This window comes from Patella vulgata, chromosome 2, assembly GCF_932274485.2.
Source record: "Patella vulgata chromosome 2, xgPatVulg1.2, whole genome shotgun sequence".
Taxonomy (NCBI): Eukaryota; Metazoa; Mollusca; class Gastropoda; family Patellidae; genus Patella; species Patella vulgata.
Window position 1 is genome coordinate 78182001 of NC_065880.2, and position 105645 is coordinate 78287645.

Below are 105645 nucleotides of genomic sequence, written 5' to 3' on the forward strand. Positions count from 1 at the left end.
TAGTATATTCTCTTTTCATTATCTTTTTAAAACTATTATAGCGAGAACTGTCAGCTCGTTTATCTAATCTTTGTTGTCTGAACATAACGGTGTGGCAACCAAATCAGTTAAAAAATCTTGCTACCTACCAGGCTTTGAAATGAAATGAGATGAAATGGGGTTTAACGTCCTACTGTTCTACACCGATTGGGCTAATGAAGACGGACATAAAAGAACACCTTTGCCAGGCGCTAAGGCCTGCTTTTATTTCGAATTCCAACTGAGAATGGAACATCGGTCGTCGTCCCATCCTAACGACTAGATCCTGTTCGTTGCTGTGCCCTCCGTTCTGTACAGAACAGTAGGGCCTTCAAGCCTAGACTGTAACTCTATAACAACTGACCAGCGCTGTCAGAACAGTTTAGCTAGTATCGCTTGTATCCACTCCCCTGGCTAAAAGTAGTTTATTTATAGCCGTCTGAACGGAGCGTGACCGGCAAAATGATGTGTGTTAAGTTTGAACCTGAAAAAAGACAATAGTATGCACGAAAATTAATTTCTTTTAATATTACTAATGGTCTGTGTTATTAAAAATAGTATTGGACATTTTGAGAATGAGATTATGTAACACGCTCGGCGTGCATATACATACCGTTATGTTTGTGTTTTCCCTGATAGATAATAACCAACCAGGAACACACGGGACATGTAATATAAGGGGGACCACTCCAGCGAACATTGTATATAAGGATTCAGACTACATTTGCTTTACTATTTTTAGGTTAGGTCAAAATATAAGTTTTCTAGCAGATGTCGTCAAGGTCACATAAATAGTCTACATAAATATGTGGACTGGCGTCGATCAAGGTTGGAAAAGCATTCCGTCGCGATCCAGGGTTAAAAGGGAGATAACCCAGAATTAACACAGGGAGACAGTTGGTAAGACACCACAATTCTGATTTTCGAGTTTGAGAGAGAGAGAGAGATAGGGAGGGAGAGAGAGGGGGAGAGAGAGAGAGAGAGAGAGAGAGAGAGAGAAGAATAAGGTTTAACGTCCACTAGACACAAACTAAGTCATTTCGGGACTGACATCTGATTCAATTTTATTTCAATAATTCGCTTGCGCATAGGGGTCTTTAGCAGTGGGAGGAAACCGGAGGACCCGGAGAAAACCCACAAGGTTGGACGAGATGTAAGAACAGAAAGCCGCGAGCTAAATAAATCTATTTTAGCGTTTTCAAGAGAGAGAGGCGGAGTTTAACGTCCACTCGACACAAACGACGAGAGAGAGAGAGAGAGAGGGTGATCGAGGGAGGTCTTCCCGTATCGCTGACTCACCAGAATTTGGAAAGCCGACCGCAGCACTCTTTGATGGGTTAAAACGGATTAAAAGCGTTAATGAGGCAGAGACCAGTCATTATTGATATAGTTCACTTAAATTGATTTTTATCAGAATTCAACTTACGCACTAATTAATAAAATGAATATAGTCCAAGATCGTTCTGTTCCATTTTTTTCTTTTTACCTGACAAGAGACAGTCAACATACCGGAGAGCCTTTGAACTTTTGAAGCAAGTGGCACATAAAAACGGTTTCAACCTTCAACCATCCATTTTCAGGTAAGAATATTTTTAATCAATGTAAACAATACACCGATTAATATCGTATTCTACATATATCGTATTCTACATCTAATACCATAACATAGTAGTATGGCCCAAATATGTTTCTTTTTTTTAGATGGACTTTGAGTTGGCGGCAAAGAATGCTAGTGAAGCAGTTTTTCCTGATGTAGAATGGAGAGGGTGTTATTTTCACTATGGTCAATGTATTTGGAGAAAAGTTCAAATATAAACAATTTATATGTATCTTTCTTTTATTTGCAGATTGACGAAGCATGGATTCAAATTATGGCCGAAGTACCAGATAATGAAAAAAATAGACAACTGACTGTTACGCAATGGTTAGACGGCCACAGATACAATGGATACAATGGAACCACAACCAAACCACGCGAAAAACCAATAACTCATTAGAGGGATGTCACGGACGCCTAAAAAAATTAACTGGAAAAGCTCATCCTAATATTTTTGAAGTAATGGCATTTTTGCAAGAAAAGCAAAAGACGATTGAAATTCAGTTATTGCAGTATTCAAGTGGCCAGCGACAACCACCTAAAAAGAAAAAAAATACACCGAATGAAGATTCGAAACATATGAACAAGGAAGAATGAATTTGTTAGAATTTTTGGACTATGTTGGAAACTTTATGCGTGCAAAAAGTTAAAATCATGTTATGTTATGTGTTAAAGGTTGTTATGAAGTTAAAAAAAATAAATGCTCCCAAAATTATCTGCTTAATTAGTTTTATCCTTCAGCTTGGGTCTATTGTTCTTGGCCACTCAACCCCTTTCCCCTAAAACTCGGCGAGTCGCGATATGGGAATGAACCGATCGAGGCTAGGCCTAAAATTCAATTGCTAAATTCTCGGTTCAGAGTGAATCAATCCGCACATTCCCTTATTATAGTGAGAACCGCCAGTTCTTTATCTAATCTCCCATAATGCATCTTTGGGAAGACTCAATGGGAAGTCATGATCAGTAAAAGGGTATTCCCCCCAAAAACCCGGCCATAATTACGTTTTAATATGTTTCATGCGCTTTAAAACGTTGACCTTGCTTTGTAAAAAACCACGAGCTAAATATAGATGACCTACTTATAACAAACTTGAATTCACTTACCCGAATTCACTGTCCACCGAATCGGCAATCCTTAGTCCCAATGGAAAGAAGAGGGAACTGTCAGTCATGCTGTTCAGCACCAACAAAAGGTAGGCATATTACATAACATTACGTGTTTCTTATTTTAAAGTTCGAGTTTTATAAACAATGTTATGTATGACTATATTCGTAACACAATGACCAGACAAATTTTGATCCTTGTTTAGGAGTAAGTAATACAATTATACCTATATGCACTGATCTCTCTTTACGAGTAAAAGTATCGAAGTGACATTGTCGACTTAAATAGGACACTTTGCAAAGTAAAACAAATATCTTATCGGACACTTGATCTTCTACATACGAAATCCGATTATGCAAAGAATGCAAAGATAGGGTAGATTATTTCACATGCTTGCACGCCTGCAGCTTTCGTCATAGGTCACAAGATGTAAACAGGGCTAGCGCTAACCCTAACCCTAACCCAAGACCTAGCCCTAAGCCTTACCCTAACCTACAATCCTCGGCAACAACCATGTGCCCTAACCCTGTTTACATCTCCTGACCTTTGGGAAATCTCCATGTGGAATAGATTTAGCCTTTGAGAAGGGGTGAACAACATTTTTCATCTAGATGGTCCTTTATCGGAGAAGCAATACATTTCTGCAATACTTTAGAAATAAAACTTAAGTAAGAGACAGGTCTGCAATTTTTAAAAAACACTAGGATCCAGTGTAAACTGTTTAGTTAAAGGGGTAACATAAGCTTGTTTGAAAACGTTGGGAATAGTAGAGGATGATATACAAGAATTAATAATATTGGTCAAAACTGGAATAACTTCGTCTAGACAGTCCTGAAGAACAGGAGTCTGAACAGGATATAATGGTCATGATATAGCAGCAGACGATTTAATTAGTTTTAAAACAAAAGATTCATTATACCATTCGGCCACCTACGCCCCTACAAACTGGAGAAGAAATGTCGAGTCATTTTTAAATACACTATTTTCGAGAAAGTCCAATGATACAAATAGCTACCTACCCCCTACAAACTTACAGAAATGTCGAATCATTTCTAATAATCACCTATCGTTGTCATCAACTTGATTGCTAGCTATACACATGTAGTGAGGTTAGCGTGGGTAAAATATACAAGGTTACGTCGATCTACAATATTTATGACATGACTTTGTGAAAATTTAACAAAAAACATTTTATTGTATCAGTAAACTGGAACGTAGACCCTTTTGTGATTTTCAAAGTATTTTGTTAGCGTATGCGACTCACGTAAGCTATATTTAATGTATATAGAGGCCAATGTAGGTTAGTAAATAGGTTAATAGGTTTTCTATCCCGGTGTTTTCGAGAAAATACCCCGCTATTTTCCAGCGGGTTTTCCCAGTTTCAGCTACAGAGTGGAGGGTTTAACGCGAAATCGTACACATAAAAGAATTATTGACAATTTGGTCGTTAAAACTCGATTATGCAGATGACGTAAACGGAAATGATATGAAATGGGGTTTAACGTCCTACTGTTCTGCTCCGACTGCGTTTATGTAGACGAGCTTACTTCATGCAGTGTGCTATGAGGGAAATTTTGCCCGGACAGCGGCACTACTTCCTTGTGTAATTTTTTGTGTGTGATGTTCCCCCTCCTCCCCTGCATTTACTATTAACGGTATATATTTCTTTTTGAAGTTGTGAAACCGTTTATTTACTATGATACGGTTGCCTACCCACTTTGAGGAATGTCTTTCAGTATCTAGACCAGTGTGTGGGAAGAGTGTAATACATTATAGGAGCTATATTATATTATGGTGCTGTGCAGTCAGCCACAAACCTTACAATTAAACGGATTTTAATGTATGTTACTTTGTGAAATCTTTCATAAATTGTATTCATTCTTTGTATAACCATTACACATTAAAACTGTTTCATTGGACCAGTTTAGCAAGAGTCCGTATTATAGTATATATAAAACAGTTTAGGTGAAGAGCGGCACTAGGCTATTTTACAAGGAAATGAAATGAAATGGGGTTTAACGTCCTACTGCTCCTATACTGGGCTAATGAAGACGGGCATACGCCATACAGTGTGCTATGAGGGGAATTTTGCCCGGGCAGCGGCACTATCGCCTACTCTTATATCGAATTCCAACCGCCAAGGGATCTTCTACGTGCATTCCAATGTATACACGGGACCCCGGTTTTTCGTCTCATCCGAAGGACTAGACAGCTGTCCTTGTCAGGCTCTCCGTCCTGCATCACTGACAAGGTGGAACCACACCGGAAAATCTGGATGAACTTTCTCGGCCAATGCAGGGATCGAACCAGCGTCTTAACCATCTAGCCACCGTGGCCCCCTGTTTAATAAGGAGTTAACGGTTCGTTTTCTTTAACGGAGAGAAGTCCCCCTAATTTTAACAAGTCGTTAACGGAGGTGTTGGGCTACGTTATCTGTTTAACGATGGCATTAGTGGGCTGTCAGTTTAAGTATACCCTTAGCAAAAAGTCCTATAGATTACCTGTGTAGTTTTATAGAACATTCTAGAGGGTTGAGGTGGGGGCAGGGCTCACACTGTCGGTCGCCAAATTCGCAATTTGCGATAAAATTATGAAAGTGGCGATTAAATTTAGTTTTTGGCGATAATTTTGGCGATAAAGTTTTGGGGTACTGGCGATTCTTTTTTAGAATTGGCGAAAAAAAATCCTTAAAATTCTAATCGTATTTATCCTTGATTAACCATAGCGGCATACTATAATGGGCTATCCCAGTTTCTATAGGATGAAATTCTATAGTATTCTACATAATTTTGGGGGCCTGTAGGAAATAATTGCCCCAGATACTCTACAGTTTCTGTAGTGCAAATCCCTTAATTTTTCCTACAGATTTATGCTAAAATTTCCAAAGGAAAATAATACAGTATTCTATAGTATATTTGTATAGTGTTTTCTGTAGGAAATTCTACAGTTATCTTGTAAACAGACTGCACAGTACGTCTCACTTTCTTCAGTTTCTTGTTATACATGTATATTGTACAGTCTTCCCTTGGATTAACTTCGTTCAGTCCGTTAGCTAACGGATAAAGAAATTGACTTTCCAGCTAAAAAAATTTAACGGACCGTTAACAAGCTAAACATTAGCTGAGTTTTGAGCAACCGGCCCCTGATGTTTATACTCCATCTTGAATCAACACTTTAAAGAGAGCATGACTCGATTCTGCAGAACCTTACAATAGACGAAATGTGGTCTAAAAGCACATATTAATGTAATATGAATGTATATAAAGTGATTTATAGTCAGTTAAAAATATATATATTGCAATTGCTAATCGGTTATGTTCGGTGAAATAGGCGATTAGTCCAAACTGAACGACAATATAGTTTACGCCTGCTAAGTCCATTCTACATGTTTTTAAAATTATTATTTTGTTGCTTGTGAATCAGGCATTTCTAATTACCTCCACACTGTCTTGTAGGATATGTTTTTATTTGTTCATTACAAATGGCACTCGAAACCATTGAATACACGACTCGTGTACTGATTATAAAATGTCAATTGTGTCTTAAATATTGGATATAGGACCCGTGTTTTTAATTTCTAATATTATGTAGAATACTGAGTTAAAGGTTTTGCTCCTTTTAACTATGTTTATTGTGCGTCGTTGCCTTCGATAAGAGGGGGATTGGATGGCCGAATGGTTAGCACGTGCGCGCTGTATCATAAGGCCTGTCATTGAGTCAACTGGCGTGGTTTTGAATTGCCCGGTTGTACGTGACAAGAAGTAGGGTCGCCTGTCCAACATCGTGGGTTTTATCCGGATACTCCGGTTTCCTCCCACTGCTAAAGACCCCTACGCGCAAGCGAATTATTGAAATAAAATTAAACCATATGTTAGTCCCGAAATGACCTAGTTTGTGTCGAGTGGACGTTAAACCCCAATTCTCTCTTCCCCCTGGCAAGCATAACACATAATTAGCTCTTTCAGGATTACTGTGTACATGATCATAATTATGTATTGTTTTTTTTTTTTATTGTAGTGACGACTCTGCATGAATTGTTCAACCAAACATCCATTTCAAACTCATGGTATTAAACAAAGATGGCGAACTGTCCACCTGAGGTTGTAATTTGTTCCAATCAGATTATAGATCTATATATCGTTTCATTTTCTTATACTTTCTCACCGGTTATATCTATTTTACAAGACCGTTTCATTGGCTAATCCCTCACATCAACCAGCGTAGAAAAGAAAAGTAAGCCGAAATATTGAACTATATAATCCCCCCCCCCCCAAAAAAAACACAAAAAAAACCGAAACGAAATAGGATCTGTGTTTTATTCAGATTGAGTTTGTTCTTATGTTTTTCAAATTTATTGCCACTTTATGGCAGCCATGGTAGCTTGGGGAGTTTGTCGCTGGTCCACTCACCAGGAACGGATTTTTCGGCCTGGTTTCAACCTGCTGGGTGAATGAAAAGGCAAGGAATAGCCTCTAGCCGTCCCGGTGGTATAAAAAACCGCGCTCTCTTGTATGTTCCACTGATAGCTCATTAAAGAACCCACGACAGTTAGAAATCGGAATAAAAATAAGCCGTAGTACCACTTTTCGGGAAAAATGCCCCCCATAGCACAAGAAATGACATATATCCGTCTATTAGCCGGGTTTGTGCAGAACTGTAAAACGCTAAATCCGATTTCATTTCATTTCACTATATATGACCCTTTTTCATTCATCTAGCCGTTGTTGTGAACTAACACAAAAACGACCGTTTACTATCGTAACAACAGTAGCAATGGCAGTTGATACTCCGCTATTCATCAAATCCAAATAGTTGTAACTTAGCTCAGAATGAAGTAATTTGACTGAAGTTTTCAATATCAATATATTCCCTTTTCATTATCTATTCTTTAATTATTACAGCGAGAACTGTCAGCTCTTTATCTAATCTTACATAATGCATCTTTAATGGGACAGAGATATAACGGCTTTAACTTTCAATCTACGAGACGTGCAAATTTTAGTGGTTTTCAAGGACAAATACCTTACTGGAAGTAGATCCCTACTTTTATTTTCGATAATAAAGTAGGTATAAGTTAAGGATACATTATGTAAGATTTAGATAATAGTTCAAAAATAGATAATGCAGAGATAAGCAGTTTGATTCGTTGGGACACGATAACTTTGGTTCTAATTAAGTGCGAGTGATGAAACTTGGTGTATATTTTTATCACATCAATACCTTGACTAAGTTCGATAAGTGAGAGTGTTGAAACTTGGTGTATATTTTTATCACATCAATACCTTGACTAAGTTCGATAATGAGCATTTTCAGGTAAGCAGAGCAATAAACAATTTGATTGGTCAAGACTTTGACAACTTTGATTCTAATTGAGTGATAGTGTTGAAACCTAGTGCATAGTTTCATTACATCATTATCTTAAAACATATTTTGGTGTTGAACACTTTCACTTGGGCAAAGTAGAGACTTCAATTTGATTGTTCGAGACTTTGGAACACAACAATTCTCATTCTAAGTGAGGTAGAATTTAAAACTTAGTGTAAGTGTCTATTTGGTGAATGTCTTGACAGAGTTTAATCATGCGCGCTTTCCACTATAAGCAGAGATAAGCAATTAGGCTGGTTGAGACTTTCGAACATCATAACTTTGGTTCTACTTTGGTAAGAGCGACAAAACTCCGAGTAAAGATTTATTGTATCAATACCTTGACCAAGTTCGATGATAAGAATTTGCTGCTTAGGCTAAGTAGCGATAAGCAATTTGATTGGTCAAGACTTTTAATTATGGTAGAATGTTTAAACTTGATGTTCATTATCTGAATGTCTTGACGGAGTTCAATTATAAACATTTCCCGCTAAATTTAAGCAGAGCTGAGTAATTTCATTTGTCGATGCTTTTGGATAAGATAACTTTGATTCTAACTGATGGATAGTGATGAAACTTAGCGTGTAGTTTAACTTCCAGGTACTTCAAAACCTTGACTGATTTTGATCGTGAACATTTTATGCTTAGACTAATTATAGATAATCAGTTTGATTTCTAGATACTTTTGAAAAAATAAATGTACAATTAATTAATATTTGTCATCTTTATATTTTGGGATTTCAGCGTGGGGACATCAGCCTCACTGTTGGCTTGTTTTATTTCATTTGTATATGTCACTCCTGACAACTTTAAATGTTTATCATAAATTTATGTCCATGTATTTAAACAGGGCAAATCCCAGGATTACCCAGTTCACGTCCATGGTAACTGTAGTAATGTTCAAACTGGATCAAATAACAACTTCATTGTGGTCAGTTCACAGATTGCGGAGGTTTGTATATCTTTAAATCGTGTAGCACCATAGGTCTTTTGTCTGACGTGGAGAGCGGGTGTTATCGGAAACCGGTCGCCACATCCTACATACGACCCATGCATCTTTTCTTACTACATATTTCTGTAGCCTTGTGATCGTCTAGAATTTGTCTCTAGCTGTCTTTACTTCTGCTTCACGTTGTGTATTTACTTCTTATTCTTTTCTTAAGACGTTTGTCTTACCAGGAATAACAATGCAACAGTTCGCTTCTACATTTTATATAGCATAGCCGAATACATATATGGATACAAGCATAATATATAACAATACTAGCTAAAACCATTTCTCCACCCTAGCCAGCCTTGCGGCTGTCTAAGAACTCAGATGGAAGCTCTCTGGAATCTAATTTTTTTTTATAAGCAGTATTTTATTCAGATTTGTATCTGAATAGGGATTGGGGAACAGGCATAGCCTATATTAAACCCCTCTCCCTGTCAGATATAGATACATGTATTTACATTTTAGAAATAGATAATCAATGTACACGTGCAAGTATGATTATAGTGAAAATATATTTACAATGAGTGTTTATAGTTGTCCCTGGAACCGTCTGGTGATTTCGAAAAACGAGTGGACAGTTTTAAAAATATTGAGTGAGTTTTCCACGTCGTCAATTCCGTGTTTCGATGAATAGTCGATAAATTATTTATTGTTTTATTTCGGGCGTCTGAATATAAGGAGCAATTCAAATGTTCAGTGTCTTCAAATTGATGTCCACATTTACAGGATGGATTGTCAGAAATGTGACGTAAAAATTTATGTCCGTTTAGATTGCTGCAAGAGAGACGCAGTTTAGAATGAATAATTTGGTTTGTGCGGGATCCAAACGAAAAGGTTTTTGGTGGTGTTGAATCTTGAGCCATTAGTTTCGAATTGAAGATATTTAGAGATAATGAATTTTTTGTGTCTGCACTTGTTCCATTCTCTAATTGACGATGGTATGAAAGAATTATAGTAAATATTTGTTTTACATTTATATTCAGGTAGGTTTATGTTTCGGAGATTATAAGGTGCGCTTTTTGTCAAGATTAAATCATGAAGATAAGATGGAGAAAGGCCGTTTATAATTTTATAAATGAGTTTGAGTTTATGTCTTCTGCGTCTCTCTTTTAGCGTAATAAAACCGGTTTCTTTATATAACAGTCTATGGCTGGTACCCCTTACAGCACCACATATGGACCTAAGTGCATCCAGTTATAGGTGCTCTAATTTGTTAGCTAGTTGGTCTGCGCAGCTGTCCCAGATGATGTCACAATAATCAAAATGAGGTAGGATGAAGGAGGTATAGATGGTTTGTAATGATTTACGGTTAAGTCTGTATTTAAGGGATCTTAAACAATTGACAGATTTGCTGGTTTTTTCGATAATGTCGTTAATATGTTTGTTCCATTTGCAATTTTGTTGAAAAGTTAGACCTAAATGTTTGTGATGTGGGACCTCCGTGATAGGAACACCATTTAGAGTAAGGGTAGGTAAAATAGGATTTTGTTTGGTTGTCAGTGCTAGTGTTTCGGTCTTTAGTGGGTTGAAGGATACCAGCCATGATTTAGCCCATGAATTAATTTTGTCCAGGTCATTGTTTAGAATATTCGCGCATTTGGTAGGTTCATCAATTTCTAGGTTAAGGGAAGTGTCGTCAGCGAAGAGTCGAACATTTGATGTGATATTACTTACAATATCATTTATATAAATGAGAAAAAGGAGAGGACCGAGAACAGAGCCCTGTGGCACGCCAGAGGGGATGGTTTGAGGGGAGGAGGAGACACCCCCAGTAACAACAGACTGTGTTCTTCCCTCTAAATAGTTGTGAAACCATTGAAGGATGTCTCCCCGTATCCCCGCAGCTTCAAGCTTGTGACAGAGTCCAGCATGCCTGACCCTGTCAAAAGCTTTACTTATGTCACAGAACACTGCTCTCGTGTAGAATCCCTGGTCGATGGCTTGACAAAAGTAGTGTGCAATATCGGTAAGTTGGTAAACACTAGAATCCCCATGCAAAAAGCCACTCTGGAGGTTAGTTAGAACATAATTCTCCCTTAGAAAGTTGAAGACATTTTTATAAATGCATTTTTCGAATATTTTAACTAAGATACTAAGTAGTGATATGGGCCTATAATTTCCGCAGTCTGATGGGTCACCTTTTTTTAATATGGCAGTTACATTGGCAAATTTCCAGATATTCGGTACTGTTTTCGATACGAGGGAGTGGTTAAATAATTTACATAAAGGAACCTAATAGAAGTCTGACTTACAGAGTTCCACGGTTTCTTTTAAAAGGCATATGAATATCATGCACAATAAAGCGTGATCATGGCCCTGAACTTGTGTAATTAACGATATGATTGGTTACTTTAAACCGAATGACGCAATGGTACTTTTCCTTGCACATATACTCTCTGTGATATTTTATAGACACATGTTATAGTTAAATAACTCTTTTTTATATACTATTAAAAAAAAGTAGGGGATATTTGATTTTGGGGGCATAATACTAAAATATGCAAATGACTACGAAAAAAGTCACTATAGAACCTAACAGAAGAAACATTTCCAGTTACATGTGACGCCCAAACGCACCAATAGCTACCGCATGGAATGCAGGTGATGCTTGGGATCATCATGGGGGTCCAACCCAAGATTTGCACGACTCTGACTTTGAATGTTACAGTCATTGTGGCATTGAATTCCAGGGTGGAAACATCAGTTTAATTGTTTTAGTGACCAGAAAACAAATTTTGATATGCGTCGGCTTACCCAAAATGAAAGGTTACGTGCCCTTGGCATGCTACAGATCGGCACAACACAGGCGGTTGTGGCGCGGACGATGAATGTTTCTCAGTCTGTCATAAGCAGGCTATGGTCCAGATACCGTGATACACAATCTGTACAGGACAGACCACGCTCAGGTCGACCAAGGGCGACAACTCAAGCCCAGGATCGATTTATCCGTACCTTGGCCTTGAGAAATCGTGTCATCACAGCAAATCAGATCAGCGCTCGTCTTCAAACAGACACTGGTGTGAGAGTGAGTGGCCAGACGATTCGGAATCGACTGCATAGGGGTCACCTTCGCGCCCGACGTCCTCGCGTGATCCCTTGTTTGAGAGATCATCACATTCAGGCAAGACGTCGTTGGTGTAGGGATCGTCAACACTGGGATAATCGACGCTGGAGCAATGTGATGTTTTCAGATGAGTCAAGGTTCACAGTTGATTTTTTGGACAGACGTAGGAGGGTGTGGCGTCGTCGAAACGAGCGCTTCCAAGACGTTAACGTCATCAGACATGATCGATTTGGGGGTGGTTCTGTTATGGTGTGGGGAGGCATCACTGTTGCTGGAAGAACGGCTTTACATGTTGTTGCAGGGCGTGTTACAGGCCAGTACTACCGGGACAACATCTTGGCAGTCCATGTTGTGCCGTTCGCACGACGTCATGGCCGCCGTTTCATCTTCCAGGATGACAACGCAAGATGTCACAGGGCCAGGATCGTTACAGGTTACCTCCAACAACAGAACATCACCACATTACCTTGGCCAGCACTGAGTCCCGACCTCTCCCCCATCGAGCATGTCTGGGACATGCTTGGACAGAGGTTACGTCAACGTCAACAACGTCCTGCCAATGTCCAAGAACTTGCTGCTGCGTTACAACAGGAATGGGACAATCTGGACTAAAATGACCTTAGACGTCTCATTAGGAGTATGCCACGTCGGATCAATGCTTGTTTGGCAAACAGAGGAGGATTTACCCGTTACTGACTTGGTTGTGATGCTGTGGTAACTTTGCTGTTTGACCCCGGGTATCATTTTACCCTTATAATGGTCAGTCTGTGCCTTACTTAGTCTAACGATCATTTGGAATAAATCAATGAATGTGAACTTCATTTCATTTTGTCATTTGTTTCTTCGTCAGTTTCATTAGGTGACTTTAATAACACTTAAAAATCAAATATCCCCTACTTTTTTTGAATAGTATATAACAATATGTCATTTATACCATAAGTTGATTTAGTACACACTACATATGTGGGAATCTACCAACTTGCCAAAGATATTAATTAATGAAATATACTGCCACAATTAATTTCAAGAGCAAAAATTCTAGCAATATTATTACAATCTTTATTACTCTATTCAATGTAATTATACATTATACATCAATAAATTAGCTTGGTGTATGTCAAAATATGTATAAATAGGCTGACTAGATGGATATGTATCATTAACTTGAAAACGTGACCGGTATGTGTCATGAAACGTCATTACTAAATAATAGAGAAGTAGTTTTATCCATACCTTGTGTTGTGTTTTGTTAAGAATACACTTTATTAATCGATTTGACAACTTAGTAACGTCACGGGGGTCACGGTGGCTAAGTGGGTAAGATGTTGGCTCACTAGCCTGGAGGTCGGGTGTTCGATTCCTGCATTGGCCGAGAAAGTTCATCCAGGTTTTCCGGCGTGGTTTCCCCCCTTCTCAGTGATGCAGGACGGAGGGCCTGACAAGGACAGCTGTCTAGTCGTTTAGATGGAACGAAAAACCGAGGTCCCGTGTACACATTGGCGTGCACGTAAAAGATCCCTTGACAGTTGGAATTCGATATAAGAGTAGGCCACAGTCCCGCTGCCCGGGCAAAATTTCCCTCATAGCACACTGTATGGCGTATGCCCGTCTTCATTAGCCCAGGTTGGAGCAGAACAGTAGGACGTTAAACTCCATTTCATTTCATTTTAGTAACGTCATTCACTTAAAGATGCATTATGTAAGAGCTAAATCTGTTTCTCTGGGCCATCGGATGGCGGGGATTTAAACACAGTCGCCATTTAATGATTGGAATTTAAAAATGGCGAATCGAGTCTATGTATCGAATAACAAGTACCGTTGTTGCGATAATAAACAGTCGATATCTCTTTTTAGCATGTACTAATAGAATTTCCAAGAAAACTAATATTCATTTTTTGCGTTTCCATGGATACCAGACAAACCACAGCCTATAGCCAAAAATTTGTTCCGTATCTTTTGCTTTTTTGGAATTGTAATTCGATGAAAATCCATGCTGGCATAACTGAAAAAAATCATGCTTTTGGGCAAGTTTGGAATATAGTTGGTAAATAAAATTGGTATTTTTTTTTTGATGATTAATATATGTAGTTTATCACCCTAAATAACAAAAAAATGGCATATCTTATCAACAGAAATTATAGTGCTAGCTTTAAAACGTGCAATTTAGATTGCTCAACATCCTTAATTAAATTTCCTGTTTGATCTGATTAGCCACGGTCAAGTAAGCAAGCATCACAAAATTTCTTAAATACTTGTATAATGGATCAAAAATAAATAAGTATTGTTTGAATGATTTTATTTTTAGACTGAAGCGACGTCAACAGGAGATAACACTGATGAGGTTAGTATTATTATGTGTGAGAGAGAGAAATGGGGTTTAACGTCCACTCGACACAAACTAGGTCATTTCGGGACTAACACATGGTTCAATTTTATTTCAATAATTCGCTTGCGCGTAGGGGTCTTTAGTAGTGGGAGGAAACCAGAAGACCTGGAGAAAACCCATAAGGTTGGACAGGCGACCCTACTCCTTGTCACGTACAACCGGGGATTCGAAACCACGCGAGTTGACTCAATGACAGACTTAATGATACAGCGCGCACGTGCTAACCACTAAGCCATCCAACCCCCAAAATATTTAAAAGCTTGTATAATGAATCAAAAATAAAATATGTTGTTTGGATGATTTTATTTTTAGACTGAAATTACGCGATCAGGAGATGACACTGATGAGGTTAGTATTATTATAAACTTGTATGATCTTTTTGCTACCCTAGCTTCAGGGCATGTTGTAAGAAATTTAGAGTACCAGGGCATAGGAGCTCAGGGTACGTCGTTTAAATATTCAAATTCCAAAAAACCGTAGTTAAGATTTTAAACATCATTCCTGGTTTTTTTTAATTATCAGAACTCCAGTTGATATTTTAATGTGTTTTTGTTGTCGAAATTTTAAAATTTTATTACATTTTTCTATCAGAACATTAATTGATATTTTACTGTGTTTTTAAATTTCAGTATCAAAACGAGAATACCGATGAGGGTGAAAGAACAGAAGAAACTAAAGGTGACAATACCCAGGTAAGAATTGTTGTAAACAGACAGGATAAATGCATCGCTAAACACAGATCAAGCAAACCAAACTTAAATAAAACAGACATTGCACAATTCGATATAACACATTATACCTCTTATAGCAATATGATGACCTCGAACTAATATTGCTTTCAAATTCGTAAACAAGCTTTATTAGAAGTAGGGGGGTTGGATGGCCAAATGGTTAGCACGTGCGCGCTGTATCATAAGGTCTGGCATTGAGTCAACTGGTTTCGATTCCCCGGTTGTACGTGACAAGGAGTAGGGTCGCTTAACCAACCCCGTGGGTTTTCTACGGGTCCTCCGGTTTCCTCCCACTGCTAAAAACCCCTACGCGCAAGCGAATTAATTAAATAAAATTGAACCATATGTTAGTCCCGAAATGGCCTAGTTTGTGTCGAGTGGACATTAAACCCTCTCTCTCTATTAGATAGACATCACGTAATACAACGGAAATAGATGATATATTGATATATTAAAATGACCCATAGGTTAACGAAATACAGTGCATTAACTTTGCTGGAAATTTACCAGATATGACGTCAGAGTTTTAAGTAGTCTGTGTATCCTGCTTGATGTCAAAATGTATATCAGAAAATCTTTGTGTTTCTGATATATAATAATTATACGGTTCAGTTGCCGTATATTGGAAGTCATACCTAGGCGATCAAAGACAAAACAAAGCATGTGTTGAAGATACGGTGTCGCATGTTGTGGATCTGGTAAGCTTTGGTGGTTTCGCTTTCCATATTCGACCGACAATGCTACACTCATCATTAGAAACATTTTTGATCATGTTAGTTTTCCATATTCCAAACACATTAGATTAAACATTCATTATGCAAGAGCTAAATCTGCCTATTGCCGGTCATTCTTTAGGCCTTAAAAGTTTATACAAATTATTAGACATTTATTAACATGACAAGACAATAATCAGCGCTCTACGCCATCGAATGCTTTTGATTTTCAACCGATTTAATAACGATTGGTAATTTATGATTTAATTTAAAAATAGATAACTGGGACTGTGTTTACTATCGTAATAACGGTGGCAATTGCAATCGATACTCGGCTATTTTTCAGAATGAAGTAATTTGACTGAAATTTTCACTATATTCCATTTTCATTATCTTTTTTTTAACTATTACAACGAGAACTGCCAGCTCTTTATCCAATCTTACATAATGCATCTTTAGTGTCACAGAGATATAACGGCTTTAACTTTCTACAGTCGTAAAAATTTTAGTGGTTTTCAAGGATTTTACAAAGCTCGAAACAAATACCTTAGATTTAGATAAAGAACTGATGGTTCTTGCTGTAATAGTTCAAAAATAGATAATACAAAATGAATATATTGAAACTTTATTTTAAATAACTTAATTTTGAATGAATTTTTAATGTTTGTAGTTTTGACACGATGTGTACATTTATTGTTATTATCGTAACCACGGTGCTGGTCACTCGAAGCTTAACCTACCTTCTCCATTTTTAAATGAAATCATTAAATGGCCGAACCATTATAATCGTCTTATAATCGGAGCCACCCGATGGCATTGAGAGTTAATTGTGGTCATGTCATGTTAATAAATGTCTAATTAATAATTTACATAACATGTAAAGAAAGACCTGCAATAGAAAGATTTAGTTCTTGAATAATGCCTCTTTAATTGTAATTATGGTTATGTAAATTTAATTAATTCATTGATATGAATTAAGTGCAGTGATGTGTTGGTTTTTTTAATTTCAGTCTCAAACACTGAATATCGATGAGGGTGAAAGAACAAAATTAAAGGAAGTAATTACAGATGACATCCGACACGTGAGTACTGTTGTAAACAAACGGGATAAATGCCACGCTACATGTTGTAAATGACTGAGAACCTTGGCAGGAAATAGTTGCTAGTCCTTCGGATGGTGCCAAAAACCGATGTGTACTGTACATTAATTGTTATTATCCTAAACACGGCGCTGGTCACGTGGGGCTTAACCTAGCTTCTCCATTTTTAAATGAAATCATTAAATTCGACGAAGATGGACAGAAACGTCGCCATCTCTCTTACATTTCCCTCTGCACGGCGTGATTGGTTACTTTAAACCGAATGAGGCAATGGTACTTTTCCTTGCACATGTACTCTCTGTGATATTTTATAGACACATGTTATGGTTAAATAACTCTTTTTTATATAACAATATGTCATTTATACCATAAGTTGATTTAGTACACACTACATATGTGGGAATCTACCAACTTGCCAAAGATATTAATTAATGAAATATACTGCCACAATTAATTTCAAGAGCAAAAATTCTAGCAATATTATTACAATCTTTATTACTCTATTCAATGTAATTATACTTTATTTATTTTAATGGTTTCATCTTATTATAAATTAGCTTGGTGTATGTCAAAATATGTATAAATAGGCTGACTAGATGGATATGTATCATTAACTTGAAAACGTGACCGGTATGTGTCACGAAACGTCGTTACTAAATAATAGAGAAGTAGTTTTATCCATACCTTGTGTTGTGTTTTGTTAAGAATACACTTTATTAATCGATTTGACAACTTAGTAACGTCACGGGGGTCACGGTGGCTAAGTGGGTAAGATGTTGGCTCACTAGCCTGGAGGTCGGGTGTTCGATTCCTGCATTGGCCGAGAAAGTTCATCCAGATTTTCCGGCGTGGTTTCCCCCCTCTCAGTGATGCAGGACGGAGGGCCTGACAAGGACAGCTGTCTAGTCGTTTAGATGGAACGAAAAACCGAGGTCCCGTGTACACATTGGCGTGCACGTAAAAGATCCCTTGACAGTTGGAATTCGATATAAGAGTAGGCCACAGTCCCGCTGCCCGGGCAAAATTTCCCTCATAGCACACTGTATGGCGTATGCCCGTCTTCATTAGCCCAGGTTGGAGCAGAACAGTAGGACGTTAAACTCCATTTCATTTCATTTTAGTAACGTCATTCACTTAAAGATGCATTATGTAAGAGCTAAATCTGTTTCTCTGGGCCATCGGATGGCGGGGATTTAAACACAGTCGCCATTTAATGATTGGAATTTAAAAATGGCGAATCGAGTCTATGTATCGAATAACAAGTACCGTTGTTGCGATAATAAACAGTCGATATCTCTTTTTAGCATGTACTAATAGAATTTCCAAGAAAACTAATATTCATTTTTTGCGTTTCCATGGATACCAGACAAACCACAGCCTATAGCCAAAAATTTGTTCCGTATCTTTTGCTTTTTTGGAATTGTAATTCGATGAAAATCCATGCTGGCATAACTGAAAAAAATCATGCTTTTGGGCAAGTTTGGAACATAGTTGGTAAATAAAATTGGTATTTTTTTTTTGATGATTAATATATGTAGTTTATCACCCTAAATAACAAAAAAATAGCATATCTTATCAACAGAAATTATAGTGCTAGCTTTAAAACGTGCAATTTAGATTGCTCAACATCCTTAATTAAATTTCCTGTTTGATCTGATTAGCCACGGTCAAGTAAGCAAGCATCACAAAATTTCTTAAATACTTGTATAATGGATCAAAAATAAATAAGTATTGTTTGAATGATTTTATTTTTAGACTGAAGCGACGTCAACAGGAGATAACACTGATGAGGTTAGTATTATTATGTGTGAGAGAGAGAAATGGGGTTTAACGTCCACTCGACACAAACTAGGTCATTTCGGGACTAACACATGGTTCAATTTTATTTCAATAATTCGCTTGCGCGTAGGGGTCTTTAGTAGTGGGAGGAAACCAGAAGACCTGGAGAAAACCCATAAGGTTGGACAGGCGACCCTACTCCTTGTCACGTACAACCGGGGATTCGAAACCACGCGAGTTGACTCAATGACAGACTTAATGGCCTAGTTTGTGTCGAGTGGACATTAAACCCTCTCTCTCTATTAGATAGACATCACGTAATACAACGGAAATAGATGATATATTGATATATTAAAATGACCCATAGGTTAACGAAATACAGTGCATTAACTTTGCTGGAAATTTACCAGATATGACGTCAGAGTTTTAAGTAGTCTGTGTATCCTGCTTGATGTCAAAATGTATATCAGAAAATCTTTGTGTTTCTGATATATAATAATTATACGGTTCAGTTGCCGTATAACGCGAAGTAATACAATTAAGAGCAGTGACACTATATTGGAAGTCATACCTAGGCGATCAAAGACAAAACAAAGCATGTGTTGAAGATACGGTGTCGCATGTTGTGGATCTGGTAAGCTTTGGTGGTTTCTCTTTCCATATTCGACCGACAATGCTACACTCATCATTAGAAACATTTTTGATCATGTTAGTTTTCCATATTCCAAACACATTAGATTAAACATTCATTATGCAAGAGCTAAATCTGCCTATTGCCGGTCATTCTTTAGGCCTTAAAAGTTTATACAAATTATTAGACATTTATTAACATGACAAGACAATAATCAGCGCTCTACGCCATCGAATGCTTTTGATTTTCAACCGATTTAATAACGATTGGTAATTTATGATTTAATTTAAAAATAGATAACTGGGACTGTGTTTACTATCGTAATAACGGTGGCAATTGCAATCGATACTCGGCTATTTTTCAGAATGAAGTAATTTGACTGAAATTTTCACTATATTCCATTTTCATTATCTTTTTTTTAACTATTACAACGAGAACTGCCAGCTCTTTATCCAATCTTACATAATGCATCTCTAATGTCACAGAGATATAACGGCTTTAACTTTCTACAGTCGTAAAAATTTTAGTGGTTTTCAAGGATTTTACAAAGCTCGAAACAAATACCTTAGATTTAGATAAAGAACTGATGGTTCTTGCTGTAATAGTTCAAAAATAGATAATACAAAATGAATATATTGAAACTTTATTTTAAATAACTTAATTTTGAATGAATTTTTAATGTTTGTAGTTTTGACACGATGTGTACATTTATTGTTATTATCGTAACCACGGTGCTGGTCACTCGAAGCTAAACCTACCTTCTCCATTTTTAAATGAAATCATTAAATGGCCGAACCATTATAATCGTCTTATAATCGGAGCCACCCGATGGCATTGAGAGTTAATTGTGGTCATGTCATGTTAATAAATGTCTAATTAATAATTTACATAACATGTAAAGAAAGACCTGCAATAGAAAGATTTAGTTCTTGAATAATGCCTCTTTAATTGTAATTATGGTTATGTAAATTTAATTAATTCATTGATATGAATTAAGTGCAGTGATGTGTTGGTTTTTTTAATTTCAGTCTCAAACACTGAATATCGATGAGGGTGAAAGAACAAAATTAAAGGAAGTAATTACAGATGACATCCGACACGTGAGTACTGTTGTAAACAAACGGGATAAATGCCACGCTACATGTTGTAAATGACTGAGAACCTTGGCAGGAAATAGTTGCTAGTCCTTCGGATGGTGCCAAAAACCGATGTGTACTGTACATTAATTGTTATTATCCTAAACACGGCGCTGGTCACGTGGGGCTTAACCTAGCTTCTCCATTTTTAAATGAAATCATTAAATTCGACGAAGATGGACAGAAACGTCGCCATCTCTCTTACATTTCCCTCTGCACGGCGTGATTGGTTACTTTAAACCGAATGAGGCAATGGTACTTTTCCTTGCACATGTACTCTCTGTGATATTTTATAGACACATGTTATGGTTAAATAACTCTTTTTTATATAACAATATGTCATTTATACCATAAGTTGATTTAGTACACACTACATATGTGGGAATCTACCAACTTGCCAAAGATATTAATTAATGAAATATACTGCCACAATTAATTTCAAGAGCAAAAATTCTAGCAATATTATTACAATCTTTATTACTCTATTCAATGTAATTATACTTTATTTATTTTAATGGTTTCTTCTTATTATAAATTAGCTTGGTGTATGTCAAAATATGTATAAATAGGCTGACTAGATGGATATGTATCATTAACTTGAAAACGTGACCGGTATGTGTCACGAAACGTCGTTACTAAATAATAGAGAAGTAGTTTTATCCATACCTTGTGTTGTGTTTTGTTAAGAATACACTTTATTAATCGATTTGACAACTTAGTAACGTCACGGGGGTCACGGTGGCTAAGTGGGTAAGATGTTGGCTCACTAGCCTGGAGGTCGGGTGTTCGATTCCTGCATTGGCCGAGAAAGTTCATCCAGATTTTCCGGCGTGGTTTCCCCCCTCTCAGTGATGCAGGACGGAGGGCCTGACAAGGACAGCTGTCTAGTCGTTTAGATGGAACGAAAAACCGAGGTCCCGTGTACACATTGGCGTGCACGTAAAAGATCCCTTGACAGTTGGAATTCGATATAAGAGTAGGCCGCAGTCCCGCTGCCCGGGCAAAATTTCCCTCATAGCACACTGTATGGCGTATGCCCGTCTTCATTAGCCCAGGTTGGAGCAGAACAGTAGGACGTTAAACTCCATTTCATTTCATTTTAGTAACGTCATTCACTTAAAGATGCATTATGTAAGAGCTAAATCTGTTTCTCTGGGCCATCGGATGGCGGGGATTTAAACACAGTCGCCATTTAATGATTGGAATTTAAAAATGGCGAATCGAGTCTATGTATCGAATAACAAGTACCGTTGTTGCGATAATAAACAGTCGATATCTCTTTTTAGCATGTACTAATAGAATTTCCAAGAAAACTAATATTCATTTTTTGCGTTTCCATGGATACCAGACAAACCACAGCCTATAGCCAAAAATTTGTTCCGTATCTTTTGCTTTTTTGGAATTGTAATTCGATGAAAATCCATGCTGGCATAACTGAAAAAAATCATGCTTTTGGGCAAGTTTGGAACATAGTTGGTAAATAAAATTGGTATTTTTTTTTTGATGATTAATATATGTAGTTTATCACCCTAAATAACAAAAAAATGGCATATCTTATCAACAGAAATTATAGTGCTAGCTTTAAAACGTGCAATTTAGATTGCTCAAACATCCTTAATTAAATTTCCTGTTTGATCTGATTAGCCACGGTCAAGTAAGCAAGCATCACAAAATTTCTTAAATACTTGTATAATGGATCAAAAATAAATAAGTATTGTTTGAATGATTTTATTTTTAGACTGAAGCGACGTCAACAGGAGATAACACTGATGAGGTTAGTATTATTATGTGTGAGAGAGAGAAATGGGGTTTAACGTCCACTCGACACAAACTAGGTCATTTCGGGACTAACACATGGTTCAATTTTATTTCAATAATTCGCTTGCGCGTAGGGGTCTTTAGTAGTGGGAGAAAACCAGAAGACCTGGAGAAAACCCATAAGGTTGGACAGGCGACCCTACTCCTTGTCACGTACAACCGGGGATTCGAAACCACGCGAGTTGACTCAATGACAGACTTAATGGCCTAGTTTGTGTCGAGTGGACATTAAACCCTCTCTCTCTATTAGATAGACATCACGTAATACAACGGAAATAGATGATATATTGATATATTAAAATGACCCATAGGTTAACGAAATACAGTGCATTAACTTTGCTGGAAATTTACCAGATATGACGTCAGAGTTTTAAGTAGTCTGTGTATCCTGCTTGATGTCAAAATGTATATCAGAAAATCTTTGTGTTTCTGATATATAATAATTATACGGTTCAGTTGCCGTATAACGCGAAGTAATACAATTAAGAGCAGTGACACTATATTGGAAGTCATACCTAGGCGATCAAAGACAAAACAAAGCATGTGTTGAAGATACGGTGTCGCATGTTGTGGATCTGGTAAGCTTTGGTGGTTTCTCTTTCCATATTCGACCGACAATGCTACACTCATCATTAGAAACATTTTTGATCATGTTAGTTTTCCATATTCCAAACACATTAGATTAAACATTCATTATGCAAGAGCTAAATCTGCCTATTGCCGGTCATTCTTTAGGCCTTAAAAGTTTATACAAATTATTAGACATTTATTAACATGACAAGACAATAATCAGCGCTCTACGCCATCGAATGCTTTTGATTTTCAACCGATTTAATAACGATTGGTAATTTATGATTTAATTTAAAAATAGATAACTGGGACTGTGTTTACTATCGTAATAACGGTGGCAATTGCAATCGATACTCGGCTATTTTTCAGAATGAAGTAATTTGACTGAAATTTTCACTATATTCCATTTTCATTATCTTTTTTTTAACTATTACAACGAGAACTGCCAGCTCTTTATCCAATCTTACATAATGCATCTCTAATGTCACAGAGATATAACGGCTTTAACTTTCTACAGTCGTAAAAATTTTAGTGGTTTTCAAGGATTTTACAAAGCTCGAAACAAATACCTTAGATTTAGATAAAGAACTGATGGTTCTTGCTGTAATAGTTCAAAAATAGATAATACAAAATGAATATATTGAAACTTTATTTTAAATAACTTAATTTTGAATGAATTTTTAATGTTTGTAGTTTTGACACGATGTGTACATTTATTGTTATTATCGTAACCACGGTGCTGGTCACTCGAAGCTAAACCTACCTTCTCCATTTTTAAATGAAATCATTAAATGGCCGAACCATTATAATCGTCTTATAATCGGAGCCACCCGATGGCATTGAGAGTTAATTGTGGTCATGTCATGTTAATAAATGTCTAATTAATAATTTACATAACATGTAAAGAAAGACCTGCAATAGAAAGATTTAGTTCTTGAATAATGCCTCTTTAATTGTAATTATGGTTATGTAAATTTAATTAATTCATTGATATGAATTAAGTGCAGTGATGTGTTGGTTTTTTTAATTTCAGTCTCAAACACTGAATATCGATGAGGGTGAAAGAACAAAATTAAAGGAAGTAATTACAGATGACATCCGACACGTGAGTACTGTTGTTAACAAACGGGATAAATGCCACGCTACATGTTGTAAATGACTGAGAACCTTGGCAGGAAATAGTTGCTAGTCCTTCGGATGGTGCCAAAAACCGATGTGTACTGTACATTAATTGTTATTATCCTAAACACGGCACTGGTCACGTGGGGCTTAACCTAGCTTCTCCATTTTTAAATGAAATCATTAAATTCGACGAAGATGGACAGAAACGTCGCCATCTCTCTTACATTTCCCTCTGCACGGCGTGATTGGTTACTTTAAACCGAATGAGACAATGGTACTTTTCCTTGCACATGTACTCTCTGTGATATTTTATAGACACATGTTATGGTTAAATAACTCTTTTTTATATAACAATATGTCATTTATACCATAAGTTGATTTAGTACACACTACATATGTGGGAATCTACCAACTTGCCAAAGATATTAATTAATGAAATATACTGCCACAATTAATTTCAAGAGCAAAAATTCTAGCAATATTATTACAATCTTTATTACTCTATTCAATGTAATTATACTTTATTTATTTTAATGGTTTCTTCTTATTATAAATTAGCTTGGTGTATGTCAAAATATGTATAAATAGGCTGACTAGATGGATATGTATCATTAACTTGAAAACGTGACCGGTATGTGTCACGAAACGTCGTTACTAAATAATAGAGAAGTAGTTTTATCCATACCTTGTGTTGTGTTTTGTTAAGAATACACTTTATTAATCGATTTGACAACTTAGTAACGTCACGGGGGTCACGGTGGCTAAGTGGGTAAGATGTTGGCTCACTAGCCTGGAGGTCGGGTGTTCGATTCCTGCATTGGCCGAGAAAGTTCATCCAGATTTTCCGGCGTGGTTTCCCCCCTCTCAGTGATGCAGGACGGAGGGCCTGACAAGGACAGCTGTCTAGTCGTTTAGATGGAACGAAAAACCGAGGTCCCGTGTACACATTGGCGTGCACGTAAAAGATCCCTTGACAGTTGGAATTCGATATAAGAGTAGGCCGCAGTCCCGCTGCCCGGGCAAAATTTCCCTCATAGCACACTGTATGGCGTATGCCCGTCTTCATTAGCCCAGGTTGGAGCAGAACAGTAGGACGTTAAACTCCATTTCATTTCATTTTAGTAACGTCATTCACTTAAAGATGCATTATGTAAGAGCTAAATCTGTTTCTCTGGGCCATCGGATGGCGGGGATTTAAACACAGTCGCCATTTAATGATTGGAATTTAAAAATGGCGAATCGAGTCTATGTATCGAATAACAAGTACCGTTGTTGCGATAATAAACAGTCGATATCTCTTTTTAGCATGTACTAATAGAATTTCCAAGAAAACTAATATTCATTTTTTGCGTTTCCATGGATACCAGACAAACCACAGCCTATAGCCAAAAATTTGTTCCGTATCTTTTGCTTTTTTGGAATTGTAATTCGATGAAAATCCATGCTGGCATAACTGAAAAAAATCATGCTTTTGGGCAAGTTTGGAACATAGTTGGTAAATAAAATTGGTATTTTTTTTTTGATGATTAATATATGTAGTTTATCACCCTAAATAACAAAAAAATGGCATATCTTATCAACAGAAATTATAGTGCTAGCTTTAAAACGTGCAATTTAGATTGCTCAACATCCTTAATTAAATTTCCTGTTTGATCTGATTAGCCACGGTCAAGTAAGCAAGCATCACAAAATTTCTTAAATACTTGTATAATGGATCAAAAATAAATAAGTATTGTTTGAATGATTTTATTTTTAGACTGAAGCGACGTCAACAGGAGATAACACTGATGAGGTTAGTATTATTATGTGTGAGAGAGAGAAATGGGGTTTAACGTCCACTCGACACAAACTAGGTCATTTCGGGACTAACACATGGTTCAATTTTATTTCAATAATTCGCTTGCGCGTAGGGGTCTTTAGTAGTGGGAGAAAACCAGAAGACCTGGAGAAAACCCATAAGGTTGGACAGGCGACCCTACTCCTTGTCACGTACAACCGGGGATTCGAAACCACGCGAGTTGACTCAATGACAGACTTAATGGCCTAGTTTGTGTCGAGTGGACATTAAACCCTCTCTCTCTATTAGATAGACATCACGTAATACAACGGAAATAGATGACATATTGATATATTAAAATGACCCATAGGTTAACGAAATACAGTGCATTAACTTTGCTGGAAATTTACCAGATATGACGTCAGAGTTTTAAGTAGTCTGTGTATCCTGCTTGATGTCAAAATGTATATCAGAAAATCTTTGTGTTTCTGATATATAATAATTATACGGTTCAGTTGCCGTATAACGCGAAGTAATACAATTAAGAGCAGTGACACTATATTGGAAGTCATACCTAGGCGATCAAAGACAAAACAAAGCATGTGTTGAAGATACGGTGTCGCATGTTGTGGATCTGGTAAGCTTTGGTGGTTTCTCTTTCCATATTCGACCGACAATGCTACACTCATCATTAGAAACATTTTTGATCATGTTAGTTTTCCATATTCCAAACACATTAGATTAAACATTCATTATGCAAGAGCTAAATCTGCCTATTGCCGGTCATTCTTTAGGCCTTAAAAGTTTATACAAATTATTAGACATTTATTAACATGACAAGACAATAATCAGCGCTCTACGCCATCGAATGCTTTTGATTTTCAACCGATTTAATAACGATTGGTAATTTATGATTTAATATTTTAAAAATAGATAACTGGGACTGTGTTTACTATCGTAATAACGGTGGCAATTGCAATCGATACTCGGCTATTTTTCAGAATGAAGTAATTTGACTGAAATTTTCACTATATTCTATTTTCATTATCTTTTTTTTAACTATTACAACGAGAACTGCCAGCTCTTTATCCAATCTTACATAATGCATCTTTAATGTCACAGAGATATAACGGCTTTAACTTTCTACAGTCGTAAAAATTTTAGTGGTTTTCAAGGATTTTACAAAGCTCGAAACAAATACCTTAGATTTAGATAAAGAACTGATGGTTCTTGCTGTAATAGTTCAAAAATAGATAATACAAAATGAATATATTGAAACTTTATTTTAAATAACTTAATTTTGAATGAATTTTTAATATTTGTAGTTTTGACACGATGTGTACATTTATTGTTATTATCGTAACCACGGTGCTGGTCACTCGAAGCTTAACCTACCTTCTCCATTTTTAAATGAAATCATTAAATGGCCGAACCATTATAATCGTCTTATAATCGGAGCCACCCGATGGCATTGAGAGTTAATTGTGGTCATGTCATGTTAATAAATGTCTAATTAATAATTTACATAACATGTAAAGAAAGACCTGCAATAGAAAGATTCAGCTCTTGAATAATGTCTCTTTAATTATAATTATGGTTATGTAAATTTAATGAATTCCTTAATATGAGTTAAGTGCAGTAATATGGTTTTTTTTAAATTTCAGTCTCAAACACTGAATGTCGATGAGAATAAAACAACAGAATTAAAGGAAGTAATTACAGATGGCAACCAACACGTGAGTATTGTTGTAAGCAAACAGGATAACTACCACGCTACATGTGGTACATGACTGAGAACCTTGGCAAGAAATAGCTTCTAGTCCAGTCCTTCGGATAGGGCCAAAAGCGGAAGTTCCGTGTGCTCTTGAAGAACCCTTGACGACTGAAATTCGACGAAGATGGACAGAAACGTCGCCATCTCTCTTACATTTCCCTCTGCACGGCGTATTTTCTCCTTCATTTTATTTCATTTATAGTATGCCACTCCTGACAACTTTGAATTTTAATTATAAATTTATATCTATGTATTTAAACAGAGCAGGCCCCAGGAGTCCGCATTACACATCCATGGTAACTGTGGTAATCTTCAAACTGGACCAAATAATAAGGTCATTGCGGTCAGTCCACAGAGCGAACAGAAGCAGATAGTTGGGGTTTGTATCTCTTTAAATTATTATTACTTTTTTCATTGTAATTACACTTTATTAATCTATTTGACAACTTAGTAACTTCACTCAATTAAAGATGCATTATGCAAGAGATAAATTTGTCTCTCGGTGCCATTGGATGGCGGGGATTTAAATACAGTCGCCATTTAATGATTGGAATTTAAAAATGGCGAATCGAGGCTAAGCATCGAATAACAAGTACCGTTGTTACGATAATAAACAGACCATGCGACACTTTTTCAAAACTTCAAACAGTGATAACTACGCTTAGAATAATGTAATTGGGTTGAAATTTAAATCTATTCATTTTTCATATTCTATTTTTAAATTATTATAGCAAGGATGTCCAGCTCTTTATCTAAATCTTACATAATACATCTTTAAGGGTGTTGAGTAGTCACAGGTCGGATGTGGTAAGCTTTGGTGGTTTCGCTTTCCATATTCGATCGACTATTTGCCGCACTCTTAACTAGAAAGATTTTTGATCATATTAGTTTTCCATATTCATGACAATACCAAAGTGGCCAGGCAAACAAACATTTGCATATCACAAGAGGGTGAATAAATTAAAGGCGCATTCTGTAAGAGCTAAATCTGCTTATTGCATGTCTTTAGTTTTATTTCGTACAATCAGGCGTCATAATCCAGGAAGTTATGGTCTGTAATGTGCGAATATCGAAAGGGGCTGAGATCTTTGGGATATAAAGATATATTTTAACATTACACTATTTGCGTTCAAGGATCGGCTATTTTGTCAGAGAGTTTAAAAAGTCGTTTAAATATATCATCGTTACACACTGATGATGATTGAATTCGAATTTCGTAAAAATCGGACCGAAATTGTCCGACAAAATAGCCGTTCCTTGAACGTAAATAGTGTGATGACCCCTGATTGTACGAAATATCGGGTGGTTTTTTTTTTTTGGCTTGTTCTCTATTCATCCCTTGAAAAGTGGGGGCGTATCTTGTCTGGCAACCGCTGGTTTAAGCAGTTAAATTAAAGATAATGTTTTAACAAGCACATCTAGTTTGGGAGTTCAGTACGATTATAACTTATGGATTCGTATATAAACAGAGACGAATTGCCTTATGGAAAGAAACGGCATCGTTTTCTTGCATAAAAAAGTAAAAATGATTAAAGATATTGAACAATTCTATAGTGTCATGTTGGACAAACGTGTTAAAGGTTATTAAAACATGAATATCTTTAATTTGTAGACGTATTTGCCGTGTGTTTTTGTTCTATTGTAATTTTGCCTTTTTAACTTTTTTAACTAGTTAACTCGTTAATTTTGACTTTGCCCAGCCATCCTTCCTATAGATACATCATCCAAATATATCCTACAGATACACCATCCAAATACATCCAATAGATACACCATCCAGCTACACTTTATATATGATACACCATCCACATACACCATTCTACAGATACACCATCCAAATACACCATCCAAATACATCCTACATATATATCATCCAGCTTCATCCTATAGATATATTCTATGGATAAACCATTCAAATACATTCTATAGGATACAACGTCCAAATTGATACCTTAGTACACCCCCAAATACATCCCCAAATAGACCTTCTTCAAATTGATTGATTCTTGGTTATTTGCCTACAACAATGATCGATTTATTTTCACCAACATTTAATATTATATTTCTTCAGAATAATCATATTGCTGCTGGTGACGATGATATAACTGAAGTGAAAACACCCCAAGGTAAACTTAATCATTTAGCTTCAAGTCTTTATTTCATTTTGAGATTTGATTTCTAAATAGATATATACACTGGTAGGCTGATACCGTTGATCATAGTAGATAGATAAGTCTCTTTTTGAAACGATTTATGTCAGTCAGTTAAATACAACTCTTGTACGTTCACTACACGTGCAGTGAATCTGGGTGGTGGAACGATTGTAACCTTTAGCCCACATTCCAATGGGAACCCCTCGATCAATTCCGGTATATTCCAGCGTAATTTATTTAATTTGGGTTTCTGACTATTAGACTATTGTATGGCGTATTTATGATTTTTTTTACAGGCGCCACAAATGAAGATGTTTCACTTAGTGAGCAGGCTCATATAGAAATACCAGCGGATCAAAAAGAGAATTTACATTTTTATTATGATGAAGATACGACTATTATTAGTATAGGACCTTGTTGTTCCATAGTAAAGATTATTATCAACAAACAAATATTTGAACGAATTAATTCCAGAGAATTTAAAAGTAAGTAGTTGTATTCGTAACTATCGATGACAGAATAATTTCTGGTGACAATCTGTGCAGAAAAAAACAAGCAATGCACGCCACACCAGTTTTCAGTTGCAGTGGTTTTGTCTTAAATTATATGTCGTGTCACAGGATTCCTTGTCGTACGTAATAAGGAGTAGTGTCGCCTATTCAACGTCGTGTGTCTTCTCCGGGTTCTCCCTTTCCCCCCAGCAGCTAAAACAGCTAATGACAAATACACACAAGCGCATTATTGGAATAAAATTGTACCATATGTTAGTCCCCAAATTACCTACTTTGTGTCGAGTGGACGTTAAACCCCATTTCTTTCAATCTCTCGTTTCAGTTAATGTTGACAATACAAATCTTGTCTCGATATCTTGGCCAGCTGATGAGGACCAGGGTGAAACTACCGTGAACACCAACTGGAAAATAGAATTCCTGAACCAACAAGAAGAGGACGCCCAGCTTGAGACGGCCATTTTGAACATTATCCAGGGAGATCAATTCAAGAAATTACGTGAACTAGTTTTAAAATTGATAGAAAGATTCCATGCCAAACTTCAACACATTAATACGGGTTGTATCATGTTAATCGTGTCACATGATAACCGAGAACGTGCTCAAAATATGCTGGACAATAAAGATCAGGTTGAGCAGATACTTAAGGAGACAATCCTACCTAAGAACGCTGCCATAAAGTGTACGTGCAATATCGCTGAACAAAGAGGAAATGACATTCAAATGTCTCAATCTACACCAAACAAACGGGAAAAAGCCCATCTCTGGGCTCATAGAACAAGTTATATAGAGAAAGATAATATTTCACATGAAAGAGGTCTTGCCAGAGGTAAAACTGACCGGGTACAAGGAACAAAACATCGAGCTTCACCTGTCAGGTAACAACACATCTTTCATTTATGATCCTAACACAACCCTACTTGAAATATGGTTAGTTACAGAATCGGAAGGAAGCCCCCCTCCACACCCGGGGCATCATGCATTTTTTTTTTTATTAAAGGGCCATGTCGGAAATTGTACAGCTCGAGGTATTTTGATATTGATTACATGCCATGTATTTGAACCATTGAAAAAATCAGTTTTGTCTCCATGGCAATTGCATCTTATAATATTTGTCAATAATGTCCATTTACCGCTTCAGAATATTCTGTAAAAGGCATACCAATTCTCATTAATATACAGGTCACAATTCTATGGAATACAATTACTGCTTTTTACTGAGCGACGGTTCGACTAGGCTTCTCTAGTCATTATCAAGCTATGATCAAAAATGAAAATATGACAGGACAATATATACATGTACACAACAATGCTAAGTTAATGCTGACAAACCAGGGATGTAACTTAATTACGTGTACCTAATGGTAATCTGATTTAATTGTACGCTAATAAGTAATAATACCATTAACCTAAAAAATTGACTAATTGATTAATGGATAAGTTGTTGTGGAGTATACACAATGATTAGTGGGTTTTAATGATACAAACGTTGCAAGAAAATGAAAATTGATGAAATGTTATCAACAACCCCTTTCACTGAAATAAATACACATGATAAAAGAATAGACTGTTGTGGAGTATTTACAACGATTTGATGAGGTTTTGATAATGACAACATCCCACGAAGATGAGATTTGATTGGTGTTATGACCAAAATAATTGATATGTGGATGTTGATGCGAGTGATTACACTGATATACGAAAAACCCTTAGAACAATATTGAGTGGTACTTCACCAATCACCTCACCTGCTGCATCGAAAATACTCGCCAAAGCAAGCAAATGCTTGGTTCGCGAGAGGATCCAGCACAATAGAAATGAGAAGCACCGCTTATTCACTCTTTCTGAACAACAGCGTATTCAGCTCCAATCCATACTGTCTCCTAAAGATTACGACAGAGTGAGAGAAAAACAAATCAGTTCGAATGCCCTGTTGGATGGAACTGTCAGAAAGCGGCAGGTGGATAAATTCAACAACCTCAGATCCTCATTACCACAGCGTCCAGTTTCAAATAGTACCAGACAATCAAGAGAAGAATACTTAACGAAAACAGTAGTCAACCTTAGTGATCGAGACTTAACCGATGACGAAATTACCATTCTATCAAGGGGATTAAAGTTTGCACCGACCACAAAGTCCCTGAACCATGACACCTATATTGTCAACATTGAGAAAGGATTACGTCAACTCGCTCCAGGTCGTAAAGTCGATTACCTAAGGCACCAAATAACTGAAATACTAGCAAAGGCATCTACCAAGCAGCAGACGACCAATGTGTCCCGCCAAGAAAGGAAAGCCCTCAATGACCTAAAAGACGACAGATCTATCACAATTGTTTCCGCCGACAAGGGAAAAGCAACAGTCATCATGAATACTCACGAGTACCTCACAACGGTCAACGGTTTACTCCAAGATCCAGCAACATATAGCAGAATCCGCAAATACCCAACAAACGCGCACAAGGACAGCCATGAAAACTTGCTTAAAAAACTAAAAGAAGACAAACAGATCTCTGAAGCTCTCTATTACAAGCTCAGACCAAACCACCCTCGACCACCTTATGCCAGGGCTACTATAAAAATCCATAAAAACCCCATGAAAGCCCGTCTGCTGGTGTGTTCTCGAGATTCAGTCTTCTACAACACAGCCCAATATTTATCAAAACTACTTTCCTCACTTGGCACAACTGCATCGTCCTTCATCAAAGATTCAGGTGAATTCTGTGAGAAACTGCAGAATATTCAAAACCCCGGGAGGATGGTCTCATATGATGTTGTAGATTTGTTTACAAATGTACCAAGGGAATAGGCCCTGAAGATTCTACGCAAGCGCATAGAAAGTTTAGAAAACCCACTAGAGACTTCCCTATCAACAGACAACATCATACTCTTGTTGAAACAATGCATCAATTCAACATATTTCTCCAGGGGTGACGATTTTTACGAACAGACCAATGGATTACCCATGGGAAGCCCCCTCTCCCCTTTAATTTCAGAAATATTTTTAACTGATTTAGAAGAGAAGGCGCTTCAAACATCCACCGTAACCCCAACATGCTTCTTTAGGCAAGTGGATGATACCTTTGTTATTATCAATCAACAAGATGATCCAGAAACACTGTTACAACACCTCAACAGGCAACACCCACGTATAAAATTCACAATGGAAACCGAAAATGATAACCAACTACCCTTCCTCGATGTTTGTGTATCTAAAACCAACAACTCGATCCGTACCAGTGTCTATAGGAAACCAACCCACACCGACCAATACATTCACTTCAAATCTAATCACCCGAATAGCGTCAAATCGGCCACAATTTCAACTCTGGTGAACCGTGCGAAAAAGATATGTGATCCTGATAGCCTCTCCAAGGAAATTGATCATCTCAAACATGTCTTCACAAATTTCAACGGCTATCCAGGGAAGTTTGTGACAAACGCCATCAACAAGACCCTGTCGGCGAGTGCAGCTAAACCAAAAACCCCGACTGCCCCAGTCAGAATCTTCCTTCCTTTCAACGGCAAAGTCTCCTACCAAATCAAACGGCTTCTAATGCAACAACCAGAAATAGATGTAACTTCACAAAAAGCTACAGCACTAAAGATATATTAAGAGCCAATGGTAAACAAAATCCTACACAACCACCACAATCAAAGGGATGTGTTTATCAAATAGTATGCAATTGTGGGATTGCATACATCGGGGAGACAAAGCGACCATTAAATAAAAGGATAGATGACCACAAGTCGAAAGCAGCAACCAACAACTCAGCTGTAGCTGAACATTTGAACTCCAACCCTCGCCACAGAGTCCAATGGTCCAACGTAAAACCACTATGCAAGAATATAAGCAACAAGAGAGCGCGCCGATTACATGAAGCCATTCAAATACGACGACACAAACCAACGATGAACAGAGATCAAGGATTGTTCCTCCCCAGGGCGTATGATATTCTTATCACATAATCAAGGCTAAGCATAATTCTACTGTTTTCTTTTTTATCATATTTAATACTTATCAATATTCCAGTAATAACTTTAAGTTTGTAATAACCATCATAATATGCAAAAATGACAACTAATAATTCCCAACTATGTTTGCTTTTCAGGCCTGCGGTTATTGTAATTTAATGCACTCAATATTTCTAACCCTGCTTTTCTACATCACTATAACATCCAGTGAAGTACCACTCAATATTTTAAATCGTCAGCCTTCAGGGGACTATTGATCATTTGTGCAGTCATTGTTCTAAGGGTTTTTCGTATATCAGTGTAATCACTCGCGTCAACATCCACATATCAATTATTTTGGTCATAACACCAATCAAATCTCATCTTCGTGGGATGTTGTCATTATCAAAACCTCATCAAATCGTTGTAAATACTCCACAACAATCTATTCTTTTATCATTTGTATTTATTTCAGTGAAAGGGGTCGTTGATAACATTTCATCAATTTTCATTTTCTTGCAACGTTTGTATTATTAAAACCCACTAATCATTGTGTATACTCCACAACAACTTATCCATTAATCAATTAGTCAATTTTTTAGGTTAATTGGTATTATTACTTATTAGCGTACAATTAAATCAGATTACCATTAGGCACACGTAATTAAGTTACATCCCTGGTTTGTCAGCATTAACTTAGCATTGTTGTGTACATGTATATATTGTCCTGTCATATTTTCATTTTTTTTATCATAGCTTGATAATGACTAGAGAAGCCTAGTCGAAACGTCGCTCAGTAAAAAGCAGTAATTGTATTCCATAGAATTGTGACCTGTATACTCTAGTTCAATTAGTAAATGCCATTGAAACAATTCTCATTAAGTTTGTTGACAGAGACTTTTTAACAGCTCACATAGATTAACTCCCATCCATGTGGTACCATCCCTTATTGTTAAAGATGGTTGTCTTTCTTTGTATGATTTTAAATATATCGTGAAAGTTGAATATCGAAAAGGACTATCAGTCCAGACTGTGCCAAATTAAGGCTCTGTTGGCCGAATGGCACATTTTGATAGAGTGCGCTGAAAATATAGATATTTTGGGTTCACCGATAAAAGGAAGAACGTTGAATTTAACGACAGAAAAGTTATTACAAAACAAATCAGTACTGTAATTACAATTGTGTTTTCCTATATTTTTTTGTGGCCTGGGCTGGCCCCAAGGCACGTGTCTTATTTGCCTAATGTTTAATCCGACACTGAGTCCAGGCCAAGGTCTGTTCCGTATTTATCGGAATGTGTGAATTGATCATTTTGCAACTTCTGCCATGTTCTTGCTGAGTAAAATTGTTCTATGGGTACCTTTTTAATCTCTAAGCCAGAAGATTATCTATCTTTGATATTAAATAATCATTTTGGTTATATTCAAATGTGATTGGACCGTAACCAATTAGACGAGCCGTATGGCTACAAACACCATAATAAGGTTCTGAACTCTTTCAACTATATATATAAGCACTTGATAAACGGTGAGTGCTAAATGATAAGGCCGGCTCAATTTTTCGTCATAGGTCACAGGGCTAGCGCTAATCCCAGCCCTAACCCTAACCCTAGCCCTAATACTTACCCTAACCCGAACCTACAATCTCACCAACAATCTCGTGCCTTAACCTTATTTACATCTCAGCGACCTTGACAAGAATTGAGCTGGCCTTAACAAATATAATTAGTGCTTGATATACATGTACATTTAAAATAACAACATGGCAACTTAAAATTCTAGAATTTTCTGTACCACATGTATGTGTTATTACAGATTTAGCTGTCTATCATTTATATCTAACTTGAGCGATCTTGTAAATGTTTTTCTTTTTCTAGACATCAATATTCACTGCCGATTGGATTCGAAGAACATTTGCCCGGTATGTAACAAATTCAAACTACTACGTTCATACATGCTAATAATTCAGACTCGTATTAAAATTATTATAGATTTGCTTTATATGTAATTAGAAGTTCAGATTTCCATGAGAACACATTGGATCCATTTTTTTTTATATACGTACGTAATTATAGTTCTGAGGAATAGGAAACACATTGTACCTAGTTTTTGGTATGCTTTCTTATAATTCTTGAGACTATCTTTGAAACAGTGAAAGTTATACGGAAGAAACTTTACAGCCATATCGAACCATTACAATAATTTTGGTTTGGGGTGAATGGATTACTCGGTCAAACAAATTCTTAGTTACTTCTACGTTAAATTTATACTGTTATTGACTAGATTTAGAAACTGAGTATGTCTCACTTGATACTTTGGTCATGTAAATACAAAGTTTGAGAAGGCTTAGTGGGTAATGTAAGTAGTGAGGCTCAATCCATATCTGCTCTGATAGGCTATATTAATAAATAATTTATATTTTGATGTTGGTTACCGGACAAATAAAAAATCTGTAATTCCCAATATTTTCAAAATGAGTACCCAAAATATCGATAACTATCGAATCATGTTATTTTTTCTGTGAAACAAATGGATATTTTTTGAAGGAACCTGTCCGTTTATTGCAGGAAATTTCCAAGCGAATACATCCTTCAGTTTCGAGGAAGCTGTCGTCAATGGACAGCACATCCTGCAGAAGAACAGTACGTTGTTTATCTGTGGTAAACCAGGATGTGGTAAAACATATTTGGCTGAACTGATGACCAAACAGTTAATGACCAGCAATCCAGGTTACCAACACATCAATGTAACATCACCTGAACAACTAAGAAAGGCGTGTACAGAACATACTGGGAATCTGTTTTTAATTGACATCCCACATTCTAATTGTGAGTTACAAATGTTACTGGAGTACGTTCTTGTTATTGAAGAATGTTTAAATTTTAGGAACTTAACGACACATAGTCAAATTAAATGTATATTAACCAGTACTGGAATACCACCTGACGAATTCTCCACATTTAAATTATTCCGACAGGGTACTGTAATAAATTTGAACAAGTTGAAATACAGCCAAGGGGAATTTAAAAATATATGTAAACCAGGTGGTGGCACCGTGTCTTTGATAAACGAGTTGTACACGAGCGAACACTTTAAGTCTCTGTGTGCGGGAAGATTGGGCTTGCCACTCATAATTCAGTTAATGGAATATCAGCTTGAAATGAGTTATAACATTAAAGATCTCCAAAACCTCCTGGATGAACTAGTTGAAAAGTGCGAAAAGGAGGAGCCAGATAGGTTTATTGCTCTTGTTGCCCTGTTTCTTGTTGGTGGATCTCTATCAAAAGAAAATACATCAGCTTTAGAGGAGGCAGTGGATTTGTTGAATAGGGTGTACCCGAATGAACAAACGGTAAAAAATGTTGTTAAAACCTTGTCTGCTCATTCATCAGATTCTTGGAGTTTATATTCCCATGACAAGACCACGGACGTCTTTAGATTTAAACATGCCATATATGGAAAAGCTTACTTTCAAAGATTTTCTCAGAGAAATATGGAAGCAGTAATGATGAACTGTTCCAGTAACATACTGCTACATCTTAGTCCATCTAACTATAGGAGTGAAGATCCTTTTGCATCCGTGGTGGACGCTGATCATTATGATTTGTTGATAACCAGATTTCAGAGTCTTCCAACAGATCAGATAAATTTTTTATTTGTCTTGGATCACATATTTTTGGGTAAATTTATGGGAAGTCTTCAGATGTCGAAAATTATGGAATATTTTTCTGCGCAACCTACTTTAGGAAGTGTTCAGGGTTCACAGCAAAGCACATACCCGACAACGTTTTGGCGCTATATTTTTCTCTTTGGTTCTGCGGAAGTTTGCAAAATATGCATTGAGATTATACACCGATGTCAGATGAAGTCCGCGGTGTTTGTAGATGCTAAGGGAAGAACGCCCTTACATTTTGCGGTTGAGTCTCCAATTTGCGGGGAGGATAAGGTTATATTATTGATGGAAAACAAGATTACTAATATATATTTCGATATTGACCATAAGGACGAAATGGGAAATACAGCATTACATATAGCTGTTTTGCTGGATCGTGTTGAAGTCGTTAAAGCTCTTCTGACTAACGGCTCAAACCCACGTCTTACCAACAATGACAATTTATCAGCTTTCGATATGGCCGTGGAAAGAGGGTTAATAGACATACTTAAATATCTTCTAAAATATAGTCCAGATAACCAAGCATATTTAAATGAACTTTTAATCATGGCTGCCAAATATCGTCACACGACTATAGTCAAATTATTACTTTACAATGGCGCCGATTCCAATCAGATTACGCCTGATGTCATAGATGATTTAAGGAAACAAAACGACTTGGAAATACTCAATATGTTAGACGCCGCTACATCTCATCAGAGACCTCCTGTAGGCCTATCACAATCCCTGTCTGCACTGATGCCTCAACCAATACTCCAAGAAAGACCTCAGTTCCGGAGCCAGCAAAGTTTTTTCCCAAGTTACCAAATAGAGGAACCCCCGCTTCACACTGCCATTAGAACTAATGTTAATGAAGCTGAACTACGGCAGTTTGTACAGGACGAGGGAAGTGTTGCGTCTATTGATGTCAATGGAGATAGTGCATTGCACATAGCAGTCCAATACCACAACATCATGGCAGTTCAAATGTTCACTGAATACGGTGCAGATGTTGATATTGAAAACCCCAATGGTGACCGACCTCTCCATATGGCCTGTAGATCCAATCAATCATCTGTTGCGCATGTCCTTATTGAGAAAGGTGCCACTGTTGATTGTGAAAACAATGATGGGAATACTCCTTTACACATTGCTGTACGATTCAGTGACGTTCAACTTGTTCACTTGATCATTTGCTCTTCTGCAATCAATCGGGCGAATAAAGATGGCGACACACCTATTCACGTAGCTGCTAAATATGGAAGGGTTAACATTATTAATTATCTAATAAACGTCAAGGGTCTAAATATAGCCGCACTGAATAAAAGACGCGAGACTCCTTTACATGCAGCAATTATTTCCAAAAAAGACGACACAGCAATGATTCTAATAAACAAAATGGAAAACTTGGAAATATTAGACGTCGACGGTTCGTCGTGTGTGCATTTAGCTGTTGAGCATTGTTCATCATCAAGGGTCTTAGAATCTCTTCTGGAAAGAGGCGCAGATACCAACAGCATAAACCACCTTGGCGAAACTCCATTACATATTGCTGCTAAATCGAACAAAGCCGACGCAACAAAGGTACTTATTAAAAACCGTTGTGAAGTTAACAGTGGGTGCCTAGATGGAAACACACCATTACATTTAGCGGCTAAAAACGGTAGTTTGGAAGTTGTTAATATACTTTTAACTCATAACGCCGTTGATTATGAGGCGTCTAATAAAGACAGATACACGGCTTTGCACTATGCTATCCGACAAGAAATTCAGACAGCACTCGAGAATAAGGGATGTAATAAAACTAGAAAATCTCAGTGCAGCCTTATGTAAACATTTAATTTTAAAAGCATCAGGGCGTCTACTATTTTACTGTAAAGGCTGCCAATACAATCAAATCAGGACACACAATAACAGAACGAGGATGATAACATGACCCCTTAACCATAAAATGGCGCCTTGACCATAAAATCGCAACTTGGCCATAAAATGGTTCTCGTGACGATAAAATGATCCCTTGACCATAAAATGGCCCCAGGACTATAAATGGCCCCAGGACTATAAAATATAAAATGTATAAGTGCAAGTGGAATAAATATTATTCTTTTGACATACATCAAGATGTAAGACACTTGTCGAAATATAAGTGACATAGGTGTAGGGCAAGTTACAGAATTTGATAGTTTCGGTCACCCAGAATCTTCTAGTCTTCGCAGTACAAATGGTCTGGGGCGAAATATGGCGAAATTTACTGGATAATCAACCACATAAAAAAACTGTCGGTTACGCATGGGCAATGGAAATTTTTAGCTAAAGTCAATGCGACGACGAATTAAGATTAATAAAAAAAATTATGAATGTTGGATATATTGAACAAGCAATGCAAATAGGTTTTTCTGAAATGACAATTCTTAAATTAAAATCATGGGCGTCGACATCTTGTTTTACAGATAGTTATCTCCCTTAGATTGTGTTCATGGTAATGAACAACCAATCCAGAGTAATATTCATAGAATAATTGTCTGAATATTAGAGACTAAGGATTTTAGGTATTGTAAAAGATGCATTATGTAAGAGCTAAATTTGCCTAATGCGAATCTTTTGTTTTAATTTTGTGAAATCATATTTAATTTTGTAAATTCACTTTTAATTTTGTAAATTCACTTTTAATTTTGTAAATTCATTTTTAATTTTGTAAATACATTTTTAATTTTGTAAATTTATTTTTAATTTTGCAGAATGATTTTTAATTTTACAGAATGATTTTTAATTTTGTAAATTCATTTTTAATTTTGTAAATTCATTTTTAATTTTGTAAATTCATTTTTAATTTTGTAAATTCATTTTTAATTTTGTAAATTCATTTTTAATTTTGTAGAATAATTTTAAATTTTGTAGAATAATTTTAAATTTTGTAGAATAATTTTAAATTTTGTAGAATAATTTTAAATCTTGTAGAATAATTTTAAATTTTGTAGAATAATTTTCAATTTTGTAAATTTGTTTTCAATTTTGTAAATTTGTTTTCAATTTTGTAAATTTGTTTTCAATTTTGTAAATTTGTTTTCAATTTTGTAAATTTGTTTTTAATTTCGTAAATTTGTTTTCAATTTTGTAACAGACTATATATTAAGGAGTCAATTGGATATTAACTTTAGCCTCATTACCTTAAGCATTGTGTATAAGTCAGTCGGCTATTAAATTTAGACACCCAGAGAGTCAGCAAGCAACTGTGGACGACAGGCCGACCGAAGAACGAACGGAAATGAAATGAAATGAAATGAGGTTTAACGTCCTACTGTTCTGCTCCTAACCTGGGCTAATGAAGACGGGCATACGCCATACAGTGTGCTATTAGGGAAATTTTGCCCGGGCAGCGGCACTACGGCCTACTCTTATATCGAATTCCAACTGCCAAGGGATCTTTTACACGGGACCTCGGTTTTTCGTCCCATACGAACGACTAGACAGCTTTCCTTGTCAGCCCCTCCGTCCTGCATCACTGACAAGGGAGAACCACGCCGGAAAATCTGGATGAACTTTCTCGGCCAATGCAGGGATCGAACACCCGACCTCCAGGCTAGCGAGCTAGCGTCTTACCCACTTAGCCACGTGATCCCCCAAGAACGAACGGACTGATGGACGGGCCAACGGATGGGGGCGACGACAATGTACGACCTGGTTGCAATGTGGGGGTATAAAAAATGGATGCTTGGATGACTCCAAAGGGAGTTTTGTTGATGTGTGTGTTTTTGGCTTTATGTGTAGTCCCTTAGAGATCCACGGCCATCCCTTCTGAGGTTATCCCCCTTTTTTCAAAAACATTGCGAATGCGCCAGGGACAATGAGAGCATGAACCGTGTTGATTTTTCTTGTTCTCCGTCCATCTATTGCAAAATGTGGGCTTATCTTGCATGGCAACGGCTTGTTAAAAGTCTTAATTGTTCCATTATAATATTGACATAACTTAAATTTACTTTATTTTTTTTATCACTAATTTTACTTTTTAGTTACGGAAGGATATTTTAGAATGTACATAATATTAATATTATCCCTTAATATACATCGCTTAACGATACATTATGGATGATCAGATAAAGAGCTGGCAGTTCTCACTATAATAGTTAAACGCTATATAATGTAAAGGGAATATGCTGAAAATTTCCGTCAAATTGCTCCACCCTGTAGTGAACCGAGATATTAGCGATTGATTTTTCGACCTAGTCTCGGTCATCATCAATGAGCGTTGAGCTGCAGATCGGATTCAAATCCAGTGACAATCCGACACATAGATGGCATCGAAAGTTGATTAAGGTCTTTTCGTGTTGATAAATGTCTAATTAATAGTTTATATAACATTTCAGGCCTAAAGACAGACCTGCAATAGGCAGATTTAGCTTTTGCATAATGTATGTTTAATTTTATTGTTCTTTATAGATTTATTTAAAATTGCATTGTTGATATTGTTAGTTTATGTAGGGTATTTTACATGATATAATCCCCTGATTATGTCAGTTTATGGAGGGTATTTTACATGATATAGTCTCCTGATTATCTCAGTTTATGAAGGGTATTTTACATGATATAGTCTCCTGATTATCTCAGTTTATGAAGGGTATTTTACATGATATAATCCCCTGATTATCTCAGTTTATGAAGGGTATTTTACATGATATAATCCCCTGATTATCTCAGTGTATGAAGGATATTTTACATGATATAATCCCCTGATTATCTCAGTTTATGAAGGGTATTTTACATGATATAATCCCCTGATTATCTCAGTTTATGAAGGGTATTTTACATGATATAGTCCCCTGATTATCCCAGTTTATGAAGGATATTTTACATGATATAATCCCCTGATTATCTCAGTTTATGAAGGGTATTTTACATGATATAGTCCCCTGATTATTCCAGTTTATGAAGGGTATTTTACATGATATAATCCCCTGATTATCCGAGTTTATGGAGGGTATTTTACATGATATAGTCCCCTGATTATCTCAGTTTATAAAGGGTATTTAGATTTTAGTCCCTTTGCTTTTGTTGTTGTCACTCATTAAGTTTATTGGATTATTTATTTATTGGTACATCGGTACAAAAAGAATCCAGACATATGATATTCCCGCGTTTAGTTTTCTGGGAACAACGGTAACTCATTAGTAAGGATGCAGTACGAGGAGCATCATGGCAAGGGACAGCATCTAGTTGTTCGTTGCGACGAAAATGCGAGGTTCTGTGCACATGCACGTGAAAGAACCCTTGGCAGTGGAATTCGTTGGAGAGTAGGCCGTAGTGCACATTGTATGGCGTATGCCCGTCTTCATTAGCCCAGTCGGAGCAGAACAGTAGGACGTTAAACCTCATTTCATTTTATTTGTTAATATATAAACCAGAAAATGAAATAAAGCAATGTTTTATTATTCACAATATAATTATATATCATATCATATATCATACAATAAAATATAAACAATTTAAATAACTATATTTCTTTATATTTAGTATAAACAGTTAGAATAATTATATTTCTTTATATATAAACATTTAAATAACTACATGTATATTATGCCTTTATATATAATATAAACAGTTTAAATATGTCTGTATATAAACAATTTAAATAATAATTTATATAATATAAACAATTTAAATAATTATATGTCTTTATATATTATATAAATATCAACAAATTGACTAGAGTTGGTTATTAATTGATGGTAAATGGCTTTCAATTGTCTGAAAAATCTGAGGTATTTATTAGAATAAAGTTTTCTGGATTTTCGAGGCAGTTTAATAAGATTCTATATTCAGACATGTTATTGGGATTTTAAGTTAATACAGGGTAGTAGCTGATTTAAAGATACATTAGTTAAGAGTTTAATAAAGCGTTGGCCATTCTTGCTATAATAATTCAAAAATAGATGATAAAAAAGGCAAAATATTGTAAATATCAGTCAAATTACATTATTCTGAACGGAGTTGTCACTGTTGGAAGTTCGGACTAGAAATAGACATCAACCCCACCCACATATTCTCGATTATCATTCTCAATGGCAATGGTACCCCGGCAGGCCTTTCAGCACCAGTCTCCGGTAGTGACGGTAAACGTTATCTTGGTCAGCCATTTATTGATTTAATTTTAAATGGACGACTGTTTAAATCCAAGACATCCGAGGGTCTACAGAGTTGATTTGGAGCTCTTCGTGTAAATAAAGTTCTAATTAATAATTTATATGACATCTAATGTACGTTTAACTCAAAATCGACTGTAACTTAAAATTTTGGGAAAATGAGTGTAGTGAAGATGGCTTATCTTAAAGATGTATTATGTAAAATTTAGATACAAAGATGGCTATAATTCTTTAAAAAAAAAGATAAAACAAAATTAATAGACTGAAAATTTCATTTAAATTACTTTATTCTTGGCGACGTTATCACTATTTGGAGTTTTGGCAAGATTTGACATTGATTGTTTATTATCTTAACAACGGTACTTGTTATTCGAGACTTAGCCTCGCTTATCCATTCTTAAATTAAATTATTCTAATCTACTTAACATTGAGAGTTGATTATTGTCTTGTCATGTTAATAAATGTTTAAGTAATAATTTATATAAAATTTAAAATCAAAATAAAGACCTGCAATAGGAAGATTTAGATCTTACATAATGCATCTTTAAGTAAAGCTCAAATTTTAAGCTACACTCGATTTTAACTGATTTCAGTGTTTGTGAATAAGATCTCTGAACGTCCTTGTTGTGTTTTAAATTGTAAATTCAGAAATGGAAGACGGTAAGCTTATTGACGTAAAGAAGCTCACTTACGATTTTTATGTCCAAATAAAAATACCATCTTGTGGATCTTGTCCTTCTCCGATCGAATCATGTTGTATTTACGGGGTACATATAAGTTTCCAACTTGGAAATAGCTGCTTGTCAAGACTACTTCCACCAAACTCCGCTCTCAAACTAATATTAGAGTATGCAAAGTAGAAATAGTGCACAGGTAAAATAAAACAGGTGATAATGTCACAGGTAAAAAAGGCACACCTGGAAAAATGACACAATGATAAAATATGTACATACAGAATTAAATTCTGCAAAATAAGTTATTATTACATTAGATTGTATTTTATTATTGCAGTATTTGATGTATAATTTTATTTGTGTTTTATTTATTTGTTGTAAATTATTATTTGATATTCTCGTTAGGCTTTCACCTCCGGTGAAAGACTATTGTTATTACTAAGATTAATATTTCTATTTGTAATGTGTAGAATAATTAAGATTAAATTATGTCTAAACTATTTTGTTCTTCTTAATTTACCAGTTGTACTGGTGTTTTACTTGTACCATTATAACCTATATAGCATGGTTCGAGTTGGAAATAACGTAATTACTGTAAACAGGTCACGATGTGAACACAGCGTGATCAAGCAAATTATTCATAACTCATATCAATGAGTTTCCTCCCCTTGAATGTACATTTTATTTGAGTCATCTAGTTATCACTCATTAAGTGGGCATATCATATGATGTTCCTGATTTTATCGTTAAACTGGTAATAATAAAATGGTTACATAAACGTTGTCATGACACCATAATTATCACGCGTATTCATATAGAATGGGTCATCTGAAAAAAGAAATAAAAAAAAATATTAAGATTATATTTAAACATACCCCTTCTGATGTTTTAACATCAACACGACAAACTACGTCATTTCGGGACTAACATGATATTTCAATAATTCCCTTGCCCTTAGGGGCCTTTAGCAGTGGGGGGGGGGACTCGTCCTGTTACACTGACAAGCGGGGACCACACCGGAAAATTACGATGAACTTTCTCGATCAAAATGAAATTGGGTTTCACATCCTACTGTTCTGCTCCGACTGGGCTAATGAAGACGGGCATACGCCAAACAGTGTGCTACGAGGAATATTTTGCTCGGACATTGGTGCTACGGTCTACTCTTATATCGATTTCTCGGTGAACGGTTAGCGACCCAATGTCTTACTCATTGATCCACCACGGTACAAGTTCAAATAATAAAGAAACTAACCAGGATTATCCTGTTGACCTGATTCTATATCTTGTGTTTTATTCTGTTTATCTTCTATCAGTTGTACAGCACAGTCGTATAGAAACGAATACTGACACTGAAAAATAACGTACATGTTTACATTATTTATGGTGCTCAAATTAACATAATATAAATTTAATTTATCGCCCAATTTCCAAAGTATCTTTTGTTCCGTGGAGCTAGTTTGTTCTGTCCATGTAGTTTTTCTCAGATTCGTTGAAGATGACCTTTAAGGATTTAATTATGACCTTATTATTTGGAATGGCATAATCACGATTATTTTTTTTAATTATGATATCGTATCGGCTCAAAATCAGATAAGCGCCATCCCCGGTGTATTTGTTCAGTTATATCGTGAATCGTGATAAATCAAATAATCGTCAGAAAAATGATTATAGTGAGAATGGGAGTTATTTTAAAGGAGCTAAATCACTAACATTTGGGACCTAGAAATTGACAAAAGTGGGTCGCAACGCATATAATACTGTAATATGAATGTATATAAACTGATTTACATTCAATGGTTTCCGTTTTTACTCCAATTTCAAATCAGTTATGTTCGGCGAAATAAGCCAGGCAGTCTCAAGCGAGTGCAAATTTCTAGCGTCTGGTTATTCCAGTCTACATACGCCGTTTGATTTGGTGCAATGTGTCTAGCCTCGTCCCTCGAGTCTCTTGATACAACTGGGGCTGAAGCGCATTATGGTACACGATTCGTGTACCAATGGTAAAATGTTTATTTTGTCTTAAATATTGGATATCAAAAGCCCATCTTTTTCCGATAAGATCACAACATGAATGTTGATTTAATTTAACAAATAAATAGTGTTTTCAATGTTGAAGATTTTGGGTGATATTGAGTTAGAGACTTAGCTACTTTAAATATAAATAACATTCTCGATTTCATCGTACCTCTGACACGTTCATTTCCGGTTATATTGTGTATTAGTTATTTTCTGAATGTGGATCGGGGCTCATGGCACTTGATTACTGGCTTCGAATGAAAAGTACGTATATTATTTTTAAGACTGAAATCGTCAGATGGGATTTATTTTGGAGTGAGGGTGGTTGTGAAGGCAATACCATTGCCAAAATGCTCAGGTTATTTCAAAGGCTAGGCGTTCCATCCATCGTTATGTAATTTTTCCGTTGTTATATTTTTGTCAGACAAGCTACTAGGATGTTTTGGTTGGGATGTGGTAAGATGTATGCGACACTAACATGATATCTATAAAAAATGGAGACCTATGGGAATTAGATTTTAGTGCTATGCTCTACTCTTAATTTGTAGTGTAGTGCGGTGCTCTTACACTTACATTAGTCAGAGCCGGTCACAATTGGTAGAATATCTTATGGCAATTAGTCTTTGTCTTAACATTTTAAGGGACATCTGAACGTGCGCTACAGTACAGATGACTTTTTAAAGTTAGACAAAAACTGAAGGGAGAGAGAGGGAGAGTGATAGAGAGAGAGAGAGAGAGAGAGAGAGAGAGAGAAATGGGGTTTAACGTTCACTTGACAGGTTATTTCGGGACTAACGCATGGTTCAATTTTATTTCAATAATTCTCTAGCGCGTAGGGGTATGTAGCAGTGGGAGGAAACCGTAGGGCCCGTTGAAAACCCACGAGGTTGGACAGGCGACCCTACTCCTTGCCACGTACAACCGGCGAATCGAAACCACGCCAGTTGACTGAATGACAGACCTTATGATACAGCGAAAAGGTGAAGGATTTGGTTTGCTGTATTTATGTTTGATATTATATGTATATATAATATAAACGACTGTAAATACTTACTTCTGTTTGAACCATTAAAACTCTATTATTCCTGAGTTTTAATACATAGTCATATATATCTATAGCTTTATTCAAATCATGTTGATTTATATATTGTTGTATATAATCCAGTGCTATATATGTACCCGTTCTACCTACACCAGCACTACAATATAAACAAATATATAAAATATAAACAAATATATAAAATATAAACAAATATATAAAATATAAACAGATATATAAAATATAAAACAGACATATAAAATATATGATATAAACAAACATATATTATATAAACAAATATATATTATATAAACAAATATATATTATATAAACAAATATATAAAATATAAATAAATATATAAAATATAAATAAATATATTATATAAACAAGACGGGCACACGCCATACAGTGTGCTGCGAGGGAACTTTTGCCCAGACAGCGGCACTACGGCCTAATCTTATATCGAATTCCAATTGCTAAGGGATCTTTTACGTGCAAGCAATGTGTACCAGGGACATCGATTTGTCGTACCACCCCAATGACTATACGTTGTCCCTTGACAGGCCACTGTACTACTGAAATGGGGGGATTCACGCAGCAATCGAACACAGGACCTCTAGGGTAGCGAACCAACGTCTTACTCACTGAGCCACCATGGATACTCCTCTGTATGATTTTAACCGTTATAATGATTCGACAAAATAAATTATGTACCTGCAGTGAACAACTACTGGACTTGTGTCGTTAGATTCCATATTTTGTCGTACTGTTCGTATAAATTGTAAAATATCATTTCTCTCCACCGAAGCTGACTTATCTTTCCATTGCAAATAGTGAAAATGTTTCACAGTTCGGCATTCTTTCTTTTTGTTGTTCTACAAAAGATAATAAATGAAATGGGGTTTAACGTCCTACTGTTCTGCTCCGAATGTGCTAATGAGGAGGGAAATTTTGCCCGGACAGCAGCGTTACGGTCCATATCGAAACCACCTACCAATTCCACGCGCACGCCAATGTGTATACGGGAGCTCGGTTTTTCGCCCCATTCGAAAGACTAGGCAGCTGTCCCTGTCGCTCCTCTACAACAGTTTAGAATGGTTTGTATGATACCATATTAAAATTATGACATGAGAATAACTAATTCTGTAGACTTCCATCAACCAGTTTGCAAATTAGCCCGTCTAACATTTTATCTGCTCCTCAAGAGAATATATTTTTAGCCCTGGATATTTTAGTCTACTTTCCCCTTGTCTCGTTGACAGCAAGTTAAGATCCCCTTACAGTTGGAAATCGAATGCCCACATTTTGCAAGAGAAGGACAGAGAACAAGCTAAAAGCTAAAAAAAAAAAGCAATTTTTCGTACAATCAGGGGCCATAAGCCAGGATGTTACGGTCAGACATGCGACAATATCAAAAGGGATATAAACACATTTTAAGCTTCATCAAAATCGGAAAAAAAATTGTAACATCCAGAGGGTCCACAACCTTAGTATTACATATTTTTACACTATATGCGTACAAGAAGCGGCCATATTGTCGTTCAGTTTCGGTCGGATTTTCGGGAAATTCGAACTCAATCATCATTTTGGTGTAACCGTGATATATTTAAACGGTTTGTAAAACCGGATAAAAAATTGTGACTTTTAGAGGATCCATAAACTAAAAATGTGATATTTCGTGCAATAAGGGGCCATAATCCATGAAGTTACGGTTGGGTATGCGTGAATTTCACGAAATTCGATGTAATTGTGATATACTTGGGCGGTTTTTAAAATCGGATAAAATTATGACATCTAGAGAGGAACCACGAGTTAAAATCTCGCATTTTCATAGAATCAGGTCAGGGGTTATAATCCGGGAAGTTAATTAGGTCCGATATGCGCAAATATTACAAGGGGCTGAGATCTTTGGGTTAAAACAAACAATTTAAGTTTCAGCAACATGTTTCCAGTAGTATAGTTTAAGCCTTACGTTGGATGGCTCAAAACGTTAACGCGTGCGCGTTTGATCATATGGTCTGTCACTGAGTCAAGTGGCGTTGTTTGTACGTGACCAGGAGTATGGACGCCTGTCCAACTTCGTGGGTTTTCTCCGGGTCCCCCGGTTTCCTCCCACAGCTAAGGACCTCTATGCGCTAGCGAATTATTGGAATAAAATTCAATCATATGTTAGTCCCGAAAAGATATCGTTTGTGTCGAGGGGAAGTTAAACACCATTTCTCTCTCCCTCTTTCAACGAAAACAAAATTCTAGGTTTTAATCTTGACAATTGGCGCTGCCCTTGCCAAATCATCCATTATACAACCCATTATTAAACATGAAATAGGGTCTAATTACGTACTACTTTTCTGTACCCACTGGTCTAATGAAGACAATGTGCTTTGATGGAATTTTGACCAGACAGCGGCACTCCGGCCTATTCTTATTTCGAATTTTAACTATGGAGGATTCTTTTACGTGCATGCTAACCCGTAGCCTACACGAGACGTCGGTTTTCGTCCCATCCCATTAACTAGACATGTTTTTACCTGTGAATCTTCATTACAGCATATCATTAAAGTACTGCATGTGTGGGTTTTCTTTGTCACCTCTGAAATTTTTTCTACGGTATATTGCCCATATTCCATAACTTCACCTACTTCACCTGGCCAATATTGTTCACACTTTACCTAATAGATTTAATAATGTGTTAATTAGGACAAAATATGCAGAGGTTTATTAAAATAATCTGATGATGTTAATGAGATCAGGCCCCAAGTTCACAAAGTGTTCTCAGGCTCAAGTTACGAATTTACTCAAAACTGTTCTCCTTATTTTAACTAAAATATAGCATCGTATAAAACTGTTCTTGTTTTAATGTATCAAATACACCAATAAGAAACTATGTGTTTCTGGATCAAAGATATTTCTCATAAACAGTGGTTGAAAGTTGGGTAAATTCTCAAATTAAGTCTGAGAATGCATGTGAACTTGAGGATAGGCATCAGTGACTCAGTGAGGACTAAAATCCGTTAAATTAAAGAGGCATTTTGGAAGATTAGAGAAAGAGATGACAGTTTTCGCTATAATAGTTAAAAAATAAATAAAGTTAAGAGAATATGCTGAAATTTCAGTCTAATTACTTCATTCTGAGCTGAGAAAACCGAATTTCAAAAGACTGTAGCCTTGATTGTCATTGTTACCTTTGTAACGATAATAAACAAAGTATCGATTATCCATTTTTACGGTTAATCATGGACAGCCATTGAATCACAGATCGGATGACATCGAGTGTTGATTATGGTCTTGTCTTGTCATGTCAATAAATGTCTAATTAATAGTTTATTATATGACATTTAAGGCCTAAAGGAAGATCTGCAGTAGGCAGATGTAACTCTTGCATAATGTATGTTTAAGATTGGAAATTAATTAAATCCGCTAAGAAGTCATAAACATTTTGCACAGGCTAACATTTTATACATGAACAAAAATCTAACATTTTAGATAATAACAAAATGCTAACAATTGATGCATTCTGTGAGATTTAGATACAAAGCTAGCCGTGTTTGCTATAATAGTTTAAACATAGAGAATGAAATATTAATATATTGAAAATTTCAATTAAATTACTTCATTCCGTGCGAAGTTTGATTGTTTATTATCCATTTTATAGTTATTTTTTTTTAATCTAGCGGGTGTTCTTATCCATTTAAATCTCGTATCAACATTGGTCTAGAGAGTTGATTCTAGGCTTGTCATGTTAATAAATGTCTATATAACATTTGAATCGCCCCCAAAAAGACCTGCAGATGTAGCTCTTACATAATGCATGTTTAACATTGCAGTTTGTTGTATCTTCCATCTACAATTAAACCAAAATGATTGTACCTCTAAAAAGAATAAATATACAAAATCGACAAGAATTGGAACCGTACAAACCGTGTGACCTTCTTTAAGTGATGTTAACATGACGATTATTGAAACCTTCTCGTGCCAGATCATTCTCCAGAAATCATTGATTGTATCTGGTAATGGTCCCTGTGTAGCAATATATTCTTTACTTTTAGTATAACCCTGAAAACAATGATATAACATTAGTTTCTTGAACGGGGTGTGTGGGGGGAGGGGAGGGGAATAAATTAGTAATTATAAGTATGTCGTGTTATCAGTGCTGGAGTAACCTTTAAGCAAAATAAGCATGTACTTAGGACATCATGATAATGGGGCATCACAGAATGTCAGCTTTGTTAGATGCCAAATTTAAAAGATTTAAGTTAAAGGAGCTAAATCACTGACATTTGGGATCTAGAAATTGAGCTAAATGAGTCGCAACGCATATAATAATGTAATCTGATTGTATATGAACTGATTTACAATCAATTGTTTCCGTTTTGACTCTAATTTTAAATCAGTTATGTCCAGCGAAATACGGCATGAGTCTCAACTGAATAGAAATTTCTAGCGTCTGGTTATTCCAGTCTATTGCGCATGCTCTCCAGATAAGTTATGGCGTCGCCGTTTGACATGGGTTGTGGAATATGTCTAGCCTCGTTCTTTCTGGTCACTTGTTACAAATGACGCTGAAACGCACTATGGTACACGATTCGTGTACCAATGGTAAAATGTTTATTTTGTCTTAAATATTGGATATCAGAAGCCAATCTTTTCCCGGTATGTTGATTTGAATTGACAAATAATTTGTGTTTTCAACGTGTAGGACTTTGGGTGATATTGAGTTAGGGACTTAATAAGAACCATCAATTGGTTTTTTAATGTTTTTGTCTTTTCATACTGTTAGCTGTTTTGCCGCAATTAATAATAACGTGTGTAAAATACAAGAAAAACTGCGATTGTTTGTGGTTTTTGAATTTTTGAATTACATAATGGGGGCACCAAAATCTTTTAAGTGCTGAGGGCCTCTTTAGGTCTTAATCCGGCCCAGCGTGTTATGGTTTAATAAAATCTTACTGAAATGACATGGTTTTACTGTGTCTTTTGAGAGACAAATAGTCGGACAGCCGTGCTTCCGCCTACTCTTAATCGTATTCGATCTGCCAAGTATTATTTTATGTGCACGCCAACAGTTTTCCGTTGCACCCGAATAATAAGAGGGAGGGAGAGAAAGAAATGGGGTTCAACGTCCACTCGACACAAACCAGGTTATTTCGGGACTAAGATATGGTTTAATTTTATTTCAATAATTCGCTTGCGCGTAGGGTCTTTAGCAGTGGGAGGAAATCAGAGGACCCGGAGAAAACCCACGAGGTTGGACAGGCGACCCTACTCCTTGTCACGTACCGTACAAGCGTGACAGACCATATGATCCAGTGCGCACGCGTTAACCATTCAGCCACCCAAACCCCCTTTACTGATACAGGGTTGGATAAGTCAGAAAAATCATAACCTTCATACCTCATCACAATTTCTAAGGTCAGTCATGTGACATGCCCATATTCCTTAATAAGCGGGGAATCGAAACCACGCCAGTTGACTTAATGACAGACCTTATGATACAGCCCGCACACGCTATCCATTCGGCCATCCATCCCCGAATAAGAGACTATTCTTTACCAGGCTACGTCGTCGTGCACCACTGACAAGGTGAAATTAGACTGGATAATCTCGATACCTCCAGGTTACCGAGCCAACGCCTTACTTTATTGAGCCACCGTGGGTTCCTTACCCGCATTTCACCACCCCTCAGTAATCCATCAAACAATAACTGGAGCCGTGGTGGCTCAGTGAGTAAGACACAGGCTCGCTAATCAGAAGGTCTCGTGTTCGCGCCGGTGTTGGCCGAGAAAATTCCTCGGGATTTTTTTTTTCACCGCGTCCTCTAGCCAGTGGTGCAGGACTAAGGGCCTGACAAGAATAGTATCTAGTCGTTTGGATGGATGGAAAAAACGGGGAAAGGGTACACATTGCAGTGAAGGTAAATGAAGCCTTATACACATATAGACTCCGATATAAGAGTAGGCCGTACTGTCGCTGTCATGGCAAAATTTCCCTCATTGCACACTCTACGTTAAACCCCATTTAAATTTATTTCACCACAAAAACCCCCCAAAAAACAACTTACAGTTATGTAGTTAGCATTGATATAATCAGAGTTGACGTCATCATCTTCTATCGGTAAACAAACACGACTGTGATCAACTTGAAAACAACAAGACATCAAATTATATATTATATTTACAATCATATGGCTGAAGAAATGGTCCGAGAAATCCTTCTAGGTTTAATAAAACGAAACACTTCTTTATTTGTTCAGTGTAAATTTTAATTCTATTTCATCTTATTTCTATTATTTAGACGAAAAACGTCTTCTTCATTGATTCTTTACACGTTTAGAATTTTTACACTTCTGCCTAGCAACCATCATTATGAAGTCGTTTGGTGTCGCCACTGCGTGCTCATTTGGTGATTGCGCACCTGGTAGGGACCATTATGTTTATATAAACGACTCGCTCGTCGCATGGTTGGTGATTGGGTGGAGTGATGAGAGAGAGAGAGAGAGAGAGAGACCTCTATAGGGCCCACAACCTTGATATACCATATTTTTACGCTATTTGAGAATGAACGGCGGCCATTTTGTCTGTCAATTTTGGGCCGATTTTCATGAAATTCAAACCCAGTCGTCCTTAGGGTGTAGAGGTGATATAATAATACGTTTTTTTAAATCGGATAAAAATTATGACCTCTATAGGGTCCACAAGCTAAAAAAGCGATTTTGCGTACAATCAGGGGCTATAATTCAGGAAATTACGGTCCGATATGCGCGAATATCGACAGGAACCGAGATCTTTAGGTTATAGACTTACATTTCAAGTTTCAACAAAATCGGATAAAAATTGTGACCTCTATAGGGTCTACAACCTTGATATACCATTTTCTTACGCTATTTGAGAACGAACGGCGGCCATTTTGTCTGTCAATTTTGGGCCGATTTTCACGAAATTTGAATTCAGTCGTCCCTAGGGTGTAACGGTGATATAATAATACGATTTTTTAATTCGGGTAAAAATTATGACTTCTATAGGGTCCACAAGCTAAAAACGTGATTTTTCGTACAATCAGGGGCTATAATTCAGGAAGTTACTGTCCGATATGCGCAAATATCTAAAGGAACTGAGATCTTTGGGTTATAAACTTACATTTCAAGTTTCAACAAAATCGGATAAAAATTGTGACCTCTATAGGGTCCACAAGCTAAAAACGTGATTTTTCGTACAAACAGGGGCCATAATCTATGAAGTTTCGATCCGATACATGCCAATATCGAAAGCAGCCGAGATCATTTGGGGATAAACCTATATTTCAAGTTTCGTCGAAATCGGATAAGAATTGTGACCTGTAGAGAGTCCACAAACAATTGTGGACGGACGGACAGGGGCGACGGCATAATACGTCCACATGAAAATGTGGGCGTATAAAAATGATAAACCTTTTCTTGATATGGTTCAATGATATAAATTTAGAAACCTCATACTGTAGGGATGAAACGGCCTTTTCGGGAGTCTGGGATAATCTGTTCATGTGGATAGCGATGGAGTTTTTATTTCTGATTCCTTCATTACACCGACCTGACTAACTTTATGGTAGTTTTTTTTCCAAAAATATTTTATTCAAGTTGCATAAAGCAATACCGAAATTCATAGATAGCGGTTTATCGTCCTACTTTTCTACACCATCCAGGCTAATGAAAACGAACTTACGGTGTGCCATGAGTGAAATTTACGGTCTACTTTTATTGCGAATAACAGCTGCAACGGTTTTCGTCCGACACGAACTACTAGACACTGTATATGTCTACAATGTATATGCAACCTCCGCAAATCACAAGGACGGAACTAATAATGTCAGAAATATTATAAAGCGTAGTTTTGCGAGTGTGTATACTAGCTGACGATGTTATATAACCCATAGACATATATTTTTTTTATGATATAACCGCCATATTCCGGCGTGGTTATCCGTCCCTTGTTATTGATACAAGACGAGGGTCTGACACGGACAGTGGCTAGTCGTTCGGGTAGTATAAAGAGACATATTTTAGAGCATTAACAGAATAATTTATAGATCAACAGTATATAAATAGTAATTGGCTTAACTGTAAAATAAAAATAAAATAAAATTCTCCAAATCCTGCACTTGTCTTTAAAAAAAATAACAAATGCTGTTTAGCTTATATTTAAAACAGTATTTGCAAACCATATCACGTTCGATGTTGTTTTCAATTTTTACACTCCGCCAAACCATTCAACCTGACGAAGAGCGAGTCGTTTGTGGCAACATAATGATCCCGCTCAGTGCTCAATCACCAAATTGAGCACACGGTGGCGACACCAAACGACGTCATAATGATGGTTGCTAGGTAGAGGTATCAAAATTCTAAATTTGCTCGACGTTCATGATTAACATGTAAAGTGACAATGAAGTAGACATTTTTCGTCTTAACAATAAAAATAAGACGAAACAGAATTAAAATTTACATTGAACAAATAAAGAAGTTGGATTATACATTGTCTTAATTTAGGAATTACAAGAATTGAAGTTAGAAATTACATGAATTAAGGTTAGAAGTTACATGAATTAAGGTTAGAAGTTACATGAACGGAGGTTAGAAATTAGACGATAGCATGTTAGAATTTTGAATCTAATATACCGCCATAATTACATGAATTAAGGTTAGAAGTTACATGAATTAAGGTTAGAAGTTACATGAACGGAGGTTAGAAATTAGACGATAGCATGTTAGAATTTTGAATCTAATATACCGCCATACAATAAGAGTAAAAGACGGCGAGAGAAGAGAGCATGGAGCCGCAATTAGACCTGTATGGTGCTAGTTACCACGGGATAAACGTCAGAGATCATTTTCACTTAAATTGTAATTCTAATCTAATATTGAGAATGGCTTATATATGGGAGTCATTCAAAGAAACTGTTTTTGTATATATTGTCAGACTATCCCAGGAAGACTATGTAAATTGATGTCATATAATGTTAGGAGCAGAACAGTAGGACGTTAAACCCCATTTCATTTCATATAATGTATTATATATACTTTAGTACGTTACCTAATATTATTTATAATCCATTGCCATCGACATCTATTATTCTACTGATTTATATATATATATATATATATATGTATGGTAAATTCAATTTGTATACATTATTAATATTTGAAGACGCCTATAGAGGGCAGACAGGTAGCTTATATGATTAATGTAATGTAGTAATGTGGTGAATTTTGTTACCTGGACGAATATATATATATATATATATACTTACAAGGAAGAACGTTGTTAAAACGATTTTTTTCTGCATTTCCTTCCTTATTGGCTTCTGAGCAGTAAAGTTTTGGGCTCAATTGTGCTAAATCCTGAAATTAGAATTGTGTCTACATTAATTCGAATCTTACTTTTAAGGATGTGTTGACGCCAATATTTATTGCGTAGGACTGAATCTCTACCTTCTTCATATGTCAATGCATGACGTGTCTCATACAATATTCATTCGGGGTAGGGGGGGGGGGGTATGGCCGAATGGTTAGCACGTGCGCGTTGTATCATAAGGTCTGTTAATGATTCAACTGGCGTGTTTTCGATTCCCCCCTGGGGTTTCTCCGGGTCCTCTGGTTTCCTCCCACTACTAAGCGAATTATTGAAATGATATTGAACCATATGTTAGTCCCGAAGTGACCTAGTTTTTGTCGAGTGTATGTTACCCCCCTCTCTCTCTCTCTCTCTCTCTCTCTCTCAATATTCGCTTAAGGCGGACCTCCAGGTGAGTGAACCAGCGCCTTACCCACTGAGCCGCCGTGTCTCCCATTACAAATATACCTTGATACTATGAAGATGAGTACACGAAAGGTTATAATATAATTACCTCAAACTGATCGATAATGAGTAAATTATCATCACGATGAAACGCTTCCACTTCGGCTTCCATCTTAGATAAAACAATCGGCCTAAAACAAAAACAAAACATTACCCCCCTTTAAATTTTCTGGAACAACAGAAATGATTAGGTATTCTATTTCAGCCTTAATTAGAATACCACAAATCTAACCCTATTAGTATTACCATTAAGCCATTCCAAATCTACACTAAAGATAAATGGCATTTATGGATCACCATAGATAGTATACTAGTTTTTCTAGATACGTGTTCTTACTTTTTGACACAATCCTGGAAATTCTACCTTTAGCAGACGACATGATTATATAGATTAAAGTTGTTGTCATATCCAATAAAAGAAATCAACATTGTGTCATCTAGAAAATTTCATTCAAATTACTTTATTTTTAGGAAAGTTATCACTGTTGGAAGTTTTGACAAGATGTGGCATAGATTCTTTATTATCCTAACAACGGTACTTGTTATTCGGGGCTTATCCCCGATTCGCCATTTTGATTCTCATTAAATAAGCGACCGTGTTTCAATCCGTTTAAATCTGTGTCATCCGATGTTCTAGAGAGTTATTTATAGGCTTGGCATGTTAATAAATGTCTAATTAATAGTTTATATAACATTTAAAGACAAAAGAAAGACCTACAACAGGTAGACTTAGATCTTACAAAATGCATATTTAAAACAGACCTGTTAGATGAAGGAAGTAGCATAAGCCTGCATAAAAATGTTTCCATGCCCAGTCGTGAGTTCCAAATAGAAGCTTTCTAAATATTAACAAAAGGCCCATTGCGATTCCCTGCACAAAAAAAACCAAAAAACAAAAACCTTACCGCTTTGTAGTTCTTTTAAGGTTTTGCAATCTTTGTTTACGTGTTGATGATCTGAATGAAAACAATAACAAATACAATACTACAGACCGCTGAATGAAAATAACAACAAATACAGTACTACAGACCGCGGAATGAAAACAACAACAAATACAGTACTACAGACCATAGAATTATTACAAACCCGAACATTTATTACAGCACTAGTTTCCTCTGTATAAACTAGTTTTGTAATAAACATTCATTTTTGTAATAAACGTTCAGTGTTGTAATAAACATTCAGGTTTGTAAAAACTGTGGGTTATTACGGAATGGAACGTGTATAAAACTATTTTCCATGTACCCGTGAGATATGGCATTATCATGTGTAGCATCAACAAGATTCGGATATTTAACGGTCTTTATATCAGTTTATGTGGAATCAATTACAATATACGTTTGTGTGGAACCAATTAGAGTCAATTACAATATACGCCTGTTTGGAACCTATTACAATACACGTTTGTGTGTAATCAATTACAATGCACGGTTGTGTTGAATTAATTACAATACACGTTTGAGTGAAACCAATTACAATACACGTTTGTGTAGAATCAATTACAATACACGTTTCGCGCATCAAGATTTTATCTGGATTGTTGAAGTTTCAGGTTTGGAGGTGGGTCAGTGATACGGGCCCTGAACTAAAATCAATCCAATGAATACAATTCTTCGCTTTTTCACTTTGGGAGCAAAAGAGCGATATCTAAACATTATAGAGTCTAAAAATGACACCATATGGTATATAGAGGATATTTGTCGTTTTAGAGTGAATAACATATTTTATTTCATCAAGAAGCAAGAAAACTTATATTTTCACGAATGCGTAGCATGAGTGAAAATATAAACGTTTTCTTGCTCAGAGATGAAATAAAATATATTATTCACGACAAAACGACAAATGTTCTATTTATTTTATGATTTTACAATCATTTTGGGTAAAAACAACATGCACTACTGCTAGCCAGTGGAATAACACTTTTATTTCACTGATAAAACGCGGTATTCCACTACTGATCATAAAATAATTTGTTTTATTGCCGAGGGCCTCAGCCCATGGAAGATTTAACCAAAGAATAAAAATCAGGGTGGGTTGATTTAATTTTACTTTTCTTTTAATTGAATACCACGAATTTGTACTGAATTAACTATGGGTTAAAGAATTTTGTCTGGAGCCACCCTTCTCTGTGGGACATTTTTCGGGCATCGATTACCATTTGTGAATGCAACTGCAACAGTCTAATTGGATGGTTGGAATTCAGGTCGGAATAGAGTGGGATTGCGGTTGCAAACCAATTCGAAAGTTTGAAGTTGCTTAAAGGCAATACCACTCTTGTTGTAACTGAATAATACGAGTTCGCACCCGTAAATCACTTGACACAAACATGACCTCTTTTGGTCGATTTTTTAAAGCAAGGGTATTCCTTGACAATTACAATGTTTTGAGAAGGATTTAAAGCCAATTTATGATAAATTAATTAGTTTGAATATGTTTATAGGCCAAATATATCATCAAATCACCCAGTTTGTACACGGGAGTGTATCTTTAAATCACGGACTAGAATAGCAGAAAAACGCATTTGAGGCGGTTAAATTTTCAGAATTTTCTCGGGAAGCACGAGGCCCCCATACCCCGCGATGATTGATTGGTTGTTTGGGATTTGGGATTCAGGTGAGTCACTTAAGGTAGGCTATATTGGACCACATTAAAGTTGCTGTATTCACGGGCTGGAATAGCAGGAAAACGCGTTTGAGGCAGATAAATTTTCATCGAGCTCCTATGCCTATGCATCACGGGACCATTTTATATATAAATTTATCTGATATTTCTAAATTTATCTAGGTAAGATGACACGGGTGAAACGTGAAACACCCTTCATAAAAGGCCTCTGGTTATTAAAAAATGTAAAAGTCTCGTCATGATCCAAATGTATAAATAATGAATTTATTTATCGTTGATGTTATACATACGTATACAAATTCATACACCGTTTTCTTTATATTATATATTATTATTGACATAATTATTCAACAAGGACGTTACTCAAATATCTATTTTATTTTTCACATTTGACGGCGTTAACGAGCATAAAAGGTCTGACTATTAATTTCATTCGTGCAAACCAGTGAGGTGTTATATAGAAATAGATGTTAATACAACCGTCTTAAGAGGGTCCCACTATCACGAGACGCGTCAAGAAAACGCGTTTGCCTCCGTCAATATTTCCAAACTTTCTTCTTCTTCTTCTTTTTTTTTTGTTTGGGGGGGGGGGGGTCCTACATGGTAAGCTCCGCCCCTTCGCCTCTCACAGACGACCGACACCCCCGTCTGTAACCCGAAATTTCAGGGTCTGACCCCCCCCCCCCAACATTCATCGAGCCCGTGCGCCTGTGATCCGGCTAACGTAAATTGATTAATCTTATTTCCAGGTGAAACTGTATATACATGTATGTCGCCAAGTAATAACTTTAAACAAATTATATACAAAATGGGGGCCACGGTGGCTCAGTGTCTAAGACGTTGGCTCATTACCCGGAGGTCCGGTGTTCGATCCTTGTGTTGATCGAGAGCATGCCCCCCCCCCCTTGTCATTGGTGCAGAACGTAGGGCCTGGCAAGGGACAACAACGTATAGTCGTTCGTATGGTATGAAAAACTGAGGTCCCATGTACCCATTGGCGTAAACGTAAACGAATCCTTGGCAGTTAGAATTCGATATAAGAGCAGGCCGCAGTTGGTCGTAGTGCCGCTGTAAATTATCAAGCTTAAATTAATTTTAAAGACTCTATGCTGATCTTAGCGCTATATAGTCCCTTGCCAGGGCTGGGCCCATTACATTGCCAATGTAATTAATTACATTACCATTACCATTACTTTTTAAATGTATTCATTACAATTACTTTCTCATTTTTAGCAATATAATTAATTACCATTACCCATTACATTGAAAGTAATTAATTACCATTACCCATTACTTTATGACTATATAAATAAAAAAAACATTTTTCATAGAAATTATAACATCAAGACAAATTTTATAGTGACCGGCAGTGGTGACAAAAACTGACATTTTCACTGTATGACTTGAAAAATGAATCAAAACTATAGTTAATTAACTGTATTTTCTTTAAAGTAATTTTTTTAAAATTTTAATCAGTCCAGATAGTTTTTCTGTAATATATTGTATAATAAATGGTAAATTATTCAGCATGACTCTAAAACAAAATATATATTAGCTTTAAGTAACCATAAAATGATGAGATATTTAAAGGTCATTGCTTGGTTTGTCACTTGTTACCTTGAGATTAAGATTAAAGTGCAGTAAGACTATTTATTGTCTTTTAATCTAACTGACTGATTGATTGACTGAGTGATTGGCTGCAAATTAGTACTAATCTTTGATTATAATATACATCTTATCAGAAATGCACTTCTTAGGTTACATGTCTAAGAAAGGTTCCTACATAAAAAGTAATAAAAGAAAATGTTCAATGCCTTCTTATTTTTCTTATAATTTGTTAAAACTGATTTAAATCTTTTTTTGGAATTATAATGAATTGGATTTGTGTCAGATACACTTAATTACTTTTTTGGTGCTATAAAATTTGAGGCTTGCCATATTGGACATATTTATATATGCCATAAAATTTAATTGAAAAGTAATTGAAATGTAATTGACCATTACATGATTTTTGGAATGTAATTAATTACATTTCCATTACTCACTACTTTTGAAATCTTCCTTTACTCATTACATGGCCATTACTTAAAAAATGTAATGATTACATTCCATTACCCATTACCATTACCCCAGCCCTGTACCTTGCAAGCTATAATCTCTAAAAGGATTATCAGACGAACAATGGTCCAATTCCATTCAATATTTACAAAGATATGCCAAATGTAATAAACCCTCCGCCATCTTTATTTGTCCGTGAACCAAACTGATCGGCGTTGGTAATTTGATTTTGTACATACTGCCGTGGATTAAGTCATAAAACTTTGTTAATTGATCATTTTACCTTTTGTATCGTAGAAAGAACACCACAGCTACCACGACTATAACCAGGAGTAGGAACACACCTATCCAGTAATATGGCGGCGATGCTGCAGATAGAAATAACCACATGTAATCGTTATTTGGAGTTATACCAAAAATGTTAATCTACTAATTCTAATCATCATTCGATTATAATTTCGTTTCGTTTATTTTCTCAATGAAGTGCACTATAAAAATTAAAACGAAGCGTAATTTAGATTTTATGTTAATCCGACTTTTGATACTATTGCGTCGCTAAATACAAATTCGAAAAATGGCCGAAAATAAAGTGAGGAGTGGGCGTGTAACCCGATTCCATTTCTAAACCGGAAAATCAATCTAAATTGGACTTGTAAAGCTTTTGGGTAGATCATATATTTAAAAACCAGATATTTTGACAAAAGTTAGGGTTTATACTCACTACCTTGTTGTCGTGGCGATCCTCCCGCTGTTGTTTTTGCTGCTGTAGGTGAAGGTGTTGGTGTTTGTATTGTTGTTGTAGTTGGTTTTGTCGTTGTAGATGATGTTGCTGCGATTGTATTTGGTGGTGCTGCGGTTGTATTTGGTGACGGGGGTGTCGTATCGTCCGTTGTAAGGTCTGTCGTTTCTGGAGATGAAGACACAAACGTTTCTGGTTCGGTGGTCATGTCTGTGGTCATGCCCGTGCTATTAATTGACACCTGATCTGGTTTATCTGTTGAAGTTGGTGTCGCTAATGTTTGAGTTGTGGTCGGCATTGGTACTTCACTATTCATTGTCTGTCTTGGTGGTTGTGTTGTTGGCATTGTTGGTGGTTGCGTAGTTGTTGTCATTGTTCGTGGTTGTGTAGTTGTTGTCATTTGTGTCGGTGTTGTTGGTTCTACAGTTGTCATTATTGTCGTTGTTGCCATTTGTGTCGTTGTAATTGGTGATTGTGTAGTTGTTTCTGGTTGCGTAGTAGTGGATGGTGGCATGATTACTGTTGTGTCGTTCATTTCAGCTTGAAGAGTATTACCAAATGCCACTGCAAACTAAATACAAGGTATTGTGTTAACAGCTAAAGCGCACGTGTTGGCCACTGGTGGGAGTCAAGATGTGTCAGTGACTAGGACGATAGAATCCCCGCGTTCGATTCCGGTGTTTTTGTCAGTGGTGCATGATGGGGGACAATGAACAGTGGTGCAATGAACAGTATCTAGTAAAAGAACTCCGGAAACTTGTCCCCTCAAGAAAACACTACACGGCGTATTTCCGTCTTCATTAGCAAAGATGGTGCAGAACAGAAGGATTTTAAATCCAATTTCATTTCATTTCAAACACTGGCGCTTGTCAATATTAACACTATAGACAGGTGTACACAAGTTGTCGCATGTCCACGTACGTTCCACTTGTTGGATACGACAATCAATAAAACTACAAAAATAATAGTTTTATTTTCTCAACGGTTGGGCAAAAGAGAAGGATCTTTCTCGATCACAGATTCTGAGGGTATTTATTGTGTTTAAGCTTGGGATGTGTACACCAGTGTCAGACCACGTCGACATTCTTACCATGATGACTTATTAACACCTCTATCAAAGGGCAGGTATCGATAGGACCAACAGTGGATTAGGATGACCTATTGATCTGGAGTGTTTCGAGCTCTAGCTAGCAGGCCACTTCTTGTTGGGGGTGGGGGGGGGGTTCTAAACTTACTCCGGGTACTCCCACAGGAAAGACTCCCACGCATGCGTTGAATATACTAAAATAAGACAAATTGTCTGCGATATGACCCTCGTTAGAAGCATACGTTAAACCCCAACAACAACAACAACACTGACATAAACCAGTGGTCTTAAAGGACAATGTTGGTGTCAGCCAATATTACATGTGATAGAACTGGTTAAACACATTCCAAATATAATTTTAACACAGAGATCATTGATACGGGAAGTAACTGACCACGTAGACAGCGATAGCGGATATACGGTCGATTTTCAGCTCACTGATAATTCTTTTTAGGACGAAAAGTTGTAATATGAGACTGAGGGGATATCTGTTCGAATCTGACAATACATAAACGAATTGACTGTCACTAGATAAAAGAAAGCGAGAAAAATAGAAATAGTCCGTGGATTACCATGTTTTATCAATCCAGTTCGATTGCCTCTCTTAAGTTTCTTCAAATCGTTACGCATCTATCGTTGCAAAAATCTGTGTTAAAATATTGAATATTGGCTGACGCCAACATTGCCCTTTAACTGTCGCCATAATTATAGGCGGGTATAGAAACATATAGTAATGAGCTGATGAGCTGAAACTAAAGATCTGCATCAGGCATATTTAGCTCTTGAATAGTGCATCTTTAACATTCGAAATAATCATTATTAGTAAATTCTGTATAAACTTGCAATATCGCTATTCTTTATTTATCTTTTCGTCAAAGGGGTTCTCATAACATTATACTTTCACACGATTATAAGTGAGAATATAAGCTTCGTGCGCAGATCGCTTGGAAGCAGTGCCGGATTCAGATGGAGATATACCCTGGCCTATTCCGCTTATGAGGCGCCATACAGTGTGCTATGAGGGAAATTTTGCCCGGCCAGCGGCACTATCGCCTACTCTTATATCGAATTCCAACTGCCAAGGGATCTTTTACGTGCATTCCAATGAATACACGGGACCTCGGTTTATAAGTTTCACCCAAGTCAATTTTAATATAATTTGTTTTTTTATGATTTTCACCCAAGTCAATTTTAATATAATTTGTTTTTTATAATTTTCACCCAAGTCAATTTTAATATAATTTGTTTTTTATAATTTTCACCCAAGTCAATTTTAATTTCCACCCAAGTCAATTTTAATTACCACCCAAGTCAATTTTAATATAATTTGTTTTTTTTATAATTTCCACCCAAGTCAATTTTAATTTTCACCCATGTCATTTGTAATATAATTTCAATTCTGTTGAATTTCCACCCAGCGCGTGATGTCATCTCAATTAGCCGTGTTTCCAATGTAATGTATTATGTTTTATCTTATATGGTTCTCATACTGTAATTAGCAGATTGCAATGTATTGTTTTACCTTATATCAAATAGATATTTTTATACGCCCACATTTTCATATGTCGTCACCCCTGTTCGTCCGGACGTCCATCCATAATTTGTTTGTGGACACTATACAGGTCACAATTCTTATCCGATTTTGACGAGACTTAAAGTATAGGTTTATCTCCAAAAGATCAAGGTTCCTTTCGATATTGGCATGTATCGGATTGAAATTTCATGAATTATGGCCCCTGATTGTACCAAAAGTCACTCTTTTTTTTTTAGCGGGTGGACACTCTAGAGGTCACAATTATCATCTGGTTTCTTTCGATATTCGCGCTTATCGGATCTTAACTTTCTGAATTACGACCCTTGATTGTACGAAAAATCTCGTTTTTTCGATTGTGGTCCCTCTAGAGGTCACAATTTGTATCCGATTAAAAGAAAAACGTTTGAATATATCACCGTTACGCCCTAATGATGATTGAGTTCGAATTTTCTGAAAATCTGATCGAAACTGCTTGACAAAGTGGTCACTCCTCGTACGTAAACTTTGAGAGAGAGAGAGACAGAGAAAGAGAGAGAGAGAGAGGGGGGTGGGGGTTTAACGTCCACTTGACACAAACTAGGTCATTTTGGGACTAACATATGATTTAATTTTATTTCAATAATTTGCTTGCGCGTAGGGGTCTTTAGCAGTGGGAGGAAACATGGGGACCCGGAGAAAACCCACGAGGTTGGACGCAAACTTTGATGAGACTTAAAATATATATATCCCAAATATCTCAGTCCATGTCGATACTCGCGCATTTCAGACCATAACTTCCTGGATTATGGCCCCTGATTGTATGAAAAATAGCTTTTTTATTGCTTGTTCTCAATCCATCTCATGCAAAATATGGACGTATCTTGCCTGGCAACCGCTGGTTCTCACAATGTAATTAGCAGATTGCAATGTATTATGTTTTACCTTGTATTAAAGAGATATTTTTCTCATTCTGTAATTACATGTATCGGATTGTAATAGATTATGTTTTACCTTATATCAAATATTATCAGTTCTTGTTTAAATTATATATGTCACCAGAAAAGCCATTACTAGTGTAATAAAGATTTTTGATATTATAACACGATGACTTTTTATGTGAACATAAGCAGGCCTGTCAACGTATCAGAGCCAGAAATGAGGCCTGTAATTACATTTGATTCATACTTTATGGACTGAAATTATAATAAGATCTCTAAATCAAAGGGAAGAAATCTTGACTTTCATTAAATGTTCAGAATTGAAAGGGGGGGGGGGGGGGTGAATAGTTAACGTGTGTGCATTGCATCATAATTCAAGTGGCGTGGTTTCGATTTCCAGCTCCTACGTGGCAAGGGGTAGGGTTGTTCGTCCAGTACTCCAGTTTCCTTCCATTACGAAAGACCACTATACACAAACTGGCTATTGAAATGAATGAGTTAGAGTCCGGAAATGACCTAATTTGTGTCGAGTGGATGTTACGCACCAAAATATCGATTCAGTATCTTGCGAGAACCTCCCTGGGGAGATTTGCTATATAAATAGGCCTATATTGGAAAGTGTAATAAACTTTTTTTTTGAAAATATCAAAAAACTAAACTGAAAGGAAACACCAAATCCAGTTGAAGTGCCCCAAGTCCAAGAAAAGAGATCCTCTGTGTCCTGTAAGAAAAGAGGCCCTTTGACTTCATGGCAAAGCTATCTGTGTTTGTTTCCAGTAGTAAGGTCAAGAGCCATGCGTGTGACCCATCATTCATTAGTGCACATAGGCCAAGTTGTTTTTTTTTTTATCTCTTTCCAACAAACTACGCTAAATTCTATGTCTGGATGTTCGGTGGCGTTGTCTATGATGGGTGCATGCTTACTTATATCAATACCCAGGCCCCTAGTACATTAATGGCGAGCATGTAAAATAACCCTTGACAGTTGAAATTTCATGGCATACCGCTGACAGAGGAAAATTTCCCTTCTGGCATACTGCATTCAGTAACCCAGTCGGAGTAGGACGTTAAACCTCCATTTCATTTTATTTCAATACGTTTCACTGTGAGATCCCGACTAAGATTGTGTCGACCCCTCCACGCTTATTTTCCCAATGGCGGGCGAAAATTAGTGTTTTGGAAACGAGGCTAATTGAGATGACATCACGCGCTGGGTGAAAATTCAACAGAATTGAAATTATATTACAAATGACTTGGGTGAAAATTAAAATTGACTTGGGTGTCCGTGCTATTAATTGACACCTGATCTGGTTTATCTGTTGAAGTTGGTGTCGCTAATGCTTGAGTTGTGGTCGGCATTGGTACTTCCCTATTTATTGTCTGTCTTGGTGGTTGTGTTGTTGGCATTGTTGGTGGTTGCGTAGTTGTTGTCATTGTTCGTGGTTGTGTAGTTGTTGTCATTTGTGTCGGTGTTTTTGGTTCTACAGTTGTCATTATTGTCGTTGTTGCCATTTGTGTCGTTGTAATTGGTGATTGTGTAGTTGTTTCTGGTTGCGTAGTAGTGGATGGTGGCATGATTACTGTTGTGTCGTTCATTTCAGCTTGAAGAGTATTACCAAATGCCACTGCAAACTAAATACAAGGTATTGTGTTAACAGCTAAAGCGCACGTGTTGGCCACTGGTGGGAGTCAAGATGTGTCAGTGACTAGGACGATAGAGGCCCCGCGTTCGATTCCGGTTTTTTTGTCAGTGGTGCATGATGGGGGACAATGAACAGTGGTGCAATGAACAGTATCTAGTAAAAGAACTCCGGAAACTTGTCCCCTCAAGAAAACACTACACGGCGTATTTCCGTCTTCATTAGCAAAGATGGTGCAGAACAGAAGGATTTTAAATCCAATTTCATTTCATTTCAAACACTGGCGCTTGTCAATATTAACACTATAGACAGGTGTACACAAGTTGTCGCATGTCCACGTACGTTCCACTTGTTGGATACGACAATCAATAAAACTACAAAAATGATAGTTTTATTTTCTCAACGGTTGGGCAAAAGAGAAGGATCTTTCTCGATCACAGATTCTGAGGGTATTTATTGTGTTTAAGCTTGGGATGTGTACACCAGTGTCAGACCACGTCGACATTCTTACCATGATGACTTATTAACACCTCTATCAAAGGGCAGGTATCGATAGGACCAACAGTGGATTAGGATGACCTATTGATCTGGAGTGTTTCGAGCTCTAGCTAGCAGGCCACTTCTGGTTGGGGGTGGGGGTGGGGGTTCTAAACTTACTCCGGGTACTCCCACAGGAAAGACTCCCACGCATGCCTTGAATATACTAAAATAAGACAAATTGTCTGCGATATGACCCTCGTTAGAAGCATACGTTAAACCCCAACAACAACAACAACACTGACATAAACTAGTGGTCTTAAAGGACAATGTTGGTGTCAGCCAATATTACATGTGATAGAACTGGTTAAACACATTCCAAATATAATTTTAACACAGAGATCATTGATACGGGAAGTAACTGACCACGTAGACAGCGATAGCGGATATACGGTCGATTTTCAGCTCACTGATAATTCCTTTTAGGACGAAAAGTTGTAATATGAGACTGAGGGGATATCTGTTCGAATCTGACAATACATAAACGAATTGACTGTCACTAGATAAAAGAAAGCGAGAAAAATAGAAACAGTCCGTGGATTACCATGTTTTATCAATCCAGTTCGATTGCCTCTCTTAAGTTTCTTCAAATCGTTACGCATCTATCGTTGCAAAAATCTGTGTTAAAATATTGAATATTGGCTGACGCCAACATTGCCCTTTAACTGTCGCCATAATTATAGGCGGGTATAGAAACATATAGTAATGAGCTGATGAGCTGAAACTAAAGATCTGCATCAGGCATATTTAGCTCTTGAATAGTGCATCTTTAACATTCGAAATAATCATTATTAGTAAATTCTGTATAAACTTGCAATATCGCTATTCTTTATTTATCTTTTCGTCAAAGGGGTTCTCATAACATTATACTTTCACACGATTATAAGTGAGAATATAAGCTTCGTGCGCAGATCGCTTGGAAGCAGTGCCGGATTCAGATGGAGATATACCCTGGCCTATTCCGCTTATGAGGCGCCATACAGTGTGCTATGAGGGAAATTCTGCCCGGGCAGCGGCACTATCGCCAACTCTTATATCGAATTCCAACTGCCAAGGGATCTTTTACGTGCATTCCAATGTATACACGGGACCTCGGTTTTTCGTCTCATCCGAAGGACTAGACAACTGTCCTTGTCAGGCCCTCCGTCCTGCATCACTGACAAGGGGGAACCACGCCGGAAAATCTGGATGAACTTTCTCAGCCAATGCAGGGATCGAACACCCGACCTCCAGGCTAGCGAGCCAGCGCCTTACCCACTTAGCCACGTGGTCCCCTTGATAGATGAGGAAGGGTAATATAGATATTGTTAGATATTATTTCCTGATTGTCGTGGTGATATATTAATACAGTGGGTTATTATCGACTTATCGTTAATACTACTCGCTGGCTAATTGTTATTTTAAAAAAAGAAAAACAGACATGCCTGCATCACATAATTACGGTGGCTGATACGGGACATGAAAAATAATATAATTTGTTTTTTATAATTTTCACCCAAGTCAATTTTAATTTTCACCCAAGTCAATTTTAATATAATTTGTTTTTTTTATAAGTTTCACCCAAGTCAATTTTAATATAATTTGTTTTTTATGATTTTCACCCAAGTCAATTTTAATATAATTTGTTTTTTATAATTTTCACCCAAGTCAATTTTAATTTCCACCCAAGTCAATTTTAATATAATTTGTTTTTTATAATTTTCACCCAAGTCAATTTTAATTTCCACCCAAGTCAATTTTAATTACCACCCAAGTCAATTTTAATATAATTTGTTTTTTTTATAATTTCCACCCAAGTCAATTTTAATTTTCACCCAAGTCATTTGTAATATAATTTCAATTCTGTTGAATTTCCACCCAGCGCGTGATGTCATCTCAACTAGCCGTGTTTTCAATGTAATGTATTATGTTTTATCTTATATGGTTCTCATACTGTAATTAGCAGATTGCAATGTATTGTTTTACCTTATATCGAATAGATATTTTTATACGCCCACATTTTCATATGTCGTCACCCCTGTCCGTCCGGACGTCCATCCATAATTTGTTTGTGGACACTATACAGGTCACAATTCTTATCCGATTTTGACGATACTTAAAGTATAGGTTTATCTCCAAAAGATCAAGGTTCCTTTCGATATTGGCATGTATCGGATTGAAACTTCATGAATTATGGCCCCTGATTGTACGAAAAGTCACTCTTTTTTTTAGCGGGTGGACACTCTAGAGGTCACAATTATCATCTGGTTTCTTTCGATATTCGCGCTTATCGGATCTTAACTTTCTGAATTACGACCCTTGATTGTACGAAAAATCTCGTTTTTTCGATTGTGGTCCCTCTAGAGGTCACAATTTGTATCCGATTAAAAGAAAAACGTTTGAATATATCACCGTTACGCCCTAATGATGATTGAGTTCGAATTTTCTGAAAATCTGATCGAAACTGCTTGACAAAATGGTCACTCCTCGTACGTAAACTTTGAGAGAGAGAGAGGTGGGGGTTTAACGTCCACTCGACACAAACTAGGTCATTTTGGGACTAACATATGATTTAATTTTATTTCAATAATTTGCTTGCGCGTAGGGTTCTTTAGCAGTGGGAGGAAACATGGGGACCCGGAGAAAACCCACGAGGTTGGACGCAAACTTTGATGAGACTTAAAATATATATATCCCAAATATCTCAGTCCATGTCGATACTCGCGCATTTCAGACCATAACTTCCTGGATTATGGCCCCTGATTGTATGAAAAATAGCTTTTTTATTGCTTGTTCTCAATCCATCTCTTGCAAAATATGGACGTATCTTGCCTGGCAACCGCTGGTTCTCACACTGTAATTAGCAGATTGCAATGTATTATGTTTTACCTTGTATTAAAGAGATATTTTTCTCATTCTGTAATTACATGTATCGGATTGTAATAGATTATGTTTTACCTTATATCAAATATTATCAGTTCTTGTTTAAATTATATATGTCACCAGAAAAGCCATTACTAGTGTAATAAAGATTTTTGATATTATAACATGATGACTTTTTATGTGAACATAAGCAGGCCTGTCAACGTATCAGAGCCAGAAATGAGGCCTGTAATTACATTTGATTCATACTTTATGGACTGAAATTATAATAAGATCTCTAAATCAAAGGGAAGAAATCTTGACTTTCATTATATGTTCAGAATTGAAAGGGGGGGGGGGTGAATAGTTAACGTGTGTGCATTGCATCATAATTCAAGTGGCGTGGTTTCGATTTCCAGCTCCTACGTGGCAAGGGGTAGGGTTGTTCGTCCACTACTCCAGTTTCCTTCCATTACGAAAGACCACTACACACAAACTGGCTATTGAAATGAATGAGTTAGAGTCCGGAAATGACATAATTTGTGTCGAGTGGATGTTACGCACCAAAATATCGATTCAGTATCTTGCGAGAACCTCCCTGGGGACATTTGCTATATAAATAGGCCTATATTGGAAAGTGTAATAAACTTTTTTTTTGAAAATATCAAAAAACTAAACTGAAAGGAAACACCAAATCCAGTTGAAGTGCCCCAAGTCCAAGAAAAGAGATCCTCTGTGTCCTGTAAGAAAAGAGGCCCTTTGACTTCATGGCAAAGCTATCTGTGTTTGTTTCCAGTAGTAAGGTCAAGAGCCATGCGTGTGACCCATCATTCATTAGTGCACATAGGCCAAGTTTGTTTTTTTTATCTCTTTCCAACAAACTGCGCTAAATTCTATGTCTGGATGTTCGGTGGCGTTGTCTATGATGGGTGCATGCTTACTTATATCAATACCCAGGCCCCTAGTACATTAATGGCGAGCATGTAAAATAACCCTTGACAGTTGAAATTTCATGGCATACCGCTGACAGAGGAAAATTTCCCTTCTGGCATACTGCATTCAGTAACCCAGTCGGAGTAGGACGTTAAACCTCCATTTCATTTTATTTCAATACGTTTCACTGTGAGATCCCGACTAAGATTGTGTCGACCCCTCCACGTTTATTTTCCCAATGGCGGGCGAAAATTATTGTTTTGGAAACGAGGCTAATTGAGATGACATCACGCGCTGGGTGAAAATTCAACAGAATTGAAATTATATTACAAATGACTTGGGTGAAAATTAAAATTGACTTGGGTGAAAATTATAAAAAACAAATTATATTAAAATTGACTTGGGTGAAAATTATAAAAAACAAATTATATTAAAATTGACTTGGGTGGAAATTCATGTTGACTTGGGTGAAAATTATAAAAAACAAATTATATTAAAATTGACTTGCGTGAAAATTATAAAAACAAATTATATTAAAATTGACTTGGGTGAAAATTAAAATTGACTTGGGTGAAAATTATAAAAAACAAATTATATTAAAATTGACTTGGGTGAATAATAAAAAAAAACCAAATTATATCATTTTTCATGTCCCTTATCAGCCACCGTACATAATATTAACCCAAACCCATATATAAACCCTCTTTGAGAACATGTAGGTCCAATATAGTCTACATTATAAACTATGGCTATTGTCATCGTATTTCATTTAAACGCTGGATAAATTTACAATCAAAAGATTTCATTTATATACTGTATTTAATGATATAAAACTTACCAAAATAAGTAAATATTGCCGCATTATTAACATGACTGGAGAGACTTGTCCAACGTGATTAAAGAACGGTATAAGCAGTACATCTACATTATAATTATACCGAGTATATGATGAGGAAGGAAACCGATATTTTGAGTCACTGTGTTGTATAAAATCAACCCAATATTATTGCTATATATATTCTCGATTGATAAAGGAAGCTAAATACGACATGACCGTCGGTAATTTCTATTAATTCTTAATCCCTGTAAAATAAATCCTCATTTCTGAGTATATTGGCTGATTTCGTTCCCACATTGCATATCCTCGTATGTCTTCTGCGGACCTACTGGTTTCCTTCCTCCTACGGCTAAAGACTGCTACGTACAAGTGAATTATTGAAATAAAAGTGTACCATATGTTAGTCCCAAAATGACGTAATGTGTGTTGAGTGGATGTTACCCCCCCCCCCCCCCCAGTTCGTAGCCATTGCCTATTAAGGAATATGGGCATGTCACATGACTGACCTTAGAAATTGTGATGAGGTATGAAGGTTATGATTTTTCTGACTTATCCAACCCTGTAATCAGTAAAGGGGGTTTGGGTGGCCGAATGTTTAACGCGTGCGCATTGTATCATAAGGTCTGTCATTGAGTCAAGTGGCGTGGTTTTTGTTCCTTTCCTTCCTTTTCGGCTTCTGAGCAGTAAAATTTTGGGCTCAATTGTGCTAAATCCTGAAATTAGAATTGTGTCTACATTAATTCGTATCTTACTTTTAAGGATGTGTTGACACCAATATTTATTGCGTAGGACTGAATCTCCACCTTCTTCATATGTCAATGCATGACGTGTCTCATACAATATTCACTCGGGGTAGGGGGGGTATGGCCGAATGGTTAGCACGTGCGCGTTGTATCATAAGGTCTGTTATTGATTCAACTGGCGTGGTTTCGATTCCCCGGTTGTACGTGACAAGGAGTAGGGTAGCCTGTCCAACCTCGTGGGTTTCCTCCGGGTCCTCCGGTTTCCTCCCACTGCTAAAGACCCTACGGGCAAGCGAATTATTGAAATAAAATTGAACCATATGTCAGTCCCGTAATGACCTAGTTTATGTCGAGTGGACGTTAAACCCCATTTCTCTTAATCAGTAAACTGACCCCCCCCCCCCCAAAAAAAACAAAACAAAACAAAAACAGGACCAAAGCGCTGGTTCGCTAACCTGGAGGTCCCGTAGACCAGTAAATCTATGGAACAGACCCATTATGACCTGGAATAAATTTGCTGAAAGCTGGATTCAACTGTTTTTGTATCTAGGGCACATGCTTATCAAAATACCAAAAGTCTTCCAAAATCGGATTTCTGGGTCTATACTAGGCGAAATTCGATAATCAATCCAAGAAGGCTTAAAATGTCAAATATCTCCGAAAGGAAGCGTTTTAGACCAAATAAATGTTCAATATGAAAGTAATATTACTGAATCAGACGGTGGGGTCAAATGGTTACTATGACGTCATAGTGGCGTCATAACGCAATATCGAGTCAGAAAAAGAAAAAAATTAAATAGAAAGTGACGTCATAAGACAATAAAATCCAAAGCCGTATAATTATATATGTAGATAAAGTTGCGACAACTGTGAAGCCAGGAATTTCATATGACGTCATGCTAATATGACGTCAAGTGTAAAATGACGCCATCTTGGGTCCCAAGTAACTCTACCAACTCACTATATATTTATATGCCCTATTATATTGTTAGATGTCCCGACAAACAGGGATGTGGATAGATATGTCATAGATTCCAGCGAATAAGTGTCTATAAGAGATAAAACATACATTTTTTAAACGAGAAGTATAGATGAACATACTATTATTAGTATTATACAACAAAAAGCGCACATAATTGCTATATAGCCTTATTCTATAAGAAAAATCAAAATAAAATATACACTAGATAAAAGCGCTATTAAACATATACTTAACTTGCATTCGCTTTTAAAGGAGCTATAAAATCGCTAATATTTGAGACCTAGAAATTGTCACAAATGGCTCGCACTAACCGCGACATTTGTTTCGGGCATATTTGTTTCATCAGTGACACGACTGGTGTCATGTGAAGGCAACGACAACAGCCTGATTGGTTGATTTGTTGATTGGAATTCAGAAAGTGGACCACTTTCAGGTTGCCGTATTGGAAGAAATGAAGGGCGCAATACATGTGAAAAATACATTTTTTGGTTTTTGTCAAATTCGGTTTTCGGCTATGGTGGCTGATTGGTATCATGTCGTGATGTCGTGGTGTCGCCCTTCATAAGGCGACAACCCGACACCACGACATCACGACATTATAACCCGACACCACGACAACATTTATCAATGTTGAAGCGGCCACGAGATCAAGTCAGCCCTCACTATCTCATCCTTCACTAAGAATACTTACCGTTCACTAACTGCGAATCAAGCTGGCCTCACTACCAAATTACGGGTCTTAATACGAAATTCCTGATATCATATTACATATCACTGAAAAGCGCATATGTATTTACTTGCCTTGAGGGGTGATCAAAGACGAATGGTACACAAATCTATTAAATGATGGGAGGGGTTTTCAAAGTAAAAATACGGGCCTTAATACGAAATTCTAGATATTATGTTATATATCCCTGAAAAGCACTTTCATTTTTCTTTTCAAATATGTAAATAATTTTCTGGCACATTTATATTTACTTACCTTGAAAAACTATCAAAGTTGGATAATACTGAACTCTATTAAGTAATTACGTGGGGGGGGGGGGGGGTATTCAATGTCTAATTACGGGTTCTAATACGAAATTCCAGATATCATGCTACATATCAGTAGAAAGCAAGTTCATGGTTCTTTTCAAATATATAAATAATTTACTGGCACATTTATATTTACTTGCCTTGAAAAGTGAAAAGGGTGTGTGTGCGTGTGGGGGGGAGGGGATTTGAAATAAAAATGCAGGGCTTAAATTCCGTATATCTATACTGAAAAGTAAAGTTAATCCTCTCTTGAAATGTATTTATTATATTTTCGGCGGAATGCATATATACTTTTTTAAATTAAAATTGATACAAGTTTGGTAGCCTTCACTGGTTGAATTAAAGAGAGTGGTGGGGTGGGGCGAGTGTTTAATGTCAAAATACGTGTCTTAATAGGAAATTCCAGTTATTGTGTCATACATCACCGGAAAGTAGGTTTCTATGGCTCTTTGAATCTACTTGTTATTTTCTGACCCCTTTGAATATTTGCGCCCCATCTCCAATGAAAACAATCATGTTGCTCTGATGCTGTTCTCAAACAGAATCAAACCTATATCGTACCTGAGATTTGTTAGCATGTTTCACACAACCCAACATTGATCAGCACCGGGATTAAGGGTATCATTGATTTTAACGCTTATTGGGAATACGCCACGGAAACTACAATAGAAACGTATTTACAAAAACATTCTAAAGAGTGAAACTGACATATTTCAAGCTTTACTGTATTTAAAGAAATAATTTAAATCAGCTGGCTGAAACCCCGTCTCCGCTATTTGTTCAATCATTCTTTAGGTATAGTGCCAGTTTCCACCGAAAATGATATCGCAAACACGTGTTCAATCTATAAAAGCATACATTCCTACAAAATGTTTCTTTAGTCAAGTGAAGCAAAAAAAAAAAAAAAAAAAAAAAAAATCATAACTATGCGAGGGTGGGGTAGTAAATTCGTGGTAACAAGTCTGAATAGGCTTATGGGACAAAAGAGCAAGTTCACCTTGATGTTGACAAATACGTATGACTATATGAACACCAACTAAAAAGATATATAATGTGATTCAGCTGCAAGGTGATATATGCGTATTATGCAGCATAGATAATTAAAATCTCTATTCAAGTTAAACCAACTGTATCTATTTATATTTAAGTCTCACGTCGAGCTGAATAAATTTTATGATTTATTGTCATTACAACATCTATTGGTGGCTAACAGTGTGTAACTTAAAACTAAAATTGGATTTTTATTATTGCCAATGATAATATGTACCTTGAATTTTCTACACGAAGTCTATCGCATCCAGGTATTTAAAGCGCGTTTACAATATATATTCATTTAAGACAAAACCTTGTTATTTCGGGATTGATACATCGTAAAATTCATCTTATTTTAATAACTACATCCAAACTACAGTGTAAACACGGTTTGGAGGCTGTATCTGAACTACGGGGTACATCGAACTACGTACATTATGGTATAGAGACACTATCTAATATCCAACAGGAAAAATGACGATTAATTTCATATCTGCCATTTTGTTGCTGCCATTTTGTATTTTCAAAATTTATCTTCAAATTCGGAGACATCGAAAACCATATAAAAGCCAAAGCAAAAGTCATATCTTACGTATCTTACGTATTATACCAAATTTATGTTTTTTTTGTTAAATGGCATTATATTACCAAATTCAGCAGCCATTTTAAAAGAAATGCCCGGCACCATATGGAAAATACATTTCTTTAATTGATGTGATTGAGGAATTTAAAAAGTGATCATTTATAATCCCACGAGTAAATAGTAAAACACACTGATTGCGAGATATCGCTCTCAGAAAATTCCCTGATTTTGAGTATGATTTTGTTTGATATATTAATCACTGAACCAAACTGCATTGGTTTCTTTTGCATTTTTTTTTTAGGCTAAAACGTTATCCCTCAACGCCTAATACTGGAAGAAAAAAATAAAACGTTTTGGTATGTAAACCCATAGAAATATATAAATAGACTATTTATATATTTCTATGTGTAAACCTGTATGACGCCATGACGTCATAGCTTTTATGGCGTCATAATTGGGACCCAAAATGGCGCCTGCATATTCTGTAAATGCCAGGCAAACAGTCAGTGCAACCAATGCAAAAATCCTAATGGTGGTATTTTGAGAAATTGACAGAGTAGGTGTGGTTCATAAAAAAATGATTGTCAGAAAAGTGATCCTAACTGTACAACTTATTTAAGGTGAACATTTGTAGATTTGTGAATATTGTGTACAGCATTGTTCAAGATAACAACGCTTGTCAAAATACGATAGTTTATCTCTAGATGTTAATAAAGTATCCAATCTCTGTCACATAGTCAGACAAATCCTTCTGACAATTTGTTTGAGTAAAACCAGTATCCTGATCAACTGGCTGCCCTATACTGAAATTAACAATGATAAATTGTTCTTCCGGCAGAGTGAATGGTCTGTGTGCAATCCCTGACACCTAAAACTCTAGAAAAGACACCAAGTTTATTCTCCTCGCTCAATTATGCACCTTTACAGGCTAGCCGAAAGGGCGTGGCGGCCATTTTGGCGGCCATCTTGGAATTCACCATTACCCGCTACTTTTTTCACCCTGAAAATGATTTCAATGGATTCCTTGACCCTCAAAACCTGTTAAAGACACCAAATTCATCACTTTAGGACAAATCCAGATGGAGTTGTATCGGGTATATGGGTACGGCGACCATCTTGAACGCCATCTTGAATTACACCTTTCTGCCCCATATCTGGAATGTCTACCCAAGTTTTTTTCAATCTCCAATGGGTACCCTACAGGGATCAAGAGTCAAAATTAGGGGACATATGATTGCAAACAGGACCCCCCTCAGCCCCCGGACTAAGTGTGATTAATATACAAGTCATATGCAGGCTACCAATACACCATGAACCAAGGACCGGTTAAATTTTCGCCATTTTGTCGACAATGAATTAAAAATCGGTTATTAAAAGCCGGCAATAACCTATCCTATAGGCTAATATATTAACAGGCCCTGCACCACTGGTGGTAGGCCTACCTTGGAAGTTCGTTGACGTTAGCTGCGAGAACATATAATAAATCTGAAGCGTTGAGATAATCTGACGTGTGAGACGTTACTATGGTCGATTAATTGAGCAAGGAAATTGGATTATTCAGCGATAACAGCATATACCGTACCTCTTTCTTTTCAGTGGCATTTTAGGCTCAGAGTCCGACATTTTAAGATTACTGGTCGTCTGATCTGATTGAATTTCGCGGGGAAAATCAAACCAAACACTCGGTCAAACAAAAGAACTCCGAATGCACGGGCCGCTTACACCAAGGTAAAGAAATGCGTAGGACCGTCTCGCACACTAATCCGCAGTGAATATTCGCTTGGCCGCTACAATCACTGATAAGGATGACATCGATGCGACTTAATGACTACAAAATATTAACTTTTTTCTTTCGACAAATTAAATTCTGAAACATTTTTTTTTTAGTATTAGAAAAATAAAAAAGGTGTTTGACGTATATCTTGATAAAAAATATTCCATATTTAACGTAAATAGGTACAGAAAATAGTACGCGGAGGCGTAAAATGGGTAAAACGATATAATTTTGCCCCTACCAGTTCATATTACTACGTTCGATGTAAACAACGCACGTGTGGCCATCAATTTGACGTTTTTTCTGTTTGTTTACTCTGAATTCTTTCAGAAGTACATTTTTTACCGTCTAATCTGATTGACCTGCTCGTGTTTAAAACAACAAAAACAAGCCACAGAATTAATCTTTTTTGGCGTTATCGACGCCATCTTGCTTTGTTGGTAAACATTGTGATGTGACGTCACACTTAGAACTATAGCGGTCTGACCTTTTAAAGGTCAGTCATCTTGGACAGAGATAAAAGACGGATGTCGCATTAGGTCTGTAAAACAGATTGCCGTCCTCGATCTAGCGTTCTCCGATTTTCACACATGTCACCGGAAGTTCAATTTCTCGTGAAATCTCGCAAGTAAATCTCGCAAACCACATAGACTGGACAGTCTGCTCTAAATGACGTCAGACTGGTTCCTACGTCACTGCGCTATTTTGACTTCAATATAAAGGAGTGACGTAGGAGCGAGTCTGATGTATTAGAGCAGGTTATCCAGTCTAGCAAACCACATAGATAGAAACAACTTTCTACCACGTGACATATATTTCATTGTGAAATCCTCGTTTATCTACCACATGCAGAAATAATTTTCGTTCTTTGTTATTTATTCATTTGTTAATATATATACCAGAATATGAAATAAAGCCCTGTTTTATTATTCACAATAATATAATTATATATAATATCATATATCCATTATCATACAATAAAATATAAACAGTTTAAATAACTATACGTGTTTATACATGTATAATATAAACAATTTAAATAACTATAAACAGTTCAAATAACTATGCCATTATATATAAAATAAACACTTTAAATAACTATATTATATTTTTACATATATTATAAACATCAACAAATTGACTAGATTGTTTATTATTTTATGGTAAATGGCTTTACAGTCTGATTAAAACACAGATCCTATTTCGCTTCGTTTTTTATAGTTCAAAATTTCATTTTACTTGTCTTTACTACACTAGGATCTGGAAAATTGTTATATTACCGACGTTTTTTTGTAGTGAGGGATTAGCCAATAAAACGGTCTGTTACGGCGACTTCGTGGCGTGCCATGCACGGAAATGTGGGTAAACCACTAGAAACGTCAACGCTAATTGATTAATCAATGTAGGAACGTCATAGGGTCAAAAGCCGCTCGTACGACCCCTGACACGACCTTCGAATACAACTTGTCAGATCTTCATGTAGTGTAGGCCATCGAAAGAATAAAAAAAACGAAACGAAATATAGATCTGTATTCTAATCAGATTGATGACTTTAATAGTCTGAAAAAGAATTGGACAAAACCGTCAAATCTGAGGAATTTATTAGAATAAAGTTTTCTAGATTTTCGAGGCAGTTTAATAAGATTCTATATTCACGCAGGTTGTTGGGATTTTAAGTTAGGGCAGGGTAGTAGCTGACCTAACTCAAAATCGATTGTAACTTAAAATCTTGGGAAAATGAGTATGGTGAATATGACATATCTTAAATACATGTATGTATTATGTAAGATTTAGATACAAAGCTGGCTATAATTGTTAATGTAAAATTAATATATTGAAAATTTCATTCAAATTACTTTATTCTTGCCGACATTATCACTATTTGGAGTTTTGGCAAGATTTGGCATTGATTGTTTATTATCTTAACAACGGTACTTGTTATTCGAGAATAAAATTAGCCTCGCTTATCCATTTTTAAATTAAATCATTCTAATCTACTTAACATTGAGGGTTGATTATGGGCTTGTCATGTTAATAAATGTTTAAATAATAATTTATATAACATTTGAAACTAAAATAAAAACCTGCAATAGGAAGATTTAGCTCTTACATAATGCATCTTTAAGTAAAGCTCAAATTTTAAGCTACAATCGATTTTAACTGATTTCAGTGTTTGTGAATAAGATCTCTGAACGTTCTTGTAGTGTTTTAAATTGTAAATTCAGAAATGGGAGACAGTAAGCTTATTGATGTAAAGAAGCTCACTTACGATTTTTATGTCCAAATAAAAATATCATCTTGTGGAATTTGTCCTTCTCCGATCGAATCATGTCGTATTTACGGGGTAAATATGAGTTTCCGACTTGGAAATAACTTGCCAATCAATCCAAGGTGGATACTTCTTGACAAACTACTTCCAGCAAACTCCGCTGTCAAACTAATATAAGAGTGTGCAAAGTAGAAATGGTGCACAGGTAAAATACCACAGGTGATAATGCCACAGGCAAAATGGGCACACATGAAAAAATAACACAATGATAAAATATGTACAGACAGTATTAAATTCTGCAAAATAAGTTATTATTACATTAGATTGTATTTTATTATTGCAGTATTTGATGTATAATTTTATTTGTGTTTTATTTATTTGCTGTAAATTATTATTTGATATTCTCGTTCTATTTTGCAATGTGTTGGATAATTAAGATTAAATTATGTCTAAACTATTTTGTTCTTCTTAATTTACCAGTTGTACTGGTGTTTTACTTGTACGATTATAACCTATATAGCATGGCTCGAACTCCGTATTCAAGTTGGAAATACGTAAATACTGTAAACAGGTCACAGTGTGAACACAGTATAATCAATCCAATAGTTCATAATTCAAATCAACGAGTTCCCTCCCTTTGAATGTACATTAAATTTGAGTACTTAAAGGCTCAATACCACTCTTGTTGTAACTGAATAATATGTCCCAATCTTTATTCTGGTCAACAAATTGCACTATTTTACAATATTCCAATTAATTGATTATACAAATTTCATCTTAACACACCTAATTTAAAAAATTGGAAAAATCCAACTAAATGAAATGGCTGACGTAAAGCTTTTCAAATGTGACTTGGATTTAAAAATATTTTTGAACCCTCTGGACAAGTAAAATAGGATTTAATGGATAATTTACACAACAGGTAGGACACTAACACATCTAGTACTTAGAATAAGGCTATTTTTTTATTTTCTGGAGCTGTCAAGCCAGCAAGAGTGTTATTGTCCTTTTAAGTGGGCATATCGTATGACGTTCCTAATTTTTTCATTAAAATGGTAATAATAAAATAGTTATATAACCGTTGTCATGACACCATTACTATCACGCGTATTCTCATAGATTGGGTCATCTGAAAAAAAAAAATAATTAAAATATTTAAACATGCCCCTTCTGATGTTTTAACATCAACTCGACACAAACTACGTCATTTCGGGACTAACATGATATTTCAATAATTCCCTTGCACTTAGGGGCCTTTAGCAGTGTGTGTGTGTGGGGGGGGGGCGGATGACCCGCCCTGTTTCACTGACAAGCGGGAACCACACCGGAAAATTACGATGAACTTTCTCGATCAAAATGAAATTTGGTTTCACATCCTACTGTTCTGCTCCGACTGGGCTAATGAAGACGGGCATACGCCGTACAGTGTGCTAAGAGTGAAATTTTGCCCGAACACTGGCGCACGGCCTACTCTTATATTGTTTTCTCGGTGAACGGTTAGTGCCCCAATGTCTTACTGATTGATCCACCGTGGCACACGTTCAAATAAGTAAGAAAAAGAGAGAGAGAATGGGGCTAAACGTCCACTCTACACAAACTAGGTCATTTCGGGACTAACACATGGTTCAATTTTATTTCAATAATTCGCTTGCGCGTAGGGGTCTTTAGCAGTTGGAGGAAACCGAAGGACCCGAGAAACCCCACGAGGTTGGACAGGCGACCCTACTCCTTGTCTCAAACAAGAAAGACACTAACCAGGATTTGTCTGTTGATCTGATTCTATATCTTGTGTTTTATTCTGTTTATCTTCTATCAGTTGTACAGCACAATCGTATAGAAACGAATACTGAGACTGAAAAATAAAACCAAGTAAAATATGGTGCACTAATTTACATAATATAATTTTTTTTTTTTTTTTTTTATAAACAATATTTTTATTCATGTTATTGACTGAATGTGATTGGGGAACCGGCTTAGCCTATGTAAAATCCCTCTTCCTAAATAATTCATATAATATTAATGCGAATGGGTTTATAATGCATAGTTAAAATGGCAAACACATACAGTAGTTAATAGTTATACATATACAAGCATAGTAAGCAATTTTTAATAATAAGCACTTGATGACTGGCTTCGAATAAAAAGTACGTATATGTTTTTTAGAACTGTTAAAAACCGTCAGATAGGATGTATTTCGGAGTGAGGGTGGTTGTGAAGGCAATACCATTACCAAAACGCTAGGTTATCAAATTTGTCCTTTGTTATATTTTTGTCAGACAAGCTACTAGGATATTTTGGTTGGAGTATGGTAGGATGTATGCGACACTAACATAATACATTTATCTATAAAATATGGAGACGTATGGGAATTAGATTTTAGTGTTATCCTCTACTCTAAATTTGTAGTGTAGTGCGGTGCTCCCCCACTTTCTTTTAGCTAGAATATCTTATGACAACTAGTTCTTTGTCTTAACATTTTAAGGAACATCTGAACGTGTGCTACAGTACAGATGACTTTTTAAAGTTAGACAAAACGTTACTTACTTCTGTTTGAACCATTAAAACTCTATTACTCCTGAGTTTTAATACATATTCATATATATCTATAGTTTTATTCAAATCATGTTGATCTATATATTGTTGTATGTAATCCAGTGCTATATATGTACCCGTTCTACCTACACCAGCACTACAATATAAACAAATATATATAATATCAACAAATATTAAAAATATAAACAAATATTATATATACAAATATATACAGACAAAAATATGTATGTAATATAAACAAATATATATAATATAAACAAATATTATATAAACAAATATATATGATATAAACAAATATATAAAATATAAACAAATTTTTATATATATAAATTTATATTATATAAACAAATTTATAGTGTTCTGCCCCGACTGGGCTAATTAAGACGGGCATACGCCATACAGTCTGCTGCGAGGGAACTTTTGCCTGGAGAGCGGCGCTACGGCCTACTCTTATATCGAATTCCAGTTGACAATGGATCTTGTACGTGCAAGCCAATGTGTACAAGGGACCTCGGTTTTTTCGTCCTATCCGAACGACTATACATTGTCCCTTGACAGGCCCGAAAGTCCCGATGAAGTTTGTCGACTAACGCAGTGATCCAACACAGGACCTCTAGGTTAGCGAACCAACGTCTTACTCACTGAGCCACCATGGATACTCCTCTGTATGATTTTAACCGTTATAATGATTCGACAAAATAAATTATGTACCTGCAGTGAACAACTACTGGACTTGTGTCGTTAGATTTTATATTTTGTCGTACTGTTCGTATAAATTGTAAAATATCACTTCTCTCCAGCGCAGCTGACTTATCTTTCCATTGTAAATAGTGAAAATGTTTCACAGTTCGGCATTCTGTCTTTTTGTTATTCTACAAAAGATAATAAATGAAATGAAAGAAATTGGGGTTTAACGTCCTACTGTTCTGCTCCGAATGTGCTAATGAGGAGGGAAATTTTGCCCGGATAGCGGCGGTACGGGCCACTCTAATATCGAATTCCACCTACCAATTGCACGTCCACGCCAATGCGAACATGGGAGCTCGGTTTTTCGTCCCAGGATGTTACGGTTAGACAGACATACGACAATAAGTTTCATCAAAATCGGAAAAAAATTGTGACATCCAGAGGGTCCAAAACCTTAGTATTACATATTTTTATACTATATGCGTACAAGAAGCGACCATATTGTCGTTCAGTTTCGGTCCGATTTTCATGAAATTCGAACACAATCATAATTTTGGTGTAACCGTGATATATTTAAACGGTTTGTAAAACCGGATAAAAAATTATGACTTTTAGAGGATCCACAAACTAAAAATGTGATATTTCGTGCAATCATAGGCCATAATCCAGGACGTTACGTTTGGATATGCGAGAATTTCGTCAGGAACCGAGATCTTTAAAATATAAAAAAATATGTTTTAAGTTTCTTGAAAATCGGATAACGATTGTCACCTATAGAGCGTCCATAGCCGTTGTATTTACACTATTTGTGTATTAAGGAATGGTCATTTTGTCGGGCAGTTTCTGTCTGATTTTCACGAAATTCGATGTAACGGTAAAATCGGATAAAATTATGATATCTAGAGGAACCATGAGTTGAAATCGCGAGTTTTCGTACAATCAGGTCCGGGGCTATAATCCGGGAAGTTACAGTCCGATATGCGTAAATATTGAAAGGGGCTGAGATCTTTGGGTTGGAAACAAACAATTTAAGTTTCATCAACATGTTTCCAGTAGTATAGTTTAAGCCTTACGTTGGGTGGCTGAAATTATTAACGCGTTTGATCATATGGTCTGTCATTGAGTCAAGTGGCGTTGTTTCGATCTCCCACTTGTACGTGACCAGGAGTATGGACGCCTGTCCAACTTCGTGGGTTTTCTCCGGGTTCTCCGCCCTCCCCCCCCACGTCTAAGGACCCCTACAAGCTAGCTAATTATTAAAATAAAATTGAATAATATTTTAGTCCCAAAAAGACCTAGTTTGTGTCGAGTGGACGTTAAACACCATTTCTCTCTCCCTCTTGCAGTGTATACAAAATTCTAGGTTTTAATCTTGACGATTGGCGCTGCCCTTGTCAAAAACCTCCATAATACAACCCATTATAAGACATAATTAGCCTAATGAATACAGCGTGCTTTGAAGGAATTTTGTCCCGACTGCGGCACTCCGCCTATTCCTATTTCGATTTTTAACTATGGAGGATGTCAATCTGTAACCTACACGTAACGTCAGTTATCGTCCCATCCCATTAACTAGACATGTTTATACTACTATATTTGTTTTTACCTGTGAATCTTCATTACAGCATATCTTTAAAGTACTGCATGTGTGGGTTTTCTTTGTCACCTCTGAAATTTTTTCTACGGTATATTGCCCATATTCCATAACTTCATCTACTTCATCTGGCCAATATTGTTCACACTTTATCTAATAGATTTAATAATGTGTTAATTAGGACAAAATATGCAGAGGTTTATTAAAATAATCTGATGATGTCAATGAGACCATGCCCCGGATTCACAAAGCGTTCTCAGACTCAAGTTAAGAATTTACTCAAAACTTTTCTCCTTATTTTAACAAAAATATAGCCTCGTATAAAACTGTTCTTGTTTTAATGTATCAAATACATCAATAAGAAACTATGTGTTTCTGGATCAAAGATATTTCTAATAAACAGTGATTGTAAGTTGAGTAAATTCTTAACTTAAGCCTAAGAATGCATGTGAACTTGAGGAAAGGCATCAGTAACTCAGTGAGGACTAAACTCCGTTAAATCAAAGAGGCGTTATGGAAGCTTAGATAAAGAGATGTCAGTTTTCATTGTAATAGTTAGAAAAAATAAATAAAGGGAATATGCTGATAATTTCAGTCTAATTACTTCATTCTGAACCGAGAAAACCGAATTTCAAAAGACTGTAGCCTCGATTGTCATTGTTATTGTTGTTACGATAATAAACAAAGTATCGATTATCCATTTTTACGGTTAATCATGAACAGCCGCTGAATCTTAGATCGGATTCAAATATGTTTAAAATCATACCCATCAGATGGTATCAAGAGTTGATTATGGTCTTGTCATGTTAATAAATGTCTAATTAATAGTTTATATAACATTTAAGGCCTAAAGGATAATGCAAAATGAATATACTGAAAATGTCAATTAAATTACTTTATTCCGTGCGAAGTTTGATTGTTTATTATTCATTTTATCCTTATTTTTTTAAATCTAGCGGGTGTTCTAATCCATTTAAATCTCGTTCAACATTGGTCTAGAGAGTTGATTCTAGGCTTGCAATGTTAATAAATGTCTATATAACACTTGAATCGCCCCCAAAAAGACCCGCAGATGTAGCTCTTACATAATGCATCTTTAACAACATAATGCATCTTTAACAACATTGCAGTCTTGCTGTATATTCCATCTTTAATCAAACCAAAATGATTGTACCTCTAAAAAGAATAAATATCAGAAATGGAGAAGAAATGGAACCGTACAAACCGTGTGACCTTCTTTAAGTGATGTTAACATGACGATTATTGAAACCTTCTCGTGCCAGATCATTCTCCAGAAATCATTGATTGTATCTGGTAATGGTCCTTGTGTAGCAATATATTCTTTACTTGAACTATAACCCTGAAAACAATGATATATAACATTGTTTCTTTCTTATATAGGGTGTGTGTGTGTGTGGGGGGGGGGGTGTTGTGGTGATGGCCGAATGATTTAATACGTGTGCGCTTTAGATCATTAACTCTGTTATTGGGTCAAGCCGCGTGGTTTCGATTCCACACGTGGTGTTTTCTCCTAACTGTAAGCGAATTATTGCCCCCCCCCCCCTAACACCAGTTATACATATATTAGGGTGTACTGGAATTTAAAATTGTAACACAAGTGTAAGTTTAAAAGGGTTAAGGTAAATATTCCCCAAAATACTTATTTATATAAAGCGGCCATTGTGGACTCCCCAAGCGACCTACATTTAGCATCTCCCAAATAAATAAGTTATTGTTCATAAGTATGTGTGTAGGACAGGAGGTTCTGACAAGGGACAACGTATAGGCGTTCGGATTCGACAAAAAAACGAGGTCTCATGTACAGATTGGCGTGCACGTAAAAGGAAACCTTGACGGTTGGAATTCGAAATAAGAGTAGGCCATAGCGCCGTTGTCCGGGCATAATGTCCCCTCTAAATTAGCCCAGCCGGTGCAGAAAATTAGGAGGCTAAACCCCATTTCATTTCATAAGTATGTCATGTTGTTTAATAGAACCTTACTAAAATGAAATGGACATATATACTGTGTGCTTTGAGACACAAAAGGCCGGACAGTGGCGTTTCCGATAACTCATCATCGAATTCGATCTGCGCATGCCAACAGTTTTCCCTTGCACCCGATTAATTATAGGCCCCGTCCTGCACCACTGACAAGGGGGCAATCAGATTGAATACTCGCAAAGACCTCTAGGTGAGCGAATAAACGCCTTACTCATTGAACCACCGTAGTTCCTTACCCGCACCCCACCACAGTCCATCAAACAATAACTGGAGCCACGGGTTCGTTCCCGGTGTTGGCCGGGAAATTTCCTCGAGATTTTTTTTCACCGCGTCCTCTTGTCAGTGGTGTAGGACTAAGGGCCTGGCAAGGACAGCATCTAGTCGTTCGGATGGAACGATAATACTGAGAGGTCCCGTGTTCATATTACCGCTAACTTTATCCGACCCTTTACAGTTGGAATCCGGGGATGGGGGGGGGGGGTCATAAGGTCTGTGTGACGTGGTTTCGATTACCCACATGTTGTACGTAACAAGGAGTAGGGTCACGTGTGTAACCTAATGGGTCCTTCGGGGTTTTCCCCCTACTGCTAAAGATCCGTACGTGCAAACGAATTATTGAAATAAAATTGAACCGTATGTTAGGCCCCCAAAATGACCTAGTTTGTGTCGAGCGGACTTTAAACCACATCTCTCTCTCTCTCAATTGGAATCCGATATAAGAGTTGGTCGGTGCTGACGCTGTCCGGGCTCACTTTCCCTCATAGCAAAACGTCGTATGTCCGTCTTCATTAGGCCAGTACGCACAGGAAAGTACGACGTTAAACCCCATTTCATTTCATTTCATTTCCGTACAAATAAAAACAACTTACAGGTATGTAGTTAGCATTGATATAATCAGAGTTGACATCCTCATCTTTTATAGGTAAACAAACACGAGTGTGATCAACTTTAAAAGAAAACACAAAATTATATATTAGTATTACAATAAACATTTTATAATACGTTTACCTACCTACATCGAATTATTGAATTGTAACTGAACCATGTGTTAGTCCCGAAATGACCTAGTTTGTGTTGAGTGAACGTTAAACCCCATTTTTCTCTCTGGTGATATTTGGGAAGAGTTTTATTACACTCGGGGTATGAATGACCCTACGGTGAAACGCGTGCGCGATAGATCATAAGGCCTGCCATTGAGTCAAGTGGTGTGGTTTCGATTCCCCACCCGTAGTCGCCTTTCCTACCTCGTGGGTTTTATCTGTGTCCTCTGGTTTCCTCCCACTGCTAAAGACGCGCAGTAAATTATTGAAATAACATTGAACCATATGTTAGTCCCAAAATGACCTAGTCTGTTTCGCGTGAACGTTAAACCACATTTCTTTCTCTTTATTGCAGTCATTAACGCTCCTTTATTCAGATCAATTATTTAAAGCAACGTCACCAATAACATTAAAGTAAACAAACAAGCTTGAATGCGTCCTTGGTAACAGCCCAAGTTGCGGTTACAAACCATCGGTAGGTTTCGATGACAAGCGAACTGTTCACAATAGGGGCCACAGGGGAAGAGAAAAGAGAAATGAAATGAAATGAAATGGGGTTTAACGTCCTACGAGAGAAGAGAACATGGAGCCGGGATGAGAGAGAGAGAGAGAGAGAGAGAGAGAGAGAGAGAGTTTAACGTCCACCCGACACAAACTTACGCGTAGGGGTCTTTAGCAGTGGGATGAAATCGGAAGACCCGGAGAAAACCGGAACCGGAATTAGACTCCAGAACAACCCTAGTTCCGAAGGAGATCATTTACTCTTCCATTGTAATTGACATCTAATATTGAGAATAACTTGATAATATAATTATACTTACATGGATGGATGTTGATATAACGATTCTTAAGTGTATTTTCTTCCTTTTTTGCTTCTAAGCTGTTAAATTTTGGACTCAATTTTGTTAAATCCTGAAATTAGAATTGTGTTTCCATTAATTTGCATCTTACTTTAAAGGGTGCGCTTTGGTTCAAATATAGCAGGCAGTGCTGAATCCTCATCTTCAATTAATGTCAAAGCATGACGTTTCTGATATGATATACAATATTTGTTCAAGGCGATTTTTAATAAACGAGGAGAAACCACGTTGGGGAATCCTGGTGAACTTTCTCCGACAACACCGGGATCGAAACCCGGACCACCGTGTCTCCCATCCCAGGGAACTTTCTCCGTCAACACCTGGATCGAACCTCCTGGTGAATGAACCAGTGCCTTAATCACTGAGCCACCGTGACTCCCATTACAAATATACCTTGATACTATGAAGATGAATACACGAAGATTTATAATATAATTACCTCATAATGTAAGCTTATGAGTAAATTATCATCACGATGAAACGCTTCCACTTCGGCTTTCATCTTAGATAAAATAATTGGCCTAAAACAAAAACAAAACTTTAACCTCATTTAAAATTATATTCGGGAACTACACCAGAAAATTCAGAAATGGCTTTATATTTCAACCTTAATTATAATACCACAAATCCAACCGTTATCATTATCATTAAGCCATTCATCTAAATCTATAAACCTCAAATAAGCATATATACATGGCATTTATGGATCACCATAGGTCGTAAATTAGTTTTTCTAGATACTTATTCTTACTTTTTGGCACCATCCTGGAAATTCGTCCGTCTTTTACCAAACGACATGATTATACAGATTAAAGTTGTTGTCAAATCCAATAAAAATGACAGCATTGTGTCACCTTGACTTAAATGACGTCATTGCATAACAGGTAAACTATTTCACCATAACAACCATAGGCCCTAGATAACTTCAGACTGGAAGCCTAGTCTATAATGTAGGTTCACACACAAGCTAAACCAAACTAATGTTCAATACGTAGAACTGTTTTGGTCCAGTTCACGGCAGAAAATTATAGAATAGTAAACATAGATGGCTATCTACTATAACCACTATGGAGGTCGGCTATCTGACATTCTGACATTCTGTATTGATAAAAATAGATTCACCTGATGCTCGCTCATAAACTGATGTATGGAGATACGAAGGTACCATAAGACAGCAAACCTCAATGCTAACTTGTCCACAGGTTTATCTTGTAGCTTTTGCTACTCGTGTAGTGCGGTCCTCCTGCACTTACTATTATTTTTACATGCTACATGTGGCTTCATTAATAAAATTTCATTCAAATTACCTTATTTTGAGCGAAGTTATCACTATTGGAATGTTTGGACATGATGTGGCATAGATTGTTTATTATCGTAACAACGGTACTTGTTATTCGAGGCTTAGCCTCGATTAGCAATTTTTAAATTAATTTATTAAATAGCGACCGTGTTTCAATCCGTTTAAATCTCCGCCATCTGATGTTCTAGAGAGTTGGTTATAGGCTTAGTATGTGAATAAATGTCTAAATAATAGTTCATATATTATTTTAGGCCAAACGGAAGACCCGCAATATGCAGATTCAAAACAGGCCTGTTAGATAGGCTTGCATAAAAATGTTACATGGGTTCCTAACAAACTTTCCATGCCCAGTCTTGAGTTCCAAATGGACGCTTTCTTCCCTGCACACACACACACACACACATAAAAAAACAAGAAGAAAAAAAAACAAAACAAAGACACCCCCCCCCCCAAAAAAAAAAAAATATAACAAAAAAACTTACCGCGTTCTAGTTATTTTTGTGAGTTTTCTCCCTGATCTAAAATTTTGTACTGTTTGTGTAAGTCTTGATGTTCTGAATGAAAACAACAACAAATACAGTACTACAGACCTACAGACCATAGAATAATTATTACAAACCTGAACATTTATTACAACACAAGTTTCTTCTGTATAAACTAGTTTTGTAATAACAACAACAACAAATACAGTACTACAGACCTACAGACCATAGAATAATTATTACAAACCTGAACATTTATTACAACACAAGTTTCTTCTGTATAAACTAGTTTTGTAATAATTTTTGTAATAAACATTCATTTTTGTAATAAAATGCGTTTTTGTAACAACAAAATTCATTTTTGTAACAAAAAAATTCATTTTTGTAATAAAATTCAGTGTTAATTTTTGTAATAAACATTCATTTTTGTAATAATTGTTCCTTTTTTGTAATAAACGTCACAGTTTGTGTGGAACCAATTACAATACACGTTTGGCACATCAAGATTTTATCTGGATTGTTGAAGTTTCAGGTTTGGAGGTGGGTCCGTGATACGGGCCCGGAACTAAAATCAATCCAGTAAATAAAATAAAATACTTCGCTTTTTTCAATCTGAGAGCAAAACAACGATAACTAAAAATTACATTATATGGTAATTTTTATTTTTATTGCCGAAGAATAACAATTAGGGTGGGTTGATTTTGAGCTGGGGGTTTTCAGTTGGGGAATTGGGAGCAAAGGCGACTTCCCAACCCACTACGCGCCCCCCCCCCACCACCATCACCACTGCCTTCGTTCTCAACAGTCATGACATTGTTGAAGTTTAGGCATGTGTTTTATTTTAAAATCTTACAGATTCTGTATTAATTGCCCGTTGCACTAAAGTATTTAGAACTAAGAACGGAGGGGGTAATGATATGAAGCTATTTGAGGAGACTGACACAGCCATCTTTAATCTGTCTGGCTAGCGTAAATTGATTAAACTTATTTCTGGGCAATCTGGTTAAAACACAGATCCTATTTCGTTTCGTTTTTATAGTTCAAAATTTCGTTTTACTTGTCTTTACTACACTTGGATCTGGAAGAGTTGTTATTTAACTCGTGTTCTGAATGGTGTCAGGGAAAAGCCAATGAAACGGTCTGTTCCGGCGAGCTTTAGGCGTATTTTTCACGGAACTGTGGGTAATACACTAGTAACATCAATGCTGATTCGTTAATCAAATGTCTGACGTCATAGGGTCATAAGTCGGTCTTTTGACCCCTGACGTGACCTATCGCTATAACTTGTCAGATCTTTATGTAGTGTAGCAATCTGTTACACAGAGAATTACGAGTTTCGTAAATCTGTTACACAGAGAATTACGAGTCTCGTATAATATCTCTGTCATAGATGACTGCCTTAACACGTGCTGTCACAGCACGCGGTGTGAATCATTGGCTGAATGGCGCGTGCATTGTTTACATAAGACATAACTGCTTCGGAGAGAATGCTGCATTTTAGTCATTTTAATACCCATTTACACTAAATCGGAAATAATTTTTAACTACAAATACGTCAAACGCCTTTATATATTTTTCCAATTTATACAAAAATTTTTTTAGAATTTAATTTGTCGGAGGAAAAAAGTTAATATTTCTAGCTCATTAAGCCGCATCAATGTCATCCTTATCAGTGATTGTCGCGGCCAAGCAAATATTCACTGCGGATCAGTGTGGTAGTGTAGGCCATTGAAAGTATAAAAAAACGAAACGAAATATAGATCTGTATTTTAATCAGATTGATTTCTGGGCGAACCTGTATTGTATATTATATACATGTATGTCACTCAGTTTATATGCAAAATGAGGGACACGGAAGCTCAGTAAGTAAGACTGTGGCTCGCTAAACTGGAGGTCCGGTTTTGGATCCCGATCTTTGTGTTGACCGATAGCGTGGTTCCCCTTGTCAGTGGCGCAGGACGGAGGCGTGGCAAGGGACAACGTAAAGTCGTTCGGATGGGATGAAATACATTAGCGTACATGTAAGCGAATCTTTGTCAGTTGGAATTCTGATATATGAGTGAGCGTATGCGCATTTTCACAGATGACAGATAATCTGGTCATAAAAATAACTTAAAAAATCATTAGTTTCTCAAATGATGCACATTAACATTGTCTAGTAGGAGTTCTTTGGATGACGGACACATATTACTCTGTCATTTGATCGATCAATGTTTTAAATAAATCTACGTAGCTACAGATTATCAAGCTTAAATTAATTTTTAAAGACTCTATGCGTGATCTGCGCGCTATAGAATCCCTTACAAACTACAATCTCATAGGATTATCATACGAACAATGGTTCAATTCCGTTCAATATGCTCAATTGAAAATTCCATATGTAATAAACCCTCCGCCATCTTTATTTGCCCGTGAATCAAATTGATCGGCCTGTTTTAAATCAGATTGAACCCAATTGATTTTTATTTCTTTATCAAATGTTGATTAACCAATCAGAGTTCATATTAGCGTGGATTAAGTCGTAAAGCTTCGTTACTTTAAATAATTTTATGATTTTACCTTTTGTATAGTAGAAAGAACACCACAACACCCACGCCTGTAACCACGAATAGGACCACACCTATCAAGTAATATGGCGGCGATGCTGCAGATAGAAATAACCACATGTAATTGTTATTTGGAGTTATACCAAAAATGTTAATCTACTAATTCTAATGATAATTTCGTTTCGTTTATTTTCCCAATGTAGTGTACTATAAAAAATAAAACGAAACGTAATTTAGATTATATGTTAATCCAACTTATAAGACTAATATATCACTACATTAAATTTCGAAAAATGGCCACCAAAAAAGTGAGGAATAGACGTGTAACCCGACTCCATTTCTAAACCGGAAAATCAATCTAAATTGGACTTGTAAAGCTATTGGGTAGATCATATACTTTAAACCTTTCCTAGATATTTTCATACAAGTTTGGGTTTATACTCACTAGCCTGTGGTGATGGCGGTAGTCTTTCTGTAGTTTTTGATGATGTAGGTGGAGGTGTTGGTGTTCGTATTGTTGTTGTAGATGGTGTTGCTGTGGTTTTATTTGGTGTTGCTGTGGTTGTATTTGGTGGTGCTGTGGTTGTATTTGGTGATGGGCGTGTCGTATTGTCTGGTGTCGTATTGTCTGTATTTGGTGTTGCTGCGGTTGTATTTGGTGGTGCTGTGGTTGTATTTGGTGATGGGCGTGTCGTATTGTCTGGTGTCGTATTGTCTGTATTTGGTGTTGCTGCGGTTGTATTTGGTGGTGCTGTGGTTGTATTTGGTGATGGGCGTGTCGTATTGTCTGGTGTCGTATTGTCTGTCGTTTCTGGTGATGAAGACAAAAACGTTGCTGGTTCGGTGGTCATTGCTGTATAAACTGTTTCATCTGTTGACATCTCTGTGCTATAAGTTGACGCCTGGTCTAGTGTATCTGTTGTCATTGTTGGTGGTGTAGTTGTCATTGTTGGTGGTTGTGTAGTTGTTGCCGTTGGTTGTGTTGTTGTCATTGTGGTTGGTTGTGTAGCTGTTGTCATTTGTGCCGTTGTATTTGGTGATTGTGTGGTTGTTTCTGGTTGCGTAGTATTGGATGATGGCATGCTTACTGTTGTGTCGTTCATTACAGCTTGAATAGTATTACCAAATGCCACTGCAAACTAAATACAAAGCATTGTGTTAACAGGTAAAAGCATGCGTGTTGGCCACTGGTGGGAGCCATGGTGTGTCAGTGACTAAAACGATCCCCGTGTCGTTTTGTGTCCTCGAACGTTTCGCTTGCTGGATACGACAATCAAATAAACGACAAAAATGATAGTTTTATTTTCTCAACGGTTGGGCAAAAGAGAAGAATCTTTCTCGACCACATGGGGACAGATTTTGACGGTATTTATTGTATTTAAAGATATTGGAGATAAGATAAAGAGATGGTAGTTCTCGCTATAATAGTTAAAAACTAGATAGTGTAAAGGTAATTTGCTGAAAATTTCAGTCAAATTGATCCACTATGAGTCGAGAAAGAAGCGGGTGAAATTTTGCATAGTCTCGGTCATCATTACTAAAATCATTAATATAAACAGCATAGTCTCGATTATCCACTTTTTCTGATTTAATTATCAACGGCCGTTAGCGGCATATAAGAATCTAATCCAGCCAACATCGAAGGCTAGCCTTGACATCGAGAGTTTATTATGGTCTGGATAAGTTAATTAATGTCTAATTGATAATTTAGATAACATTTCAGGCCTAAAGAAAGACTTGTAATAAGCCGATTTTGCTCTTGCATAATGCATGTTTAAGCTTGGGATATGTATACCAGTGTTCCCCTGTTCCAGGCCAGATGACATTCCTAGTAAGCTGATGAAAATACAGATCTATTTTTCGTTTCGTTTTTTTTTTATACTTTCGATGGCCTCTAATACATGAAGATCTGACCAGTTGTAGTGGGAGGTCGTGTCAGGGGTCATACGCGCGGCTTTTTACCCTATGATGTCAGACATTTGATCAACCAATCAGCGTGATATTTCTATTAGGATACCTACAGTTTCGCGCATCGAACGCAAAGATCTAGCTGCAACAGATCGTTTCATTGGCTAATCCCTCACATAAACCAGAACGCGGGTTATATAACAACTCTTCCAGTTCCTAGTGTAGTAAAGACAAGTAAAACGAAATTTTGAATTAAAAAACCCCAAATGAAATAGGATCTGTGTTTTAATCTGATTGTATTTATATTTTGCTAAGAAAGTAACAAATTCACATTGACCGTATATTTTGTTTCCCCTGCCGATTTGTCAAATTATCAATTATCTCGACAAAGTTATAAAGTATATTAATGTCCAAAAGAAAATATACACTCTGCATTTTGTGCTGCATCAACCAAAGTCGTTTTTCCATGGTATACGGTATTTGGGTAGAATGTCAATTTGTTTCACATTTTTATTTTGCTTAGAAATGGTAAGTTTGGACGCAAGAGACAAACTCAGTATGTCTTTAATCTAAACAAAACTTAGTCATACTTTGAGTGTGTATACTTTCTTTTGGACATCAGTATACATGAAAGACAGTCGTAAGGAACGAAACTATTACGTACATTTATTCTAGCTCTTCTAGCTCATTGAAGCTTGGTAACTGCAAATATAGGCCTCCTTTTCACGTTTTTATAAATAAAAGATTTTAATCTTAATGTATCTTATGACCCAGTTGTACAAATATTGCGCATCTAGTGAACAATGATAATATATGAAAAGAAATTTTAAAATATTTAAGAAACCGGATACGGATACCCTTTATGTTTATATGTATAATTCATCAGCCGAGAGAAGTGATGTGAAAAAGTAATTGTTGAAAATAATAATTACATTTTAATCTTTAGATCAGTGTCGGATTTACCTATTGGCTTGGCAGATTGAAACCTAGGGCCTCGTTTAGAACTATTTGATAAGGCCAACTTCAAGTGGGGTCACGGGTCATGAGATGTAAACACGACTAGAAAGTAGACCTGTATTGGCAGTTACCAAGCTTCAATGAGCTAGAAGAGTTAGAATAAATGTACCTAATATTTCGTTCCTTACGACTGTTTTTCATGTTCTTTATCTCTTTGTAGAGATAAATGATAATTTGCCAAAGAGACAGGGGAAAGAAAATTTACGGACAATGTGAACTTGTTGCTTTCATAGCAAAATAAAATAATTAAAACACAGGTCCTATTTCGTTTCGTTTTTTATAGTTTAGAATTTCGTTTTATTTGTATGTACTACACTAGGATCTGGAAGAGTTGTTATATAACAGGCATTCTGGATGGCGTGAGGGATTCGCCAATGAAACCATCTGTGGGTAAACCAGTAGAAATGCCATGACCGATTGATTAATCGTCCCTTACCAGACCCCCCCCCCCCCCACACCTACACCAAAGACAAGAGGGGACAACGCTGGAAAATCCCGGGGGAACTTTCTAGGCCAACGCAGGAATCGAACACGGGACCTCCAGGTTAGCGAACCAATGTCCTACCCACTTTGGCTCACAAAATTATTGTACACACTAGTGCAGTGGCTTATAATTTTGACAATGACATGGGGAACAGTTTCCTGATTGCTGTGGTATACTAATACAGTGGGTATTTATCGATTTGTGAATCCCACTCGCTGGCTAATTGTTATTTTAACAAAGAAAAGAAAAAGAAAAACAGAGAGAGAGAGAGAGAGAGAGAGAGAAGGAGAGAGAGAGAGAGAGAGAGAGAGGGGGGGGGGTAACGTCCACTCGATACAAAATAGGTCATTTCGGAACTAACATATGGTTCAACTTTATTTCAATAATTCGCTTGAGCGTACGGGTCTATAGCAGTGGGAGGAAACCGTAGGACCCGGAGAAAACCCAGGGGGTGAGATAGGCGACCTAGCTCCTTGTCACGTACAACAATAGTTGACTCAATGACAGACCTTTTGATACAGCGCGCACACGCTAACCATTCGGCGATCCAACCCCAGAAATAAATAAAGACATGCCTAAAGACATACATAAACTTTCTATGAGAACATGTAGGTCCACTATAGTTTAGCTATAAACTATGGCTATTGTTATCATCGTTATCATCATCATCAGATCCTTGGGACAAGGGCGTAAACGAATTTCATCTGCGTTCCATTTATATTTGATTTAAACGCTGGATAAATTTACACTCAAAAGATTTCATTTATATACTGTATTTAATGATATAAAACTTACCAAAATAAGTAAATATTGCCACATTATTAAGATGACTGGAGAGACTTGTCCAACGTGATTAAAGAACGGTATAAGCAGTACATCTACATTATAATTATATCAAGTCTATGATGAGGACGGAAACCGATATGAAATCAACGGAAATTTTGAGTCACTGTGTCGTATAAAATCAACCCAATATTATTGCTATACATATTCTCGCTTGATAAAGGAAGCTAAAGACGACATGACCGTCGGTAAATCCAGTCCTTAGTATATATAGCGTGATTTCGCAAGCGCGGATCTAGTGGGGGCGCACCATGAATGAAAACGTCCCATAATAATCTATTAGTTTAGAAGCGGATTATTTTCACAGGAAATGGCATTTACGGGCTTCCAGTTTTCGAAATTTTTCGGGGGAGGTCACACGGACCCTTCGCCGCTTGCAGCGCCCCTCCCCATCCATGGTCTCTAGATCCGCCCTTGTTTTGTTCCCACGCTGGCTATCCTCGTGTGTTTTCTCCAGTTTCCACCTACTGCTAAAAGAAATGAAAATAAAATGAAATTGGGTTTCGACGGCTAAAGACTGCTACGCACATGCTAATTATTTAAATGTACCAAATGTTAGTCCCGAAAAGACCTAGTTTGTGTTGAGTGGACGTTACCCCCACCCTCTATCGCACAGCCATTGCTTATTCAGGGATATGACCTTTTTGACTTATTCAATCCTTTACTCGGAAAATCTGACCAGAAAAAAGAACATTCGGGAGCCGCGGCTGCTCAATGACTAAACGTTGGCGTGCACGTAAAAGATCCCTTGGCAGTTGGGATTCGATACAAGAGAAGACCATAGTGCCGCTGTCCGGACAAAATGTCCCTCATAATACACTGTATGGCGTATGCCCATCTTCATTAACCCAGTCGGGGGCAGAATAAAGTGTCCGAAATCTTTTAATTGAATACCGTTGAATACCGCAAATTTGTACTCAATTTAATATGGACTAAAGCATTTTGTCTGAAGCCACTCTACTTTGTGCGACATTTTTCGGGAATCGATTATTATTTAAGAATGTAGCTGCAACAGTCTGATTGGATGGTTGGAATTCGGATCGGCATATAGTGGGATTTCGGTTGCAACCCTATTGGAAATTTTGAACTTGCTTAATTCGCATGCTAAAATAGCAGGAAAACCCATTTGCGGCGGTTAAATTTTTAGAATTTTCTCGTGGAGCGCAAATCTCCATACCCCGCGATTGGTTAATAGGAATTTGGGATTCGGGTAAATCACCTAAGGTAGGATATATTGGACCACATTGAAATTGCTGTATTCACCCTTCATAAAAGACCTCTGGTTATTAAAAAAAAAAAAAAAGTCACGTCATAATCCAAATGTATAAATAATGAATTTATTTATCGTTGAAGTTATACGTCGCCTGTCCAACCTCGTGGGTTTTCTCCGGGTCCTCCGGTTTCCTGCCACTGCTAAAAACCCCTACGCGCAAACGAATTATTGAAATAAAATTGAACCATGTGTTAGTCCCGAAATGACCTGGTTTGTGTCGAGTGGACGTTAAACCCCATTTCTTTCTCTCTCCCTCTTTTGATATTATACATACGTATACAATTTCACACACCGTCTTCTTTATGTATTATATATTATTATTGGCCTACTTATTCATCAAGGAAGTTATTCAAATATCTATTTTATTTTACACATGTGACATCGTTAAGGAGCATAAAAGGTCTGACTATTCATTTTATTCGTGCAAACCAGTGAGGTGATACAATAGTTACACAGAAATAGAAGATGTTAATACAACAACCGTCTTATAGTCCGATCGTTGATGTAAATCCGTCGGCTCTTCGGGTAGAAATCGTGGAATAAACTTTATTTTGTAGGTTTTGATGTTTGATTACAAAAATGTTGACATTTTTTTTGAGTAGGTCTTCACAGTATGGGAGGCAATTATTTGAGGGTAGCCATTTTGCGATAATATTCAAAATTATTTTTTATTTTCACCTTATTTATAATGTTATCGACATATTAACTGTGATTTGGCTATGTATTAATATTCATGACTATATCTCAGATTGTTTTCCATCGTTTCATGATGATATTTCCAAGATTGCGCCCATTTTTAGTGGGAAAATCGGTCAATGTGCTGATTTCGATTAAGTAGTAGTGTTTGGTGTCAATATATATGTTTTCGGGGTCACAAATTCCATTCCTGACATTTACAACCTTGTAAAATGATCACATGTTCATATACTTAGCATATTACCAAGATAGCGGGAAAATGAGACGATGTGCAGATTTTGATTAAGTGGTAGTGTTTGGTGACAATATATATGTTTACGGGGGCGCAGAATCAATCTCTGACATTTACAACCTTGTAAAATGATCACATGTTCACATATTTAATATATTTCCAATATTGCTGCCACTTGTGGCGGGAAAATCGGACGATGGGTTGATTTCGATTAAGTAGTTGTCGTTGGTGACAATATATATGTTTTTCGGGGAGGCAGATTCGATTTCTGTCATATACAACTACGTAAAATGGTCGTATGTTCACCAATTTAGCATATTTCCAAGATGGTGGAACGTTTTGTAAACACATTATTGGCATTTATTTATCATCGATTTTCCTGGGAAAGTAAAGCCTATTCCTGGCATGAAGGCAAAAAGAGCATAGCGGCAGCGTGGTGCTTACGCCACGTGCCCATCATGCGCCTGCAACGACCACACCAAGCGATTACTTCAAGATCTTTCTACGCCCATTGCCAAGATCTGGCTACGCGAAAAGTGTTCCCACCATGATCTCACCGTTACCAGTCAGACCGGTATACTTTCTCACCACACTCCAGTGACATGCCTACCAGGCGTAAGGCGTTCTCTCTTCACGCCTATAGAGACTGTGCCATGCTCACCCGTCCTCATTCATTTTCAAAGCAGAAAACAACCAATAGTCAAGCAATCAAGAACATTTCATAGTTTTCTTGAGGTTTCCTCTTTGGGTGCTAGACTGGAGCTGATGGACGAGGCTCAGTATCTTCCCTATATATACATAAAGGTCGTAACAGCGTAGCAAGCATATGGCCAGGAGCTTTGTTCCGGCCTGACAGCAACGTGTATGATAGTGGTGGGGGCGTGGCTGTAAATGAAATACTTGCTAAGAAGCCCTCATAGCATAGATTATCTTATCAACTGACTTCCAAGATGAATGTAGAACGAACATGTGGAATGATATTGCGCTGGAGTCCAACTTCTACATTGTTGGATAATATACCTAATGGGTAAACTCGACACAGGCTTCCAGGAACATGCTACAAGCTTATACATAGCAGAATTGGATTCAGAAACCTTTACATATGAATGTGTTTAGAAAACGTACTGCCACGAACAAAAATATGCTGAATGTGTGAACATACCACCATTTCACGCAGTTGTAAATGGCAGAAATCGAATCTGCGCCCCCGAAAAACAAATATTGACACAAAAACGCGACTACGTAATCAAAATCAGCACATCGTCCCATTTTCCCGCCCGACATGAAAGCCATATTGGAAATATGCTAAATATGTGAACATGTGATAATTTTACACAGTTGTAAACGGCAAAAATGAAATCTGCTTCCCCAAAAATATATCTTGGTGCCATAGACGACTACTTATTCAATATCCGCACATCATTCCATCTTCCTGCCAAAAATGGCCGTCATATTGTAAATGTGCAAAATAATCATTTTACACAGTTGTTACTGACCGAAATGGATTCTGTGCCCTTGAAAACATATATATTGACACTAACGACGACTACTTAATCAATATCAGCACATCGTCCTATTTTCCAGCCAAAAAATGACCGCCATCTTGGAAATATGCTAAGTATATGAACATGTGATCAATTTACAAGGTTGTAAACGTCAGGAATGGAATCTGTGGTCCCGAAAACATATATTTTGACACCAAGCACTACTACTTAATCGAAATCAGCACATTTTTCCGCCAAAAATGGTCGCCATCTTGGAAATATCATACTGAAATGATGGAAAACAATCTGAAGTATAGTGATGAACCCTGCCAATATTAATACATTGCCAAATCACAGTTGATATGTCGATAACATTATAAATAAGGTGAAAATAATAAAATAAGTTGGAATATTATCGCAAAATGGCTACCCTCAAATAATGGCGTCCCATACTATGAAGACCTACTCAGACAAAATGTCAACATTGTTTTTTTGTAATCAAACATCAAAACCTACAAAATAAAGCTTATTCCATGATTTCTACCCGAAAAGCCGACGGATGGGAATTATATAACAAACCGAATCCGACTATTAACGCTCGGTTCTCACAATCACGATTCGAGCTAAGAAAACGCGTTTGAGATCGTCAATCTTTCCAAAATTTTCTTCCGTAACCCGAAATATCTCGGGCGTATCAGGTTCTGTCCCCTAACATTCATCGAACCCGTACGCCTATGACACAGGCACTTGAAGGGATTAAAATAAAACTTTATTACTACTGCTTGACTTTATAATATATTATATAGTCAAGCAGTAGTAATAAAGTTTAATATATAGTCAAGCAGTATAGTAATAAAGTTTTATTTTAATCCCTTCAAGTGCCTGTGGCCTATGGGGCTTTATAAATTCTAGAATCTATAAATATCTAGATCACTACTAATTGATACTATCAAACAATCACGACTTCATAAACAAATGAAACTTTCGGAAATCCTCGATTCAAGACACTCCAAAGTGTTTATAAAGCTAAAGTAGGATCTGTGTATATGAATTCGCGATTTTCTACTTATTGGTCTAAATATAAGGAGAGAGAGAAAACGAGCAGTGGGAGGTAACCGGAGTTACTGGAGGAAATCCCACGCTGTTGACCAATAATAAAGAGCTTGGATTATGATTGAAGGCGATTTGATTTGATGTCAGTGGTGGACGATACAAAAGTCATAAATAGAGAGAGAGGGGGTTTAACGTCTACTTGACACAAACTAGGTCATTTCCGGACTAACATATGATTCAATTTTATTTCAATACTTCGCTTGCGTGTAGGGGTCTTAAGTTGTGGGATGAAACTGGAAGACCCGGAGAAAACCCACGAGGTTGGACAGACGACCCTACTCCTTGTCAATACAACCAGGGAATCGAAACCACGCCAGTTGACTCAATGACAAAGTTATAAATAGATTAGCAATAAGGACAACCTTGGATTAACTGGAGAGAAAAAGAAATGAGGTTTAAGGTTCACTGGACACAAACTAGGTAATTTCGGGACAGACATATGATTCAATTATACATGTATTTCAATAATTTGGGGAGGCAACCCTACATCACATTCAAAAGGGGTATCAAAATCATGCCATTTGATTCAATCACAGACCTTATGACCTTATACAATAAACCACTCCGCGACCCAACACCCTCTCCAACAAAGTTGTGCCACAATAAATGAAAATAAAACCTAGCATATATGAGGGCTGTCTGAAAAGTTCTAAGCCTATCTGTGAAAGGCTAGTACAAAGTCGATGGTTTCCATTTATTTTTCTACACAGTCCCCGTGGAGGTGTACACACTTTTCCTAACGATGTTGTAAGGCCTAAAAAAGTCGTTCACAGCTGACAATGCGTCCTCATTACTAGGAAAATGACGACCGGCTAGCTCCTTTTTCATTTTTAGAAACGGGTCTCATCCATGGTTACAAATCTATCCAGAAAATTATCAGGATCTGCTTCAAAATAGCGCAGATTGTCACGCGACGTCAGGAATCTGACATGTTTCTGAACTGCTTTGGCACCCATCTTTTAGAAACTTTTGTCATTCCGAACGGGTTGTCGATAATGTGTTCAACCCTCTCATGAGAGAGAAGCTCACAACACTGACAATACGTCGAGTGGTCAATTCTTGATCAGCCATCACCATGTCATGCACCCGGGTAGTGTTTTCTAGAATGGTTGCTGTTGATGGGCTTCCAGGACGCGGGTCATCGTCAAGGTCTCTCTCCCACTTCTTCACTGTGAAAGAGGAATGGGCATCGTCCCCGGAGGTGGAGACCATGTTGGTTGCTGTTGATGGCCTTCCAGGACGCAGGTCATCGTTGAGGTCTCTTTCCCACTTCTTTACTGTGAAAAGGAAGGGGCATCGTCCCCGGAGGTGGAGACCATGTTGGCATGTATCTATGTTTGGTTTAATCCCGTCAGTTATAGATACTTGATGACTGTCCAGTTTTGTCCATTTCTGGTGATTTCAATGGGTAGGTTCACAAGGTGGTCTGGTACGAAGAAATTGATAACACTACAGAGAGAGAGAGAGAAATGGGGTTTAACGTCAACTCATCACAATCCAGGTCATTTTGGGACCAACAAACGATTCAATTTTTATTTCAACAATTTGCCTGTGCATAGGGGTCTTTAGCAGTGGGAGGAAACCTGGTGACCCGGAGATAAACCCTCGAGGTTGGACGGGCAATCCTACTCCTTGTTACGAACAAACTATAGTTTTGTACGGGAGATCTAAAATCTTATCAGTGTTTATTGGAATTGGTTTGTTCAACTTCTTTAAAAGATATAGAAT

At 36.7% G+C, this 105645-nt stretch overlaps 3 protein-coding genes and 3 long non-coding RNA genes across 9 annotated transcripts; 4 read left to right on the forward strand and 2 right to left on the reverse strand.

Moving 5' to 3' along the window:
* Positions 1-831: 831 nt before the first annotated feature.
* LOC126812423 (uncharacterized) lies at positions 832-2001 on the forward strand. Its single transcript, XR_007675924.2, has 3 exons — positions 832-918; positions 1513-1598; positions 1866-2001. It is a non-coding gene; the product is annotated as an uncharacterized LOC126812423 (long non-coding RNA).
* Positions 2002-2699: 698 nt separating this feature from the next.
* On the forward strand, positions 2700-9037 carry LOC130010912 (uncharacterized). The gene is made up of 3 exons (XR_008786201.1): positions 2700-2808; positions 6738-6820; positions 8935-9037. It is a non-coding gene; the product is annotated as an uncharacterized LOC130010912 (long non-coding RNA).
* Positions 9038-15140: 6103 nt separating this feature from the next.
* LOC130010913 (uncharacterized) lies at positions 15141-21340 on the forward strand. The gene is made up of 4 exons (XR_008786202.1): positions 15141-15220; positions 16983-17054; positions 18828-18863; positions 20511-21340. It is a non-coding gene; the product is annotated as an uncharacterized LOC130010913 (long non-coding RNA).
* A 2702-nt stretch (positions 21341-24042) lies between these two features.
* On the forward strand, positions 24043-40529 carry LOC126812415 (uncharacterized). The gene is made up of 9 exons (XM_050538808.2): positions 24043-24111; positions 25885-25920; positions 27570-27641; positions 27942-28058; positions 29751-29805; positions 30129-30317; positions 30667-31219; positions 36173-36216; positions 36863-40529. The coding sequence occupies exons 7-9, from the start codon at positions 30909-30911 to the stop codon at positions 39778-39780; spliced, it is 3273 nt and encodes a 1090-aa protein (XP_050394765.1). The 5' UTR covers positions 24043-24111; positions 25885-25920; positions 27570-27641; positions 27942-28058; positions 29751-29805; positions 30129-30317; positions 30667-30908; the 3' UTR covers positions 39781-40529.
* A 2828-nt stretch (positions 40530-43357) lies between these two features.
* Positions 43358-73503, reverse strand: LOC126812419 (receptor-type tyrosine-protein phosphatase beta). Of its 3 annotated transcripts, XM_056098691.1 has the most exons (14): positions 73388-73503; positions 67901-68230; positions 63043-63631; positions 62605-62689; positions 58547-58597; positions 57691-57772; positions 57094-57184; positions 53876-53952; positions 51736-51870; positions 50346-50486; positions 48532-48692; positions 47832-47976; positions 46014-46110; positions 43358-45586 (listed from the first exon to the last, which is right to left on the reverse strand). In XM_056098691.1, exons 1-14 carry the CDS (start codon positions 73418-73420, stop codon positions 45528-45530), a joined length of 2076 nt encoding a protein of 691 aa, XP_055954666.1. In that variant the 5' UTR covers positions 73421-73503; the 3' UTR covers positions 43358-45527. The 3 variants fall into 3 exon arrangements, with proteins under 3 accessions (XP_055954666.1, XP_055954667.1, XP_050394771.1); XM_056098692.1 differs by lacking the exons at positions 67901-68230; positions 73388-73503 and having other exon boundaries at positions 63043-64777; XM_050538814.1 differs by lacking the exons at positions 43358-45586; positions 46014-46110; positions 47832-47976; ... (5 more) ...; positions 57691-57772; positions 58547-58597 and adding an exon at positions 58451-58512 and having other exon boundaries at positions 67874-68230.
* A 6939-nt stretch (positions 73504-80442) lies between these two features.
* Positions 80443-99224, reverse strand: LOC126812418 (receptor-type tyrosine-protein phosphatase S). 2 transcript variants are annotated; one of them, XM_050538810.2, is made up of 13 exons: positions 99072-99224; positions 95313-96006; positions 94881-94965; positions 92322-92393; positions 90979-91060; positions 90501-90591; positions 89509-89585; positions 87865-87999; positions 86652-86792; positions 85070-85230; positions 84350-84494; positions 83561-83657; positions 80443-82934 (listed from the first exon to the last, which is right to left on the reverse strand). In XM_050538810.2, exons 1-13 carry the CDS (start codon positions 99093-99095, stop codon positions 82876-82878), a joined length of 1863 nt encoding a protein of 620 aa, XP_050394767.1. In that variant the 5' UTR covers positions 99096-99224; the 3' UTR covers positions 80443-82875. The 2 variants fall into 2 exon arrangements, with proteins under 2 accessions (XP_050394767.1, XP_050394770.1); XM_050538813.1 differs by lacking the exons at positions 92322-92393; positions 94881-94965; positions 95313-96006; positions 99072-99224 and adding an exon at positions 91291-91626.
* Between the last annotated feature and the right edge of the window lie 6421 nt (positions 99225-105645).

What these genes read in the sequence shown, in the direction of transcription:
- LOC126812415 (XM_050538808.2), top strand. Translation starts at nt 30,909, where the DNA reads ATGTTAATCGTGTCACATGATAACCGAGAACGTGCTCAAAATATGCTG. An exon ending in CATCGAGCTTCACCTGTCAG is followed by an intron (nt 31,220 to 36,172) that starts GTAACAACACAT and finishes TTCTTTTTCTAG; the next exon opens with ACATCAATATTCACTGCCGA. An exon ending in ATTCGAAGAACATTTGCCCG is followed by an intron (nt 36,217 to 36,862) that starts GTATGTAACAAA and finishes CGTTTATTGCAG; the next exon opens with GAAATTTCCAAGCGAATACA.
- LOC126812418 (XM_050538810.2), bottom strand. Translation starts at nt 99,095, where the DNA reads ATGTGGCAATATTTACTTATTTTG. An exon ending in GGCAATATTTACTTATTTTG is followed by an intron (nt 96,007 to 99,071) that starts GTAAGTTTTATA and finishes CTTTGTATTTAG; the next exon opens with TTTGCAGTGGCATTTGGTAA. An exon ending in GCTGTAATGAAGATTCACAG is followed by an intron (nt 85,231 to 86,651) that starts GTAAAAACAAAT and finishes TATCTTTTGTAG; the next exon opens with AATAACAAAAAGACAGAATG.
- LOC126812419 (XM_056098691.1), bottom strand. Translation starts at nt 73,420, where the DNA reads ATGTTAATAATGCGGCAATATTTACTTATTTTG. An exon ending in TTTTAACAACGTTCTTCCTT is followed by an intron (nt 53,953 to 57,093) that starts GTAAGTATATAT and finishes GTTGTTTTCAAG; the next exon opens with TTGATCACAGTCGTGTTTGT. An exon ending in GCTGTAATGAAGATTCACAG is followed by an intron (nt 48,693 to 50,345) that starts GTAAAAACATGT and finishes TATCTTTTGTAG; the next exon opens with AACAACAAAAAGAAAGAATG.